This window comes from Malus domestica, chromosome 09 (assembly GCF_042453785.1).
Source record: "Malus domestica chromosome 09, GDT2T_hap1".
Classification (NCBI taxonomy): Eukaryota; Viridiplantae; Streptophyta; class Magnoliopsida; order Rosales; family Rosaceae; genus Malus; species Malus domestica.
Genome location: NC_091669.1, coordinates 19,918,681 through 20,025,041, shown reverse-complemented (window position 1 = coordinate 20,025,041; position 106,361 = coordinate 19,918,681). Strand labels below are relative to the sequence as shown.

Below are 106,361 nucleotides of genomic sequence, written 5' to 3'. Positions count from 1 at the left end.
TTTGCAGATTCAGCATTCCCAATGCGATAGTCACTAATAATGGGCGACAGTTCGACAACAATAAGTTCAGTATATTCTACTCTAAGTTCAACATCAACTAATGTTTTGCCTCCCCAGCTCATCCCCAGTCTAATGGACAAGTTGAAGCCATCAACAAAATAATCAAATGAACTTTGAAAACCAGCTTGGACAAGGCTAAAGGTTGTTGGCCAGAATTTGTACCCCAAGTTTTTTGGTCATACCGCACTTCGTATCGGACATTAACAGGAGAAACCCCATTCTCACTTACCTTTGGTACAGAGGCAGTTGTCCTAGTTGACTTTGAGCAAGCAACGTTCCAAGTCCAGAACTACGTTCAAAGCGAAAATGACAAACAACTTACCCTCAACTTAGATCTAGACGAGGAACACAGAAACCAGGCTCACTTGAGGAATGTTGCCTACAAGCAGCGCATCTCCAACTACTATGACTCAAGGGTCAAACCTTATTCTTTCAAAGTGGGGGACTGGGTATTGAAGAAAAGATTACTCTGCGACAGAATCCCGAGTGAAGGAACACTTAGTCCAAACTGGGATGGACCGTTTGAAGTTGTTGGCATCAGTCGCCCTGGCTCCTACAAGCTTAGAAGCTCCGATGGCAAGACCATTGGCCATCCATGGAACGCTGATCACTTGAAGTACTATTACAAGTAAACTCACATTGTACAAGTGTTAAGCTTTAGCTGTTCGACATCCTATGTAACGAAGACTATCTGGCATGAATTCAATAAAAAGGTGATTTAGACAACTTGATCCTAATCCTCTTACATTCCTAGAAATGAAACACTCGGGTTTAAAGCTTCAACATGAATGCTTCCAACATGAAACAAAGTCTAAGTATATGTCAACAAGACTATACAAATAAACGAACAGCTTCACAGTATATTCGTTCAATCATACATTCCAACACATTCATACATAAGCCAACTGTGCTTTGAAAAGGTTCAACATATTTTGTGTCATTCAACACTTGCTACAATGTGCCTAGACACCTTGCCCTTATTCTCACCAACCAGGTGATGAAATGTGAAAAAGGAACTCATCTTCATGCCACCAACCAAGTGATGAAATGTACAACCCGTACTCTCCTTCATGCCACTAACCAGGTGATGAAATGTACAACCCGTACTCTAATATCATTTGGAAACTTGCCACTCATGCCACCAACCAGGTGAAGAAGGAACTCATCTTCATGCCACCAACCAGGTGATGAAATGTACAACCCGTACTCTAATATCATTTGGCAACTTGCCATACATGCCACCAACCAAGGGAAGAATGAACTCACTTTCGTACCACCAACCAAGTGATGAAAGCAACTCACCATTCATTCCACCTACTAGAAGACGAGTGGTACAACTTGTACATGTGAACTCCTAGCATTCACAAATAATCAAAAACCCTCAAGCTTGACAACTCAACTAGGTGAGCACTTATGCCCAACAAGAGTTATAGTCACCAACAAAGTCTTATTGCAAGCCAACAACAACTTCAGTGTATGGCATACGAAGATCAAGCTATTCAGCCCTCTTGCATCTGCTTCAAACATTTCCCCTCTGTAACAATGCAAACACTACAACTCGTAGAAAGCTTCACACACTCTTGATCAAGACAATGTGAAGCAAAACCAATTTATGGTGCCAACAAGAGCTTCATCAATGGAGGGCAACCACAATTCTCAAAAGGTTCACACACTCTTGATCAAGACAGTGTGAAGCAAAACCAATTTATGGTGCCAATAAGAGCTTCATCAAAGGAGTTCAACCACAATTCTCAAAAGCTTCACACACTCTTGATCAAGACAGTGTGAAGCAAAACCAATTTATGGTGCCAATAAGAGCTTCATCAAAGGAGTTCAACCACAATTCTCAAAAGCTTCACACACTCTTGATCAAGACAGTGTAAAGCAAAACCAATTTATGGTACTAACATGAGCTTCATCAATGGAGGGCAACCACAATTCTCAAAAGCTTCACACACTCTTGATCAAGACAGTGTGAAGCAAAACCAATTTATGGTGCCAATAAGAGCTTCATCAATGGAGGGCAACCACAATTCTTAAAAGCTTCACACACTCTTAATCAAAACAATGTGAAGCAAAACCATTCATCAATGGAGGGCAACCATAATTCTCAAAAGCTTCACACTCTTAATCAAGATAGTGTGAAGCAAAACCAATTTATGGTACCAACAAAAGCTTCATCAAAGGAGTTCAACCACAATTCTCAAAAGCTTCACACACTCTTGATCAAGACAGTGTGAAGCAAAACCAATTTATGGTGCCAACAAGAGCTTCATCAATATAGGGCAACCACAATTCTCAAAAGCTTCACACACTCTTAATCAAGACAGTGTGAAGCAAAACCAATTTATGGTGCTAACAACAAGAGCTTCATCAATGGAGGGCAACCACAATTCTCAAAAGTTTCACACACTCTTGATCAAGACAGTGTGAAGCAAAACCAATTTATGGTGCCAACAAGAGCTTCATCAAAGGAGTTCAACCACAATTATCAAAAGCTTCACACACTCTTGATCAAGACAGTGTGAAGCAAAACCAATTTATGGTGCCAACAAGAGCTTCATCAATAAAGGGCAACCACAATTCTCAAAAGCTTCACACACTCTTAATCAAGACAGTGGGAAGTAAAACCAATTTATGGTGCCAACAAAAGCTTCATCAAAGGAGTTCAACCACAATTCTCAAAAGCTTCACACACTCCTGATCAAGACAGTGTGAAGCAAAACCAATTTATGGTGCCAACAAAAGCTTCATCAATTCTCAGACCTTCGAAGCAAATTCAATTTATATGGTTCATCTAAACCTTCGACTACTACAAGGTGTGGCTTGCATCACAATCTCTTGCTCAACACTGTGGAAGCAAAATTTGTATATGTTGCCTCTCCCACATTTTCAAATTTCTAGTTTCCTAAAAAAAAAAAAAAATTGGGAAATTCAACAAAATCTTCATCAATGGAGGACAACTACAAATTCTTAAAAGCTTCACACTATCTTGATCAAGATAGTGTGAAGCAAAATCAATTCATGGTACCCAACAAAAGCTTCAACTCCAAAGCTTCACCTACAAAGCTTCAACTCCAAAGCTTTATCTACAAAACTTCAACTCTAAAGCTTTACCAACAAAAGCTTCATCAATGGAGGACAACTACAAATTCTCAAAAGCTTCACACTATCTTGATCAAGATAGTGTGAAGCAAAATCAATTCATGGTACCCAACAAAAGGTTCAACTCCAAAGCTTCACCTACAAACTTCAACTCCAAAGCTTCACTTGCAAAAGCTTCACCCACAAAAGCTTCAACATAAAAGCTTGACCCACAAAAGCTTGACCCACAAAAGCTTAACCCACAAAAGCTTAACCCACAAAAGCTTCACCCACAAAAGCTAGACCCACAAAAGCTTGACCAACAAAGGCTTGACCCACAAAAGCTTGACCCACAAAAGCTTCACCTACAAAAGCTTGACCCACAAAAGCTTCACCTACAAAAGCTTGACCTACAAAGCTTCAACACAAAAGCTTCACCTACAAAAGCTTCACACTATCTTGATCAAGATAGTGTGAAGCAAAATCAATTCATGGTGCCCAACAAAGCTTCACCTACAAAGCTTCAACACCAAAGCTTCACCTACAAAGCTTTAAAATATATATATATTTTTTTATTTTTTTCGGAAATTCGAAAATTCAAAAATTCAAAAATTTGAAAATTCGAAAAAAAAATTTCAAAAAAAAAAATTGCCTAGGCCTCCTCTTCTTTAGGTCTAACAACTTTCATAACAAATATATATGAAGAAGGAGTTTTGGGCTACCATTTAGAAAGGAAATGCCTCATTCGTCAACTCCTTCGATCGGAGACTTGGGGGACTCCTACCATATGCTACTGCACCTTGATACTCGAAAGTCTCATGACCACTTAGTGACTTAGAATTTTCAAGTCTCCAAACGAGAAGTTTTCCTCACTCAGGAAATTAAGGGAGCACTACCTCAACCTACATGCTTCACTCATAAAGCTTCAACATACAAGCTTCAACAAAAGGAAAAATTCAAAGAACTTAGTGAAGAAGGCTTTGGTGTATTTAACACAATACGTTGAAATGAAGCAAAGCTTGTTTATTGATATCTCCGATAAGTTACAAATATGTACATATACATGAATCAAAATAAACAAACAAGGGGAGCCTTCACAAAGGTTGCTCAGGAGAAGTCTCAGCAGTCAGCAGAGCCCCAGAAAGAGGAGGCACCAGAGGGTGATTACTCGGAGCCTCAGTACTAGGCAGAACCCCAGAAGGAGGAGGCACCGAAGGTTGATCATTTGGAGCTTCATTACGCGATACAGCCCCAGAAAATGAAGGCAATAAATGCCTTTGGAACAAACCCACAAACGTCTAATGATCAAGTAAATTCTGACCATCAGATTCCTGCAGCTGGTCGAGCTTCTTCTTCATGTTTGTAGCATAGTCATGTGTGAGCTTGTGCAACTGTTTATTCTCATGCTTGAGCCCTCTGATCTCCTGTTTGAGACTTATCACTTCAACCGCCAATGATTCAACTTGGCGGGTTTGAGCAAATAGGCGTTGGGCCATATTAGACACAGAACCTGCACACTGAACACTGAGAGCCAAAGAATCCTTAACAGCTAACTCATCAGACCGTTTGGAAAGTAGTCTGTTATCTTTGGGAGTGAGAAGGTTCATGGCCACCACCGCAGCGGTCATATCATTCTTCATCACAAAGTCCCCAACGGTAAGAGGACCAGTAGGGGATAAGAAGGATGGGCGCCATATGTTGTCTTGAAAAGGCATGGCTGCCTCTTCACCAAAGTTCAAGTCGAAACGACGGTCGGATGGGCCAAACATTTTCATAAATGATGAAGGAGAAATGAGGTGCAATAAATCTCTGAAGTAATGGGAAAATTCCTACAAGCAATAACTCTCTGAATGTACTCCTTACACAAAATTGGTGCCCTGATAAAAGAAAGGGCAACAGGGAGGTTGGTTCAAAAATCGAAGAGGCACCACTCTTCGGATTCCGAAGAGGCACCACTCTCTCGATTTCGAAGAGGCACCACTTTCCACACGCAACATTAGCTCATCGGGTACCACAGATAACTTTACCAAAGATCTCTGACAAAGTTTAGACACATAAATTTTGAAGGTCCAGCTACCCTACTATTACCCACAAGGGTAAAGGAACAGCACCACTGCTTGATAACTAGAAAGTCCTAATGTGTGTCAACCTCCGTACTCCGTGGCAAGGCAGACTGGCAAAAATGCCCAACCTTTACTCACATTCGAGAAAACACTCCCAACAAGATTGCTTGCTCAAAAATCGAAGAGGAACCACTCTCCAAATCTCGAGAGCCAGACTCCCAACATGATTACTTTCTCAAAAATCAACCGCTCTCCGAATCTCAAGAGCCAGACTCCCAACATGGTTGCTTTCTCAAAAATCAAAGAGGCACCGCTCTCCAAATCTCGAGAGACAGATCCCCGACAGGATTGCTTGTTCGAAAACTAAAGAAGCATTGCTCTCCGAACTTCGAGAGCCAGATTCCTTGGATAAAGCTTGTCTGCAATCTTCACACGCAACATCAGCTTTCCAGATACCACATACCACTTTTTCAAAGTGCTCTGACAAAGTTAAAACACGTGAAGCTTGTAGCTCCCACTACATTGCTATGATCAAGAAGGGTAAAGGAATAGTATTACTACTTGTTGTTAGGGAAACTCCTATATATGTCAACCTCCATCCTCCACAGACAGGCAGACCTGCAAAAATGCTCAACCCTTCCTCATATCTGAGAGGGAACTCCCAACGAAGCCTTCGAAATACTCAGCTTTCTTCCCCCCAATAATACCTATGCAAACCAGCCACACCAGAGCAAGAGTATCTCATATCATCAGGGTCAAAAACATGAGTATCCCATATCATGCTTTTTCCCGGTCTTTTCCTTTGCCCTTGTTCTTACCTGCAAGACAAGAAGAAAGAGAGCAATCAGTCAACACTTGGAATCAAGCTTCCAGTCAGGAACTGATTGCCTTGAACCCCTTGCCTGATTACTTACCTAGCATTGCTCTCGAGTACTCATCTTCAACATCTTATGCTTTTAGAAAAGATACCACATCTGCCTGAGGAATAAATAGGGCAAGTGAAAAAGATACAAGGAAGCATGTGGAGACAAGCGCAACATAACACATGCTGATTCATCTATTACTTAGTCAACAGCAAAAGTATCTCATATCATCAAGGTCGAACGCACTCTTGATTTGATGGACTTGTTTTGACCCTCAAATTCTTGAGTCGGCCTTATACTCTGGAGGAAACCAGAAAACCCTCCAGCCCTAAGAATAAGTCTGTGGAAAGTTACTTCTTCAAAAGCAAAAGTATCTAATATCATCTCTTCTCCATTTGCTTCTCCTTATCCTTGTTGCTATTTACGACAGAGGGAGAAGGAAAACAATCAACCGAAAGCCGAAGTCGAACCTCCGATCCAGGTTGCTTGCTTGGAAATCTGATTGCTTACCTTATCTGTTACCTCTTTCGGCAAATCTCCTAACTCGGCGACTTGGGGGACTCCTACTATAGGGTTTTGTATCGCACTTAACCAAGCCTGAAACTACAAGTAAGTTTCAAGTGAAATTGATACATTACCTTGTGCATCTTCATCGGTTAAAGATCCCACCCCTGGATGGAGAAAAAAGTACTTCCAGAGAAGATGTCACATCTAAGTATGAGACATATAAGGCAAGTGAAAATGATACCACACTTCGGTACTTAGAAGTTTCATGATTACTCAATGGCTTGGATCTTGCAAGTCCCCAACCAATGAGCTTCCCTCATTCTGGAACTTAGGGGAGCACTGTTTGTACCATACTTGACCAATCTCGAAACTACTGAGCACCAGTCAACGTTATACCGTCAAGGACCCAGAAGAGTTTCCCTCCAACCAGGAGGCCAATTACAGAGCGACACGTGTCGACATCAAAATCCAATCATAGAGCGACACGTGTTAACATCAGAAGCCAATCACAACACGACACATGTCAATGTCAGAATGAAACTAGAAACTCTCTTCTATAAATAGAGATCATTCTCTCACAATATTTCCTAATGTCATTTGTACTAAATCATTCACTTGTACTCACTAAATGAGAGCTTGAACCTATGTACTTGTGTAAACCCTTCACAATTAATGAGAACTACTATACTCCGTGGATGTAGCCAATCTGGGTGAACCACGTACATCTTGTGTTTGCTTCCCTGTCTCTATCCATTTACATACTTATCCACACTAGTAACCGGAGCAATCTAGCAAAGGTCATAAACTTAACACTTTCTGTTGTACCAAAGTCCTCGCTGATTTTGTGCATCAACACAACTTATGCTAATTTGCTGCCAGCTTCTCATGTTTCCATCATGTTGTCAATGTTATACAGCTCTTCTTCTGTCAAATTATTCCAGTACTGTTCATCGTCTTCTACTAGTTCTGCTTCTTTTTCTCTATCTTCTTTTACTTTGTAGTACATTCTTGCTGTTTTTTCTTTGAAATTTTGAGGCTTCCAATATGGCTGATTTTGGGCTTTTGACTTGCTGTAAATATGCATTTCTTCTTCTTCTGCTACTAATATCATATCATACCTAAAATCTTCAAATTCATCTAAGGCAAACATTTGGATCCCTCAAAATTTTAGAATATTTTTATATGAAGAAGTCCACCTATGTGAGGAGATAGGGGATAGTCTAAATGACTCTTCATTAATCATGGCTATGTGCCTAGCTTTCTCCTTATGCATATGTACATACCAATCTGGAGGACTACTAATAAAATTTATGCAAATTTCTTTCCACTTTTCTAGATAATCTTTTGCTACTTTTATAAGAGTTTCAGGAAATAATTCTAGTTGAGAAATATGGTTAATGAATATTTTATAGCCAAACTCTAATAGTAAAACTGGGGTAACTTCTACCACATTATGCTTTTCCTAATGCTCATAACTAAATGTCATGGTCTATAATCTCTCATGTTTATCCTGGCTATAACTATGCTAACCTCCAGCTTACAAATACAATTCTCTGTACAATCACAAAGACATGGTGGATACATATTTGTAATAATATCCATCCCTGGTTTTGAATCAAAGATGGAATGATATAAAGAACATTGTAATTGTAATTGTAACTCTTTCATGGACTGTAATGTTCTGCTGAGGATCTCATTTTGCATATCTGGTGACATTATTCTTAATTTTGCTTTTGAAATTTCTTCTAATAAAATATCATCTATCATTAAGTCCAAGGATATGTTCCTAAGAAAACTTTCATATTTTTCTTGTTTTTCTTTGTCATTCAGTTGCTGATGCTGCTCCATTTCAATGTCTTCATCTAAGAGCTCAATCTTAATTTCTTTTATGGGCTCACTACCCTCTTGTTCTATGGGTTCAATAACCTATTTTCCTTTATTCTTATGCTGATCAGTTTCCAAACATATGTTCAATTCTCTTTTCAGGGTGTCGTTTGTCTTCTGCTGCATTCTAAGAGATTGGAGGTCTTGGTTCATTTTGGTAAACTTACTAAGTAATGACTCATGGTCCCTAGAGATGACTTGGAGGTTGTGCTCAAGAGAATGAATATGATGCTGACTTTGAAGGAAATTAAAATTAAAGCTATCAAACTCTTATTCTAATGCTCTAATTAATTTTTCATGACCAAACGTCATGCTTGGCCGTTTAATTTAGATATTCCAAAAATTATCTAAGAGAACATGTTGCCTATCAGAAAGTCCTAGTACTCTTGACCTATATCTTAGGGTACGATTTCTGATTCATTCAACAATATTACCATTAAAGTTGAAAGTAGGTACTAGTGGTGATGTTGGTTTGCTTATGCTATTTTGAAATCCATTGAATGGTGGAGGTCCATGATGCATCATTACGCTATTGAAATGTGCTTTTCTGCCTTGTGGTATGGTGCTATTTAAGGATGATGGTACACGATATTCCATTCCTATTCAACAAATTAATCTTGATAAGATATCAGCTAATGTGTTGTCATTACCTTTTGTATGTTCAAAAATTGGTTTAAAACCATTTCCTGTAATTAAATCAACAAAATTAACTCATCTTCGAGCTGTCTGTTTATTAGCATGTATCTTGTTATAATGAGAAACTATATTTTGACAATCTGTTTTAATCGTAAATACTTCATTATGTAAAAATAAAGAAAATGCTTCAAGTGAATTAATTATCCCTAAAATTTATAAATCTGTTGATGGTAATTTTGACTGTACATCACTAAATTTTCCTAATGAATGTCTACAAACTTATTCGTCAGACTTTGGTGACTCCTTATGCTTTTTCTGTTATAGTATACCTGCCAATCCTAATGATGAAGAATCTATTTCAACTATTTTGTAACTATTATCTAATGATAAGGTTAATGACTTAAGTTTAGTAATTTCTTGCTTTATATTTTGAACTAATTTTATATCTTCACTATTAAAATATTTTTGTCCTAATTTGCTAGTTTTACTATGTAATACTACTATTTTCCTTCCTAAATCAGGGATAAAATTCCTTGCATAATTTAACAATCATAAAAATGCTTGTAACTGTTTTTTGTCTTCTAACTTATCTGGAAATTGTAAGACCTTTTTAGCTATATGATCTTATAATTGTATCGTACCTAACTTGATATACATTCCTCAAAATTCTTTTTGCTAATCACAATTCCATTATTGATAAATTCTTGCAAAACTATCTCTAAGTGTTTCATGTGTTCATTTCTATTTTTACTATGTACTAAGATATCATCTACATAAACAATACAAAAATTATCATATTTCTTGAAAATTTGGTCAATCTTTCTTTGAAAGATCGATGGAGCATTTTTAAGTCCAAATGGCATAACAAGCCACCCACAATGTCCTTCTGGACAAGTAAAAGTTGTCCACTCAATTAATTCTTCTACTAATTGTATTTGCTAAAATCCTGATTTACAATCAAATTTACTAAAATATTTACTCTTTTGAATTTTATTTATAAGCTCATACTTATTTGGTAACTTATAGCTATTTTCATATGTATTATCATTTAATCTCTTATAATTATAAACTATTCTAGCCTTACCTCTCTTAAGCTCTGAATGTTTTCTCACAATAAATGCTGATGATCTATGTCTAGACTTAGATGGTCTAATTACTTTTAAATTTAATAACTCTTTTATTTGCTGCTCAAACTCTTATTTATCTAATAAACTACAAGGCATATCAGTTGTCTTAATGGTTAAATCTGGATTAATTATATCTAATTTTGCTAATATTTTATTTTTACTCCAATGCAATTATGGGTCTTCTCCTATAATTCTAGTTTGTTCTGCTAATTGTAATAATTCTTCTAAACTCTTTGGTCTATCTAACTGTAATATTTCTATACAATTTCTTTCTTCTATAATTGGATATTCATGTTCAAATATTTCTTCATCAAACTCTCTATGCTCATCATTTTCTTTTGAGTTTTCTAAATAATAACTATCTTGGCCACTAAACTCTTCTATACTTATGCTTTTGTATGCTTCTACCGTATTACTTTGGTCAGTTATTGTAATATCTCTTTTGAAAAAGGTTATGCTAGGATTCATAAATAAAAAATCTTGCAAACTTTTCAAAAAAATTAAACCTCAAATGAATGGGTATGATCCTACTGGTGAGATAAATGTTAATGGTAAATTAAATTGTTGTTTTTCTACTTTAATAGACTCATTATTAATGCAATGTGTTAAGTAAACTGGTCTCTCATCAAACTGTGTTATTCTCACTGGTTTTGCTAATTTTTGTCTATATTTTTCTGGCACTAACTTTTCTCTTATGACACTCTTTATACTCCTTATATCTATCATAGCTATTGTTTGTATCTTATGTTCTTTTACTAATTCTATTTCACAATTTATGGTAATTAAAGAACTATTTTTTGGCCTTTCTATACTATAAACAGTATTTCCTAATATTTTAGTATTTTCTTGTGATTCTGCTGAATTGACTTCTAATAACCTATTAATATAACACTTTTTCACGTAATATTGAATATATATTATAATATTTATTTGCAACTAACTTGCTACACTTATGACATTTTTCTGGCCAACCTAAATTATTGTATTTATACTCTTCTTCGTGTTGTTTTTCTATGAATGCACACATGCTCGCTACTTGAATCTTCTAAGTTTGAATCTATCATATTTATACTTTCTATACTATAAATACTCTCATTATCACTTAAATCATCTAAACTATATATTGACTGTATATCTTCATCTTCTTCTAACTTAAATAACTCTATTTTTTTTCTCTCAGCTGTTTACCTAATTTTGGACATTTGGGTTTGATGTGTCTAACTTCTCCACATGAATAACATTTACAACTACTCTTATCTTTTGGTACTTTATATTTTCTAATACAAGGTCTGCCACTTCTTTTCCCAAATTGTTTTGGAATATATTTTCTCTTCTTTTATGTTCTTGAAGGTCTTATGCTGAAATTCTTATGTTGTTTGTATGGTTTATATGACTTAGATTTCTTTTTGTATATTTTCTTATGCTTATTTTTCTTATACTGTTGTGGTAAATCTATATTTTTATAACTAATATAAAATTGCATCCTAATTTGTCTCTTAACTTTTATTTGGCTTCACTCCTATCTAAGTATATCATATACATGTTGAATTCTAGATCATATTGCAATATCATTTTTCTTTGGATGCTTTTGCCATTCATTCCAAATCTTTTCTCGTATTGGTCCTTTTATTTTTGTCATATAAGTATCTAATAAATTAATATCACTAATTCTACATGTTCTTCCTAAATATTTAAAGAAATATGTAGTATACTCAGCTATATATTGTAAATCACAAATTTGTAATTGTTCTAAATTTCTAATTGCTCTTATTTGTTCTTGTTCGCTTCTGCCATCTACCATATTATGATCTAAAAACTCTTGTTTAAATCAAAGTAACAAAACCATCAATATTAAAATGTGTTTTAGTTGCCTGATGATGTTTTGAATTTTGGACTTTCCATGACTGGAAATAATAAAAAACTAAACCATCCAAAGTATACTCAAAATAATTTAACATATTTTGTGAATTGCTAAAATCTAACATTAATGTTGCATGTATGCAACCTTTTTCCCATCTCTCAATCGTTCTCTCCCAATCTTGTGGATCTATATTATCTAAATTTAATATATTTCCTGCTATATTAATTTGTTCTAACCCTCTCAAATATGGGATCCTATTTTTTCTAGATGGTTTTATCATACTTTCTTCTATGTAATCTACTTTTGCTTTTTCATTATATTGTTCATTTGTTGGTCTAAAAAATTGTTGATCAGTTCTACTTGCGTGTTCTAGATTTTCTACTCAGATGTACTACTTTCTTCTACTGGATTACATTCTTCTTTCAATTCTAATAAATTATTATATTCTTTTGATCCTAAAATATGTTATACTCCTATTTCTAAAATTATTTTTTTTCATCTCTTCATCTGAAATTCTATGTAGTCATAAATCATATGTCTTATATTTTTCTAAATATTGTTCTTCATCTAAATGATCAATATCTTCTATAAGCTTATCTACAATATGATCAAAATTTTGCTCAACTAAATTAATATCTAAATTATCAAAAACCATATGTATACTCTCATTTTCGATTTCACTTTCATCCTCTTCTATTTTTTCTAGTTGCTTGTAATTACTAAATCTAATTGTTGCTTGACCTGTACTAGTTTCATATATTTGTATGGTTGTTTATTTCTTGCTACTTGTAAATTAGGTAATGTCCACTGAGTTCCTTCTAAAAAGCTATTATCTACTGGTTTTGCTTCTATCATATTTACATGTTTACTACCAAATGTTTGAACTAAATTTTGAAATTCTAAATTAAATTTATGATTATATTTATCAGACATTTTACCAATGTACATTAAGCTAATGCATAAATTTTTATATTCTCCTTTCATTTTATAATTTTTTGTTCTTATGCTTACTTTAATATATTTATTAAATTCATTAATTGTCATAACATAATTTGGAATACAACCTATGACTGCTAAGTTTGAACTTAAATCTACTTCAGCTGTTGCTATTGATGCTTGTTGGTGATTATCTCATCTATCATCATATATGTATACTAATGATTTTGTGCCTACTTGTGCTCTGGTTAATCCTGCTATTCCAATTAATATTGCTCCTATATGAATTTGACTAAAATGTGATTTTCTCAAATGCATAACTTCTTCCTTACTAATTAAATTATGTCACATCTCGGCCCGGGCCCCCACCACATCCCAGGCTCAACTTGACACACCCCGACCGAGATCAAGGCATGTTGGCCGTCACGTGAGAGTGACGTAGCCATGTGCATAGTGCGGAAGCGATAATGATAAGAATTATACGAATAATTGAAAACCATTTACTAGAGTGCACTCCAGTAGGACAAGTACTAGTTATACAGTACCAGGAATGTCCTACTATTATTTAGATAAGTCAGAACTACCGGCATCCTCAAGCCACCAACAGCAAGCTTACTTAAAACCTGGAGGGGTGCAAAACAGAAAACGTGAGTGGGCAAAAATAAACGTTTTGCAAAATCATTTTCTTTATCAACATATCTAATCCCTCGCTGTAAAACATGTATAATTTTTCCCAGAATCAGAATATAAGCATATACATAATATATATATATATATATATATATATATATATATATATATAAAATCATATCAATTCAATTCATGCTTCACATAATCATTTTCAAATATATGCCATGCCAATATATAACAGAGTAAGCAATTCAGGTAAGAATAAATTCATAGAAATATGATATGTTAGCCGGAACCCCTGTGGTAGTCTGTACGGCTGAATTCATAGCTCAAAGTTACTCTAGCCGGAGTCACTACAATGACCTATACGGCAACATACTGCACATGAATTGGAACCACTAAAAAGAGGTATGTACGACAAGATTGGGTGTAATATAATTATGCTCAATTCTATTCTCTCATAATAGTCAGGCGATAAATCGCTAGTCACCTACGAGTCGAAACCATAAATAAGGTCAGTACGACAAGACTGTGCACTTAAGTTGGATCCAATATGAGCATATAGTGCGGGAGGTGACGTAAATAAACAGGCTTGTACTTCACATCTCTAGCTAAATCACAATCACCCTAGGTGCAGTTTTATGAGCTCAACATCATTCAATCACATATCACATCATCGATGATTCACATAAGAACAGTTCCACCGGGGAACCTTTAGGCCAGCACCCAGCCAAATTATTGGCCCGGCACCCAGCCAATCCATTCCAGCCGAGCAGATAGGCTGGCACCCAGCCCAACCTGGTCTCTAGGCCGGCTCAGAATGTGCTGAGCCCTTGCCCGGCCTACATGATGCCAGGCAATACCGCCACGTCTCCTTGAGCTGAATTCGAAGCTCCCTGCTTTCCTTCCACCACCACCCCAACTCGAGCTTCCATATCCAAAACCCTCCCTCTCGGTCTTGGGCTGTTGCTCGGAGCTGCAGCGATTGAATAGATCGGTGACGAAGTAGCTGACGTCATGGTCTGAATCGGAGGCGGCGTCAGAGAACTAGTCGCAATCGGAGGAGCTCCAGGGATCGAGAGGATCGACGGCGAAGGGTTTGCAGTTTTGGTTGGCACACCAGTGGGTGAGGGGATCGGGGAGGAGGGTTGGGTGGGATTGCTGGTCGTCAGGTTCGTTTGGTGGTTGCGGCTCGTGGGGTAGGGCCGAACTTGGCTAATCTCACATGGGTTTTGGCGGTTTGAAGAGAAGAAAAAGAAGAATGGAAGAAAAAGTGGTGAAACTGTGCTTGACAGCACAGTTGGAAAATCAGGGAAGAAAAAGAAGAATGGAGTCCAGAGAGTACTTTCATAAAAATTATTATTTTATAATAAAAATTAATAATATTTTAATAAAATTGACTAGGCTATTTAATTTTTAGGGGTGGAGATGCCTTGGCCTATTACTGTTCATTGGAGTCTATTACTGTTCACTTGAGTGGATAAATGCGCTGGGTGCTGGCGCAAAGTCTACAGGGGTGGACTTGCTCTAACCAAACATAACTTACATGTACTTACCTGTGCCTCCACAGCACCACATTTATATATATATATATATGCAACCATGAAATGCATATTCAAAATATAAAAGCATTTGGCATACTATTTCAAAGCATACTTTCCTTAAAAATATGCATTTATGGGAAATATATCAAGTATATAAGTATATACTGAAAACAAAGGCCCACTCACTGATATGTCGAAGGGTCGTTGTCCCTGAGTCGCCCGTGGATACGCTTGTCCTCAGGATAAGCCTCACCTATATGCGAATTAACTATAAAAACGTTATTTTAAAGCACATAGGCAAAACTAGCTAATAACTTTTCATACATAGCTCAAAATGGGTATATGAATATACCACAGTGACTTACACAACCTCAGGATCATCCCCAAATTTTTAGAAAAAAAATTCGAGGTCCCACGCGCCAGCAAGGGCACGACAAAACGCACCCCCACGTGCAGCCAAGCCTGACGGATTCCCTAACCACTTTTAGGGAATATTCCGTTAAAGTCTAATAGATCCCGTTACATTTAACTGAATGCGTCAGAATATTCCGTCAGAATTGATGGAATATTCCGTCGTCTTCAACCTCAGACTCCGGCGATCATCGTCGTCGCCGAAAATTGGGAAAATCTTTAAACTCACTATTCTCACTCGTTTTTCAACCAAAACTTATGAAATTTGAACCATTGGAAAGCTAGCAACGTGTAGAATCACGTTATACCATTTTTAAGCCTTGAAATCCACTAGATTTTACCTGAGGAAGCTCGATAATCCGGCCAACTTTGAAAACCTTTGATCTCGGCCCTCCGACGTCCAAACTCTTCCAACGAACTACCACGAGCTTCCTTAGGACCTCCTAAAGCTCCATGTGAGCTTGAAATCTTCTGAAACACAAGGTTTTACGTCCACATGAATAGTGCATGAAAAATGAATTTCGGGTTCATGAGTTTTCGAAGGAATCCTTACCTGAAATTGGTACCTTTGAACTCGTAGGGTCCTTACGAACACAATGGTACAATTTTCTTCCTCAATCTGTGAGTTTTGAGAGGTCCTTGGTGTTGTCCGTATAAGAAGAAAGAGAGAGTGAGTCCGAGAAAGATGAGGGCACAGGAAGGAAGGGAGAGGGAATGGGTGTGGTGTGTGTGTGATCCACGTGGTCACCAATCCAAAACCACACAATAAACTCTAAGTCTCAACCATTTTCCCGTCCAAGGATAAAGCTGTCATTTTACATCACTGATAAATGAATTTCGGGATGGGCTGTGACACGACTCCACCGTAGCATGATATTGTCCGCTTTGGGCCCCGAACACGTGCTCACAGTTTTGTTTCTGTGAGCTCACACGAGAACTTCCCAATAGGTCACCCATCTTGGGATTGCTCTCGCAAGAATTCACTTAACTTTAGAGTTCCTACGGAACCCAAAGCCAGTGAGCTCCCAAAAGGCCTCGTGCTAGGTAGAGATAGGAATATACATATAAGGCTTACATGATCCTCACCCCTGGGCGATGTGGGATTAGTGTAACTTCTTTATCAATACAGCTAACTTCATGTTGACTGATGCTACTTACAATTATGCTTCTATTTTCAAATAAACCTAATTGATACAAATTATACTTATTTTTCTGTATTCTCTCAAAACCTCTTCAAATAAATTTTTCTGTTTCTTCTTCATTTGGATAAATATCTTCAGCACTAACTACTTGTTTTCCTTTTTTTTTTCTAAAGAATTCCATTTTCTATTATCAAAAGAATTTAGCTTAGGTCTTCTAATATTATTATTTGCACTTAAAGTTAAATTTTCTAATTTATCTAGTAAAGATGGTGGAAGTGATGAAGATGCGTTATGTAAAACTTGGTTTATTTTTGCTATTTGTTCTTCAACTTGATCTAATTTTTCAACCAAACTTAAAACTAATTGAATAATTAAATTATTTTGCCTAATGGGAATATTACTACTGGCTACTTGTGTTGAAAAATCTTTTAAACCTACTAGTTCTTTATCTAACTTACTAATTTCTTTCAAAGCTTGGATATAATTTCTGCTAGTTCTAGAATCGGTCATTAAACTAATAATTTATCTATTTTATTATTCAACTTATCTACTTGTTCACTCAGCTCTTTTTGCACTAATTGAATTTTTTGGACTTCTAATTTTAACTGCTCAACTACTTCTAATGATCTAAGTTCTACTTGCTTCGGCTTACTATCTATAAGGTCAGCAAACTCTTTTATCTCTCTTTTGCTAGGAAACCTTTGAATATTTTAATTATTATCTTCTAACAGAGATGTAACATAGTCTAAATTTTGTCTAATTGTTTTTATGGAATTTTTCTGAAAATGCTCTAACAACTGGTTTAACAAATGATTATGCTTATTATTTTCTAATTTTATATTTTCTGCTTGACTAATAATAAGATCTATAATACTATTGGTTTGTGGATTGTCTTCACTATGCAAAATATGATTACGTTTTCTCAATGGAAAATAACAAACTAAACTTTTTGGTCTAAGGTTTTTTTTTTTTTTTTTTTTGTGGTTCACTAATTTCTAAATTAAGGTAATCTATCATAAACTACAGTCTACCTTTCTCTAGAGTTACGACTAACTGGTTTCTTAGAAACTCTCTTTCTTCTCTCAGGGTCTCTAAAACTTGATATGTTGCTTTTTTTGCATCTAAAACTTTATGCTGCACTTTTGTGTTGTTATATTTACGAATAAATGAAGCATGTTCAAGATAACCAAGATAAAACTTCTGCTTCTTCAAAGTATTGCTAATTTTTTTGGATATATATGTTAATCTTCTCTTTATGCTATTTATAGTTGGGTTCCTAGACACCCAATAAATGTCTGGTAGTTGTGGTTGAAAAGGTCTACAAGGACAATAATATATGTTGTTCATACAAAATAAACAAGTGTGATATCAGTTGTGTTAATGACTTCCATTCTCAAGGTACTTTACTATTATAATTATACTATTAAAATGCTAAACTTGGCTCTGATACCAGATTCGCAAAAGCAAGGCCCGGTTAAATAGTCGGATGGCCATTATAACAACTAGTCATAAAACCTTGCACATGGAACTCGACATGTTTCAGCATGATGGCCACTCACAATACAAGTATAAGGCCTTAACAGCTGAACTCAGAGCTATGAAGAACTCAGAGGTACCCTGGTTAATGTCCAGTTATTTGTATGGCAAGCATTCAACTATAACAGAGTGCTCAAACAAAGTATGATCGTCAGTTTAGCAGGTTAATAATATAATAGTGTTTCCCTGTTTTTGACTAGAAGTCTAATTAAACAAACACACTAAAGAAAGAAAAGAAAACTTACTTAAGACTTGGAGATTGCTTAAATATGTACACTTGAACTTTTATTGATATATAAAATGTTTACAAAGATAATTGCTTACAAGAAAGTGTTTACAATGATGCTATGAAGGCTACGGGTGAAGATGGTGTGAGTGAGAGTATGGTGTTCAGGTGTTGAGATGTTGAGAGGTTTCATGTTGAGGTTGAGAGGTTGGGAGGTTTAAAGGTGTGTTTTTAGATGTTGAGAGAGGTGTAGAGATTGAAGTATGGTGTGTATCTGGTGTCTATACAATGAATGGAACTCCTCTTATATAGACTAAAAGAGGAGACTTCGAAAGAAAAAAATTAAAATCTTTACAAAATGATATGGTCATCTCCTTGGTACTTGTCATCTTCTACTGTTGTTGAAATTGTTAGCACTGTTTTTGAAATATGGTCCGACTTATTTGTCTTCTTTTGCTTTGTTTTGATAAATGCATGTTCTTTTGCTTTTTTTTGATAAATGCATGTGAACTTGCTACATGGCTGTCTTCAGGAGCCCTTTGTTTTGAACATACATGTGATCTTTCTGAAAAGGTTTGTCTCCCTTGTCTTCTCTCCCATGCCCAATTTGGGTATTATCAAATTGTTTTGTCCTAATGGTTAAAATGAAATTTTTTTTTGTTGTTTTCATTAGTTTTCCCTTATTCGTTTAGTTAACCTTGAAACGCTCTTTTCTTTACAACATCAAAATTTTCCTTTTTTTCACTTTTTTTTTTTTTACTACAAACAACATTTTTTTTTCTTATCAATTTTTTTCTTCTCATCATTTTTCTTCCTTTTCTATTACAATATTAAGGCTCCAATACTTGGAATTCCCTCCTCTTAATAAAAATTACTCTACAAGCTTTTATGACGGGTAGGAAATTCTTTACAAGGTTAGGTAGAGAAAATTTAGGTTTAAGAACAAAATGGCTCGAAATGGCTAAACTAGGAAAAATAATCATAAGGGATGGCTAGAAAGACTCAAGGAAAGAGAGAAAAAATGCCTATGTCATTTTCAGTATTTACATGAATTGATGAATGTAACAAGAGGCATAAAGCAAGTTCTAGAAATACTTGTTAAAATGAGATCGTACATGTCACAGCCCATCCCTGATTTTAAGAGTTTTTTAAGTTTAATAAAGGATTTTACAAAAATGCCCTTTGAGGCACGCGCATTATTCGAGATTAATCGTTGTGTCGTGCCATCTAAGATTTGTTTTCTTGTCATATATTCGTAGTACTCGTCGTTACGGAAGCTTGGGCGCAGACGGTTCGTGATTTGGAGTTATAACGAAAAAGATTTTAAAATTTGAAGTTTGGGCATTTTATGAATTTTATTATAAAAATTTGGTGTGCCATTTGGATGGCCCAGATTAAAGGAAATCTGAAATGGGTGGCTCAGATGTAAGGGAAAGAAAATAAAAATAAAAAGGAAGGTTTTGTGTGTGTATGTGTGTGTGCGTAACTGGTGAAGAAGAAGAAGAAGAGAAGATTGGGCAAAACTGCCCAACCAGAGGAAGAGAGCAGGAGCTCCGGGAGAGAAATGAGAGAAGCTGGGCGAATGGGGAGAAGAGAGAGAAGCTTCTGGCCAATCAGAGAAGGGGAAAGGAGGAAAGGAGAAAGGGCAAGAAGCGGAGGAAGAAGAACAGAAATGGGTTTTCAACCATGACCCGCGCGACCCAATGGGTTTTCCACCCATTTCCGTCAAAATTTCTTCATTTTTCCGGTGAGTTACTTCAAACCATCACTTGGAAAACCCTCCATGATCTTCCCTCTTCCTATTACACACCAAAAATCAAAGAATTTGGCCCCTGAAATTGGTTGAAACCGTACGATGTGTGCGGTGGCTTAGTGTACAAATTCTTCAAATCTTGAAATGTTTTCTTTCAATTACTAACACCATTATCATTCCCTTAGGACCTGGAACAAAGCCCAAGCATTATTTGGAGCATCGGAGTGATTTTAAAGGTCGAATTGAAAACACCCATTTCTAGGGTTCTTCACGGGTTTGATGGAATTGGAGCCTTTCCAGGCCAAATTGGCTTTGGCCGCAGGTATAAAGTTTACTCTACTCATTGAGATCTTCATTTCTGTAAATTTTGGTAATTTTTTGAAATAGTTGGATTTTTCGGCGAGCCGGGCCGGCCGACCGCCACCCGCAGTGGCCTGTGCGGCGGCGCGTGGCCAATGGCCCGCCAATGTCATTCTTAGCATGTGTTTAATGTTCTAGGTTCAGTTTTGATAATTGATTGACGTAAATTGAGTAATTGAACCTAAGTTCGTTACGATTCATGATTAGGCCAAAAAGGTGAATCGACGATCCAACTGTCGGATCGTCACCAAACTTTGATACATAGTGAGGATTATAGGAACTTATGGATCGGGAATCTGATTTACGGATCTTTCGAAATTGGAGTTGTAAGTTCATAATATAGAATGTTAACCGTCACTTGGTTTTGGCAATTGACGGAGATCCGACCGTTGGATGGTAATGAAATTTTAGGATGTTGTCCTAGAGGTATATTGCAGACCTCTGGAAGTTATGGATTGGAAATCTGAGTTGCAGATCTTCCGAATCAAACTATGTAGTGACGTGTTTTATATAAGTTATATATTCTATCGATATGATCTCTGAGGTTTGATTTGATGATTGTTCTAGGCGTTGATCGTCATGACACCTTAATGTGTTGTGCTAGGGAGTTATAGGGTGAACTCCAGGTGAGTGGGCAGTTTTGTTTTCCGTATATACATATATAAATGAGATTTTCCCAGGAAATCAATTTAAGTGAAATGTGATATGAAATGCCATGCAAAATATATGCCTAATTATTTATGCATTAGTAATTGCATACATGCATGATTAGTGTTGCGGACGCACAGGTAAGTGCCAGGTAAGTTCATAAATTAAATTATGTAATTGTGGAGTTGATATGATTGAAAGCTCATAAACATGCACTAGGGTGATTGTGATTTAGTAGAGATGATTCAGGCATGTATATATAGTCACCCCTGCACCATATGCTCACAATTGGATCCAATTTAGGTGCATGTTGTACAGACCATTAGAGGTGGTTCTGACATGTCATACACACCATTAGAGGTGGTTCCGACTCGTAGGTGACTAGCAATTTATCGCATAGCTATCCGGAGAGGATAGCGTGAGCATAACTATATTTCACCCAGTTCAGTCGCACAGACCTTTTCAGGGGTTCCGACTCGTGTGCAGTGTAGTACCGTACAAGTCACTTGCGATGACTCCGACTAGATAAGATTGATGAGATTGATTATGAGTTATAGATTCAGCCGTACAGGCCACTATAGGTGGATCCGGTTGACATATTGTTTGGCATGAGTTACTTATATGGCATATAATTCACATATCACTACTTCTGAGTATGGTTTTGAGACAAGTATACGTATTACATAAATCTGGGAAAGTATACGAGTTTTACAGCGAGGGGTTAGCGTTTTGATAATGAGATGATTTTCGAAAAACTTTGTTTTACTGACCTACTCAACTTTGTTTTGCGCCCCTCCAGGTTCAAGATAGCAGAGCTTTGGTGGACACGAGGAATCCAACGGTGTTCTGACAGAATTCACAAAAGTAGGACTCACCCTCGGGTGTTACATCTTAGTAATTCTGTCTTTAAAGCTTCCAAACTGTGTAAATGGTTACGTTACTCTCACGTGACAGCAAGCATGCCCTCCTTCGGGATGGGGTGTGTCAGTACACACAAGAATAAATGGGATTGATGCATAATGGTTCAATCTATAATAGGCTCAAAAGCTCACAAAGGTTACATACGATCACTACATTCACTTATGAAGCGTTAAATCATGCTCTAGTTTCACATCAACAAGGCTATGTGCATATATGTTTTCCATATCATGATCATAAACGAATATGGTTAAAACAAAGATAAGGTAAAGAACTAATGTTGAGCTTAAATTTCTTGAAAGTTATGTAAATAGAGACCAAATCTCATCACTGAATTGGGATGTGGCCAATAAGAACAAGACTCAAAGAAAAATAAAATGTTTTTGGATTTTTCAAAATTATGTAATTTTTTTTTCAGAACTAAAACAAAAAGAATGAAAAAAAATTAAAAATAGGCATATTAAAACTAGACACAAAGGTACAAAAAAATATAAATGAATAAAGCTCTTGGACAAAAAAACTTCCCAGTTTTAAAGAAGCGGCAAACGAAGATGTAGATGGAAATTCACCCCCAAACTTGATTTTGTATTGGCATTAAAGCTGAGTGACTCCAATTTTCTGCAAAGACATTAAACACATGAGTAAGCTAACAAGAGAATTAGGAAATAATTTATTATTGAAAAAAAAACTAACAATTAACGTTAAACCTAAACCAACTAAAAGATGTAACAATCCAATAAGTATTAGAATCAAATTGGATCCCCAGCAACAGCGCCAGAAACTTGTTGCGAAAATTAGATGACCAAAATTAACCTCATTAAGTCTCAAATTTTAGTACTCGTAAGTATACAAATCGGATGATTGTATAGTATATAAGCACGAATATCGTCCCACGAAAATCGAATTGATTCTAAAAGTCTTACTAACTAAATTGAAACAAATTACAATTGAGAAGCTTTAACGAAAAAGATAGGAGATTTTGAATTAAACTGAAATAAAATAACGCTTGAAATAAAATGCATGTAAATAATAAAATGAAAACATAAGAGAAGACCTAGGGCAAAATTCACCATAACTAATTCTACTTAATTTCCTTAATATGTTATGCTCGAGTAGTTCCCCAATATTAATGATCGATTTTCCCTAAACTATTCAATGGCCATGGCATCTGGTTGCATCAAAAATATCCTTACATGTTAACCCTATATGGCATCTAGATGCATTTAAACAAGTAAGAACCCATTAAGCTCTATAGAAATCGTTGGAAAATCACACAAACCCTAATTGTATGGCATCTACAAATAGGTGTTTATGGTATCAATTTCAAGAAGCGAAACCCAAGTTAAGTATGGCATCTACTCTAACTTGCATCAAATCAACTTAATTGAAACCTAGATGGTGATCAAGTATCTAAATAAAAATCAAGCATCTAAATAAAAATCGAGCGCATTATGATTAGCAAAAGATACTCAATAAGGAAGAAAAACTTGATAATAACAATGCCACAAGACAATTAAATATTGTAATTAGGCTACATCGTAGCTGTAAACACGGAAATTCCTGCGATGAACGAGACAAGAAACACGTGTACAAAATAATATTTGTATTAATGATTTAGGGGTTACAATCTCTTCTACAAATTTAGCCTCTGATTCTATCTTTGTAATAGGTAGATTTGATGTTGTTGATCCAAAGGGCCGTCGGGGCTTGATCTTAGGATAAACAGTTGTGCGGATTGGTTGACGTCGTTGATCCAAAGGGCCGTCGGGGCTTGATATAGGGATGAACGAATGATGGATGATGAACGCTTTCTTCAAGGGTTGTTGGGGCTTGATCTTGAATTAGTGGAAGTTCTTCAAGGGGCCATTAGGGCTTGATTTTGAATGAGGATTTGACGAAGAACGAAGAGAGCTTTCTTGATCCTTCGGGATTTGCTTGGGAGCTTTGGAGTTTCAAAGCTTCAAGGTTTTGGTGTGTGGTGAATTGGTTATGAATTGGTCTCCCAAAATGAATGTCTTGGCCTCCTATTTATAGAATTCCAAAACTTGATTTTTTGGATTTAAATAATTAGATGAAATAAATCATTTCTGCCAAGTGTTGACACGTGTCCTGTTTGATGACTTTTCCGATTTATTTTGATTTTTCGTTTAGTCACATGCTATGTGTAAAATTTATGTGACACATAAACATTGAAATTTTAATTATTGATCAACATTTATTTTACCGAAATTTCGATGTCTACAAATGCCCCCACTTCAAGGCGCGTCGTATACATGTGCTTGTCACGTGTAGAAGATGCGTTTTCAAGTCCCTTACTGCAGATGTTGATCCAAGGGCCGTTGAGGCTTGATCTTGAACTGGGTTGGTGATTTCTTCAAGGGCCGTTGGGGCTTGATCTTGAACTTTGTTTGAAATTTCTTCAAAGACCGTTGAGGCTTGATCTTGAAGGTTGAAATTGGACCACAAGGAGCTTCATGTGGTAGATGATCTTTTGCTTTGGTAATGGGTGAATCGGCACGTATTTTGTTGCGCTTATTGACTTTCCACAGCTTTGATCTTGAACTGGTTCGGAGGATTTTCTGGTTTCCTCCAATTGTTGACTTTCCACAGGCTTATTCTTGAACTGGGTTGGAGGATTTTCTAGTTTCCCCCAAGGGACTTTCCACAGACTTAATCTTGAGCTGGATTTGATTCAAGGGTGATGGACACTTGATCTTGAATCGGACTTGTAATTTCTTTAAAGGCTGTCAAGGCTTGATCTCGAACTTAAACATGACCACGAGCAGTTTCAGGACATGCCTGCTTTGAAAGATCAAGGAAGTTCGCAGCATTTTCATATGAACCCTGAGCAGTTTGGTCAACGGTATGATCTTCAAGAGTGATGGGCGCTTCTTCCAGTTGGTGACTTAATCTTTAAGGATTTGATTCAAAGGTGGTAAATCGGCACGTGTAGCTCACAACGTCTAGCGGGTCGACCCAAGAATTTGAGGGTCGAAACAGGTCCACCAAACCCAGAGTGATTGCAACCCTAATGATATGAGATACTTTTGATTTTGAAGAAGTAACGGATGCATCGACTCGTGTTTTGTTGTGCTTGTCTCTACATGCTTCAATGTATCATTTTCCCTTGCCTTATCTGTTCTTCATGCAGATGTGGTATTTTCTCTAGAAGCATATGATGTTGAAACAATGGGTACTTTGAGAGCAGTGCTAGGTAAGCAATCAGGGAAGGGTTCCAAGTAGTTGGTTCCAGATCGGAAGTTTGATACCAAGTGCTGTCTGATTGCTTTCTTTCTCCTTGTCCCGCAGGTAAAAACAAGGACAAAGAAAAGAATAGGGAGAAAGCATGATATGAAATACTCTTGCTTTCGAAAAAGTGGTGGCGATTTAACAGCGTTGCACAGCGAGGCTTTGTTCTTCGACGATGGTGCCGCCAATATATTTGTTGAAACTTCTCGAGCTATTGGATTCAACTTAGACTCCTTCTGCTGGGTTGGTTGATTGTGCAAGGAATGGGAGACTTGATCTTGAAGGAAATCAGCACGTTGTCTCCACATGCTTCAAGGTATCATTTTCATTTGCCTTATCTGTTCTCCGGGCAAATATGGCATCTTCTTCAGAAGTACATCAGCAACTGAAGACGAGTACTCAAGAGCAAAGCCAGGTAAGCAACCAGGTAAAGGTTCCCGGTAGTCGGTTCCTTGCCCGGAGTTTGAGTGGAGGTTCCGACATATTGCTTTCTTTATCCTTGTCTTTGCAGGTAAGAACAAGGACAAAGGAAAGGACAGGGAGAAAGCATGATATGAGATACTCTTGCTTTCTACCCTGGTGATATGAGATACTTTTGCTTTGGTGTCATTTGTTTGCAGAGGTACTCCAGGAGAGGAAGAAAACTGGGTATTTCGAGAGGCTCTGCTGAGAGTGTACTCTCGGAAATGAGGAAGGGTTGGGCATTTTTGCAAGTCTGCCTTGCTATGGACGGTGTAGGTGGACAGTTATAGGAAGTTCTTTAATACCTGTAGAGGTACTATTCTTTCACTCGTGTTGGCAACCATTGAGTGATTGATTAGTATGGCTCCACGCACTTTCTTCTTTATCAGAAATCTTCGACAAATTGCCCGTAATTTCCGCAAAACTAAGTGTACATGTGACAGGTACTGACGAGGCTGAAAAAGACTGGCGCCTCTTCGATATCTGAGATCGGCGCTTCGACAAATTATCCGTGATTTTCGCAAAGCTGAGTGTGCATGTGATAGGTGCTGACGAGGCTGAAAAAAGACTGGCGCCTCTTCGATATCTGAGATCGGCCCGTGGTTTCTGAGCAGCCCAGCTTTTGAGAAAGCAGACGTCTTTTCGATCTCTGAGCTTGCCTCTTCGATTTCTGAAGCTCCGTCGAGTGCTGATTTTAAAAGAGAGGCACGCATCACATTCCAAAGCACACTTGAATTTTCCGCCTGTAGAAGCTCCATACTTGCACTTCTAAAAACTTGATTTGTCCGACCTCTTCTTTTTCTTCACACATTCGAAAATGTCTTGCCCTTCTGACTGTCGTCTTAACTTGAATGTCGGGGAAGATAGTGACATATCTTCTTCAAACAACATTTGGCAGCCGTCCTTCGTATCTCCCAATGGTCCTCTTACAGTTGGGGATTCTATGATGATGAACGATACAACCGCTTCGGTGGTGGCCAGAAATCTTCTCACTCCTAGAGACACTAGGATACTTTCCAGGCGGTCCGACGAGCTGGCTGTTCAGGACTCTCTAGCCTACAGCGTCCGATGTGCAGGTTCAGTTTCAAACATGGGCCAACGCCTTCTTGCTCGATCTCGTCAGGTTGAGTCGTTGATGACTGAGGTGGCCAGTCTTCGGCAAGAGGTCAGGGTGCTTAGGCACGAGAATAAAGAGTTGCACATGCTCGCAACTAATTACTCAACAAGCATGAAGAGGAAGCTTGACCAGCTGCAGGAGTCCGAAGTTCGGATTCAGAGTGATCATCAGAGGTTTGTGGCGTTACTCCAGCGGCAACTTCTGCCTTCGTCCTCTGGCGCTTCACCAAGTGTTGAAGCTCCGGATAATCAATCTCTGGTGCTTCGTCTTTCTGGAGCTCCGCCGAGTGATGAGGCGTCACCTGATCATCCTTAAAAATCCCTTCCTGTAAATTTGATTTGACTTTTTTTTTTTTTACACACTTGTAATTTTTTTTAGAGATATCAATGGACATGCTTTATTTTATTCAGTATGTTGTGCTAAATACAAATAAAATGTATATCTGACTAAAATGCGTTACTTCCTTCTTTTTCTTCTTTTTTTTTTTTTTTTTTAGATGGTGCTTGACACATCCATTTCCTTTTAGATGGTGACTAATGCACTATTCTTTCACCTTTTTTTTTTTTTTTTTTTGGCACTTTCTTTTTTGTACACAATCTTATTTTCCCAATGCACTTGGCACTTTCGTTTTTGTACACAATCATATTGGCACTTTCTTTTTTGTACACAATCGTATTTTCCCAATGCACTTGGCACTTTTTTTTTTGTACACAATCATATTTTCCCACACGATCATATTTTTCCAGTGCACTTGGCACTTTCTTTTTTGTACACAATCATATTTTCCCAATGCACTTGGCACTTTCTTTTTTTGTACACAATCATATTTTCCCAATGCACTTGGCACTTTCTTTTTTGTACACAATCATATTTTCCCACACGATCATATTTTCCCAATGCACTTGGCACTTTCTTTTTTGTACACAATCATATTTTCCCACACGATCATATTTTCCCAATGCACTTGGCACTTTCTTTTTTGTACACAATCATATTTTCCCAATGCACTTGGCATTTTCTTTTTTGTACACAATCATATTTTCCCACACAATCATATTTTCCCAATGCACTTGGCACTTTCTTTTTTGTACACAATCATATTTTCCCAATGCACCATCATATCACCTCTCATTTTGGTTTTTCTTTTCCAGGCACGGGTGGTCATTTGCACAGTTTGCACAGTCACGGACCTGCGTTTTGAATAGCCACCGCATTTCATTTGCTTCTCCTGGGACCTTTATATATATATATATATATATGTGTGTGTGTGTGTGGGGGGGGGATTGCTCATTTGCTTGTACACTCATTACACAGCTTCAGCCACTGCGTTGCTTGTTGCCTTGCATCACCACTGCACCATTGTCCAGCAATCCTGCGCTGCTGCTTTTACTTGGTGAGTCACTTGAGTATATATATGTGTATATATACGGAAGGCTGCTGTTGTAGTTTGCTTTATCGCTGTTGCAGTTTGCTTTATTACCGTTGCTGTTTGCTTTATCACCGTGCATACATATGTAATATAATGTGCTTTGCCCTTTGCAATTCCTTCATGCTCCTTTTACTTGGTGAGTCACATGTGTGTGTGTGTATATATATATATGTCTTTTGAGCCGTGGATACCATTTCCATCTTTTGAGCCATGCATATATGTATATATATATATATATATATATATATATATTTGTCCCATCACCATCACCATTTGCGTCCTTATATATATATGTTGAGGTTGATCGTCTTGTCACCATCTCCATTTTGTGCACTTGTCCCATCACCAAACCATGCACACATATGTCTATATATATATAACGTACAATGAGTGTGTCCCCATTGATGGATTTCTTTGTTTGTAATGTCAGGAATTTTTTTTTTATTTTCTTTAATCTTGAGAAGGCAGAGCTTGACGCCAGGATCTTCGCAAAGCTTTTAGAGCCGTGGTAGCAGGCCGTGGGTGTGCTTGTGTAAAAGACTGCAACGAGGTTTCGCTGTGTAGTGCCTTTTGACCACAGTTTTCCCTCGGTGGCGCGCTGTCATGTGGTACGAGAAACTGCTTGCGTAATCGCTGCGGGTTTGCGTAGTGCGATTGCGTAGCATTTTGGTTTCTTTTGCCACTGTAACGTGCCTTGAAGGACCATCCTGTAGCTGTCATCTTTGTCGTGCTGCTCAAGTTTTGTGCCTGATTTGTGGTCATGGTATTTTTCAAATGTTTTAGGAACAACACCATCACCATTCTTGCAAAGGAAGGCGATTCACAAGATGAGGGAACAACGTTGAAGCTTTACCCGCCTCTAACTGGTCCTAAGGCGCTTGCTTTTCCCGTGAAAGACAATTCCATGCATATTAAGTCATAGTCTTCTGAAGTATCTTGGGAGGTGGTAGACACTGTTCAACCAATTACGAAGAAAAAGGCGTGCACATTGAGGGTTCTTATTTTGAATCATTCGCATCATGCTCGTGACCATCACCCGGCCTTGTTTAAGCTTCTTGGTGATCACATTCGCAGCAGAGCCATGGCTTGGAATGGTACCCTGTCGACTACTGGAGAAGCCGTCTTTGATGAGCTTTATTGGGAGTGGCTTGAAGATGTCTTAAGCCGATCTAAAGATGTGCTTACTAAAGTGGGCCTTTACCACGCTGTGTACACATCTTTGTTTAGTTATGATTGTCATCCTTCCGTCCTTCGAGCGTTCTTTGAGCATTGGTGTTCAGGGACCAACACGTTTCACACGGCGCAAGGGGAGATGTCAATTTCACTATGGGATCTTCACAGGATAGGAGGCTTGCCGATCCATGGTAAGTTTTATGACGAGGACGTTCCCAGCGCGGATGGACTTTCTCTTTGCAATAGCCGAGGATTACCTGCGAGTTGCCGCTATTTGTTTTGGGCGTATCACAAGCTTTTCCAGGATGCTCAAGGTAAATCAGGCGTGAGGATTTCCTCATGGATCCGATTTTGGTACTGGGAGGCCATGAGGTATAAAAGGTATTCGAAGAAAAGTTGTCGTAACAAGACCACTAGGCCAAATGGAGACTCAAACCCGTCCGGTGTTATTGGCTCAACCAGGCGTCGCTCTTCTGACGAGTTGAGAGCGTTTGAGGATCTTGGCATAGTATCAGAGCATGTGGATGAGTCTTACCTAGCTGCTTTTTTAGCTTGTTGGCTTTGTAGGTTTGTTTTCCGACAGGTGACTTCAACTTAGTTCGTCCTGGAGTTTTCAAAATTGCTAGCAAGATGGCTGCAGGTGAGTCTTTTAGTCTTGCTATTCTGGTTTTAGCCAATATTTACAATGGCTTGAGCATTGTTTCGAACTCGGCAAGCACTGAAAATCGTGATGCGGTGCTTCCTTACCACTATGTGTATGGTTGGTTGGGTGAATATTTTGGCACTCACTTTTCTTTGACGGCTCTAGACAAGTCAAGGCCTTCTTCATCGACTGCAGCCAAGATGGGGCCTTTGATGACAAAGTATTCTGGCGTGCTTTCCGCGAAAGGCCTTGATGATTTGCAGGCATGAGTGCTATTTGAAAGTTATGAAGATTTGAGGATTGACCCCTTAGCGAGAGTTGGCTCGGCGCGGCGAGGCATCGTAGACAATTCACACCTCCGCTCGTCAGACTTGTCTTATCTTATAAGTCTTCGTTCGGGGTTTGTTTCTTTGTGGCAAGAAGACCGGTGCATTGTTCAGCCATATAGTCCTCACCGTTTCAGCAGGCAATTTGGTTTTGTCCAAAACTTACCAGGCAAGCTGAAGGAAAAGAACCAATCAGCATCCTTGCAGGCCGTGTATATGCATTGGGAGTCTTGTACCCGTGCACGTACAAATGTTGTTATCACGCTGCCAGTCAAGGACGAGTTCAAGAGTAATCCAGTGACCCGTGTTTATGCTCGTTGGTGGTCAAAGGTATATTATAAGAACTTGGGGATGGCAAGTGGTACCAATTCTTCTTACTCGGGTAATGATATGTCGAGAGATGGCTGTCATGTGGTTCCTATGCAAGCGGTAGCTCTTGATTGCACCAATGCGACTCCCTTACAAGATAGACCTGTAACTTTAGCTCCTCAACGCCCATGCTTGTCTCCTCGACATCCGGATGCTTCTGAAGAGGCGGGAGATGAAGTTGACTCACACGAAGATGGATTTATTTTGCAACAGTGTCAACAAGTTTCAAACAAGCGACCACTTGAGGATGCTCAGGTTGACAGCGATGTCAATTTTCATCATAAGAAGAAAGAAGTGTTTAGACCTCCTTTACTCGATGACTGTGTGCCATTTGAGAGAGATGTATGTACTTCATTCCCTCTCGTGATTTCTTATGCTTTCATTATTTTGCTTTCGTTTCTAACATCTTTCTTTGTCTTCTTTAGGTTGGGCCTTCTTGTTCTTTTGATTTGGCAACTGCAGGTGTTTATTCCTATACGGAGATGCTATTTACGGGCAAACTACCTACAGACAGGGAGATCGGGGATCCGCCTGGTGCAGAGCTTGTTCCAAATCCGCCGAACTTCCCAAGTTTGCCATGTGTAGGTGAAGGTATGCAAGAACCCGTCATGTGTCCAACACCTTTGCCAGCTAGCTCTGAGATCTCTTTGAGAGGGCCGAACCTTAGCGGTACTGAGCAAGTCATCCATCGCATCAGTCTCAGTGCAGCAATGGATGTCAAGAGCCATATAGAGGAGAGGATTTCTAAGTGCCCGTTGGAAGACCTTATGTTGCTTAATGAGGATTTGTCGAAGCTTGTTTCTGTTATTGACAACCTTAACATTGACTCTTCATCCTTGAAGATCAAGATTGCCGAGCTTATGGCCGCCTCGACTGAGTATTCTTCCTTGCGTGCCATTTCCTTGGAGAAGTTGAGTCCAGATGTTAGAGCTCATCAGCTAGCAATAATAAACTTATCACTGGCTCAAGTCCAGTCTTCTCAGCAAGCTGCTTCGGGAGATTATCAAGTTACAGAGACTTCTTTATCTTATGTCCAGGTGCACCTAGATACGTTGGCGAGAGAGAGAGAGCAGTTGGTAATCGAAGCATCGCAACTTGAAAGTGTTCTCGCGGAGCAAGGAACTACACTTTCTCAGTACCATGAGGAGATTTCACGCCTAGAACGAAAGAAATGCATGACTATGGAGTTGCCCATCTTGTCTCCCACCGAGGCAGAAACTTTGAAGACTTTGGAAAGCTTGCTTGAAGATCGTCTTCGTAGTTTTGGGGACATAGTTTTCAAGTAGTATCTTTTTCCTTTTTTTTTCTTTTTTTTTTTTTTTTTTTTTTTTTGTAATATGGCTTTTGAAGCCGACTCCTTCTTTCAAAGAAATAAAGTATTTACATTCTTGAATTTGCTCTTCATTCTTTAAAGTGTTTTTTTTTTTTAGATTGTGTGACTGTACTTGAAGTTTTGACGTTTCAAGTTGCCTACGTACCCTCTGTTGAGGAGAGATCATGTCATAACGTAGTTCAAATGCATTTTTTGTTCTAATGATTTTGCCGTACACAGTTTATGCTCTTGCGGGCCAGGAGCTTTGGTTGTCGCCTTTTAGGGGTAGTAGCGCTTCAAGAATCTTCCATTGATAGGGCCAATCTTCAAGCCGTCTTCTGCCATGATTAAGTAGGCGTCGTTGGTGTAAACCTCTTGTATTACGTATGGTCCATCCCACTTTGATGTGAACTTGCTTTTCGTCTTGTGAGTTGTGATGATAGGCCTACGCAATGCGAGGATGAGATCTCCAGTTTGGAAAGACCTTGGGCGGACCTTTTTGTTGAATGCCTTGGATAGCCGTGCTTGGTAGCATTCCAAGTGTTGTTGAGCTTCGAGCCTTCTTTCGTCGAGTGCTTCCAACTCTTGAAGGCGCAACTTTGCATTCTCCTTCTCAGTCAAACCTTCTTGTATAGCCATTCTCAGTGAGGGGATTTGACTTTCGAGCGGTAGAACAGCTTCCACTCCATATACAAGAGAATAAGGCGTAGCTTGGGTAGGAGTCCTATGTGTCGTCCGATATGCCCAAAGTGTTTCGCTTATTCTTTCATGCCAGTCTCTCTTTGTTCGACCAATCACATTCTTTAAGAGATTGCACAATGTTTTGTTGAATGCTTCTGCAAGACCGTTGGCCGGGGCATAATACATGGAAGACTTGTGCTGCTTGAACTTGTATTTCTCACATAGCTCATCCACGAGTCGGTTGGAGAATTGCTTTCCGTTGTCAGTGATGATGTAGCGAGGCACCCCATATCGGTGGATGATGTGCTCCTTGATGAAACGGACGACAGTTTCCTTCTTTACTTCCCTTAGGGGTATGGCTTCAGCCCACTTGGAGAAGTAATCTGTTGCAGCTAGGATGTAAGCTTCTCATGCAGATGATTTCGGGGTAATTGGTCCTACGACGTCCAATCCCCATGCATCGAATGGCCATGAAGCAGCTGTAGGGTGTAATGGCTCAAGTGGTTGGTGTATGAAGTTGGCGTGGAATTGGTAGGCTTGGCACCTTTTGGCATGTTCCAGGCAGTCCTTCTCCATGCTTGGCCAGTAGTAACCCATTCTTTTGAGCTGGAAATGTAGCTTTGGTCCAGATTGATGCGCTCCGCATACGCCTGAGTGTGCTTTTTCCATGGCTTGATTAACTTCTTCCTCACCTAGGCATCTCAGAAGTACTCATTCGAAAGAGCGTCGGTAGAGTGTTTCTTTGTAATAGAGGAAGCGAGGTGCTCGTCGACGTATTTCAGAGTGGTGTTTAGGATCATCTGGAAGTTTTCCATGCTCTAAGTAATCGATCAGCGGTTGTCTCCACTCTTCAACATCGACTGGAAGTACTGAGATGACATTTGTATCATCTAGTAGAATTTCAGTGACGAGGGGGATCACCCATCTTTGGCAGACTGGCACGTCTGCAGCTTCATCTTCTCCTAATGTCATGCTTGAGGCTAGGTTGGCAAGAGCGTCTGCCATTTGATTTTCTTTTCTTGGCACATGCTCTAGTGTCACAGTCTCAAACTCTTGTAACAGTTGGGTTGCCAGCCGAAAGTATGGGATGAGATCGTCTTTCTTCACCTCATATTCAATTAAGAGTTGATTGATTATGAGCTTGGAGTCGCCAAATATCTCAAGGGCTGTGATTCCCATATTGATCGCCATTTGGAGTTCGATGATCAGTGCTTGGTGCTCAGCGACATTGTTAGAGCATAATTCGCTTAGTTGAAAGGAATAAGGTAATATATGCCTTTGCGGCGACATGAATACTACTCATGCCCCTACTCCGTCTGCTCGTGCAGATCCGTCGAAGAACATCGTCCATGTCGGGAAGATGTCGATGTAGAACACTTCCTCGTCAGGCAAGTCGTCTAAGATTTTCCAATCAGCTGGGATTGGGTGATCGGCAAGAAAGTCTGCCAGCGCTTGTCCCTTTACGGCTTTAGCTGGGACGTAGATGATCTCATATTGGTTAAGAAGCAGCGCCCATTTAGCGAGTCGCCCTGTCAAGACAGGTTTGGACATGACGTATTTGACCGGGTCAGCTTTTGCAACCAAGTGGATGGTGTAAGCATGCATGTAATGTCTGAGTTTCTGGATGGCGAACACCAAGGTAAGGCACATCTTTTCTATTGGGGAGTAGTTCAACTCGGCGCCGATGAGGGTTCGGCTGAGGTAGTAAAGCGCTCATTCTTTCTGGGATTCATTCTCTTGCGCCAAGAGTACTCCAACTGAACTTTCCTGAGCGGCGATGTACAATATGAGTGGTTTCCCGGGCATAGGCGCCCCCAAGACAGGTGGACTTGACAAATACTTTTTTATGCTTTCAAAAGCATTGTGGCATGCTTCGTCCCATATAAACGGAACATCCTTCTTCATGAGTCGGCTGAACGGTTGACAACGCCCTGCAAGGTTAGAGATGAAGCGTCTGATGAAGGCAAGCCGTCCTTGTAGACTTTTCAGCTCATGCAGGTTTCTTGGCTCAGGCATGCTTTGAATGGCCTTGATTTTTTATTGGTCCACTTCAATACCACGGTGCTTGACAATAAAGCCGAGGAACTTTCCGGAGGTGACGCCAAACGCACATTTTAACGGGTTCATCTTGAGGTTGTATTTTTGCAGCCTTTCGAACACTACTCGTAAATCCTTCAAGCGATCTGATCTTTTCTTTGTTTTGACCACCACATCGTCCACATAACATTCTACGTTCTTGTGTAGCATGTCATTAAAGATTTTCTGCATTGCTTGTTGATATGTAGCTCCAGCGTTCTTTAGACCAAAGGGCATCACCTTGTAACAGTAGATATCTTTTGGAGTGCGGAATGCTGTTAGTTCCTCGTCTTCGAGAGCCATACGAATTTGATTGTATCCAGAAGAGCCGTCCATGAATGACAGTGCCTCGTGGCCAGTGGTTGCGTCCACCATGATTTCGATGATTGGCAAGGGGAAGTCGTCCTTCGGACAAGCATCGTTGAGGTCCCGGAAGTCTATGCAAACACGTATTTGTCCAGATTTCTTAAGGACGATGACGATGTTGGAGATCCACTTGGGGTATTGCACCTCTCGAATGAATCCTGCTTCGATTAGCTTGTCAATCTCTACCTCGATTTGTGGAATGAGCTCGGATCGATAGCGCATTTGAGTTTGCTTTATTGGTCGTGTTCCAGGCTTGACTGCAAGATGATGCACAGCGATGACAGGGTCAAGGTCGGGCATTTCTTTGTAATTCCAGGCAAAGACGTCTTTGTACTCTGATAGCAGTTGGTAGTACTCCTCTATCTCGTCTGCTCTTAGCAGTGCACTTACAAAGATAGGTTTTTGCTCCTCTTTTGTGCCCAAGTTGAGCTCCTTGAGATCGTCAACCGTGGCTTGCCCCCTCATCCTCAAGTTGTGGTGGTGCAGCAGTGACATCTTCTTCAGGGGTCTCGTCTTCTTTGCCTTCTTGGATCGTGATGTGGAAGACATCTTGGACTTCCTCTTTAGTGTCGTCCTCTTGGGTTTGTTGGTATGCAGATTGTCCAGTATGGATGATGGTGCGCCTTCTTACTATCAGTTGTCCATTTGCGTCAACTTCTAAGATTGTTTGACGCTTCATCCTTGAAGGAATTAAGCTTCGAATATCGCCTTTTTCTGCTAGCCTGTCGAGCTTTTCTTCCTTTGACGTTGTTTCCCTATTTCTAGAAAACTTCATGTTGTCTTCAAGTCTTTCCAAAGCTGACTGACGAGGAGGAGAGCTAGCCGTGTTGCTTTGCTTATTAGGTTTTGACAACCTTTCAAAAATAGAGCTTCGGGATGTTGGCCTGTTAAGCCTCTTGAAGACGGAGGTTCGGTTTTGACCACCAATGTGATCAAGGGCTGACGTTCTGGGTCTTGAACGTTTCATCCTATCGAAGATTGGCGTTTGAGGCGCGGATTTAGGCTCATCTCGATCTTGTTCAATGCTCACACTAATGTGTTGAGTGCTAGCATTTTTCGCTTTGCTTGAAATCTTCACGGGTGCATTTGGTGTGAAGCCAAGTCCAGCTTTGTTGTTGTTAATTCCGTAACCATGCTTCTTCAACTTCTTTTGAGTCTCAGTGAGGTCATGTTCTTTATTGTTGACGGTGTTTGAAACCTTTTTTCCAGGATTCGAAGAAGAAGCGAAGTCGTACCCAGCTTTTGACATGAGTTTGTAGGTGTTTGGATCAAAACCTTCTTCGGTCATCTTGGTTGGGAGAAAGCTTGGTTCCACCCCTTTTGGTAGAGCTTTTACGAAGCCTTGTGGTAATCTTGCAACCTTAGCGTTGCTTAGCTGTGTCAGAGGTAACACTGCATTCGTTTTAAGCAACTTTACATTATCCATGTACCGTTGTGCATCGACTTTGCTTGCTTTGGTTTCGAATGGGGATTGACCATTCTTTCTTCTTGACATCGGGATGTATCGGAAAACGGGTGTGTTTAGTACATTTGAAGGCGTCCTACTCCCTTTGGTTGTTGCAGGTTTAGCAAGCTCATTATCGTTCTTGCTTGAAGACGACATGGCTTCTTCTTCTTGCTTCTTGGGCATGGCTTGTCACTCCTGCTTTTTAGGTGTTGCTTTACCCGTGGATTTGATCTCTTTTGGAAGAGCTTCGAGCACCATGTCTTCATCCATGTAGAACTTGGCATCTGCGAAATGTGATTCGGCTTCGGTGAATGGTTTGGTGTCGTCATAGATCACATTCACTCCTTCTCGGTAGAATTTCAAGCATTGGTGAAGGGTGGACGGTACTACTCCATTTGCATGGATCCAAGGCCTTCCTAAGAGCAAACCGTAGGAAGTTCTTGCATCAATCACGTGGAATATCGTGCTTGACTTGAGCTCACCAATAGTCATCTCCACTCGGATCATGCCCATCGCTTTTTGTCCTCTTTGATTAAAACCTTGGATTAGTAAACGACTTAAGGACAGTTCATCCGCCTTGATGCCGATTTTAGTCATTGTTGACTTTGGCATGATGTTTATGGCTGATCCACCATCCACAAGCATGCGGTTGACTTTGTGCTCCCTTACGTACCCAGAGACGAAGAGAGGACGGTTGTGAGGATTGGATCCTAGCAGCAAGTCTTCATCGATGAAATGGATTATGTCCTCGATGGCATAGCATGTGGCATATTCATGTGGCCGAAGCTTGAAGTCTTCGTTCTTGCTTTCTTGCACTTCGTGGTCATTGGGACTTTCCAAGACCGCTGCTAATGCTATTCGCATCTTCTTTGGTAATCGTAACGCTTCCTCAATGCTAAAGTGTGTTGGCAGACCTTCTTCGAACGTGAGAATTTTTCCTCCCTTAGTGGTGATATCTTTGCCTTTTGAAGGTTCTTCTATTTCTACTTCGACCATGTGACATGCAGCAATAGTGCACTGTTGGAAGAAGTCATTCGGGAAGTACTCATGCAATGAGACAATAATGCGTGGCTCTTGCTCTATAGGTTCCCCAGCATACATTGGCTTATCAACTTTTACGTTTCTTTTAGGCTTCCTACTGTTGCGGCGACGGTGCTTTCTCACGTGTTCCACCTTTTGTCTTATGGCTTGTGGTTTTGGTTTCCTTGTTTTTTTGTAGGTCACCAATGTCCATCCTTCTTCATCATCTGCATGTGCATCTTGTTCGTTTGCCCCCGGTGTTGGTTGCGCAGAAGGTATCGTGTAACTTGAGCATTGATAGGAATGGTCAGGTGCTGCTTGGAGAGGCACGGGATCGAAAGATCCAAATGCAATTGTAGTAGTATATGTCGCGGCCGTGTCTTCGAGGTTGAGCTCGATTCGCCCTTGTTGTGCTAGCTTCATGATGAGCTCTTTGAGGACGAAGCATTTACCCACAGGATGGCTCACGATTCGATGGTACTTGCAGTATTTAAGATCGTTTATGCGATTCATTTCTTCAGGCCGCTTGCATTCGGGTAGCTCGATTACCTTCTTTTCTAGCAAGTCGTCTAACATTGCATCCATGTCTGAGTCAGGAAAAGGGTATACCTTCTGCTCCAATTCCCTCAAGGTGCTTTTGTACCTTTCTTGGGTGCGAGGAGGCTCACTTTTCTTTATCTCCTTTGCTTTGGTTTTGGAGGAGATCTTGATAGGCGCGGAGGCGGTCTTGACGGGCGCAGTGCTGACGGTGAACGCTTCCTTGGGGGGTTTCTTCCCAGTCTTGTCTACATTTAGGGAGAACACCTTATCCTTCTTGAAGTCGGTGATCGGCTCTTTCTTCCCGTGATGGGCAATACTTAGCTCCATGTCGTGGGCACGGGTGGCTAACTCTTCAAATGTACGTGGTTTGATGCCTTGAAGGATATAGTGTAACCCCCATTGCATGCCTTGGACGCACATCTCAATCGAAGAGATCTCTGAGAGCCTGTCTTTGCAGTCGAGGCTCAGATTGCGCCATCGGTTGATGTAGTCCACGACTGGCTCATCCCTCCATTGCTTCGTGCTTGTCAGCTCTAGCATGCTCACGGTGCGGCGGGTGCTGTAGAAGCGGTTGAGGAATTCCCTTTCCAACTGTTCCCAACTGTTGATGGATTCGGGCTCCAGGTCTGTGTACCACTCAAAGGCGTTTCCTTTTAACGAGCGCACAAACTGCTTGGTGAGGTAATCTCCTTCCGTCCCCGCGTTGTTGCAAGTCTCAATGAAATGGGCGACGTGTTGCTTCGGGTTTCCCTTTCCATCGAACTGCATAAACTTTGGTGGCTGATAACCCCTTGGCATCTTCAAAGCGTCAATTTTCTTGGAGTAGGGTTTTGAGTATAGTACGGAGTCATGTGAACTTCCTTCATATTGTGCCTTGATGGTGCTGGCGATCATCTCTTGCAGTTGTTGGATAGAGAGAGATCCCATGAGTGCCTCTGCTTGGCCTGGCTCCGGCTTCACATCGATTTTCTCCACCGAAGGCTCTTCATCCTCGTCGTTTTCCTTCTTTACTGAACCATCCCCTTGCTCGATTTTCACGTGGGGCTTTACATCTAGTTGGTTGACGAGTGCGGCGATTTGCTGGTCTTTTTCTTCCACAATCCGTGTTAGCCTTGCGATTGCTTCATTCATATGAGCCAGCTGCTCATCGATTGAAGTCGCTCCAGTAGTTATGACTTGCATGGCTGAGTTGCCACTTGTATCGGCATCGGAAAGCATGAAACCAGAGTACTTCCTTGGGCTTTCCTTCCTTGGCGCCTTTAGCAAAGCCAGGGTGATCACAGGTTCATGCCTCAGGTGCTCTTGTTCCTTCGGCGGAGTTGATGCAGGGGTGGAAGAGGCGGCAGAAAGAGCTCTTGCCTTGCTTCAAGTTGTGATGCCCGAAGTGACACCGCCTGCGGTGATGACGCTCTTGTTCCTTGCATTGGCTGCGAGAACAACTTGAGCCTTCTTTGATGCCATTTGTGCTTTTTGCGGATTCAAAGATAGAGATGAGAGGTAGAGATGGTCCCACTGGGCGTGCCAAATTTGTAAACACGGAAATTCCTGCGATGAACGAGACAAGAAACACGTGTACAAAATAATATTTGTATTAATGATTTAGGGGTTACAATCTCTTCTACAAATTTAGCCTCTGATTCTATCTTTGTAATGGGTAGATTTGATGTTGTTGATCCAAAGGGCCGTCGGGGCTTGATCTTGGGATAAACAGTTGTGCGGATTTGTTGACGTCGTTGATCCAAAGGGCCGTCGGGGCTTGATATAGGGATGAACGAATGATGGATGATGAACACTTTCTTCAAGGACCGTTGGGGTTTGATCTTGAATTAGTGGAAGTTCTTCAAGGGGCCATTGGGGCTTGATTTCGAATGAGGATTTGACGAAGAACGAAGAGAGCTTTCTTGATCTTTTGGGATTTGCTTGGGAGCTTTGGAGTTTCAAAGCTTCAAGGTTTTGGTGTGAGGTGAATTGGTTATGAATTGGTATCCCAAAATGAATGCCTTGGCCTCCTATTTATAGAATTCCAAAACTTGATTTTTTGGATTTAAATAATTAGATGAAATAAATCATTTCTGCCAGGTGTTGACACGTGTCCTGTTTGATGACTTTTCCGATTTATTTTGATTTTTCGTTTAGTCACATGCTATGTGTAAAATTTATGTGACACATAAACATTGAAATTTTAATTATTGATCAACATTTATTTTACCGAAATTTCGATGTCTACAGTAGCCCTAGCAAAAAAATAGAAAAGTTCTTTCTCTTTTCCTTCTTGCCGCAACCTTTTCCTCCAATATGATGATTTTTGGTTTTTGGTGGCTTCCTCCTTTTCACAAGGAGTTTTAATCTCCTTTTGTAACCCACGGCAATAAACATAACAAGCCCTTTATGCAAAGGGATCCCTATTTTTTTCAAAAAATGGGGATTAGGTGTGGTGCCCACTCCACATCAAATTTCAACGATCCAAAACTTCTATTTTTTAAGCCTCGATTCATAGATCATCCTTGCAAAAATTTAATTCAATCCGAAACTATTTGCCTATTTAATGATCAAGATAAAATTTCAATATTTCTTACATAACAAAATATTCGTTAATTTCTTTGAACTTCATTAGATATCTTAAACCTTTCCGATTTGGCTAATATTTTAGAAGGATGATCTATGATGTACAACTTGAAAAATAGATGGTCGGATCATTAAATTTTGATGTGATGTGAACCCCACAACCAATTCCCATTTTTATAAAAAAAATGGGGATCCCTTCCCTTAAAGGTTTCCATAAACATAAATCCTACTAAATTCTAATTAAAAACCCACTAACATTCTAACGAATGGACTTTACAACCTTATTAAAGAAAATGAAAAATAAAGGGAAATAATAAAACTAGTAGTTAAGTTCTCTCCTAAAATCCAATGAATAGTGTCCCCATGTCCATTTGATTTCCAAAACCGTTGCAGTCTCATCTTCTTGTTGTAAATGCACATCTCCGCACAGCTAGTTAGACTCTTACCTTACTAAAATTACTCTAGACAGCCGAAATCACCATTTTCCACTTCTTTTGTAACTTTGGTATTGAAGCCTATATATTAAAACAATTAAATTTAGTGCATTTAACCAATTTGAACACACAAAATTCAAGGGAAATATATCATAAAAATATATGAAAATATGACCACATCCAATTACGGTCTGATTTTCTATTTATCCCCATAGCGAAATATCTAACGAATGATATAACCGATTGGTTCGTAATTTTGTTCTAAGGGAGGAAGATTCGGAGAGAGAAGATATGAAGAGAGGAAAGGGAGAAGAGAAGAAGACGTAAAGAGAAAAAGAGAAAGTCATGAAAATTATGGGTGGAGGCTTCTCATAATGAATGATGTTAGGATGTTCAATAAGAAAGAGATACGTGCAAATAGGGGTGGGTTCAAATAACCGAAAACCAAACCGAACCGAGGTCGAAAAAAACCGAACCGAAACTGCCAAACCAAACCGAACCGAATCTGGCTGGTTCGGTTTCGGTTTTTGAGGTTCGGAAACCGAACCGGACCGAACCGAACCGAAAAAAAAAAAATATATATATATATATATATATATATATAAATACTAAAAAATATGTTAGCGTCAGGGTTTGAACCCCTGACCTGCAGGTTGGGTTTAGGTGCTGTAAGCCAACTTGACTATAGGCTTTGTGTTGTTATAATTGTACCAGTATTTTATTTATAGGTTTCTTATATTGAATGCTTTATAAAATTTCTTAAGCTTAAAACCCTAGCCGTCTCAGTGTCCCACTCCCATTTCATTTTCAAATCTCAAAGTTTGAGACTCAAACACTCGCTCTCTCTCCCCGCCGCTGCTTCCTCTCTGCTTGCTTCCTCAGTCTCTCTCTCTCTCCCTCTCCTTCCTCTCTTCCTCCAAATCACTCTCTCTAGTCTTCTCTTGTCCTCCTCGCGAATTCTTTCTTCCAAACAATGATTTTCCCTCGCCCCTTTCGAGACCCGACGAAAAGAGGAATTGTAAGAGCTTGCGACGATCACTGCGATATCGCTGCAGCAAGGGTTGTGGGTTTTATTTATTTTTCAGTTTATGGGTTTTTAATTTTATGGTTACCCATTTGAAATTTATGTAATTTAAGGTGGAAAAGTTTGTATTTTTCTCTGAATATGTTTTGGAATTTTCTAGATCTATTGTGGACTTGACTATGAATTTGAATATGGGCACTGGGCATGTGATATTGGAGTCCGATTATGGCATTTAGACGAACCCATTTGCTTTTTTTTTTGTTTCGATCTGCATCAGTTAATTTGTTGAATTATTTCATGATTTTGCAAATTTTAAAGTTTTAGAATTTCGAATCCTGTACATTTCCTTGAAGTATATATGTTTATGTATTTGCTTGATCATAAGTAGTTGAAATGCTTGAATATATTCAGGATTTTGAGGCTCTCAATTCTCTGATATATGAGAATTGGGAGGTTGATAGGTAAGCTCCTTCCATTATTTACATCATTTTTTGAAAAAAAAAAAAAAAAACCCCGAAAAGACCGAAACCCGAACCGGAAAAAACCGAAACCGAAAAAAAAAAGAACCGAACCGAATTGAACCGAAATTTCGGTTCGGTTTCGGTTTTGGCAAAAAACCAAACCGTTTTAAACCGAACCCAGCCCTACGTGCAAATGTCGTGTGCCCTTGCATGACGGTATGAGTTTGAACTTTGTCAATGACTAATCTAAAATTTAACTTATTAACATTATCGCTCCACTAAAAAAAAAAAAAAAATTTTGAGCTTTAAAGTGACAAATTTGCAAACTGAATTGGTCTAAAACTAAAACATTTTTTTTCAACTCGAGTTTGCCCGTTTCAAATGCATACATTGATTTTAATTTTTTTTAGAAATTCAAAGTATTCAATCAGGATTTGAAGTGATTCTCTGAAAGTCTAGGTGTATACAATCATGATTTTAAAGGAGTTTATAACATTCTAGTTGTATTCAATTAGAAATTGTATTCACTAGACCATACTATTAAGTGGCCAACATAAAGAGAGTGATGTGGAGTACGTGTGGCCTTTGGGCTTCACATATGAGACAATTTGCTTTATTACCATAAAGAAAGTTGAGGTTATACCATAAAACCAATTGGCGAAAAACTTACTATTATTAAATAAGAGGGAGGATTCGAAACTATTATAGTAATTAAGGGGAGAGGGAAGTTTCGAACCGAAACACATAAGTAAAAACTCAACACCCAATCCACTTCTCAAATCTAACATCTCCCAAAAAAATTCATAAATTCATTAAAATCTCTCAAAATCACAATTAAATACTCCTTTAATATCCTTTTAATTCTAGTGACGATTTTCGTTCTTGGTGTTAATCCCATTCATGTTTCAATAAAATACCAAGTAAACTAAAATTTTGTTGATAATTGTGGGCCGGGCTTGAACCAATTATATAAAACAAGATCTGTGAAGAGTCCAAACCCAAAACCCAAAAACAAAAAGCTAGGAAGGGGCAGAATTGCGCTGAACAGCCCAGTAAGGGCCCATAATCCAACGTCACACAAGCATTTACCGCCGGTGTGATATCCGTACTATTCAAACTCCGCCGTTCGATGACCCACCAACCAAAGTCCCCCAGTATCTCGCCACGTGGCGCCGCGAGTCACAGAATTTGAACGAGGATAGTAAAGCGCGCAACAAAACAATTAAGCCCCACCACGTGAGGACGGGCCCGAGGCATTCAAACGCAGAAAGCGGGTCCCACCCGAACCCAAATCCTCGTCACGTGCTAAAATATCCAGTCGCACGTGGCGCAGTGTTTCTTCAAAAATTCAAAGCATTTCTCGTCCTCCTATATCTTTGGGTTTACTGAGAGAAGTGCAGCTTATACAGCACACCAGATATTTTTCAAAATTCTTTTTTTTTTTTTTAAATTAGAAAACTTGGAAAATATTCGCAGAGAAGCTTCGAGCTGTGAAAAAAGGAGCTTCCGTTGCAGTAATAAATCATCGAGATTTTTGTGTGTGGTTGAAGACAGAGAGAGAGAGGGTTGAGGTTCCGATCTGGGTTTTTGATCGGACGGTCCGTTTGAGATTTGGATCCGATTCGGAGTGAGAGAGATGAACGGAGTTGGGAGGCAAGGGCAGAGATCTGGTGCGGCGGGGGTGCACCACCAGCGGCAATACTCTGATAACTTCTTGGAGACTTCGTCCAATGGGAGGTGGCTTCAGTCAGCTGGTCTTCAACACCTTCAGACTTCTTCCAACTCATCATCTGGTCCTCCTCCTCAGGTCTGTTTTTGCTTCCCCAATCAAACCCGTCAGAATTTAATCAAAATGTCGTACCAAATCTGAAATTTGGGTGCATTGTAATTAGCATTTGTTGTTTTCCCCCTTGAATTTTTTGGGTTTTTTGGGTACGTTTTGATCGGACCCAGATGGGATTTTGATTAAAAAGTTCAAGCTTTGATCTTTCTAGATCTGATGGAACAGTTTTGTATCTAAGCTGTTTGATTGTTTGGCTTTTGTGGTTGATTCCAAAGCAGGACTATGGTTTCTATGGTGGAGGTGGAGGAGGACCGGCTTCTAGAGTGTACCGGAACGCACAGAGAGGGTACAATGAGTTTTATGCGGAGGCTCCATCCACACCTCCCTTCAATTCCCGGAGGAAGAGCGACGAGGAGTCACCCAATGAGTTCAGTCCTGGACTCTTGGATCTGCATTCCTTTGATACTGAGCTCATACCTGATGTGGGTTTCTTTCCATTTCTGAATTTCAATAAGAATTGCATTTGTCGGCTCTGGGTTTTATGATCCGTATTTGGAAATGTGTCTGTGCCCCTGCATTGTTGCTTTTGCATCTTAATATTGTAATTATTTTCTTGAAAACGTCCTATTACAAACTTGGGATCAACTGTTTCATTCACGTCACCTATTGTATCGGAAATCTTAAACTTGGATTTACAGTAATGTGACCGTGAGTTAGTGGAAGAAGAAAATTTTCTTTGTTTATACTATCCTCCTTTCTTTTGATGAATTGGAATTTGTCGCATTACTAATGATTTGCTGAGGTTTAGTTCATTTTATTCTGTTGACATTCGTTTTTCTTCATTTTAGTTTCATTGTTAGTAAAAATGACTTTTGGTGTATAGTCCTGCTAAGTTCTTCTGTATCTCACGTACAGATGCCAACCTCTGGGTTGCATGATGGAGCTTCTCTATATTATCCTTCAAGGGGAAGAAGCTTTGATGATTCTGAACCCTACATTTCTAATAACAAACAAACAGAAAGGGCTCGGGTACCAGAAAACAACCTCCTAAAAAGTTTTGCCGCAGACAAAGAGAAAGCTAGTTCTGTAGCAAAGATCAAAGTTGTGGTATGTTCTGTCATAACATCATAATTAGTGCTCGTGATTTCCACTTTTGACCTTAAATGTTGCTATGCCCATAAGGCCACCAGGCATTTGCCAATCCAAATTTACAATTCTCATACATGTGAAGTGGCCTTATTTGGTTAGGAAGGAATTGCTTGAACTTCATGTAGCATCAGGCCTGCTACATTTTTTCGTCTTTTTCTAAATTTGGTTCCTGATGGTATGTGCAGGTGCGCAAGAGACCACTTAATAAAAAGGAGTTGGCAAAGAATGAGGAAGATATCATAGATACACTTTCAAACTCCGTGACAGTTCATGAGACTAAGCTCAAGGTAAATGCCACTAGATGTGAATGTTGGCATCATTAGAGATTTCCAGAGAAATGTCTGCTTTCTGGAAATGCCAGTAGATGTAAATTGTTATTGTTTCTTCTAAAAAGAATAAAAAAAAAGAAAAATAAAATAAAATTAGAGATTTCCAGAGAAATATCTGTTTTCTGGCCAAAAAGAAAAATAATGAAGACCTGTCGCTTTTCTGGCCAAGGGTAATTGTCTAAGCATAATGATCAAACTAAAGCAAGAAAATGTGAATGATGCTTTATGCCTTTAGATACATGAAGCTTCTAACAGATATTAGAAAAATATTGTAAGTAGCCATACTTGCTGTTAGTGATGGTTGTGGTGTGGACATTTTGACATCCATATTTACCAATGACCTGTTATCTTTTAGGATGTTTCATATTTTCCCTTTCTACTTCGTGAACCTGATACTTCGCTCATCATTCTTCCTGTACCAATGCTTTTATGTCTTTGATTTCATTCCTGATGTTCTGCAGGTTGACCTAACAGAATACATGGAAAAACATGAATTTGTGTTTGATGCAGTGTTGAACGAGGAAGTCTCCAATGATGAAGTATGTGTATATTTCTGTTAAATTACTATTATAAAACCAAGTTACAAAATTTGAATGAACAAGATAATATAAATACTGTGGCTCTTGATATGTTTTAGGCTACTTAGCATACCAATTTTCGTCCTGTGCTTTTAGGTATATCATGAGACTGTGGAGCCCATAGTTCCAATAATTTTCCAACGCACGAAGGCAACTTGTTTTGCATATGGACAAACTGGTTAGTTGCCCTCTCAATTTTATGTTTGTGTTAGACTTGTTGAACAACCTTTTTATACTTTAACATGTAAGCTTATAATTTTAACTTGTAATAATTTTCCATAAAGGGAGTGGAAAAACATATACCATGAAACCATTGCCTCTTAAAGCATCACGAGACATCTTGAGGTTGATGCACCATACATACCGTAGCCAGGGATTTCAGTTGTTTGTGAGCTTCTTCGAAATATATGGGGGAAAACTTTTTGATCTCCTCAATGATCGAAAGTAAGCCATTCTAGCCTTCCTCTAGTTATTTCTTTTTAGAGTTTATGATTTCTAGAACTTGAAACTTACAATTCAAATTTTACAGAAAGCTTTGCATGAGAGAGGATGGTAAACAACAGGTTTGTATTGTGGGTTTGCAAGAATACAGAGTGTCAGATGTGGAGACCATTAAGGAGCTCATTGAGAGAGGAAGTGCCACAAGAAGTACAGGTACAACTGGTGCAAATGAAGAATCCTCTCGTTCACATGCAATACTTCAGCTTGCTATTAAGAGGTCAGTTGATGGCAATGAAAAGAAACCTCCCCGTCTGGTCGGCAAGCTGTCCTTTATAGATCTTGCTGGAAGTGAACGTGGTGCAGATACTACAGATAATGATAAACAGACAAGGTATAATTCATTAGGTCTTCAATTTATTTTATCCCAGAGGAAAGCCAAGACATTGCTTTTTGCACGTCAAATAGTAGCATACTGCACTAGAAATCACCATTTAATATGTTAGAAATGAAATCTGTAATCCCCTTTTTTTATCTTTTTTTTTTTTTTTTTTTATGATTTTGGGATGGTAGATATTTATATTTTTGGCACGTCACATCAGTGCATGAAAAGTACCATAACTCAACTCACGTATAAGATTTTCATCTTTAATTTTATTATTATTATAAAGGTCGTACCCAGTGCACAAGGCTCCCGCTTTACGCAGGGTCTGGGAGAGGTGAATGTCGGCTAGCCTTACCTCCATTTAATTTTATTATTATTATTATGAATAAATCACACATAAGATTTAGATGTTCTTTTCTCGATAATTAGTGGACTTCTAGCTAACATTGCTGTTTAAAAAAAAAAAAATACAATGCAGAATGGAAGGTGCTGAGATTAATAAGAGCTTACTTGCATTGAAGGAATGCATTAGAGCTCTTGACAATGACCAGGGTCATATTCCTTTCCGAGGAAGTAAATTAACTGAAGTTCTTAGGGACTCATTTGTTGGTGACTCCCGTACTGTGATGATATCATGCATATCACCAAGCTCAGGATCCTGTGAACATACTCTCAATACTTTAAGATATGCTGACAGGTGAGATGCATTTTCGTACCAGTAAACTTTCTGGTATAGATGTTGCTCGTTTGTGCACCATCTAATGTTTCTTGCTATTAAAATCACATTCTAGGGTCAAAAGCCTTTCAAAAGGGAACAACCCCAAGAAGGATATGTTACCTTCAACGCTAAACTTCAAGGAATCAACAAATATACCCCTATCTTCAGCTTTGCCCACTGCTTCGGCCTATGAAGTTGACACAAATGATACATGGACTGAACAAATTGAAACGGAGGAATTTGATGCATCAGAAGAGTCTTGTTACGAGGCCAAAACATCATGGAAGAGAAATGGGAAGCTAGAGCAGTACAATGTATCAGCTACAGAGGACAAAGTACGTAAGTCCAATGGTCAGACAAAATCAGAACTGCCAAAGTTTCATTCAAGGAACTCAAACTCAGATGACGATTTGAATGCCCTGCTACAGGTAACAACAAGAGACTTGACGACATAGACTTTTAACAGAAATGTTTTAGAAATGGTGTGGCAAATAAATTTGTGGGATAAGCAATAATTTGATAACATGGTGTAACAGCCACCACCTGGAATATTTGTGAGACGAGCTTCCTATAATTTCTACAGATAGGATTAACCACTATATAAACTAGAGTTAACAGGCAAATCGTATGTTGCATTTTCCAGGAGGAGGAAGATCTTGTAAGTGCTCACCGGAAACAAGTTGAGGACACTATGAATATTGTTAAAGAGGTATGTGTTGCGATTGTATAAAATTCATGGTTCATATTTTAGCATGCAAGAGCCTGCAACTGGACGACGTTTGTAGAGTTTTTAAATGCCATCTTTTGTAGATATGTTTTGGAAGACCTTATTATGCATGTATGATGTTTTGACTTTTGTAATGCATTTGCAGGAGATGAATCTGTTGGTAGACGCAGATCAACCCGGGAATCAGCTGGACAACTATGTTTCTCGTTTGAATGCCATTCTATCTCAGAAGGCTGCAGGCATCCTGCAACTACAAAATCGGTTAGCTCATTTCCAGAAGCGGTTAAAGGAACACAATGTCATAGTGTCCTCTTCGGGGTACTGATTTTGTGCGGAACTGCAGACTAGTTAGAACAAGTGCCGCTGCGCAAGAAAGTATGATCGCAAAATGGTGTTCAATATAGCGTTAATAGATTGGGTAATTCTTCATGTAATCTTTGATAAACTGTACCAGGCCTCAGGGGACTTGGAGTTTTCCTTGGATTTACTGTCCAATTTTCTTTTAAAACATACCATTTTTACAGCAATTTGGTATTCCCATTCCCATGCCACATGGGATGGGCATGCTTCTGTAAAGTTCTGGATTGTGTTGTAATTTCATTACATTTTTTACTTATTGGAGTTCTTCAGCAGATTGGTATACATACAAGATTTCTGCGCATCTTTTAGTTTTGTAATTCATGGGATGACGGAAATCCGACTTTGCTTCTAATGACCTCATCGGGCTTTGCCTTTTCTTTCACAAAGTGATAATGAGAGGGGGATTTGAACTCGGGACCTCGGGTGCAAGGGACAATGCTCATGGGGCTTAACTTGACAACCATACAAGGGATTATGCCATTCTTAGCCAACAATTTAACAAAAAAAGTCTTGAGGATATTCTCGTCATTTCACCTTATTTTTACCCGCCACTTTGTTCCTTTTTAAAACCCTGCAGGCTGCAGGCCATTGCAACCTGCAACCAACAACCTCCCCCGTTTACAAGTTGCAACTCTTTCATATGGATCTTCTGGGAAAATTGAGGTTTTGATTTCTGATACTCTGGTTCTGCGTTTTTGTCTCTCTCAAGATTGCAAATGCTGAAACGGAGAGTAGAAGTTTAAGCTTCTTTAGATGGCCTCCCTTGGTAAATTCATCTTCTGGTATCTCAGACCAGTTGCCATCTCAGCCTATTTGCTCGTCAGCGAAGAACCAGATGAAGCTGATGATCAATAGCTGAGACACTTCTCGTGCACTCCAATACGATTTCTACCGCAAATTGTGTCCAAAAGCCGAGAAAATTGTACGAGAAGTGGTTGACAAACTGTTCCAAGCCAGGCCTGATGTGGCCCCTGCTCTCCTGCGCCTTGTCTTCCATGACTGCTTCATCCAGGTGAGTCTTCTTGCTCTTTCTCTTGAATCTTCATATGGGTGTTCGGCTTCTTGCTAAATCTGATTTGGGTTTTCGTAATTATCCAACATTAATTAGTGTTCTCGGAGATCCCTGTGAATCTTTGTTCTCTCTCCTTTGATTTTTGTGTCTGATTGTATCTTGTGAATGGATGTGATGCCTCTGTTTTATTGGATTCTACTGAAGAAATGCTTGCTGAGAAAGATTTTCGATGTAATCGACACGATCAAGTGAGAGCTTGAAAAAGTATGTCCTGGAGTTGTTTGTTGTGCTGATATTCTTGTTCTGGCAGCAAGAGATTGTGTTGCATTGGTGACTCTCTCTCTCTCTCTCTCTCTCTCTCTCTCAAACATGCACGTGCGTTCATGCACACATACATACAGACATGGATTAAATGTGGTTTACTGAGTTAATGAATTTCAGGCTGGTGGCCCCTTCTATCCTTTGCATACTGGAAGGAAAGAGCACTCTTTCTTTCCGTGACCTTGCAACATATGAGCTTCCTTATCCGGAAGATGATCTGCCGCAGACGCTTGCATCCTTTGCATCAAGGGGATTTGATGAAAGAGAAACTGTCAGCCTCTTCGGTATTCATCCTTCTTTCGCTTTTCTGTACCGGTTATGACTATTTCGTTGATCGGTTTTACTGTTTTATGTATCTGCCTTAGTTGTATTTGCTCATTTCTTCGCTGTTATCTAGTTCAGTTGTAGGAATTGGCATTTTTCTTGTCATACCGTGGTTGTTTCTCTTCTTCCATTTCAAAACTAACAGCTGCCGCTTAAGATATCAAGACTTTGTTTCCTCTGTTTGGTTTCAGGTGCTCACAGCATTGGAATGATCCAGTGCCAATTCTTCGAAAACCGTCTCTACAATTTCAGTGGTACTCATAAGCCGGACCCATCTTTGGATGTTGAATTCCTTCGCCTCATGAGATCAAGATGCAACAACAGTCACTCGGTACCTGCTCCAGCACAAAACCCTCCTTTTTACGGATTTGTGTCATCAACGAGAGCACCATCCCAATTCCACATAAACTCGCAGCAACCCTCATCTGAGGAGGCAGGAATGGCAATGGAATATGAGGGACCTAGATCAGCTTTTGGCACCGTGTACTACCGGAATCTTTTGCAAGGCAAAGGAATCCTCTATGCTGATCAGCAGCTGACGATTAGGGCAGAAACTTGCAATTGGGTTACAGCATATGCTTTTGATGCCTACTTGTTCCGTCGTGATTTTGCCATGGCAATGATGAAGCTGTCGGACCTCCAAGTCTTGACAACACCAATGGGTCAGATCCGGCTCAATTGTTCAAAAGCGGTATGATAAGACATGTTCCAATTGTAATATACTTGATTTGTTTTTCTTGTTTGCTCATTGTTTGTGCTTCCAGACTAAGAAAATTCCGATTAACTAAGCCGCATTCATTGATAAGAGATTATCAAACAACCAGTATTGGGTACAAAGAAGTGTTTAAGGCTGAAAATAGTGAAAACGAAAACTGAATACACACAAAGTGGAAATGAAAACAAAATGTGGGAAAGAACAACAGATCTATCTGCACAACAAAAAACTCACTAACACATTCGTCTACAACCTCATCGAGCCAAGTCTCTGCGAGCCCAGTCTCCGCTTTGAATTGTTGACGCTGATAGGCGCTGGTGGAATGGAGAAGTCTGCGTACATATCCAAGAAGAACTTGTCCACAATGTCAAGGTAGGCCGGACTTTTGAGGCGGGAGTAGTAGTGAAGCGCCTCTTCTACATCCAGCACTTGTTCCACATCACCTGAATCCACCATTTCAAACTCCTTCATCCTTCTTGCTAAAGTATAGCTTTCTGCATTTGCGTTCTGTGAAGATGCCCGAGCTTCTCCTTTTTGTAGATGAGAACTCCCAGTCTGCTTCATCTGCATTAATCCCCCTTCTTGTTTGATCTTCTTAGGGCTACATTGGTCTTCTTCCTTTGTTGGTTCTTCTGGCGCGCTATCTATCTTCGTCACATTACCCAGAGTGGACTCCCACTCATCATAAAAATCGGCGTACAAGTTATCTGTTGGGTGCTGATACTTCAGGTCTCTCCCACAATAGAAGGGATTGAAGGAAATGGTTTTGGGCAGTTTCTTGTACCCTCCACAGAAGAAGGACTTGAGGTTCCCGAGAGTTTTTCGAATGAGTTTTTTGCTTTTGGCAATGGTGTTTTCTAGCACCATTTCTGGCTCTGCTGAAGTACAAAAATGCTTGTTCTTCTCTTTGCCTCACTCCCTCATGTCTACAAAGACAGACAAAACTCCAATCTCTTTTGCCTTCATCTCTCTCTCTCTCTCTCTCTCTCTCCCTAAAATTATTGATTAACTGAATGTGTAAGATCACAGATGAGAAGGGTCCTGCTTATTTAGAGATTGAAAAAGTTGAAGTTTGGCAATTTAGTTGGTGATGGATAAATAAATAGGTTCATTAATGAAGACTTTTTTTTTTTCCAAAAAAGGGACCATCTGGTAGCTTTGCCACGACTAGTCCACAATTTCAGGGGTCGAAAAAACTCACAGAGTTATTTCAGCCCCTTCCAAGCCACCATCTTGCGATACACCAGCATCAGGAATTGAACTCAAAACGTGTCATGTGAAATACGGGTCTGGAATTCGTCTCCGACCACGGAGTCATCCCATGATGGTTAGAAGACTGATTCAAGTTATAAAAAAAAAGTGGGATTACCAGAATGGAGACTTTGGGGTCCAAAAACATCATGATTTTTGACTCCTTGTTCTATAAAGTGCAGTGGCATTCATTAAGATGCAAAGGCTAAAGTGTAAAGCCTAAAGTTAGAGTTGCTGTTATTTAATAAGGTTAAAGCATATTTTAAATAGGCTTAGTCAGTTACCCAAATTTAGATTTCTTCTTCTTTTTTTAACCCATGTGTGATATGGCCCCATAGACCAAGTGGTCCTTGTCGATCATCACATAGGTGTGTCCCACACTCATAACATATATGGCATTGGTGCCAAACACTACCATTACTCCTACTATACATTAATCAAATCTGTTTATTCGGGGAAATTCTTCATTTTATGTTCAGCTATTAAATTCAATACTGTATTATATATAAATGTAATCAAGACTTCGATCAGTAGTACGTGCACATAGACTAGTCCTAGCCGTTCTTGCTTTGTGGATTCCACAAACACAAATGACTAAGATCAATGTATGTGCACATGCGCAGCTGATCCTAGCATGTCTTCTAGATTAAGATTCAAGAGTCGATTACTTGTCATTAGCAAGTTAATCCAAGATTAGGTGTACCTTGAAAGCATAATAATTTGGAGTAATCCTTGTTCCAAATATATAAGCATGAGGTGATGCATGGTCCCATTTGTAAGTTGGTATCATGTTTTGGTGATATGAAGATAAGATGGCATTTGGAATTATGCAGACTCAAGTGACTTTCTCACAGTTGCAATGCTTTAAAGCCAAAACCTCCCCTCTTTGAGTTTGGAAATGGTAAAGGGTGTTGGCCTTTTTTTACAAGCTAAACGCAATGTGCCACTTAACACTATGGCCTTGTGGTATTCCTCTTCACTAGCAAGTGAGAGGTCTTAGATTCGATTCTCGTCAAAGAAAAAAAAACGCATAAGTTTGTGACTTCAAAATGACGAGTTAGGTCCCCTCATTAATGTGCGCACCTTCCTAGCTTCAAAGTCATAAAGGCATGCGATTATATTTCTTTTTGATACAAAAGCGATATTTGGGATTGGAGAATCGAACGTGGGATTTCAGGTTCAAAGATAAATGCTCATAACTAACTGAGGTATAATTTGACATAATTCTTCACTCCCTATAGTTGCTCTATGATGGCTCTACAATAATTGCTGCATCATACAATTAAGTGAAAACTTTAATTTTGTAAGATTTACTGAGTAAACCCTTGTTTTTTCACTTCTCAGTACCAGAAACTTACTGCTGAAGCCATTTCTTCTTGTTATGTTTAAAGAACTGATGTAACATCCTATGAACTTCACCGTAATCAGCTGAAGCAACGAAGCGATCCTTTATCCACTTTGGAAGCTTGTTAGTTGGATGGGAAGAATTCCGTTTTGAGGAATCAGTTGCGTACCGCGTATCGACCAGTAAAATTGCTGCGTAGTCATTTATGTGTCGGATTGCTCTACCTGTTACAGGCAAAGAAAAACTTCAATATGTTTACACTGCTAACAAATGAGTGGTCCGATTTCTATGTTTCTGAAGTATGTAAGAACTGAACTTGTAATACGACATACCGATGGACTGATTTACAGCTTTCATGCAAAGATTCTCGTAATAATCTTTTCCTCGGCGTCTGCAACTTCTGAGGATGTCAAACCCTGCACGTACTTCTCCACCGTGAAGTTCATTACTAAGTGAAAGATTTGGCAGCTGTGTGGAATTTGAGTTTCCCAACCCTTCTATGTACTTCACCCTCTCCATCAACTCAACATCGGAAGGGCTAGCATAGGGCAGTCCAACCATGACTATACACCGGCCCATCCCATCGCTTAAGTTGATGCCTTCTGATATCTTACCACCGACGACAGCAAGAAGTATTGCACCACTCTGAGAAGGATTTTCTTTCCCCTCTCCAGAAGACAATGTTTCAATTGTTTCCTTATATTCCTTGAGAACAGATTCTACGTGTGTACTCTTCCTAGGTTCTCTAAATAGACGCTTCTTCTTCTTAATCCTTTCAAGGATACCTGAAGCTTCCCAGGCATCATAAACTTGTCCTTCATAGTCAAATGAAGAGAAGAAGACAACGATTCCCTCAGGAACTGCGGTCACCAAATTGCAAACCAAACGCCCTAGCTCCTGTATCTGTAAACTCAAGCTCATCAACATAAATAGTCAGCCAATACCCAGTACGAATCCCAAAAAAGAAGTAATAAGCAGAAAAAGGTGCTACTGTAATCGACAGCAGAAGTGATTTTTCCCCTGGGAATGAACTGCGTTTTAAAAGTTTTAAAGCAAAATCGGAGAAAAAATATTGACACAGTAGCTAAAATCAATAAATTACAGATGCACTAAAAAGAGAGAAATTTTGACTTTCTATAATTATTTAAAAGAAGATTGAAATCTACTTGCCATGATTGATGACCTCCTGGAGCTGTAGCTGAAGTCAAAAGTGTGACCAGAAGGACCACGGGAAACTGCAACTGGCAGAATGCTCTCTGGGGGAACAATGTGGCTGCATGAAAAGAATTGCAACTGGTTCAGTGGTAACCAAGGGAAGAGTCTCTCCCTTGTTTCTTCTATAGGTTGGAGAGTTCCCCCAGCCAGTACAACAGCATGCGCTTGATCCACAATCTGTGAAGTTCAGAGTTAATGTTTCATAACTTGGACATGAATACTATATTATGAAAACAAGTTACTCCAGAATTAAGAATTTTTGGCGAACCTCTGAAAAAATATTATCCCCAGTCAGCATAACATATTTTATATATCCTCCTTCCTCTCCAGGGCATGTTGGACTAGTCTTTGAGATTATAATCCTCCCATGTCCATCTTTATTTGTCAGTGATAGCAAAAAATTTGCTAATGCTTGGAAACTGGACAAAGTGCTTCTCTCTTCACCGCCATTAAGTGCCAAACTCTTTTGAATGCCTACTTTATCGCCATAACCACAGACCTGGCAAACCAAGTACATTGTAACCTCTTGAACATGGAAAGAGGGGAAAAATAGCTCCAATTAACACTATATAATGGGAATAAGGATTCACCTTGCGCATGATGTTGCTTTCCTTTATATACTGAAGCAATTTGACCAAGTTGATGTTGTCTATATTGAGGGAAAATAAAAAGTCATTAATGGCCATAGAGGAAGTAGGCGTTCCATTTGCTCCAGAAGCCTTTTCAGTATCATGACAAGAATTTCCGCAGCCCGTATCCTCTCTTAGAAACACTTGGAGGAAAGCCCGAGTGAGCACCATGAGAGTTTGAATATATCTACGATTACCAGGTCCCAATACATTGCAAAATCTTGCAAAGTACTTCTCAATGTGCCCGTGCACATCCTCCAGCTGTAAAAAAGGTCAGGAGAACTGCTAAGAGATAGTACAATTTTCACTGAAAATATATAATGTCAACACTGAAAGCTTACATTGTGATGAAAAATTTAGGTTCTAACTTCTAAGTGAAGACTACAAAACTATTGACATTGCCTACTATTCTATCATTGGATTAGATAATATGATCAATTTAGACAAGCAGTCGATGAGCACCCAAACCAGTTACACAAATGAAATAGAAAGATTATCAACTAGCTTCCAGTCATACTAGATAAATAAAATTTCAGAATTTAAATACCTGCGAAAAAGTGATTCTTGAGTCATACATGCTGATCAAGGAGTCAGCTAGATTGTGAGCCTCGTCTATAATAACAATATTATTCTTTAACTTGAGACCAAGAGACTCACGAGATGCTTTAGAAAGAAGAGACTGATACGGTAGAACCACCAGATCAGCAACAGGAACCATGCTTCGGGAGCCATAATATGGACAAGTCCTCATGCTTTTTCCAAGATCAACAAGATCTTCAATATCCAAGGCACCATGTTGAGACATCATGCTCCTGAATTCTTTTTGTAGTTTATGTTTTCTAAGCATCGGGCATCCACAAGAAGCATTGTTCCTGCGAATCCTGACTCCGGCACCTAAGTTCTGCAGATCAATACTATCATCAGCCAAGAGAAACCCCTAAGAAGAATGAGAAGAGAATTTTGTAGATCGTATTGTGCATGATGGTTAGTGACCTTTGAATCAGGAAGAAATGATCTGCCTTCATGTCATATAAAACAGAACAGTAGACCGGGTAGATCTACCGACCCTTATTGCTTAACTCCTTCCAATTAATTCTGAACCAAGAGCTATATTCTTAAGCAATTGGTTCAACAAAATGGTGCACAATTAGATCATGTGTCTGTTCTGGCATTGGCATAAAGCAGCGCAGGGTGAAACGGGTCCTCAGGATTATATCATGCATTTCTTATCAAATGATATATGACTACACATTTCTTATGAAATCAATATACGACCATGCACTTCTTCTTCTTTTTCTTTTCTTTTTTTTTTTTTTTTTTTTTAAACTAGTGTATCCGACCAATCACTAGGCCCCGCCTGACCCAACAACATTTGGAGAGCAAGAAACTCTAGCATTTGCTAGGTGGGTGCCGTGGGAGAGAGTCGAACCCCAGACCATTTGGGAGCAAACCAAGGACCTGACCGCTAGACCAACAACTCATAGATATGCACTTCTTATCAATGCTATTTATGAGCACCATTTGCTACTTGGCCTACATGCCAGCTTATCCTTGGGACAAAGTTCGGGTTTAGTATTGAGCATCCAAGGAGCCCAGATGCCGGATTAAAGAGCTAGAACAAGATCGTGGTATCTAATAATAGTATGCATCCAAGAGTCCAAGACCACTCGACGAGGAACCTACATGAGTTAAAGTGTGGTATATTTTCCTCATGAATACCTATACAAACTATATTAAGAAAGCACAGAATGCAAGGGTGAAACAAAAACTGAAGGGCCTGCACCAGACAAACAGTTACGGTTTTTACCAAAATATATTGTTGGGAGGAGGATTCAAACACAGGACCTCAAGTAGCCAGGTCGTGTAGGGATAAATGCTCTTAATCACTAGACCTATAAGCTCCCACGTAAAAGGTCGTACCCAGTGCACAAAGCTCCCACTTTACGCAGGGTCTGGGAGAGGTGAATGTCGGCTAGCCTTACCCCCATTTATGGAGAGGCTGCTCCCACGTAGCAGACAAAAAAATCTGATAAAGGAAATCAGATAGGCAAACCATAACAAATTGATTAAAATGCATTAAACACCAATGTATTCGATATGAAAATTAAACACTATCATTTGTCCAGGGAAATCCAATTCTCTAAGTTGGAAAAAATGTCAGAGGCCAGTAAAACAAATTCAATCAAGTGCATGAGATATGGCTGATAGGATCTTAAATGGACATATTTGTTACCTTGATTTTGGAAACATCCTTATTCTTGTTCTTTTGAAGTTCCAAACAGCGTTCATTGATGCGAGTTGAGTTTCCAAGTTTCAATACCTCTGAAACCATTCCCCAGAAGAATGTAACAATACACAAACTATAATCTACTAATTCAGTGATGAGTTTCATACCTTCATTGATGCAGCAATTCTTCCTTGAGCCCAAAGACACCACCTTCATCATATTAGCAAAGATCGTCTTCCTTAATTCCTTTATGAACTGTGAAAGCTGTGAATGTGTCCGGCTACAAAAATAAACCTGCACCTTCTCATCCTCAAATTCATCGTCACCAGACCCATCTTCTTCATCTTCCTCGCTTGACGAACTAAAAGAAACCCCAGAGAGCTTCCTCTTTGACTTCCCACCACCCAGATCCCCTTCCTCTTCGCTTTCATAATCTTCCACCAAAAACTCCTCATCACTTAACTCCACAGCATCATTGCTCATTAGCAAATCCTTTTCCTCTTTCTTTGCGGAAGGCTCCTCCTCAACACTCTGCGAGAACAAATCTCTACAATTTCCATGGCTCCCTCTCTTATTGGCCCTTCGAAACCCAACCCCAAATTTCTCCTTCTTATTAGACTTCTTCTCCTCACTCTGCTTGTCTTTGTTAATAACAACATTTCTCATCCAGTCAGGCTCATCATCCGAGTCAACTCGACCATCTTTAGCACTACTAAGATCAGATTCAACACAATTTTCAGATTTCTGTTGTTCCCTCCTATCAACCACCCATTGCAAAGCACTACAAATGATACTTAGAGTTTTCCCAGTCCCTATTGAAACATAAAGATCTCAAATCAAGCCCAATAAAAATTGTAAAATGTTGGGATATTTTAACAAAACAGTACAAAATGAGGACAAAATTTCAATTGAAGTTTATCAATATACTTATACATACATTGATATACACGCATATATATATATATATATATATGAGTAAGTATATGTGAATAACACTAAAATCAACCAGATGCTAGTTCTTTCTACCCCCAAAAACAAAACCACTTTAAAATTGCATTTGGGGGAATGACTGAGAAAATATATTATTGTTAGTTGATAAAGTAAGAATCTTGATTCATCCATTCCCATAACAAAACCCAAAACGAAAATTCACAAAAACACCCAGAAAAATAAAATTGATTAAGTTACGGATGCCTAAAATGCAGCCATATAACAAATGGGGTTTTCAATCGAACTCGAACGGTTCAATTTTCGAAACGGAGAAGCATAAAAATCAGAGAAATGAAAGCAGAAGTATCCGCAGAAGAGTGATGACTTGCCGGTGGGGCTTTCGAGCATGGAAAGGCCTCCTTTGTTGAGAGAGTGATAGAGGGCCTTCATGAAATCGATCTGTATGTCGTAGGGTTTGTACGGAAATGCTGGGAATTTTGGGGACTCCGCCTCCTCTTCTGTTTCCTCTTCCCTTTTCATCCTCTCTGGTTTGCTTCTTCGACTTGGAGTTTGTGATTTAGCTTTGGCACCCCTCTCTGTTTCCCGCGCTTTCGCTTCACTCCCGCGGGCTCCAACCGTGGGCTTTAAATTGGGCCATTTGTTTTTGTTTGTCTTTTTTTCTTTTTTTTTTTCAAACAAACGACATTTATATATATATTAAGTGGTGGGAGAGTATGCTAAACCTCACAATGTGCTAGCAATAATATGATTCAAATTCACTTTTAGTAAGAATCGAATATAAAACCTCTCACTTACAAGTAAAGGAAAATACTACCAGATCATAATACTAAGTGATATTAAACCATTTGTTAAAAGTGAACAACTTATCTCAACATCAATTTGGCACCCACATCTCCAAGGGGTACAAACCTATTTGACAGCTCAATTAATTTGTATTCTTTATTGGAAATTATCACCCTAATTTTTTTTTTCAAACACTTCAAAATAGTCCTGATGCGCTCTTTTTTTATTTTCATAACTTGGGAACTATGCATGATGTATTTTTGAAGTGCATAACAACTTTTTCAGCTTTTATTTTAGGAAACTTTAACGAAAAGCTCCATGTCCCGAGAATTAATTATCGTGGTTGTGAAAAGACGGATTTACCCTTGAGCGTTGGACGTGTGTTTGTGTTTGGGTTAAGGAATTGGGTCAATTAGTTATATTCCTAACTAATTGGACCTAATTAGACCAAAAGGATTAAACAATTTGATTGGTGTGTATTTTTGGACCACACACATCCATACCCTTCTCTCTCTCTCATTCCCGTGCCCTCTCTCTCATCTCTCAGACTCTCTCTCTCTCATTCGAAATCGTACGGACAAACCCCCCAAAACCATCAAAACTTCACGGATCATGGTCAAAGTTGGCACCATTGTGTTCGTGAAGCTCAAACGAGTCTATTGGTACCCATTTCAGATAAGGATACCTTCGAAAACCCTAGTTTTTCATAACCCCCGATTGTGCACTGTTCATGCACACATAATTATGGATGTTTTTGGGAATTTGAAGATTGTAGGAAGCTTAGTGAAGTCCCAAGGAAGCTCAGAGTGCTTTGTTTGAAGATTTTGGACGTTGGAATCGTGTGGACGAAGTTTGGCCGGTTTTCTTGGAATTCTCTGGTGAGATTTCGTGACTTTTAGCACTTTAAATTAGTATGATTGTGTTCTACAAGTTAAGAGCTTCATTTTGGTATAAATTACGTGAAAAATGGTGCAAAAACGAGCGAGAAATAGGCAGTTGCATGTTTGCCCCATAATCCGGCGCCAGTGACACAGTTCCAGCGTCTGGAGGTTGAAGGTGATGCGTGTGAGGGCGCATGAGCCATAGAATTTTTTTTCTAAAAATATTACGATGTTCGTGAGGTTGTGTAGATCACTGTGGTATATTCATATACCCAAATTGAGCAATGTATGAGAAGTTATTAGCTAGTTTTGTCTATGTGCTTTAAAATAACGTTTTTATAGTTAATTCTCATATAGGTGAGGCCTATCTCGAGGATGAGCGTATCCACAGGCAACTCGGGGGTTACGACCCGCCGACATATCAGTGAGTGGGCTTTTGTTTTCAGTATATACTTATATACTTGATATATTTCCCAGAAATGTATTTTTAGGAAAGTATGCTTTGAAATAATATGTCAAATACTTTTATATTATGAATATGCATTTCATAGTCGCATATATATATATATATATATGTGTGTGTGTGTGTGTGTGTGTGTGTGTGTGTGTGTGTGGTGCTGTGGAGGTACAGGTAAATTCAGGTAAATTATGTTTGGTCATATGAATCATCGATGATATGATATGTGATTGAATAATGTTGAGCTCATTAAAACTGCACCTAGGGTGATTGAGATTTAGCCAGAGATATAAGGTATAGACTTGTGTATATACGTCACCTCCCGCACTATATGCTCATATTGGATCCAACCTAAGTGCACAGTCTTGTCATACAAACCTTATTCATGGTTCCGACTCGTAGGTGACTAGCGATTTATCGCCCGGCTATTATGAGAGAATAGAGTTGAGCATAATTATATTTCACCTAATCTTGTTGTACAGACCCTTCTTAGTGGTTCCGACTTATGTGTAGTATATTGTTGTATAGGTCATTGTAGTGACTCCGGCTATATTGACTTTTGAGCTATGAATTCAGCCGTACAAACCACCTCAGGGGTTCCGGCTAACATATCATATTTCTATGAAATTATTCTTACCTGAATTGCTTACTCTGTTATATATTGGCATGGCATATATTTGAAAATAATTATGTGAAGCATGAATTGAATTGATATGATTTCATATATATATATATATATATATATATATATATATATATATATATATTATGTATATGCTTATATTCTGATTCTGGGAAAAATTATACATGTTTTACAGCGAGGGGTTAGATATGTCGATAAAGAAAATGATTTTGTAAAACATTTGTTTTTGCCCACTCAGGTTTTCTGTTTTGCGCCCCTCCAGGTTTTAAGTAAGCTTGATATTGGTGGCTTAAGGATGTCGGCAGTTCTGACTTATCTAAATAATAGTAGGACATTTCTAGTATTGTATCACTAGTACTTGTCCTACTGGACTGCACCTAGACTTTATGCTCTGAATAGGAGTGTTCACTGTTGTAACTAACTTCTATAACTTTCTGTTTAGTAGTGCACTCTAGTAATTTGGTTTTTAACTATTCGTACATTTCTTATCTTTATTGCTTTCGCACTATGCACATGGCTACGTCACTCTCACGTGACGGCCAACATGCCTTGTGTCATAACCCGTTCCGGGAATATATAACGAGGACGTGAAATGACGATGCTGCCCTCGATGTTACTAAGAAGGGTGTGTGATATACTATATTCATAATGTTTATTTTCCTAAGTTTGGAAAATTTTATTAATTTAATGGCTGTTATTCGTGTGGTTAAGGTTAGGGTGGACCACACACACACACTTCCTTCTCCCTCACTCACCTCGTGTCTCTCTCTCTCATCCCTCACGGCTCTCTCTCACTCTCTCCCTCTCGAATTGTACGGCCACACCCAAGGACCCTCTAAACATCACGGATCGAAGCTAATGAGGTATGGTTCTTCATCCTTTTGACGTTCTGAGTTGAATGGTACTAGTTTTAGGAAGTGAAACCCTCTGAATCATCGTGAATGCCTAACCCCGAAATGGTGCACTGTTCATGCACACGTAAAATCTTGCATTTCAGGAAATTCTAAGCTCATAGTAAGCTTAGTGAGGTCACAAGGAAGCTTGGAGTGCTTCGTTTGAAGGTTTGGGACATCAGGATCGTCGGGTTCGAAGTTGGCCGAATTGGAGGATTTTCCTGACGAAATTTCAGAGGTTTTTAATGATTTTTCAAGGTATAGATCCATTCCCCTCTTAACTTAGAACTCGTAGGTGAAAATTTCATGAAAAATGATGAAGAAACGAGGGAGAAAGGTCGAGTTGCAGGTTTCCGACGCCGGCGACACTGTGCCGGCGACGCGGGGAAGAAGAAGCGAGCGTGGGGGTGCGTAGGTCCGTGCCACCCACGGCGCATGGGGGCGCGTGGCAGACCCAAAATTTTTTCTAAAAAATTGTCGACGTCCGTGAAGTCGAGTAGGTCGATGTGGTATATTCACATACCCAAATTGAGCACCGTATGAGAAGTTATTTCGAATTGTTAGTTATGTGTTTTAATTAACGTTTCTATAGTTGTTTCGCATATAGGTGACACCTATCCCGAGGACGAGCGCATCCAGGGACGTCACGGGGGTTACGACCCATCGACTTACCAGTGAGTGAGCAGTTTTTGTTTTCGTATATACCTATATACTATTAATTTCCCAGAAATTGGATTTATATGAAAATATGTTTTAAAATGCCATGCATGCATATTATGAAATATTTGAATTGATAATTGATGCATATATATGAATTGATGCTGTGGATGCACATGTGAGTTTTACGTTATTCATACGATTTATTTTATGTGAATTGCATTGAAAGCTCATAACCTGCACCCTTGGTGTTAGTGCTTATATTATTCACCGCACCGCACGCTCGCCTTGGATCCAAGTAGGTGAATGTCGTACAGACCATGTGAGGGTTCCGACATGCTAGTCGTATAGATCGCTAGAGGTGATTCCGACTAGTGGGTGACCTTAGTTTATGCGCGCCGATGATTGATGAGAGAAGCACTAGAGCGTATTCTTACACCTTTTCATTGTACAGATTACCTTACGTAGTTCCGAGTGACGTGCAGAGTAGTGTCGTACAGGTCACCGTGGTGACTCCGGCTGGGTTGGATTTTGAGCTGGAATTAGCCGTACAGGACCACTGTAGGGTCTCCGGTTATTTCATTATATCGCCTATCATGTTAATGCATCCATATTTTTAATCATTGACATTATTGCTGGCATAATTACTGGTTTTTGATAAAATTGATGCTTGAGCAATTTGAGTAAATATTATGCTATTATGTTATTTTCTGGGAAAGTATACAGGTTTTACAGTGAGGGGTTATAAATGTTTTAAATGAAATGTTTTGGGAAATCTTTGGTTTTACTGACCCACTCAACTTTGTTTTGCGCCCCTCTAGGTTCTAGTTAGCAGTTGGTGGCTCACGAGGTTCTTTTCGGCGTTCTGACAGACGTTCTGCATGTAGGACTCACCTGCGGGTGTTGTACTCTTAATTATAGTCCTACTTGACTGCACCTAGTTTCTGCGCTCTGAATTCGTGTGTTTTACTTTATAACTCACTCTTTTATGCTAGTAAGATATTACTGCTAGTGGTTGGTTTAAATTCCTTCTTATTTCTCATATCTTTTGCTTCCGTGTCGCACTTTTGGCTACGTCACGCTCACGTGACGCCCAGCACGCCTTGATTCTAGGATCGGGGTGTGTCAGTTTGGTATCAGAGCCTAGGTTGTAGTCTTGTATAAATTGTTAATGCTCTAATGATCTTTTGATGTTTTCTGTCAGAATTATGCCGCCTCGTAGGGAATCTCGCCGTACTTCTGAACCTAATTTCCCTGATATCACTCAGTTAGGGGAAGCAATGGCTCAGGTTTTTCAGAATGCAATTCGTCCTCCTCCCTCTCCTCAGAGGACACCCCTGGAGACTATGTACAATCTGAAATTGGATCGTTTTATGGGTAATGAGGGTCACGAGGGGGCAAAAAAGTGGCTAGACCATATTGAGAAGACGTTTCAGGTGATGCAAAGTCAAGGGAACTTTCCTGCTAATAGGTGGGTTGAGACCACTACTTGGTTTTGGGGACGAAAGCCGGCAGGTTGGTGGAGGAATCAAACTCAGTTTATGTCCCCAGAAATGGCAGCTGATTGGGAAGTATTTAAAGAGAATTTCAAGAAAAGATGTGTCCCTCCGGAGTACATTGATCGCAAGAAGCAGGAGTTTACTCGATTGAAACAAAAGAATATGTCAGCGCATGAGTACTACAGGAAGTTTACTGACTTGTCTCGTTATGACCCTGATACAGCTGGTAATCAGGTAGAGATGCTTCGACGTTTTAAGTTGGGAACTAAGAGGAAATGGCGGACTTTTGCCAGTGCACTTCCTTACGCCGATTATCATGAGTTTTTTGAGATTTTGGTTCGGATGGAGGACTCCGACAATCTTCTTAATGACAGTGAGGATGACGAGGACAAGAATGATGGTCAGAAGAAAGAGGATAAGGGCAAGGGTATCTCCATTCCGGGACCCTGTAAGACGTAAAATTTTAAGAAAAGTGGAGCGAGTTCGAGTTCTTCCAGTGGAGGATTTAGTATCACCGGCCCGAGGAGAGGTGGTGGAAGATTTTCTGGTAGACCCAGATTTTAGAGGCAGAGGGATTTCGGTGGTGCTGGTGGGTCTGGTACTCCGTGGTGCCGTCGTTGTAATTTCCGTCATCATGGTGAGTGCAGGAGAAGTGGTGATGCTTGTTATACTTGTGGACAAATGGGACATCGGGCTTCTCAGTGTCCCTAAGGTCAGCAGAGACCTCAGCAGACCACTATGCCACCTCCAGCGCCGATTCAGCAGAGCTTTGGTTTAGGCAGTTATGGTCAGTCGGGTCGTGGTGGTGCTTACCACTACCAGGGTGATGCTGCTCCTTATGCTTCCGGACCGTATCAGTATCCCCAGGATCCTTATTCTCAGACTGGGTATTCCCAAGACCTTGGGGGTTATTCTTCTTATTCTTCCATGCCAGCTGGTGGATCTCAGTGGCATCAAGGAGGTCAGCCCAGTAATGGAGAGGTTGCTACTAGTGGTGCAGGATCATCTAGGCAGTCTAATCAGTCAGGTCAGGGACGTACTTCTTAGGGGCGAGGTAATCAAGGCAACAGAGGTTGTGGTGGACGACAGCAAGCTCAGGACGTGTTAACCACATATCACTGCAAGATGCTCAGAACCATCCAGATTTGATCATGGGTACGTTAAATGTTCTTGGTCATTTTGCTAGAGTTTTGATTGATTGTGGTGCTACGCATTCTGTGATTTCTCATACGTTTGCTCAAATGACTTAACCTCACCCTTCACCTCTAGGATTTGATTTAGAGTTTGCCATGCCTAGAGGGGACAAGTGTTATGTTGATAGTGTGTATCTTGGGTGTCCAGTGATGGTAGAGGGCGTAGTTATGCCAGCTAATCTTATTCCATTAGATATTGTGGATTTTGATGTGATTCTTGGGGCAGATTGGTTGCATTATCATCGTGCCCATATTGATTGTTACGGGAAATCAGTTACTTTTTATCGCCCTGGACTACCCGAGGTTACTTTTGTGGGCGAAAGAAGTGGGGTGAGACATGGCGTTATTTCTGCCATAAGAGCAAGGAAATTATTATCGAAGGGTTGCCAAGGATACTTAACACATGTGGTGTTAAATGATGTTGTTCCTAGCAGTGTGGAAGAAGTTGGTGTGGTCAGGCATTATCCTGATGTATTTCCTGATGATTTGCCGGGATTGCCGCCAGACAGAGATGTGGAATTCTCTATCGATTTGCTTCCAGGTACATATCATATATCTTTAACTCCATATAGAATGGCTCCAGCTGAGTTGAGGGAATTGAAAATTCAGTTACAAGAATTACTTGATAAAGGTTTCATCCAACCTAGTTTGTCACCTTGGGGAGCTCCAGTATTATTTGTGAGAAAGAAAGATGGAACTTTAAGATTATGCATTGATTATAGGCATTTGAACCGGGTAACGATTAAAAACCGTTATCCATTGCCTCGCATCGATGATTTGTTTGATCAGCTGAAAGGTGCGTGTGTGTTCTCTAAGATTGATTTGAGGTCGGGTTATTATCAGTTGAAGATTTAAGATGAAGATGTACCTAAGACGGCTTTCAGGACTCGTTACGGACATTATGAATTTCTGGTGATGCCATTTGGATTGACTAATGCGCCTGCAGCTTTCATGAGGTTAATGAACGAGGTATTCCAGCAATATCTTGACAAATTTGTCATTGTTTTTATCGATGATATTCTGGTATACTCTAAGTCTAAAGCAGATCATATTCGACATCTTAACTTGGTATTAAAGAAATTGAGGGAACATCAATTGTATGCCAAGTTCAGTAAATGCCAGTTTTGGTTGACTGAAATGGCATTTTTGGGGCATGTTGTATTGGCACAAGGAATTCAAGTAGATCCTCAAAAGATAGTAGCAGTGGAGAATTGGGAACAACCTCGAACCGTCACTGAGGTACGAAGTTTTCTTGGTTTAGCAGGTTATTATCGACGGTTTGTTCAGGATTTTTCTATGATTGCTTTGCCGTTAACGAAGTTAACCAGGAAGGATGTGAAGTTTGAGTGGGATGAGAATTGTGAGCGGAATTTCCAGCAATTGAAATATTGCCTCACTCATGCCCCAGTATTGGTACTTCCTGATGATAGCGGTAACTTTGAGATTTACAACGACGCATCCTTGAATGGTTTGGGATGTGTTTTGATGCAACATAATAGGGTGATCACCTATGCTTCTCGATAGTTGAAGATTCATGAAAGAAATTATCCTACTCACGATCTTGAATTGGCAGCCATTGTCTTTGCTTTGAAGATTTGGAGGCATTATCTATATGGTGAGAAGTGTAAGATCTTCACTGATCACAAGAGTCTTCAGTGTCTATTTACTCAACATGATCTTAATCTTCGGCAGCGAAGGTGGATGGAATTACTAAGTGATTATGACTGCACTATTGAGTATCATCCGAGTCGTGCTAATGTGGTAGCTAATGCACTGAGTAGGAAACCTCAAGGTCAACTCAATGCTTTATATGCTTGCCATGTTCCTCTTCTTGCTGAACTGAGAGCTACTGGAGTAAAGTTGGAGTTAGAAGATCGAAGAGAAGCTTTTCTTGCTAGTTTTCAAGTCAGGCCAGTTTTGGTTGATCGTATACTCGAAGCTCAGTCGGTGGATGAAGAAATTCAAGAAATGGTTCAATTAAGAAATGAAGGGAAAAAGAAAGACATCAGGATTCGAGAATCGGATGGCATGCTTATGCAGGAGAACAGAATGTATGTGCCGAATAATGAGGAATTAAAGAAGGAAATTTTGGATGAAGCGCATTGTTCAACTTATGCGATGCACCCAGGAGGAACTAAGATGTATCATACCATTCGACCATTTTATTATTGGCCGGGTATGAAAAGGGAAATTGCAGAATATGTAAGTAGATGTATTGTTTGCCAGCAAGTCAAAGTGGAAAGAAAGAAGCCTTTTGGGCGAATGCAGCCATTTCCCGTTCCTCAGTGGAAATGGGAAAATATAACCATGGATTTCGTGTATAAGCTTCCTCGTACACGAAATGGATTCGATGGTGTTTGGGTGATTGTAGATCGACTTACCAAGTCAACGCACTTCATTCCAGTGAGGGAAAAGTGTCATCTGAATAAATTGGCTAAGTTGTTCATCACGAAGATTGTGAAGTATCATGGAGTTCCAGTGAATATTATTTCTGATCAAGACCCAAGATTTACTTCTAAATTTTGGGTAGCTTTTCAGGAAGCTCTTGGTACGAAATTGCTTTATAGCACTGCTTATCATCCTCAAACTGATGGGCAATCAGAGAGGACTATTCAGACGTTGGAAGATATGTTGAGATCTTCAGTGTTACAGTTTGGTGATTCTTGGCATGATCGCCTAGACTTAATGGAATTTGCCTACAATAATAGTTTTCATTCGAGCATTGGTATGTCACCATTTGAGGCACTTTATGGTAGAGCTTGTCGTACACCATTGTGTTGGTCTGAGGTTGGTGAAAGAGTATTGGAAGGCCCGAAGATTGTGGATGAGACTACTCAAAATATTCAGGTGATTAAGTCTAACCTGAAAGCAGCTCAGGATCGATAAAAGAGTTTAGCAGATAGACATGCTACTGATCGAGTTTATGATGTGGGTGATTTGGTATTCTTGAAATTGTCACCTTGGAAAGGTGCGGTACGATTTAGGAAGAGAGGAAAGTTAAGTCCTAGGTACATAGGACCTTATGAGATCACTGAAAGGATTGGTGAAGTTGCCTACAGGTTGGAGTTGCCTCCGGAGTTATCTAAGGTTCATAATGTGTTCCATGTCTCGATGCTTCGACATTATGTTTCTGACCCTTCACATGTGATTCCTCCTCAACCACTGGAGATTAATCCGGATTTGACGTATGATGAAGAACCAGTGACTATCTTGGATTGGAAAGACAAGGTTCTAAGGAATAAGACAGTGAGCTTGGTGAAGGTATTGTGGAGGAACCATTCAGTAGAAGAAGCTACCTGGGAAACAGAAGATCGAATGAGAGAGATGTACCCAAGGTTATTCTTCGGGTATTAAGCGGATTAGTCGGTCGTATGAATTTCGAGGACGAAATTCTATAAGGAGGGGAGATTGTCACAGCTCATTCCGAGAATATATAACGAGGACGTGAAATGACGATGCTGCCCTTGATGTTACTAAGGTGGGTGTGTGATATACTATATTCATAATGTTTATTTTCCTAAGTTTGGAAAATTTTATTAATTTAATACCTGTTATTCGTGTGGTTAAGGTTAGTGTGGACCACACTCACACACTTCCTTCTCCTTCACTCACCTCGTGTCTCTCTCTCTCTCCCCCCTCACGGCTCTCTCTCACTCTCTCCCTCTCGAATTCTACGGCCACACCCAAAGACCCTCTAAACATCACGGATCGAAGCTAATGAGGTATGGTTCTTCATCCTTTTGACGTTCTGAGTTGAATGGTACTAGTTTTAGGAAGTGAAACCCTCTGAATCATCGTGAAAGCCTAACCCCGAAATGGTGCACTGTTCATGCACACGTAAAATCTTGCATTTCAGGAAATTCTAAGCTCATAGTAAGCTTATTGAGGTCCCAAGGAAGCTTGGAGTGCTTCGTTTGAAGGTTTGGGACGTCAGGATCATCGGGTTCGAAGTTGGCCGAATTGGAGGATTTTCCCGATGAAATTTCAGAGGTTTTTAAGGATTTTTGAAGGTATAGATCCCTTCCCCTCTTAATTTAGAACTCGTAGGTGAAAATTTCATGAAAAATGATGAAGAAACGAGGGAGAAAGGTCAAGTTGCAGGTTTCCGGCTCCAGTGACACGGGGAAGAAGAAGGGCGCGTGGGGGCGCGTAGGTCCGTGCCACCCAAGGCGCGTGGGGGCGCGTGGCAGACCCAAAATTTTTTCTAAAAAATTGTCGACGTCCGTGACGTCGAGTAGGTCAATGTGGTATATTCACATACCCAAATTGAGCACCGTATGAGAAGTTATTTCAAATTGTTGGTTATGTGTTTTAATTAACGTTTCTATAGTTGTTTCGCATATAGGTGACACCTATCCCGAGGACGAGCGCATCCAGGGACGTCACGGGGGTTACGACCCATCGACTTACCAGTGAGTGGGCAGTTTTTGTTTTCGTATATACCTATATACTATTAATTTCCCAGAAATTGGATTTATATGAAAATATGTTTTAAAATGCCATGCATGCATATTATGAGATATTTGAATTGATAATTGATTATGTGAATTGCATTGAAAGCTCATAACCTGCACCCTTGGTGTTAGTGCTTATATTATTCACCGCATCGCACGCTCGCCTTGGATCCAAGTAGGTGAATGCCGTACAGACCATGTGAGGGTTCCGACATGCTAGTCGTATAGATTGCTAGAGGTGATTCCGACTAGTGGGTGACCTTAGTTTATACGCGCCGATGATTGATGAGAGAAGCACTAGAGCGTATTCTTACACCTTTTCATCGTACAGACTACCTTACGTAGTTCCGAGTGACGTGCAGAGTAGTGTCGTACAGGTCACCGTGGTAACTCCGGCTGGGTTGGATTTTGAGCTGGAATTAGCCGTACATGACCACTGTAGGGTCTCCGGTTATTTCATTATATCGCCTGTCATGTTGATGCATCCATATTTTTAATCATTGACATTATTGTTGGCATAATTACTGGTTTTTGATAAAATTGATGCTTGAGCAATTTGAGTAAATATTATGCTATTATGTTATTTTCTGGGAAAATATACAGGTTTTACAGTGAGGGTTTAGAAATGTTTTAAATAAAATGTTTTGGGAAATCTTTGGTTTTACTGACCCACTCAACTTTGTTTTGTGCCCCTCCAGGTTCTAGCTAGCAGTTGGTGGCTCACGAGGTTCTTTTCGGCGTTCTGACAGACGTCCTGCATGTAGGACTCACCTGCGGGTGTTGTACTCTTAATTATAGTCCTACTTGACTGCACCTAGTATCTGCGCTCTGAATTCGTGTGTTTTACTTTATAACTCACTCTTTTATGCTAGTAGGATATTACTGCTAGTGGTTGGTTTAAATTCCTTCTTATTTCTCATATCTTTTGCTTCCGTGTCGCACTTTTGGCTACGTCACGCTCACGTGACGCCCAGCACGCCTTGATTCTAGGATCGGGGTGTGTCACCTTGATCTCGGTCGGGGTGTGTCAAGTACAAACCTATTTGACAGCTCAATTAATTTGTATTTTTTATTGGAAATTATCACCCTAATTTTTTTTTCAAACACTTTAAAATAGTCCTGATGCACTCTTTTTTTTTATTTTTATAACTTGGGAGCTGTGCATGATGTATTTTTGAAGTGCATAACAGCTTTTTTAGCTTTTATTTTAGGGAACTTTAACAAAAAGCTCAATGTACTATTCACTTTAATAAAAAATTACATTTTTACACTAAAAAATCAATCATGGTACTATTTATTTTACCCTTTATTTTGTCATTATCGTTAAAACTTAAAGTTTTCAAACTATTTTCATTAGTTTTCTTTTTATTTTATATTGCTTTAGTGTCTTTCAATTTTTACTAGATGAGTTCTCAATTTCAAATTGTATAATATTAATGATTAAGGAGCAATTCTTGTTTTTAAAACTGCATGACACCTATTCAAAAGCAAATCATTAAAATTACAAAAAGTAAAAATTCATGTACACATTCAAAATGTGGTTTACCTCTAAGAAGTAATTACATTTTATATGCGTTGTTCTAAAAATTCCCACTTAACGCCGCATAGGCGCTAGGCTGTTGGCTATTTCCAGATTAATACATAGACGTTTGAAAATTTAGAAAGATTGCCTAGACCTGTTGAGGCACCTGTCTAACCCGTCCAGACGCACCTAGACACCCGCCTAGATTGCGACTCACTTAGATAGAAAATAGATAACCTTCATTTTGTATGTTTTTTTAGAAACTGTAAGAAACTTGTTGAATACTAAAATGAACACAAATTATATGCTTGTTCCATATGTTTTCGTTATGTTTCAATACTTCAAAATATATATATATATATCATTCAATTTTGTAATTTATGATGTAATTATATATATTTTAAGTATAAACAGACACTTATTTATACGAAATATAACAGATTTGTTTAAATCCGCCTAATCCATCTAGGAACCCACCTAAACGCTGGCCCGAGAAATTAAATATTTTCCTTTTGAAACTCGTCTGTGTGTACTAAAGTTTTCCTTTAATACCTAACTAGTTAATACATGACATCCTTTCGGTTTTTTTTTTTTTTTTTTTTTTTTTTTTTTTTTTTTTTTTCCTACAATGATATTTTACTCTAAGAAGGAATTTTGAGGTATACAATATGTCTAACTGTATTCTTATATTCTAGCATCGAACTTGTCATCTATATAAACACTTGAAAAATGCATACAACGAATGAGGGTAAAGTTGGAAATTTGTGAAGCCAAAGCCCAAGATAGACAAAACCGAACACAGATGGGCTGTTAAAGACACGCCGGCCCAGGCTGACCACTCCACCAGCTACCCTAAAACCCTAGTTATCTTTCACGTGCGCAGGTTCCTCGTTCCGCCGCTCACTTCTTTGGCTTGAAGACCTCCACTTCACCAGCTAGGGTTTCTCTCTCCGCACAGCCATGGTACCTCCATCTCTTTCTCTCTCTCATAGTCTCTGTGTAGTCCGTTATGGTAGATCTCGCTCCATGTGTAACACCGAACTGATTGCGTTTGTTTTTCTGTGTGCATAATACGAAAACAGGGGAAGGGAACTGGGAGTTTCGGTAAGAGGAGGAACAAGACCCACACCCTCTGCGTCCGGTGTGGCCGCCGCAGCTTCCATCTACAGAAGAGTAGGTGCTCTGCTTGTGCTTTCCCTGCTGCCCGCAAGAGGAAGTGTACGTATTCTCACCTCTCTCGCTCTCTCTCGATATATATACACATACATATATATATATATATATATATCGATATCTGTTGGTCTTGCTATGAATCTGGATCAATGATTTGGAGTTGTAGTTCACATTTTTGTTAAGATTTATGATTACCCAGAAAATGAATTTTGGATTTTGATGGTCATTTCAGCAGAAGGATGTTGTTTAGGATTATTTGTTTTGCGGTTTAATTTTTGTGGTTTTTGTATGTTTAAAAATAGACAATTGGAGTGAAAAGGCGATCCGAAGGAAGACCACTGGAACTGGAAGGATGAGGTATCTGCGCAATGTGCCTCGCAGATTCAAGAGCGGCTTCAGAGAAGGTATTAATCAGATCATTTTTTGTGGGATTTTTATGGTCTAGCTCTGTTTGTTTGTTCTTCATTTGTTTTCCTTGGTTTGAGTTTCGTGCTTGAATTCGTTTTCATATTGGGAATTTTGTTTTGAACAGGTACCGAAGCTGCACCACGTAAGAAGGGAGCAGCCGCAAATGCTTAAGTCTTCTCAGCGGTCATTTTGATTGCAACTTGGGGTACTCTTTAGAAAGCTTTTATGATTCTGGACAAGTTCTATATGAACGCTGTTATTGTTTTTGATGGATGTCGCCTTAGTTGTGATCTTCTCTTTAAATATTAGTTGCTTTTTGTGGTGGACGAGAATGGATGAGACTAATGTCACTTGCGTTTCATAATCACGTAATGTTTTGATGATGTGCAATGTCTTTGAATTTGTTGTGTTTTGGGGTTTTTAGGTATATGCTTGATCAGCGATGTTGCGCTGAGAGAGTTAGGATCTGAGTTCATTTTGTATGATGGGATAATCTAACTGCATTTTCCATTTTGGGTTGGGTTGTGTCTGAAATGCTGGTCATTTGTTCCAGTCCCTCTGGTGAGCCTGAATGCGATCGAGATTGGGGCATGGCATTGACGTGATATTAGTCTGTTCTAATCACCGATAGGGATTGAATATGATTCAGATGGTAGGTTTTGCACCCATTTTTTTTTCATATGTAGGCAATCTAGTGTTCCTATTAGGTTTCCGGCGAAGGGTTTTAGTACTCCACCGGCTTCGTGAACTATTTTCTCCCCTGTCTGCTTTTATGTTGCTGATGCTCGTGGTTAATATAGAATCAACATGTTATTGCTTTTGCTACGTAGATCAACATCCTAAACCGAGATTATTTGGGGAATGCAAAGTGTAATTTGTCATTTATGTTTGCATGAGGATTAGTCAAATGTTTTCGAGTTTTGTCGATGATACAGCTTTTGTTGATTAAATCCACTCGAAATTTCACCTCCCAGCCCCTGCAACAACCCATTGCTGTAGTTAAAAAGAGGCTTATTTTTTGTTACACTGTCTGAAATTTCATTTTTATCTCACTTTTATCTCATGTAACTAGAAAACTCATCATTTTACTTTTTGAAATTCAAAATTCGTTCTACTTTGACTTGTGAACTCTTATTTCTCCCAAAAACTTATAGGTCATCTTCTGAAACGTATGCGAGATCAACACTCAATAAAATTATGTCACATGTGCAATAAATTTGATTATAAATCTTCATTTCGTGTTAACATTCAACAATTAGAGAATATTAAGTTCAAGAAAAATTTGAAGAGATGAAAAAAAAATAAAAAACTGACTAGTCTAGCGCACTCAAACGAAACTCACATAAAAAATTAATAGACCTAAGACAATGTGGAGCAAATTTTGAGTTTTGTAAAGATGAGTTTCAAGTTTTAGGAGGCAAAATAAGATCAAAATCAAGAGTCAAGGGGCAAACTGAAGCAAACTATGAGTTTTAGAGAGTAAAGCATTTTGAGTTACAAAAAAGCAAAATGAGATTACAATCAAGTTGCGGAGGGCGTAGCTAAGAATAAGCTTAAAGCTAATAACCCTTCCGTAAAATGTTGGTTGAAAATTTTGACAAATGAACTCATCGTTTGAATTTTTAAAAACTAATGCATTCTTCTTATATCCCAACATTGAGTAAACCATACCATATCAGTAAAATGGCAAAATACAAGAATCGAAGTAGGTTTTCAGCACCGCTACCAGGGTGCTTAAGTGGTGCTTAATACTCGATTTCAATGTACAAAAACTCCATTTGGCTGGTCGATAATCGGATTGTTTTTCAAAAGAAAGAGTTGAGGTGTATTGTAAATTTGCACTAATCTCAAGATTTACATTGAGTTTCCTCAAGTTTCTGACTAAAAAGTTACTGTACACAATTCGGGCAAGAAAATGACTTGATTCCCTTGCCGCCAATACAATGAATGAATATCGGTTGCGAAAAACCCGAAGCAGGCAACAGAATCATGTTGCCAGTACGTTCCTCAGGAGGAAAAGTCTATCTCTAAACTTACCTTCAAATAGGACGACCCACTATTGCGCTTTAAACTCGCCAAATCGATGTTTTTCTTCATGCAACTGCTTTAATACGTACTCCATCTCCGGAAATGCCGTCAGAAGCAGCAGCTCAAGAAGGTCAAAAGCCAGTTGCTTCAAACAAACAGATGACTGTGCAAGGAAAACAGAAATGTTAGAACTGTCTAAAAGAATCCAGACACGACAAAACCAGGTGGAAAGAAGAAAGATGCGAGCATTGTTAACTTTCTCAAAACAATAATTACCTGAAGAAAGTAATAGAGATCCTTAGCACATTTTTCATACTCCTTACTACCAACGAGACCAACAATAGCAGAGGGTGCATTATCTACATTTAAAACCAGAAAATTAGAGCATGCCATCGACATTTCCAATATTATACACGAGATGTAATATAGTGAGGGCAAGTGCAGAAAATAATTAGGAGATTTTCTGGACGAAAAATAATACCAATCATTAGTTCATAGACAAACTTTGCGCGTCGATCTGCCTCCTGTTGCTGGTGCTCGTCAAGTCTAGGTGATGAAATTTCTGTAGGTTTCTGACCCTGAGGTGAATTTTGCGATAAGTTGGTAGGCTGTGGCGGTTTTCTATTTGGATGCTTGGTTATAAATATTCCATCAGGCCACAATATCTGTTAAAATCATGTTAACAGTAAATTAACACCAGCATTGAAGTCCTCCATTTTAAAAATTATTGTCAAAAGAAAAACTAACTGAAGCTGCAAAGATTTTGAATAACTTGGGACAAAGATTATGCAAAAGGAGAGAGGGAGAGATCTCGCATTGAACTCAGACATTGCACCTATGGTTTCTTGGAACCAGTCCGGGACGAGAAATTATGGCCTAGCACCAAAGGTGTCGTGGACTCAGAAGAACTTTTAATGTCATCTATTGTTCACTTTACTATAGAGTACCCTTTTTAGGGCTCATACATAAACGAAACATCGAAAGAGCTAAACTAATAAAGATTCTAAAAGCAAAAACTTGAAGACATATATCAGGTGACGTAAAAAGATCCAAAGACAATGAACATAAGGCTCTGAGACTTCAAATACATGATTAAATTTTATTAACTATAGGTCTCCGTTCATAAAAAAAAGAAAAAATTGTACACGAAAACTATACTCTCAATTATGTGCTGCTTGATACGTGGATGGGGATACTTATCATTCTTTGGACTTGGCTCCCGCATCAGTCAGGTTGTTTCATTTTTTCCCTTGCTACTCTTGATAGTAGGGAGTGTTGGAATCTAAGGGTGCGTTTGTTGCACCGGACTGTCTTGGATTGGACTAGCTGCAGGGACTAAGATAGACTGGCTTAGACTAGACTAAGCTGGACTGATTTAGTGAAGTGTTTGGTGTAGCGTCGGACTAAGAAGCAGAACTGCAATATTATATTATTTTATATTAAATTAATATATATATATAATTAAAATTTTATTATATATTACTATTACTTTATCTTTTTCCAATTTTTTTTTAGAATTCTCTTCTTCTTACTTCTACAATGTCTGTAACCATTTTTCACCCCACTTCTCCATCCCGTCAAACCTCTCTTCCTTCTCCATCTACCTCTTTTCCCGTCAAACCCCACCTCTGCTTCTCATGAATCACAAAACTTAAGGCCCAAATTTTACAAGTTTCTCACAGATCACAAAATTCAAATACCAAATTTCACAAATTTCTACTAAATTTCACAAGTTTCTCAGCTTCTTCCCCACCATAAACGAAAACCCCAACTGGTACTTGGGCATTTGGTACGCTTTCAGTCCCGACTTGCATCTGGGTCGCGCACGAACGCGGAGATCGACGGCGAGGTTCTGGTGATGGTCGTCTGGTGGTTGCAACCATGACGATTTTGCTGAGAAAGAGAGTGAATTGAACGAAGAAGAAATGAAGGGAATCAGTGGATTGTTTTTCTGGGTGTAGGCGTTTGGGTGGGATAGTAAAGGCTCAATGGAGTGGGCGAAGGTGCGAATCAGAAGGGAGAGGGCGAAGGCGAAGGGAGACGATGAGGGATCAGCGGCGGGGGAGAGAACGGGACTACCAGTCCACTTGAAATTGAGGGGTCTCCTTAAGAACGTTTAGCGAACCGTTCAGTCGGGGCGAGTCCCCTTTAGTCCCATTAAACTTAATCCTTGTTCAGACCAAACAAGGGACTATAGTCTAATCTAGTCCTGTCCCCCTTAATCCGGTCAAACAAACGCCCCCTAAAGGTCTTCGCCTAAGCCGATCAAAGACAGAATATATGGAGTGCAAGTTCAGTGCAAATGGAGGCCAAAACGAGTTAGGGGTGAGGATCGGAGATCAAGAAATACCAAAGAGCGACCGTTTTCGTTACCTAGGATCTATCTTGCAAAAGAACGGAGAATTAGATGGAGATCTCAACCATAAAATACAAGCTGGATGGATGAAGTGGAAGAGTGCATCTGGCGTGTTGTGTGACCGCCGTATGCCACTGAAGCTTAAGGGAAAATTTTATAGGACGGCAATAAGGCCGGCGATGCTGTATGGCATAGAATGTTGGGCGGTGAAGCATCAACACGTACACAAAATGGGTGTAGCGGAGATGAGGATGCTTCGTTGGATGTGTGGGCACACGAGAAAGGATAAGATTAGGAATGAGGATATCCGGGGTAAAGTAGGAGTAGCCGAAATTGAAGGAAAGATGAGAGAAAATCGGTTACGGTGGTTTGGACATGTGCAAAGAAGGCCTACTGACGCTCCGATTAGAAGATGCGACTATGGGACAGAGGTTCAGGGCCGAAGGGGTAGAGGAAGACCTAGGAAAACTTTGGAAGAGACCCTAAGAAAAGACTTAGAGTACTTGGATCTAACGGAGGACATGACACAGGACAGAACACAATGGCGTTCTAAGATTCATATAGCCGATCCCACTCAGTGACTTGGATTTTCCAAGTATCCAACCAAGAAGTTTTCCTTACTCGGGAAATTAAGGGAACACTACCTCAACCTACATGCTCCACTCACAAAGCTTCAACATTCAAGCTTCAACAAAAGAAAATTCAAAGAACTTAGCGAAGAAAGCTTTGGTATATTTAACACAATACGTTGAAATGAAGGAAAGCTTATTTATTGATATCCCCAATAAGTTACAAATATGTACATATACTTGAGTCAAAATAAACAAACAAGAGGGAGCCTTCACAAAGGTTGCTTAGGAGAAGTCTCAGCAGTCGGTAGAGCCCCAGAAAGAGAAGGCACCGGAGGGGGATCATTCGGAACCTCAGTACTGGACAGAACCCTAGAAGGAGGAGGCATCAGAGGTTGATCATTTGGAGCTTCATTACGCGGTACAGCCCCAGAAGACGAAGGCAATAAATGCCTTTGGAACAAACCCACAAATCTCTGATGATCAAGTAAAACCTGACCATCAGATTCCTTCATCTGGTCAAGCTTCCTCTTCATGTTTGTAGCAGTCATGTGCGAGCCGGTGCAACTGTTTATTCTCATGCTTGAGCCCTCTAATCTCCTGTTTGAGACTCATCACTTCAGCCGCCAATGATTCAACTTGGCGGGTTCGAGCAAATAGGCGTTGGGCCATATTAGACACAGAACCTGCACACTGAACACTAAGAGCCAGAGAATCCTTAACAGCCAATTCATCAGACCGTTTGAAAAGTAGTCTGTTATCTTTGGGAGTGAGAAGGTTCATGGCCACTACCGCAGCGGTCATATCATTCTTCATCACGGAATCCCCAACGGTAAGAGGACCAGTAGGGGAGACGAAGGATGGGCGCCATATGTTGTCTGGAGAAGGCGGGGCTGCCTCTTCAACAAGGTTCAAGTCAAAACGACGGTCGGAGGGGCCAGACATTTTCAAAGGTGTTGAAGAGAGAAGAGGTCGGACAAATCAAGATCTTAGAAGTGCAAGAATGGAGCTTCTACTGGTGGATATTCAAGTGTGCTTTGGAACTTAATGTCAGCCCCTATAAAAATCTGCACTCGACGAAGCTTCAGAAATCGAAGAGGCGCCTGCTCAGAAATCGAAAAGGCGTTTGCTTTCTCAAAAGCTGGGCTGCTCAGAGACCACGAGGGTCGATCTCAGAAATCGAAGAGGCGTTTGCTTTCTCAAAAGCTGGGCTGCTCAAAGACCACGAAGGCCGATCTCAGAAATTGAAGAGGCTTGCTTTCTCAAAAGATGGGCTGCTCAGAGACCATGAGGGCCGATCTCAGAAATCGAAGAGGCACCTACTTTTCCAGCCTTGTCAGCACCTGTCACACGCACACTCAACTTTGCGGAAATTATGGGCATTCTGTCGAATATTTCTGGCGAAGTAGAAAGCACATGAATCGTACTGTTCAATCACCCACTTCCCACACGCAACAGTAGCTCATGGGTACCACAGATAACTTTGCCAAAGTTCTCTGACAAAGTTGAGACACGTGAAGCTTGCAGCTCCCACTACATCGCTCTGACCAAGAAGGGTAAAAGAATAGCAAAGAAACAACACTAACAAAGTTTAGACACATAAATTTTGAAGGTCTAGCTACCATATTATTACCCACAAGGGTAAAGGGACAGTACCACTGCTGGATAATTGGAAAGTCCCGGTGTGTCAACCTCTGTGCTTTGTGGCAAGGTAGACTAGCAAACATGCCCAACCTTTAGTCACATTCGAGAAAACACTCCCAACAAGATTGCTTGCTCCAAAATCAAAGAGGCACCGCCCTCCAAGTCTCGAGAGCCAGACTCCCAACATGATTACTTTCTCAAAAATCGAAGAGAGGGTAAAGGAACAGTACCACTGCTGGATAATTGGAAAGTCCCTGTGTGTCAACCTCTGTGCTTCGTGGCAAGGTAGACTAGCAAACATGCCCAACCTTTACTCACATTCGAGAAAACACTCCCAACAAGATTGCTTGCTCCAAAATCGAAGAGGCACCGCTCTCCGAATCTCGAGAGCCAGACTCCCAACATGATTACTTTCTCAAAAATCGAAGAGAGGGTAAAGGAACAGTATCACTGCTGGATAATTGGAAAGTCCCTGTGTGTCAACCTCTGTGCTTCGTGGTAAGGTAGACCAGCAGGATTGCTTTCTCAAAAATCGAAGAGGCATCGTTCTCCGAATCTTGAGAGCCAGATCCCCGACAGGATTGCTTGTTCGAAAACCGAAGAGGCACCACTTTCCCAACTTCAAGAGCTGGATCTCCTTGGATAAAGCTTGTCTGTAATCTTTACACGCAACATCAGAAATCGAAGAGGCGCCTGCTCAGAAATCGAAGAGGCGCCTGCTCAGAAATCGAAGAGGCGTTTGCTTTCTCAAAAACTGGGTTGCTCAGAGACCACGAGGGTTGATCTCAGAAATCGAAGAGGCGTTTGCTTTCTCAAAAGCTGGGCTGCTCAAAGACCACGAAGGCCGATCTCAGAAATTGAAGAGGCTTGCTTTCTCAAAAGCTGGGCTGCTCAGAGGCCACGAGGGTCGATCTCAGAAATCGAAGAGGCACCTACTTTTCCAGCCTTGTCAGCACGTGTCACACGCACACTCAGCTTTGCGGAAATTATGGGAATTCTGTCAAAGATTTCTGGCGAAGTAGAAAGCACATGAATCGTACTGTTCAATCACCCACTTCCCACACGCAACAGTAGCTCATGGGTACCACAGATAACTTTGCCAAAGTTCTCTGACAAAGTTGAGACACGTGAAGCTTGCAGCTCCCACTACATCGCTCTGACCAAGAAGGGTAAAAGAATAGCAAAGAAACAACACTAACAAAGTTTAGACACATAAATTTTGAAGGTCTAGCTACCATATTATTACCCACAAAGGTAAAGGAACAGTACCACTGCTGGATAATTGGAAAGTCCCGGTGTGTCAACCTCGGTGCTTCGTGGCAAGGTAGACTAGCAAACATGCCCAACCTTTAGTCACATTCGAGAAAACACTCCCAACAAGATTGCTTGCTCCAAAATCGAAGAGGCACCGCCCTCCGAATCTCGAGAGCCAGACTCCCAACATGATTACTTTCTCAAAAATCGAAGAGAGGGTAAAGGAACAGTACCACTGCTGGATAATTGGAAAGTCCCTGTGTGTCAACCTCTGTGCTTCGTGGCAAGGTAGACTAGCAAACATGCCCAACCTTTACTCACATTCGAGAAAACACTCCCAACAAGATTGCTTGCTCCAAAATCGAAGAGGCACCGCCCTCCGAATCTTGAGAGCCAGACTCCCAACATGATTACTTTCTCAAAAATCGAAGAGACACTGCTCTCCGAATCTCGAGAGCCAGACCCCCAGCAAGATTGCTTTCTCAAAAATCGAAGAGGCATCGTTCTCCGAATCTCGAGAGCCAGATCCCCGACAGGATTGCTTGTTCAAAAACCGAAGAGGCACCACTTTCCCAACTTCAAGAGCTGGATCTCCTTGGATAAAGCTTGTCTTTAATCTTCACACGCAACATCAGCTTTCCAGATACTACAGACCACTTTTTCAAAGTGCTATGACAGAGTTAAAACATGTGAAGCTGGCAGCTCCCACTACCGTGCTATGACCAAGCAGGGTAAAGGAATAGCATTATTACTTGATGTTAGGGAGACTCCTATATATGTCGACCTCCATCCCCAACGGACAGGCAGACCTGCAAAAATGCTCAACCCTTCCTCTTATCTGAGAGGGCACTCCCAACGAAGCCTTTCGAAATATTCAGCTTTCTTTCCCCCCGATAACACCTCTGTAAACAAGCTATACTAGAGCAAGAATATCTCATATCATCAGGATTAAAAGCAAGAGTATCCCATATCATGCTTTTTCCCTGTCTTTTCCTTTGGCCTTGTTCTTACCTGCAAGACAAGGAGAAAGAGAGCAATCAGTCAGCACTTGGAATCAAGCTTCCAGCCAGGAACTGACTGCCTGGAACCCCTTACCTGATTACTTACCTGGCTTTGCTCTCGAGTACTCATCTTCAACATCTTATGCTTCCAGGGAAGATACCGCATCTGCCTGAGGAACAGATAGGGCAAGTGAGAAGGATACAAGGAAGCATGTGGAGACAAGCGTAACAGCACACGTGCCGATACATCCACTACCCTGTCAAAAGCAAAAGTATCCCATATCAGCAGGGTCGAACGTACTCTGGATTTGATGGACTTGTTTTGACCCTCAAATTCTTCAGTCGGCCTTATACTCTGGAGGAAACCAGAAAACCCTCCAGCCCAGTTCAAGAATAAGCCTGTGGAAAGTTACTTCTTCAAAAGCAAAAGTATCCCATATCATCTCTTCTCATTTTTCTTCTCTTTATCCTTCATGCTGCCTGCAAGATAGGGAGAATGTGAACAATCAGCCGGAGCTCTGATTGCTTACCTTGTCTGTCACCTCTTTCAGCAGATCCCCTAGCTCGGCGACTTGGGGGACTCCTACTACATGGTTTGTATCGCGCTTGACCAAGCCTGAAACTACAAGTAAGCTTCAAGTGAAATTGATACATTACCTTGTGCATCTCCACCAGTTACAGATACCACCCCTGGATGGAGGAAGAGTACTTCCAGAGAAGATGCCACATCTACCTATGAGACAGATAAGGCAAGTCAAGACGATACCACACTCCGGTACTTAGAAGTTTCGTGGTTACGAGATCATTCTCCCACAATATTTCCTAATGTCATTTGTACTAAATCATTCACTTGTACTCACTAAAGGAGAGCTTGAACCTATATACTTGTGTAAACCCTTCACAATTAATGAGAACTTCTCTATTCCGTGGACGTAGCCAATCTGGGTGAACCACGTACATCTTGTGTTTGCTTTCCTATCTCTATCCATTTATATACTTATCCACACTAATGACCGGAGCAATCTAGCGAAGATCACAAAAAGTGACCGTTTTCGCTACCTAGGATCTATCTTGCAAGAGAACGGAGACTTAGATGGAGATCTCAACCATAGAATACAAGCTGGATGGATGAAGTGTAAGAGTGCATCCGGCGTGTTGTGTGACCGTCGTAGGCCACTGAAGCTCAAGGGAAAATTTTATAGGACGGCAATAAGGCCGCGATGTTGTATGGCACAGAATGTTGGGCGGTGAAGCATCAACACGTACACAAAATGGGTGTAGCGGAGATGAGGATGCTTCGTGGGATGTATGCGCACACGAGAAAGGATAAGATTGGGAATGAGGATATCCGAGGTAAAGTAGGAATAGCCAAAATTGAAGGAAATATGAGAGAAAATCGGTTCCGGTGGTTTGGACATGTGCAAAGAAGGCCTACTGACGCTCCGGTTCGAAAATATGACTACGGGACAGAGGTTCAGGGCCGAAGGGGTAGAGGAAGACCTAGGAAAACTTTGGAAGAGACCCTAGGAAAAGACTTGAGTACTTGGATCTAACGGAGGACATGACACAAAACCGAGCGCAATGGCGTTCTAGGATTCATATAGCCGACCCCACTTAGTGGGAAAAGGCTTTGTTGTTGTTGTTGTTGTTGTTGAATATAAGAAGAAAAAATGTTGTTGAAAGAACCCTAAGGTTTGATGTGAGCCTACATAATCAGTAAGCATTGTATATTCAACAAATCTCATCTCATTCCTAAAGAAAATGAAAAATTCTGTAATGTTGGCTACACACAAACGCCGTCACCAACTGCTGAACTACTTAGGTCCTAAGCAACTTTTTTACGGTCACCATGATAATAACTGAAAACTGAATAAAGTCGCAAATGCAAAAGTATTGTAAACCTTCTAAAGAACCAAATCTCAATCTACCAAATATTTAATGTAAGCCTACATAATCACTCTGCATGGTATATTCAACAAATCTCATATTACTCCTAAAGCAAATGACAAATTCTGTAATGTTGGCCACACAACAAATGCTGTCACCAACTGCTTTGCATTTGAACTACGTTGGTCCTAAGCAATTTTTTTTAACCATCACCATGATAATAACTGCAAACTGAATAAAGTCACAAAATCTAAAATATTGTAAACCTTCCAAAACACCAAATCTCAATCTATCAGAGTTTTTATAAAGTACACGATGAAGAAATTGAGTAAATTTAATAGATCTCTGATGTGAGCTTTCGAAAACTCATTGGAAGCAAATGACGTCAAAAAGTACCTGCTCAACACGCTTGATCCCTGAAGCAACCACCAATCCCTTGCGCAGAAGTTGAATTTTCTCCATTAACCAGTCATCGAAGGCATCACCCATCCCTAGCTGTAGTATTTGTTTGGCCACCCAAAAAGCTTTTCGCCTATCATTTCAGAAGATATAAGTGATATTACCACTTGTGCTTGTTCAACTTAATACCACAATAAGACAAGAGGGCATGATTCTGCAATCATATTTACAAAATACCTGATCCATCCACCATCTTGGAGCTGAAAAATGACATCTACCAAATCTAATATGGGAACACTTAAATTTGGAGGTACCCACTGCATAAAAAAAGACACATCATTCGGTAGAATTATTCTAAGAGTACAGCTACATAAGGGTTTCAAATTGTAAACTCACTAGATGTCAGGAAAGGAAAACATGATAAAACAAATTGCGCTTAGAGTTTTACCTCTGTAGGAAGTGTAGGGACTGTATCAGTATCAAGAAACGATTCAGATTCTTGTTCCTCTCTTCCTTTTATGGTCTTACCCAAGTTTTTGACAGAAGATAAATCTTTTTTTGCTCTAGCATCTGAATCAGTGCCAGAATTAATGAGTGACTTTCCAATTTCTTTACCAGGACTTTTTACCTGGGAATCAGAAACTTTTGTGTTCACTCTTAACCCATCATTATTCTTCAGTTGTAAAGCAGAACCCTTAACTCCATTGCCCGTATGTTCCCTCGTCAAGAACGGATCAGTCACCAGCCCATCCATATTTGAAACCCTTTTGCTCTTTTCAGATGGTTTATCATCTAGGTCAACTAGATAATTCCCAAATGAACAAGGACTACCAGAGTGAGAAAGAAAAAGGAAACAAGAACAAACGAATTCAAACTTATGCATATAACTGATTTACCTGACAGTGTTTCGATTATAGAAAAGGAATTTGTAAATAGATAAGTCTGCATTTGAAAGATAAAAAAGGATAAGTATTTCTCGTAAATTTTTAAAGATCATAACTGCCTCCCCTGTTATCAAAATCAGTAAAAAGATTACTGAACCTGGGAGTCAACACTTAGAAAGTCCCAAACTTCAATGGATCCTGAAACTCTTGGAAGCTGCATAAGTTTCTGAGAACACCAGATGAGAGTTTATGAGCAAATAAAAGCTTAAGGCATGAATATTTTTATCCAGAGAAAAAAGGAACAAGGTTGCTAAATAGAGTGGAATTATTCCACAAATCCGGATTGAACATTTTGATTCAAACCACAATCAGTCCTAAATTTCCAATTTGCCATCACAAAATGAAACTCAAAACTTGTAATTCCAAACACCCTCGGTCTGAGAACTTCAAAACATTCTTCATGTGTAACATGTTTACTCCATATGTCCTCATTTCACGCGCATGTTTTAACAACTTTAACACACCCAATCATCCCTGATCCTTATATTCAAGAAGTACGGGGACTTTTCCTATCTCATCTAAGTCTCAATGTCTCAACTTTGTTCCTGCCCGTGTTTGAGTGTTTATTCTTCTAATGGTTTGCTTTTTTTTTTTCAATAATTAGTATGAAATAATGTTTTGGTTACATTACCAGTTCTTTCTCTCACTTTTTATTGTGTGAAGTAAGTCACTTTCTCTAGTTGACAATTATGAGTTGTATTTTTGTCATAATTGAGTCGCTTCTCTCATTTTTGTTATAATTTTCTAGAGTACGGTTGAGAGTTGTTTAATGTCTTTGTCAGAGTGGTTCCAACTTATAACAATACCAAGAATTTTCCATTGATTCTTCATAAATTCCAACACTTCCAAAAAATATTAGGATCCTAAAGAATTTTCCAAAATTCTGGAAATGGAAGCTTAACTTTAAAATTGGAATTTAAATGTCTTTTGAAATTCCAAAACCTCTGGGAACTATCTTTTTCCCGAAAATCTTCTACTTTGATCCTACCTCCGGAACCCAATACAAATCAATGTTCCAGTCAATAAACACTCATGTACATGTGCATGTTCTCAATCCACTCAAAGTACAGCTGAATGAGTTTTAATCAGCTAAAGGTGACCTAGAAGTTCGTGGCCAAGCACTGAAAGAACATTAGCATCACAATAGGAATATAGAAGGGCCGCACAGAATCTTAATTACAGTAAGGTTGAATATTCAAATTTTAATTTTACATTTAGATCATAAAGTTGACAAACATGTTCAAAATCAAATAATTTATGAAAAACAAAAATGACCAAGAGCAGGATTGAGTTGTTAACCTTTACATATTTGTCAAGTGATTTACATCGTTCCTGAATGACAGCTAAATCCAAACCAGTTGACAGAAAATGCTTTGGTGGCAAGTGTAGGTTGTACTCAGGAAACTCTTTTAGACGCCGATGTAGCTCCTCAAAATGACTAAACCTGTAGGGAGAAGCACAATAATTATGAGTTACCAAAGCAAAGGTACAAGGGAGAAGTATGCCTCATTTTCTTATATTGTTAGAAAAATTACATTTACAATTGAAGGATGAAAGAGAAAAATTAGAGAACAATCTTAGCACCTTCTTTTGATTGACCAACTATTATTATTTACATCCGTAACAGATATGGAGTAAACGGCAAATGTTTTTGAGCCACTCTTCACAATATTTGCACCCAATACCTGCAATAAAAAATGAGTTTACATTTTTCTTTATCTATCAACATACCAGAAAACAACATTGAGCGTGCCAACCAAAGCCAACCTATTAAGATTTAAGGTAAGTACCTCACATTTCAACTTGAAAAAAGAATCCACTGCTAGAGAATTTTTCAGGGAATTAAAATTCAGGCTGTGACTATCTGCAAAAGATAAAGTTGCAGATGAAGAAGTGGCTGCCCCACTGTTAATTCTACCCAAACTTTCAACGTCAGAATCATCGCTAGAGTCCTCAATATTTGCATCTCGATTTGGAGATTTAAGTATGTCCTGTCCATCTCCAGACAAGAAGCGTTTTCTCTCTACCTCTTGCCAAACAGGCACTTTCTTGTTGCTTGGTCTAGATCTTTTCTGGAAAGACTGGGTTTTAGACAATCTGTTAAAGTGAAGATTCCCTTTACCAGTCCATTTCCTAATATGGCGTTCAGAATTTTCAAGTGGGTGATGAATGTGAGAAATTGCCATATTTCTATTACTTCTACCATCCCAAACTTTAGTTCCAGGAGAATCAAGACCTGTAACACTGTCTGTTTCTTCATCTTCCGAAGTATAAGCAGTACTGCTTCCTGATTCAAACTCGTCCAACCGCATGTGGTTGTGTTCATCATCATCCTGATATGAAGAACCTCGAGAGTAACTTGGTATGTTTTGAGCTCCAGGGTGGAAATTGTTTTGAGAAATGCCTCTATCAGAAATATTGAACTTCGAAACATTTTCCTTATCTTTGGGCCTAGATTTTTCCATAAAATGATCTACTGTAACTGACTTCCCACCAGAAGAATGCTCATTTATTTCACCTTCTTTCTTTCTAAAATTCCTCCCTTTAGCCCACATGTTTTCAAAATTTTCAGGAGTAAGGGCTTGAGTCTTTCTGCGTGACATCAGATCTAACATATCTCCCCATTCTCCTCCCGAGTGGTTCTGTTCTACACCCCTTTCATTGCTAGTGTGGGAGTTCATTCGCACTGAGCTCCACGAACGGGAAGATTGAGTATCAACCAAGAGCAATGGATCTTTTGATCCATTTACATTTGCAGATGTCTCCACAGCAGTTCTGGACTGACCATTTTTTAATTGCACAAGTTCAACACCAGTAACAGAAGTATCTAAGAACCTAGAAAAGTGATCAGATGATAACTTTGAGGGCCCCTCTGGTTTGGACCGAGATGCCTCTTGTACCGCAATAACACCTTTAGGCTCGGTCATTTTAATGACCAACAATTCAATTCTTTCATTAATAAACCTGTCACCAAAAAATTGAAGAGAAATGATAACGACAGTAGTTCGTAAGTAAACATAACTCAAACTAAAACATTGAATACCTGGGACTAGCCAAGTTTAGGACAGGTCGCATTACTGCACAAGCAAGTAGTTCTCTGACAATATAACGGAAGAGAGTGCATTGCAGATCTTCAGGCCTGAATGAGAATGAGATCAGGCCATCCATCAAATGCTGCAAGACCTGCAGATGAATGGTAAAGAAAACATGGTCACCACAATTGAGAAAGCACATTATGCACGACCATACCTCAGTCCTTCAGGTAAAATTACAGATTAACTAAGCTAAGTATCAGAAAGGAAGGAAAAAAAAAACCTTGTGCTCAGATTCAGCAGAAAATAAAGCAGGGTGCAATTTGTTTTCAGCAGACAAGATAAGTCTTATTTCCATATCTCGTTTTTCAACTGTCAGGCATCCCGATTGTTGCTTTTGAATCTTTGCTTGAGCTATGCGGAAAAGCTCCAAGTGAGAGCATATGAGATTAAAAAGATCCCTGCAGCATCATAAACAATAGATCTTCAGTAATCATTTAGTTAGTCTTTTATAGCACCCTGTTGTGCATGTTTATAAAAAGAACCTTGTGAGAAGATCAATTAGATTTATATTCCTCATGCGTGCTGAAATTTCCCCAAGAACACCATTCATGATGCACGCGAGTTCTTCTGGACCTTGTCTATCCGGTGTTAGACGAGAATACCAGAGATCGGTAACAAACTCAGAAACTAGATGCCAGGTGAAGTGATCAATAGCTTCCTCGACAACAGGAGAATTAACTTTCCTTCTCCACTCAGACTTTTGACTAGTTTTAGGCCATTTAATAGGTTTGTTTTGAGAAGTAGTATTTGCTGATGGTGGCTTGCTGTTGTATGATGCAGCTTTTCTTCGCATGTCATAATCTAGTGACAAATAACGAACGATGACAATCAACGAGGCGGCAGCAGGCAAGTTCACCCAGACAGAGGAGCTCGTCACTGAAATTAAAACAATAATAGGCCGCACCTCGAGTAGTCAAACTGGCTTCTAACACCAATAATCAAAATTTCAAAGCATGCCCTTAAACAGTCAAACAATACGCAGCTAAGCATGCAGTCTACAATTATAATGAACCAGAACACCAGATTTCCGGGATCGATAATGTAACCTCCACTCGTTTAACCGAAGAAACTGGATAAATCATTAAATGGGTAATACTATTTTTGATAAATCATTAAATGCACAAGGAAAAGGCGATCACTTTCTTATTCGAATTGAAAGTATTTTTTACTCAAAACATTTCCCACAAAATTAAAAGGAGAATAAGAAATTAGATTCCATATAATGCACATTGACACAGTAATTATCACATGGACAATGAATTCACAATGAAAATCAATCTAAAACTTGATTAGAAATGAAATTAAATCATAAACTTTAAAACCAAAAAGCCAAAAGAAAGGACAGCAGAAGAAGAAGAAAAAGAAGAGCTTACGGGACATAAGGTATGACAAGCCAACAACGCAAATGGCGAGAAACACAATCCGCTTCTTGGCTTCCTCAACGAGGTCCCGGACGGCCACATGCTGCCTCTGCGTGCTCATTTACAATCAAACCCAGGATACCCCAAATCCAATCCCGCGATTAACCAATCCTAGTCCGGCGGATCACAATGACGATCGGCTTCAACGCCCAGAACGAATCAAATCGATTGAACTGCATCACGAGGACGACCAAGGAGGGGGTTGAGGAATTGGTGTCTGTTTGGTTGCAATGAGAACGAGAGGATTGGAGTGAGACGGTGTTCGGGTTCAACGAGAGGACCGTTAGGAATCGATGTTCGCCTGCCGCTGCCGCTCGCTTTTGCTTGCGTGGGCTTCTTTTTTCGTTTACGTGTCACTTTCTGTTGCTTGGGACACGTTTTTCGATGGATGTATATCAGAGAGAGACCCTGTGAAGATGCGTGTCTGGATTTCTGGGTTTTGGAAATTCAACTGCCACGGCACGCCAATGCTGTCAATATCAATTTCCGATTTCCGATTTCTTGAGGGGGTGAAAACATAAATGGAAATGACTTTTCTTTGGCCCAATATTACAATAATTCACGTCCATTGTTGTTAGGTTTTATGTGTTCTTTACCTAAAAATGTGCAAGTGAGGACAAACTTAAGGGGCACAATTTTTTTGTTTTTTGACAAACGATAGCGTTATGATGAAGTTTGCATGCCTAAGCATGGTCTATTACTAATATCATTGATATTTTTCTAACTTAACCACTTATTACTAACTATTCAATTTTATTACAAAATGCATCGATATATTAGGGGTGGAAATTGCCATATATTAATTGTATATTATTTTTTCATATAACCGATTTGGAATTCTCTTCTCCAACATGTGTGGTTAAATTATTAGGGGATACTTTGGATGTGGTTCCTAGTCCCTAACACTCTTTGACTAAAACCTTAATGGTGTGAATTGAGGATTGGTGTGGACGCATGCTTACTTTTCGCCAATACGGTAGAGCGCCATCTGCCGTGTACAAATTCAATTACTAAATAGAAATTGAGAGAGAGAATTTTATTTTTGATTTGTGAATTTTATTGTGTGGCTAAATAGAAAATTTAATATGTATATAGAGGCATTCATATATAAATGAGATACTGTAGTTACAAGATGTGCTAGTAATGTTGGTGGCAACTGCAGTGATGATGGTGGGTGGTGGTGGCAGTGGTGATTACGGCCGGTGGCGGTGCTGATGACGGCGGGTGGTGATGATAGTGACAACAGTATATGGTGGTGACAACGACGTTGATTATGGTTGTGATGGTGTGGTGGTGATGATGGTAGGTGATGGTGGTGATAATGGTAGGTGGTGGTGGTGGTGAGTAAGGTAGGTGGTGGTGGCGGCAACAATGACAAGGGTACGTGATGGTGGCATGTGATGGTAATGGTCACTCATGGGTAAGCTTTTTGTAGTTTTTGTTTTTAAACTGTCTCTCATGAAAATTTGGAAATGACAACTATTTACATAGAATTTAAACTTAGAAACTGAAGGTCCAAAATTCTTTTATTTTTCCATACAAAAATTCTAAATTTATGTTTTTATGAATCCAAACAAAAAAATTGAGTCAATTTATAAATTCTGATTTTTGCCCGAATTCCAAGTTAATTTTCGTTGTCCATACATATTTTAATTTCCCAAATATAAACATAAATGAATTACTTGCACTTGATTCACTTTGGATTAATTAGGTTGGACACACAAATGCAATTTTTAATAGTGATAGATCCTACATGAAGAGACGTACATGTATTAAAGAATGTATCAACAAAATGTGAATTTTATGTGTCCAAATAACATCCCCCTTTATTCACAAATTGGATTATAAACTCATGGTGAGAATTAGTACTAACAAGAATTAAGGATATGAGAAAGAATAGTATTAGACTAAGATCTATTTTCTATCTCTCAAATTAGATATATGAAGTTTGTTGAAAATAAAAGTGATCAAGGCTAATTGGTGAACTAATCATGTATAATAGTATGAGAATAATTTTTTTAACATCAAGCCTTTGTTCGTTATGGATATCTCAGCTATGCTATGTTTCCCCCATTTCTTCATGATTGACAGCAGACGATATCCTCCCGAAGAAGGCGAGGAGAGAAAAGGAGAGATCGTTGCCAGCAACCCAACACCAATCATTCTCTTCTTCAGTCACCCACCTCCAATCCCTTCTCTTTTACAACAATCACGACTTGTCGTCCTTTGTCGTAAACAACACCGATTCTGAAGGACAACCTGCAGCAATGGACGTCGTAGTTTCGGAAGTCTCGTCTCGCGATTGTTGAAGCCTTGGCTTGAATCTTGCAGACGATTGCAGAGTCATCTTATTAAGCTGTCAAAAACCTCCTTAAAGTATCTCCCTTTCATTTTGTCTTCTTTTTTTTTCTTTTTTTTAATTAATAAAAAAGTTGCTAGTTTGATTTTTTATTTTATTATTGATTAACTTTTGCCAAGTTGTTGGGCATAAGCGCTTGGTACCTTAGAGAATAGCAGGAATTGAGGACACATGTCCACGTTATCTTGTGCAATGTATTAACCTTTTTGAAGAAATTTTATTTGATGTGACTGAAGCTTTTGTGAATTCTCCACCGAAAAGCAAAAAAAACTTTTGTCACGTAGATAGCTATATGTTATGTCAGTGATCAATTTTTTGTGTTTAGATTAGTTGGTTTTTCCAACAAAAAAAAAAGATTAGTTAGTTTTTTACTATTAGTTTTGATAGTCGGTTGTATACTCTTATTCAAACGTAAAGTTATAGTTTTTGGCTCAAGACTTGTATGTTAATTTGTGGTGAGTTTAGTGTTTTCATGCAATTAAAACACAAAATAGGTAATGAAAGCCCTCTAGTTTAGTCTTTCGTTCAATTAATTTCAAATTGGATCATCACATTCTCATCGTCTTTTGGATTTAGTTACATATAAAATTTGTTGGAAATGTGCTCTAAAACCAATCATATGATGATACTTTACGGACATTTCACATGTTAAACTAATCTAGTTTAATATCAAGGGCAAAGATTATTGTTTTAAGCCGTCTCATATAAATGTTATATGCTTAAACGACAAGTCCAAGGAATATGTAATTAGGAGAATGTAATTTAAAGAAGTTAGATTCATGAGACCATTCTCTTTCGTATACATATCCTAAACGTTCCTGATCATAGGATTGCCAATTGGGCATTGACAGTTCGTTAAGATCAGTACGTGCTGTGTCTTCTCTCAGGGAGAGTGACTGGTCTCGAGTCATTGGTGTGATTGACAACAAGACAAGCATGTAGGTGCTCAATAGAGAATGAGTCTACTGAACACGATCAACGAGGAGTTCTCATACTCATGTCACATGAGAACTCATGGTTGGGATAATGCAAAGTAGTCATTTGACCTGAGGCATCATAGTTGTCTTGTGGTTAGGTCATTGATCTTTGACTATGTCAAAGTCACTCCGTTAAAGGGTGTCCACGACATAGTTGGGGTTAAGCCACTTAGCCATGGAGGCAAGTGAACGCGCAACAAGGGATCTCTAACCTTCAAACCGTTTGAGGGAGAATACTCTATGATATAATTTAGAATCTCTGGCCAGAGTATGAATGAGATTTAGGAAGTCGTTCCAAATCACATTCAAGGTAATCATATAAGTAAATGAATCACATTGGATAGTAGACATGATTAAACTATCAAACCAAACAATGTGGTCAAGAGTATTGTATTAGAGAAAGACCGTATTGCATTGTAATCCTAAACTGAATAGGTTGTCCACCTCTTCTGACTAGCTTGGGTAACCATGATATACTGCTAGGTGTGACTCATGGTTTGTGAAAGCCCTAAACGTGTATAATCACTAAAGGGAGAATTGAAAGTCAGTTTCAATTCACAATCGATCGTTAAGAGTAACAATCGCCCACTGCCTCGCTAAAAGGAACCTAATGGATCGTACACCGTGGAATGTAGAGATTGAAGAAACAACGGAGATGAGTAAGGATAATTAAATGGTTTAATTATTTATGGCTAGGATTAATTAATATGTTAATTAATCAAACGAATAAGTTCGTTATAGACCTAGGGTTAGTTTTGGGCCGCAAGGCCCAATGGGATTTGAATGTCAAGCCCATTAACTCAAGTTGTATGACAACTTGAATAAACAAAGGGCTTGAAAGCTCAATAAACCCTTAAGGCCGGCCAAATAGAGGAGGGTAGTGAACTTGCTTTAATTGCAAGTTTGCCAATCCATTATGAGGTGGTATAAAGGCAACTTTATAGCCATTTCATCCTTAGGGTTTCTTTTAGAGAAAAGATGAGAACACAAGCTCCATTTTTCTCTCTAAGAGGCCGGCCACCCTAGAGGATTTTAGCTAGCAATCTTACTTCCTCTAGGTCACTCATCTCTTCTTCAAGTCTTACCTTGGTGTGGAGACTTAGAGGTTCTCAACTTTGGGAACTTGGAGAATCCTTTCAACCATCCTTATCCAAGAAATCCATGGAGCTAAGAAGCAAGAATGAAGGCCCTCTCCTTTGGTGATTAGCCTTTGCTTATGCAAAGAGGAATCAACAAAGGTATAAAGTTTCTCAACTCACTTTGTTTTGAGTTGAGTCTTAGTTCACCCTTCTACTAGGCTTTGAATTTCATGGGTAATGTTTTGTTTTTGAGTGCATACAAGCATGATTCCGCCTTTAATTGTTAATTGCATGCCATAGAAGTTGCTCAAATGAACATGTTTTTCCAAAAATTTCCTTCAAAATTATTGTGAGGTATGTACATTTGCTTTAGAACTTTACAGTATTATATAGGTTGATCCAAAAGTTGATTACTTCTGGTTGGTTATTTTTCATGTAGGACTTTTTTTTTCTTGGATCTTATAAATTACAAAGATATGGATTTGTGATTGAAACCTATGTGTTGCATTTGTGGGTGCCTGAAATTGTGTTTTTGTTTCATGCATATCACACTATTTATGAAACTACAACAAAATTACACACTATTTTTGAAAATTGAATCAAAATAACTCACACTATTTCTGGAATGAAACATAATAAACACTATTTTAGAACTACACCCATACTATTTATGAAACTGAACTAAAATAACCCACTATTTCTGGAACTACAACACAATTACACATTTTTTTTTTTGAAAATTGAACCAAAATAACTCATATTATTTCTAGAGGGGAACAAAATATACATTATTTTTGGAAATACAATAAAATAATTCACACTATTTTTTAAAATACAGTTAAATAACTTGCACTATTTCTGAAAAATAACCAAAATAACTTACACTATTTATGGAACCACAACAAAATAACACACACTATTTTTGAAACACAACCAAAATAACTCACACTATTTATGAAAACATAACAAAAATAACTCAGATTATTTATGGAACCACAACACAATAACCTACAATATTTCTGAAACATAACCAAAATAACTCACAGTATTTATGGAACTGATCGGATCATATTTATATATATTTATACTTCGATTTCACTCGTCTTTTCTTAGTTAGTTCTTTATATTTTAAGCTATTTACGTTATTTTTGTGTTTATAGAATTTGTTATGCAAAGAAAATAAAAATTGCACAAATGAGTTTTAAATAATAGACAGAAAGAATTTTGGTTTTGGATTTGTTACTTGAATTTGTTCTTAATTCCCAACTGCTACTAATTTAGAGTTTATGATACAAATTAGTTTTGTACTATATTGTCAAAGAAGAATCCAAGGCATGAAGGCAGACGGCATAATCATGAAAGAAAGATAGCAAAGGCAGAAAATGTGAGCTGGAGAGACAGCAAGGTGAGGACCAGGTCATGGACAGCAGAGAAATAAAGGGAACTGACGTGGGAGTGGGGAACGCTGCCTTTGCAGCGTGGAAGAAGCAGCATGTGGGAGGATGGAAAAAGGGACGGACAGCAGTAGTGCGGAAAAGAGGGAATAAAATAATAAAAGAGAGGAGAACGGCCAGAAAGAAAAGAATAAGAAAGGTGAGAGCTCCACTTTGGGCAGCTCGCGGGGAGCGTGAGAACAGGGAGAGAACCGAGAGCTTGAGGAGAGAGCTGCCTTGCGGCAGCAGAAAACTAGAGCAGAGAGCTGCCCCGTGGCAGCTGTAGAAAAAACAGCGCGGAGAGAGAGGGACGGAAAGAAGCAGCCAAGCTGCCTTTGGCAGCTCAGAAGAAAATATAATAGACTGACGGGGAGAGCAGCACAGATAGGAGAGAGTCCAGGGAATTGTCAGCGTGAGGATTGTGGAGGGCTGCCCTTTGGGCAGCGTGGGAGGTCAGGAGGATAGCAGCGTGAGCATGGGGAGATAATATAGAAGGCAGCAAGGAGTTGACGTGCATGAGAGTGGAGAGAACTGCGCAGAAGCACAGAAGATCTTTTTCTCTTTCGGTTTAATCTTTCCAAACTTCTATTTTATTTCTGTTTTAATAATGTGTAATTAAACTTATTTTGGCTAGAGGTTAATTCAAAACCATGAATATATTTGTAATATGAATTGATTACCTTCAGTTGTGATTTCTGAGTTGTGATTTAATTTGCTTAACTGTTTGATTGATAACTTATTTTTGTATGTCGATTAAGGATGCATACTTAATTTACATGCATGAATTTGATGCTAGAATATAAGTGAATTTCACCTAATCGTTATGAACTTATTTTCACAAGTAGTAAAGGTTGCTAGTCACAATCACGTTAAGTAAATTCTTGGCAAGAGTATCATGCTTTTCATAGTTACGAATGCCTCGTCAATGCTTATAGTTTTCACAAAGTTTAATGATCTTTGATTGTATCTCTATTGTGCTTTTCATGTAGGGGACTTTTGAAGAATGTTTTGAATTGTTGTATGCGTTTTCCCGTCCAATTCAATAACTTAAGGAAAACTTGAAGATTAAAAAAGTGCTGTTCACGGTTAATTTGGGGCGTTGAGATTTACAATTTATTGAAAGAACAACTGAAAAATCAATTTAGGTTGCATATGTGTCATGTGTGGAGAAGAACCCTCTAGCTAGTCCGTCATTTATCATTTTACCTTAATTTTATGTTTTTGTCAATTATGTAATTTAATTAAGTTTAATTTACTTTTCATCAAAACCAAACACCCATCCATTATTAAATTATATTATTTAGTTAGTTTTCTTTGTTGTTAGTCTTTTAATTCAATTTCCGTCCATTTCAGTTCCTAGTGTCTAATTTGATTGTTTTCATTATTTTGAGTCATTCTAAGTGTGTTTCGAGTTATTAGAGTTTTTAGCCTAATTTTGTGTCCTTGAGTCTTGTTTAATATTTTAAAATTATTTTAGAATAGATTAGCAATCCCTCCTAATCCCCGGCCTAGAACGATACCCTACTTACATCTTTACTACAATTGTCAAAAAGAGGGTTTAATTTGTGTGCTTATATATTTCGCATCAATTTTTTGGCGCCGTTGCCGGGGATTAGTAACTTTGCTAATCCTTTTATTTTTGTTTTTGTTTATGTTTATATTGGTGTTTGTGTATTTTACTTTTGATATTTGATTTATTTTTCTTTCTTTGATTTTAGGTTCAAATGGAGCCGAGGGAAATTTAAAGGAAAGATGCGTCCGGCTAAAGACGTTAAATCAAGCGCTTCTTGGGAGGCAACCCAAGCATTCAACGAAGGGAGACTTTGGAATCACTAACCCAATCAGCTTTGCATTCTTCCACCCTTATCTTTACTGCTTTCATTTTGTTTTGTTTAGTTAGTTGTGTTATTTGGTTGATTTCTGTGAGTTTGTGTTATTTAGTTTAAGTGTGGGGGAAGGTTAACCAAAGTCTCTTTACATTAATTTACATATATATATATAAAAAAAAAAAAAAAAAAGATAAAATTTAAAATTAATGAAAAAAAAAAAAAAAAATTTACATAAAAAAAAAAAAAAAAAGTACAAATATTTTACAATGATGTAAACTAATAGTATTCATTGGTCGGGTGGTGCTTCAGTAGTAGGCGGGGCTTCAGCAGTCGGCGGGGCCACAGAAGGAGGAGGCGGCAGAGGTTGATCAGTTGGAGCTTCACTACGCGGTGCCGCTTCAGAAGACGAAGGCAGATGCGGTTGGAACAAACCCACAAACCTCCGATGATCAAGTAAAATTTGACCATCGGTGTCCTGCATCTGGTCAATCTTCCTCTTCATGCTGGTGGCATAGCTGTGTGCGAGCTTGTGCAATTGTTTATTTTCATGCTTGAGTCCTTTAATCTCCTCTTTGAGACTCTGTATTTCAGCCACCAACGATTCAACGTGACGGGTTCGGGCAAATAGGCGTTGGGCCATGTTGGACACGGAACCGGCACACTGCACGCTAAGAGCCAGAGACTCCTTCACCGCCAATTCATCAGATCGTCTAGCGAGCAGTCTGTTATCTCTGGGGGTGACAAGGTTTCGGGCCACCACCGCAGCGGTCATGTCATTTTTCATCATCGAATCCCCCACGGTAAGGGGACCGGTAGGGGATATGAAGGATGGGCGCCATATGTTGTCTGGTGAAGGCGGAGCTGCCTCTTCACCAAGGTTCAAGTCAAAACGACGATCGGAAGGGCCAGACATTTTCAGAGGTGGTGAAGAAAGAAGAGAGGAGGACTGATCAAGATTAAACAAGTGCAAGAAGGGAGTGTTTACAGGAGGGAGCTCAAGTGTGTTGTGGAACAAAATTAACGCCTCTATAAAAAGAAGAAATCAAAGAGACGCTCCTCAGAAATTGAAGAGGCGTCATCTCGCAAATCGAAGAGTCGGGGCTCCGTTCTCAAAAGCCGGATTCTTTTCTCAAAAGAGGCATTTAATTTCTTAAAAGTTGGGCTTGCTCAGAAACCACGAGCCGAATCCCGGATTTCAAAAGATCAATTTGTCCAGACGTGTCGTCACTTGTCACACGCAAATTGCTTTGCGAAAATCTCGGGCAGTTTGTCGAAGCACCAATTCAGAAATCGAAGAGGGAAATTCAACAGTTAAAAACACGCTAGCTTTCTCAAAAGCTGGGCTTCAACCCACGGGCAAATCTTCTTTTCCAGATTTATCCGCACGTGTCACATGCTACCTCTACAATCGACGATGCTCAGAGCTCGAAGCGCCGATTCCAGATATCAATGAGGAATCTGCTTTGCGGAAATTACGGGCAGCTTTGTCAGAAAGCGCGTAATTTGTACTATTCATCCATCCACCGGCTACCGACAATGAGTGAGATAACAGTTCCGGTTGTGAAGAGAAGTCCTATAAGTTTCTACCTTCGCCTTCCACAGCAGAGGCACACCCTCTCAGCACTTCTCTCTCAGCACTTCTCTCTCAGCACTTCTTCATCTTTGAAAATGCATTCCCAAAGAATCCTCCTAAGTTACTCTGTGTTCCTCATTCCCTGGGATACCCCTGCAAACAACCCATCCAAAGCAAAAGTATTTCATATCATAAAGGTTGAAAGCAAGAGTATCCCATATCATGCTTTCTCCCTGTCCTTTCTCCAGCCAGCACTTGCTCTCGAGTACTCATCATCTTATGTTTCCTCTTCGTCTCTCACGTATAAGGGAAGTGAAGATGATACCTCGAAGCATGTGGAGACAACGTGCTGATTCATCCTCAGCTAGGGACAAGGAGAAAGAGAGCAAGAGGTGGGCACTTGGAAAGATTGAAGAAAGAAACAGACCAATACCTCTACCTCGTGCCTGCCCGCCATGCAGAGGAAACAAGCAGAGAAGAATGCAGCTTGCACAATCATCCCAGCGGAAGGAGTCCGAGCTGAAGAACTAGAGAAGCTGCCACATCTGCTTGGAGAACAAATTAGGAACTGCAACATAACCAAAGAGCAAAGCTTCGCCGTACAATATCATCAAATCATCACTTGCAAGTAAAAAGCTAAGTGTCACCCAGTTCAAGAGGAAAGCTGTGGAAAATCAACAAGCACGACCAATGATCACTTATTAGTTCTATTCATTGTCTTTTATCGTGATTTTCAATTTTTCGTTTGCAATTTTTTTTATATTTTCTTGTGTCACTTAATTGAATTATTTCTTTTCTTTGCAGGAACTTTTGGTTATTTCCACCCTTGAAGTTGATTGCAGAATTTTAGCTTGGGGGTCATCGCTTGATTTTACTGCAAATTAGGGAAGTTTTCAGTCCAATTGCGTTATTTTGTTTCTTATTATTTATTTATTTTATTTTATTTTTTATTTGCATTATAGTGTTTTCTGACATTGGGGACAATGTCAAGTTTAAGTGTGGGGGTAGAAATCTCTAGAATTTCATTTGTTTCTGTGTTGTTGCTTTTTGTTTTCTTTAAAAAAAAAAAATATCGGAAATTTTAAAAAATCCAAAAATATTGTCTTGTTTCCCTTATTGTTTTGAATTAGATTTTTGTTAGCTTCCCGACCCAATGATATAATTGGATCAAATTTGAACCATGATCATCAAGAACTTAGTTAACATGTGTTTGTGAAATTCCTAATTCTCTTGTTAGTTTTGTACATGTTTGACCATCTTTGAAAAACCAAATGCATATAGCCTTGTTAATGTGAAACTAAAGTATGACTTAAAGCTTCATATGTGAATTTAGTGACCATATACATCCTATGTGAGTTTTTGAGCCTATTGAAAGTGTGTGCATTTTTCATACACTCCTATTTTTTTTTATGTGTGATGAACTTATGTGAGATACATCTCTAGAACTTGCGTAACGATCTTTCGAAATGTTTGTCATTGATTGCATGAACTTGGAAATGATAGAGGCATTAGGTTTACCACCATGGCCCAAATAACCATGTTTCCCAAAGAAAAATGATATCATTAGATTGCCAATTTGAGCCGTGTTTGTTGAGCCTTTTATTTCTTATCACCAGATATGTCTACCCTTATACCTGAAACATTTTTCCTTACCCTTTCCAAGCGAGCAATGCGAGATTGTCTTATGACAAATGTTTGTGAAGTACTTTGAAGGTGTTTGGCAAAAGAATAAGTGTGGGGGTATTTCATGTTTGTATTTAAAAAAAAAAAAAAGAAAAAAAAAGAGAAAAGAGAATAAAAGAAAAAGAAAAAGAAAGATTGTACACAAAGAAAATAAAAAGTTTTTAAAGTTTCAGTTTAAGGGTGTGGTTGGAGGTGCTAAAAGAATCGTTGGAAAGGTTGAGTTCTTATAAATCTAAAGAAAAGAATTGCTTGCAATGTAGCTTGGAACTTGTGTTTACCTATTCTTTCATTTCAATAACCCTCTCCCTAAGCCTCATTACATCCAATAAAAGTCCTCTTGATTTAAGTTTTGCAATCATGACTCTGGAGAAGTGATCTTTATGCAAACTTATGGTAGAAATTTCACATTTGATTCTTTGAGCGAAACACATTAAAACTAAACACATGTGTGATTGAGTGCATATCTCGTGAGAAGGTCGCTAGTTTGCATATGATGATTTTAAAAATAAAAACTTGAAATTGCATTAGCATGGCTATTTCACACACTACACTTCAAGGATGATTTAAAGATTACTGCTAATATTTGAATAAGGAAGATGAACTTGGATTAGTTCCTTGATGCTAGCTATGGTTCTTGAATGAAATTCTATGAGGGTCACATAGAGGGAAACTAAGGTTTTTCATGTTATTACTTTTTCATGTTTTCTTTGTTTTGCTCGAGGACTAGCAAAAGTTAAGTGTGGGGGTATTTGATCGGATCATATTTATATATATTTATACTTCGATTTCACTCGTCTTTTCTTAGTTAGTTCTTTATATTTTAAGCTATTTACGTTATTTTTGTGTTTATAGAATTTGTTATGCAAAGAAAATAAAAATTGCACAAATGAGTTTTAAATAATAGATAGAAAGAATTTTGGTTTTGGATTTGTTACTTGAATTTGTTCTTAATTCCCAACTGCTACTAATTTAGAGTTTATGATACAAATTAGTTTTGTACTATATTGTCAAAGAAGAATCCAAGGCATGAAGGCAGACGGCATAATCATGAAAGAAAGATAGCAAAGGCAGAAAACGTGAGCTGGAGAGACAGCAAGGTGAGGACCAGGTCATGGACAGCAGAGAAATAAAGGGAACTGACGTGGGAGTGGGGAACGCTGCCTTTGCAGCGTGGAAGAAGCAGCATGTGGGAGGATGGAAAAAGGGACGGACAGCAGTAGTGCGGAAAAGAGGGAATAAAATAATAAAAGAGAGGAGAACGGCCAGAAAGAAAAGAATAAGAAAGGTGAGAGCTCCACTTTGGGCAGCTCGCGGGGAGCGTGAGAACAGGGAGAGAACCGAGAGCTTGAGGAGAGAGCTGCCTTGCGGCAGCAGAAAACTAGAGCAGAGAGCTGCCCCGTGGCAGCTGTAGAAAAAACAGCGCGGAGAGAGAGGGACGGAAAGAAGCAGCCAAGCTGCCTTTGGCAGCTCAGAAGAAAATATAATAGACTGACGGGGAGAGCAGCACAGATAGGAGAGAGTCCAGGGAATTGTCAGCGTGAGGATTGTGGAGGGCTGCCCTTTGGGCAGCGTGGGAGGTCAGGAGGATAGCAGCGTGAGCATGGGGAGATAATATAGAAGGCAGCAAGGAGTTGACGTGCAGGAGAGTGGAGAGAACTGCGCAGAAGCACAGAAGATCTTTTTCTCTTTCGGTTTAATCTTTCCAAACTTCTATTTTATTTCTGTTTTAATAATGTGTAATTAAACTTATTTTGGCTAGAGGTTAATTCAAAACCATGAATATATTTGTAATATGAATTGATTACCTTCAGTTGTGATTTCTGAGTTGTGATTTAATTTGCTTAACTGTTTGATTGATAACTTATTTTTGTATGTCGATTAAGGATGCATACTTAATTTACATGCATGAATTTGATGCTAGAATATAAGTGAATTTCACCTAATCGTTATGAACTTATTTTCACAAGTAGTAAAGGTTGCTAGTCACAATCACGTTAAGTAAATTCTTGGCAAGAGTATCATGCTTTTCATAGTTACGAATGCCTCTTCAATGCTTATAGTTTTCACAAAGTTTAATGATCTTTGATTGTATCTCTATTGTGCTTTTCACGTAGGGGACTTTTGAAGAATGTTTTGAATTGTTGTATGCGTTTTCCCGTCCAATTCAATAACTTAAGGAAAACTTGAAGATTAAAAAAGTGCTGTTCACGGTTAATTTGGGGCGTTGAGATTTACAATTTATTGAAAGAACAACTGAAAAATCAATTTAGGTTGCATATGTGTCATGTGTGGAGAAGAACCCTCTAGCTAGTCCGTCATTTATCATTTTACCTTAATTTTATATTTTTGTCAATTCTGTAATTTAATTAAGTTTAATTTACTTTTCATCAAAACCAAACACCCATCCATTATTAAATTATATTATTTAGTTAGTTTTCTTTGTTGTTAGTCTTTTAATTCAATTTCCGTCCATTTCAGTTCCTAGTGTCTAATTTGATTGTTTTCATTATTTTGAGTCATTCTAAGTGTGTTTCGAGTTATTAGAGTTTTTAGCCTAATTTTGTGTCCTTGAGTCTTGTTTAATATTTTAAAATTATTTTAGAATAGATTAGCAATCCCTCCTAATCCCCGGCCTAGAACGATACCCTACTTACATCTTTACTACAATTGTCAAAAAGAGGGTTTAATTTGTGTGCTTATATATTTCGCATCAAATAACTTGCACTATTTCTGAAAAATAACCAAAATAACTTACACTATTTATGGAACCACAACAAAATAACACACACTATTTTTGAAACACAACCAAAATAACTCACACTATTTATGAAAACATAACAAAAATAACTCAGATTATTTATGGAACCACAACACAATAACCTACAATATTTCTGAAACATAACCAAAATAACTCACAGTATTTATGGAACCACAGCAAAATAACTCACACTATTTCTGAAACTGAACCAAAATAACCTACACTATTTCTGAAACTATAGCAAAATAACCAACATTATTTATGAAACATAACCAAAATAACTCACACTATGTTTGGAACTAATACTTACATACTATTTCTAAAGACTGAACCAAAATCACTATTCTAAAAAACGGCCTAGGCGGTGGTGAGCCAAGGTGTTTTTTTGCAAATCGGTTGGAAAAATCGGATCGGCTTTAGGCGAGCTAGGCGGTTTTTATGAAATTAAAAAATAAAATAAAAAATTCTATCTAAGTCTAAGTGGTTTAAAATTGTGAACTTGTTGTACATTTGTCATCCTACAACACTCCTCACTATGGTTATATGGCATATATGCTTAATGTGTTTTTAAATTTTGGACTTGTTGAATACTCTTTTTGCTTTTTATCATTTTTTTATTATCTTATCCATGAATTTCATACAAGTATAATTTTTTGTAAGTATCAATATGCACTTATTTACAAGATATACAAGAAATTTATCTAAATCCGCTCAGGCGCCAGCACGCTGTCCGACTAGCGCCTAGCGTTTTTTAGAACCTTGACCAAAATATTTCACACTATTTATGAAAGAGAACAAAATAACCATTATTTCTGGAACTACAACAAAATAACATACACTAATTCTGAAACTAATCCAAAATAACATACTATTTCTGGAACTATAGCAAAATTACACACTACTTCTGAAAACTGAACCAAAATAACCTACACTATTTTTAAAATTACAGCAAAATAACCTACACTATTTTTTGAACTACAACAAAATAACTCACGTTAATGCTTGATGTGGAATATTCTTTTTTTGGAAATAGAACGTACAATGTTGGATTCAATTACAAAGATAGCACATTAAGTTTCATAGTGAAATTTGGAAATTCTAGAAGGTTAAAACTTTAACCTTTTCATATTAGGTAAAGAAGGTGAATGCGCTAACATGAATGAGCATCCTCTATGAGGATTCTGGAGATTCTCAAATTGTGTCCATTTATCGTACATCGTACGACTAGTTTTCGTCAGGTACTATTCATATTTGATTTTAAATAAACGTATTTAAAATAATTTCTGACATCTCGATGTACGATGAATGGACATGATTTGAGGATTTTCAGGATCCTCACAAAGAAAATCCGGAGAAGATCCTCAGTCCACTAACATGATAGGCTCTGGCTTTTAAAAGATTATCGATCGATCTCTTTTCCCTCCCAAACACAGTGTTAATGGTATTGAAATGTCCACCCCAACTAATTTCAAATTCGATATCTTTTTTTTTTTTAAATTGTTTTGGCCTCCGTCAATTGGTTCTTATTTTTGGTCGAAAGGGTAAATAAAAATGCAGAGAGTCAATTCTACCTGAAAGATATTTTATACACAAAGATCCTATAAATTGAAAAGGAAGTGAAATTGATTTTTATTCAATCAACGTTCTAGTTAAGTAAATATTTATAAATAAAAAAAATCAATTATATCTTAGAAGTCTGCGAAGAAAGTGTCAACGGACAAACTTTCTTTTTCTTAGTTTACTTCTATTTTCATGCCTTCTCTTCCTTATGTCCTTTTCTTTTTCTCCTCTTCTCCATTTACCATAGCATATGGAAATTTTGATTAGTTTTGATAAAATTTGAAGCATCTTAAAACCTGCAGTAGCAACTTGAGTTACATGATAAGCCTCGAAGAATTTGGTTGCTTTGTCAAATTTACAAACTTAACTTTTTTTCCAGAAAATTAATCAAGATTCCATGCTTCAAATTCCATATATCGAAAAACCACCAGCAACATGATAATCCTTGTATGCAACCTGTAGATTGTTGGGCATGAAAAACAAAATTGCTCCAAATCTGTGTGATAATTAATAAAACAAATTGGTGACAAGTTTACGCAGATTCATGGAGAATAAGAGAGGGTTGGAGAAGAAAACCCAGAAAAAGAGAGAAAGAGAGGGTGTAAAAAC

General features: G+C 39.1%; 7 protein-coding genes and 2 long non-coding RNA genes across 14 annotated transcripts; 4 read left to right on the top strand and 5 right to left on the bottom strand.

The window, feature by feature from the left end:
* Positions 1-19,848: 19,848 nt before the first annotated feature.
* LOC139188173 (uncharacterized) lies at positions 19,849-22,354 on the top strand. 3 transcript variants are annotated; one of them, XR_011571437.1, is made up of 4 exons: positions 19,850-20,257; positions 20,449-20,585; positions 21,191-21,249; positions 22,071-22,354. It is a non-coding gene; the product is annotated as an uncharacterized lncRNA (long non-coding RNA). The 3 variants fall into 3 exon arrangements; XR_011571436.1 differs by having other exon boundaries at positions 19,849-20,257; positions 20,449-21,249; XR_011571435.1 differs by lacking the exon at positions 21,191-21,249 and having other exon boundaries at positions 19,866-20,257.
* Positions 22,355-33,661: 11,307 nt separating this feature from the next.
* LOC139187818 (uncharacterized) lies at positions 33,662-34,141 on the bottom strand. The gene has a single exon (XM_070804420.1). It carries the CDS (start codon positions 34,139-34,141, stop codon positions 33,662-33,664), a length of 480 nt encoding a protein of 159 aa, XP_070660521.1.
* A 10,065-nt stretch (positions 34,142-44,206) lies between these two features.
* LOC103443810 (kinesin-like protein KIN-13B) lies at positions 44,207-49,651 on the top strand. 2 transcript variants are annotated; one of them, XM_008382707.4, is made up of 12 exons: positions 44,207-44,690; positions 44,945-45,148; positions 45,582-45,773; positions 46,001-46,102; positions 46,606-46,683; positions 46,819-46,900; positions 47,007-47,166; positions 47,252-47,554; positions 48,024-48,242; positions 48,337-48,691; positions 48,907-48,972; positions 49,136-49,651. In XM_008382707.4, the coding sequence occupies exons 1-12, from the start codon at positions 44,520-44,522 to the stop codon at positions 49,313-49,315; spliced, it is 2,112 nt and encodes a 703-aa protein (XP_008380929.1). In that variant the 5' UTR covers positions 44,207-44,519; the 3' UTR covers positions 49,316-49,651. The 2 variants fall into 2 exon arrangements, with proteins under 2 accessions (XP_008380929.1, XP_008380928.1); XM_008382706.4 differs by having other exon boundaries at positions 44,262-44,690; positions 44,942-45,148.
* A 1,008-nt stretch (positions 49,652-50,659) lies between these two features.
* Positions 50,660-51,830, top strand: LOC103443823 (putative Peroxidase 48). The gene is made up of 2 exons (XM_029108818.2): positions 50,660-50,967; positions 51,199-51,830. Exons 1-2 carry the CDS (start codon positions 50,775-50,777, stop codon positions 51,702-51,704), a joined length of 699 nt encoding a protein of 232 aa, XP_028964651.1. The 5' UTR covers positions 50,660-50,774; the 3' UTR covers positions 51,705-51,830.
* A 138-nt stretch (positions 51,831-51,968) lies between these two features.
* LOC103443808 (uncharacterized) lies at positions 51,969-52,589 on the bottom strand. Its single transcript, XM_008382705.4, has one exon. It carries the CDS (start codon positions 52,587-52,589, stop codon positions 51,969-51,971), a length of 621 nt encoding a protein of 206 aa, XP_008380927.1.
* Positions 52,590-54,144: 1,555 nt separating this feature from the next.
* LOC103443822 (uncharacterized) lies at positions 54,145-59,898 on the bottom strand. Its single transcript, XM_008382717.4, has 9 exons — positions 59,709-59,898; positions 58,557-59,201; positions 58,396-58,484; positions 56,710-57,063; positions 56,124-56,423; positions 55,802-56,032; positions 55,489-55,710; positions 54,651-55,221; positions 54,145-54,542 (listed from the first exon to the last, which is right to left on the bottom strand). Exons 1-9 carry the CDS (start codon positions 59,857-59,859, stop codon positions 54,328-54,330), a joined length of 2,778 nt encoding a protein of 925 aa, XP_008380939.3. The 5' UTR covers positions 59,860-59,898; the 3' UTR covers positions 54,145-54,327.
* Positions 59,899-73,066: 13,168 nt separating this feature from the next.
* Positions 73,067-74,286, top strand: LOC114827017 (large ribosomal subunit protein eL37x-like). The gene is made up of 4 exons (XM_029108377.2): positions 73,067-73,285; positions 73,405-73,540; positions 73,798-73,899; positions 74,028-74,286. The coding sequence occupies exons 1-4, from the start codon at positions 73,283-73,285 to the stop codon at positions 74,072-74,074; spliced, it is 288 nt and encodes a 95-aa protein (XP_028964210.1). The 5' UTR covers positions 73,067-73,282; the 3' UTR covers positions 74,075-74,286.
* Positions 74,287-75,721: 1,435 nt separating this feature from the next.
* LOC103429335 (uncharacterized) lies at positions 75,722-91,057 on the bottom strand. Of its 3 annotated transcripts, none has more exons than XM_029108373.2 (15): positions 90,454-91,057; positions 89,563-89,956; positions 89,301-89,478; positions 89,029-89,168; positions 87,776-88,949; positions 87,570-87,670; positions 87,285-87,429; positions 86,083-86,151; positions 85,938-85,983; positions 85,490-85,842; positions 85,279-85,358; positions 85,039-85,174; positions 76,413-76,596; positions 76,208-76,290; positions 75,722-76,094 (listed from the first exon to the last, which is right to left on the bottom strand). In XM_029108373.2, the coding sequence occupies exons 1-15, from the start codon at positions 90,560-90,562 to the stop codon at positions 75,960-75,962; spliced, it is 3,327 nt and encodes a 1,108-aa protein (XP_028964206.2). In that variant the 5' UTR covers positions 90,563-91,057; the 3' UTR covers positions 75,722-75,959. The 3 variants fall into 3 exon arrangements, with proteins under 3 accessions (XP_028964206.2, XP_028964207.2, XP_028964208.2); XM_029108374.2 differs by having other exon boundaries at positions 89,563-90,002; positions 90,454-90,989; XM_029108375.2 differs by having other exon boundaries at positions 89,563-90,005; positions 90,454-90,982.
* Positions 82,024-83,235, bottom strand: LOC139188184 (uncharacterized). Its single transcript, XR_011571450.1, has 3 exons — positions 83,057-83,235; positions 82,862-82,925; positions 82,024-82,765 (listed from the first exon to the last, which is right to left on the bottom strand). It is a non-coding gene; the product is annotated as an uncharacterized lncRNA (long non-coding RNA).
* Positions 91,058-106,361: the final 15,304 nt, after the last annotated feature.

Excerpts from the sequence above, each read along its gene's own strand:
- LOC103443823 (XM_029108818.2), top strand. The coding sequence starts at position 50,775 with ATGTGGTTTACTGAGTTAATGAATTTCAGGCTGGTGGCCCCTTCTATC. Across the intron at positions 50,968-51,198 it reads AGAAACTGTCAGCCTCTTCG|GTGCTCACAGCATTGGAATG; the intron begins GTATTCATCCTT and ends GTTTGGTTTCAG.
- LOC103443810 (XM_008382706.4), top strand. The coding sequence starts at position 44,520 with ATGAACGGAGTTGGGAGGCAAGGGCAGAGATCTGGTGCGGCGGGGGTG. Across the intron at positions 45,149-45,581 it reads ATACTGAGCTCATACCTGAT|ATGCCAACCTCTGGGTTGCA; the intron begins GTGGGTTTCTTT and ends TCTCACGTACAG. Across the intron at positions 47,555-48,023 it reads GATAATGATAAACAGACAAG|AATGGAAGGTGCTGAGATTA; the intron begins GTATAATTCATT and ends AATACAATGCAG.
- LOC103443822 (XM_008382717.4), bottom strand. The coding sequence starts at position 59,859 with ATGAAAAGGGAAGAGGAAACAGAAGAGGAGGCGGAGTCCCCAAAATTC. Across the intron at positions 59,202-59,708 it reads CATGCTCGAAAGCCCCACCG|GGACTGGGAAAACTCTAAGT; the intron begins GCAAGTCATCAC and ends ATGTTTCAATAG. Across the intron at positions 54,543-54,650 it reads AGCTGTAAATCAGTCCATCG|GTAGAGCAATCCGACACATA; the intron begins GTATGTCGTATT and ends TGCCTGTAACAG.
- LOC139187818 (XM_070804420.1), bottom strand. The coding sequence starts at position 34,141 with ATGGCGATCAATATGGGAATCACAGCCCTTGAGATATTTGGCGACTCC.
- LOC103429335 (XM_029108373.2), bottom strand. The coding sequence starts at position 90,562 with ATGAGCACGCAGAGGCAGCATGTGGCCGTCCGGGACCTCGTTGAGGAA. Across the intron at positions 89,479-89,562 it reads CTAATTGATCTTCTCACAAG|GGATCTTTTTAATCTCATAT; the intron begins GTTCTTTTTATA and ends ATGATGCTGCAG. Across the intron at positions 85,843-85,937 it reads TATAATCGAAACACTGTCAG|TTGACCTAGATGATAAACCA; the intron begins GTAAATCAGTTA and ends GGAATTATCTAG.
- LOC114827017 (XM_029108377.2), top strand. Across the intron at positions 73,541-73,797 it reads TGCTGCCCGCAAGAGGAAGT|ACAATTGGAGTGAAAAGGCG; the intron begins GTACGTATTCTC and ends GTTTAAAAATAG. Across the intron at positions 73,900-74,027 it reads CAAGAGCGGCTTCAGAGAAG|GTACCGAAGCTGCACCACGT; the intron begins GTATTAATCAGA and ends TGTTTTGAACAG.
- LOC103443808 (XM_008382705.4), bottom strand. The coding sequence starts at position 52,589 with ATGGTGCTAGAAAACACCATTGCCAAAAGCAAAAAACTCATTCGAAAA.